Source organism: Syngnathus scovelli, chromosome 20 (genome assembly GCF_024217435.2).
Source record: "Syngnathus scovelli strain Florida chromosome 20, RoL_Ssco_1.2, whole genome shotgun sequence".
Taxonomy (NCBI): Eukaryota; Metazoa; Chordata; class Actinopteri; order Syngnathiformes; family Syngnathidae; genus Syngnathus; species Syngnathus scovelli.
The window spans coordinates 8,732,515-8,836,241 of record NC_090866.1 but is presented as its reverse complement, the minus strand read 5'-3'; the positions used below and the strand labels follow the sequence as shown (position 1 = coordinate 8,836,241).

The 103,727-nt window shown below is 41.1% G+C and overlaps 10 protein-coding genes across 22 annotated transcripts; 6 read left to right on the top strand and 4 right to left on the bottom strand.

Annotated features, from left to right (window-relative positions):
* Positions 1-4,124: 4,124 nt before the first annotated feature.
* On the bottom strand, positions 4,125-13,228 carry scara3 (scavenger receptor class A, member 3). 2 transcript variants are annotated; one of them, XM_049758014.2, is made up of 12 exons: positions 12,846-13,225; positions 8,011-8,046; positions 7,907-7,951; positions 7,719-7,838; positions 6,954-7,034; positions 6,778-6,887; positions 6,447-6,691; positions 6,151-6,370; positions 6,000-6,088; positions 5,694-5,886; positions 5,440-5,617; positions 4,125-5,381 (listed from the first exon to the last, which is right to left on the bottom strand). In XM_049758014.2, the coding sequence occupies exons 1-12, from the start codon at positions 12,850-12,852 to the stop codon at positions 4,906-4,908; spliced, it is 1,800 nt and encodes a 599-aa protein (XP_049613971.1). In that variant the 5' UTR covers positions 12,853-13,225; the 3' UTR covers positions 4,125-4,905. The 2 variants fall into 2 exon arrangements, with proteins under 2 accessions (XP_049613971.1, XP_068505432.1); XM_068649331.1 differs by having other exon boundaries at positions 6,778-7,034; positions 12,846-13,228.
* Positions 13,229-18,220: 4,992 nt separating this feature from the next.
* Positions 18,221-21,150, top strand: clu (clusterin). Its single transcript, XM_049758017.1, has 9 exons — positions 18,221-18,377; positions 18,476-18,624; positions 18,702-18,872; positions 18,941-19,111; positions 19,464-19,674; positions 19,778-19,918; positions 20,017-20,243; positions 20,472-20,659; positions 20,734-21,150. The coding sequence occupies exons 1-9, from the start codon at positions 18,263-18,265 to the stop codon at positions 20,744-20,746; spliced, it is 1,386 nt and encodes a 461-aa protein (XP_049613974.1). The 5' UTR covers positions 18,221-18,262; the 3' UTR covers positions 20,747-21,150.
* On the bottom strand, positions 18,237-30,728 carry reps1 (RALBP1 associated Eps domain containing 1). 6 transcript variants are annotated; one of them, XR_011086031.1, is made up of 20 exons: positions 29,979-30,727; positions 28,403-28,526; positions 27,846-28,075; positions 27,561-27,726; positions 27,308-27,438; positions 26,985-27,156; positions 26,842-26,905; positions 26,593-26,747; positions 26,360-26,481; positions 25,948-26,028; positions 25,549-25,636; positions 25,170-25,274; positions 24,814-24,874; positions 24,417-24,615; positions 24,160-24,354; positions 23,959-24,048; positions 23,716-23,870; positions 23,520-23,625; positions 21,765-23,306; positions 18,237-21,306 (listed from the first exon to the last, which is right to left on the bottom strand). XR_011086031.1 is itself a non-coding variant. In XM_049758010.2 (20 exons), exons 1-19 carry the CDS (start codon positions 30,129-30,131, stop codon positions 23,238-23,240), a joined length of 2,466 nt encoding a protein of 821 aa, XP_049613967.1. In that variant the 5' UTR covers positions 30,132-30,727; the 3' UTR covers positions 21,345-23,125; positions 23,221-23,237. The 6 variants fall into 6 exon arrangements, 5 of the variants coding, with proteins under 5 accessions (XP_049613967.1, XP_049613966.1, XP_049613968.1 ...); XM_049758010.2 differs by lacking the exon at positions 18,237-21,306 and having other exon boundaries at positions 21,345-23,125; positions 23,221-23,306; XM_049758009.2 differs by lacking the exon at positions 18,237-21,306 and having other exon boundaries at positions 21,345-23,125; positions 23,224-23,306.
* On the top strand, positions 29,405-32,831 carry abracl (ABRA C-terminal like). Its single transcript, XM_049758022.2, has 4 exons — positions 29,405-29,520; positions 31,260-31,351; positions 31,963-32,028; positions 32,227-32,831. Exons 3-4 carry the CDS (start codon positions 31,968-31,970, stop codon positions 32,409-32,411), a joined length of 246 nt encoding a protein of 81 aa, XP_049613979.1. The 5' UTR covers positions 29,405-29,520; positions 31,260-31,351; positions 31,963-31,967; the 3' UTR covers positions 32,412-32,831.
* A 1,647-nt stretch (positions 32,832-34,478) lies between these two features.
* heca (hdc homolog, cell cycle regulator) lies at positions 34,479-37,969 on the top strand. Its single transcript, XM_049758016.2, has 5 exons — positions 34,479-34,641; positions 35,361-36,360; positions 36,630-36,796; positions 37,241-37,395; positions 37,472-37,969. The coding sequence occupies exons 1-5, from the start codon at positions 34,479-34,481 to the stop codon at positions 37,634-37,636; spliced, it is 1,650 nt and encodes a 549-aa protein (XP_049613973.1). The 3' UTR covers positions 37,637-37,969.
* mtif3 (mitochondrial translational initiation factor 3) lies at positions 36,586-39,790 on the bottom strand. 2 transcript variants are annotated; one of them, XM_049758019.2, is made up of 5 exons: positions 39,690-39,790; positions 38,773-39,226; positions 38,479-38,630; positions 38,113-38,393; positions 36,586-36,789 (listed from the first exon to the last, which is right to left on the bottom strand). In XM_049758019.2, the coding sequence occupies exons 2-4, from the start codon at positions 39,221-39,223 to the stop codon at positions 38,154-38,156; spliced, it is 843 nt and encodes a 280-aa protein (XP_049613976.1). In that variant the 5' UTR covers positions 39,224-39,226; positions 39,690-39,790; the 3' UTR covers positions 36,586-36,789; positions 38,113-38,153. The 2 variants fall into 2 exon arrangements, with proteins under 2 accessions (XP_049613976.1, XP_049613975.1); XM_049758018.2 differs by having other exon boundaries at positions 39,717-39,773.
* Positions 39,791-39,930: 140 nt separating this feature from the next.
* On the bottom strand, positions 39,931-41,959 carry knstrn (kinetochore localized astrin (SPAG5) binding protein). Of its 2 annotated transcripts, none has more exons than XM_049758021.2 (9): positions 41,895-41,959; positions 41,320-41,398; positions 41,135-41,243; positions 41,019-41,048; positions 40,837-40,936; positions 40,660-40,774; positions 40,524-40,585; positions 40,325-40,399; positions 39,931-40,224 (listed from the first exon to the last, which is right to left on the bottom strand). In XM_049758021.2, the coding sequence occupies exons 2-9, from the start codon at positions 41,336-41,338 to the stop codon at positions 40,096-40,098; spliced, it is 639 nt and encodes a 212-aa protein (XP_049613978.1). In that variant the 5' UTR covers positions 41,339-41,398; positions 41,895-41,959; the 3' UTR covers positions 39,931-40,095. The 2 variants fall into 2 exon arrangements, with proteins under 2 accessions (XP_049613978.1, XP_049613977.1); XM_049758020.1 differs by lacking the exon at positions 41,895-41,959 and adding an exon at positions 41,639-41,766.
* Positions 41,954-51,306, top strand: knl1 (kinetochore scaffold 1). The gene is made up of 26 exons (XM_068649330.1): positions 41,954-42,102; positions 42,357-42,391; positions 42,472-42,511; positions 42,620-42,679; positions 42,753-42,835; positions 42,910-42,965; positions 43,045-43,066; positions 43,138-43,181; positions 43,263-43,315; positions 43,419-47,873; positions 47,944-48,079; positions 48,198-48,247; positions 48,333-48,431; positions 48,510-48,625; positions 48,712-48,802; positions 48,916-49,032; positions 49,102-49,186; positions 49,328-49,390; positions 49,484-49,523; positions 49,622-49,726; positions 49,823-49,914; positions 50,130-50,183; positions 50,330-50,439; positions 50,525-50,646; positions 50,726-50,851; positions 50,933-51,306. Exons 2-26 carry the CDS (start codon positions 42,363-42,365, stop codon positions 51,027-51,029), a joined length of 6,345 nt encoding a protein of 2,114 aa, XP_068505431.1. The 5' UTR covers positions 41,954-42,102; positions 42,357-42,362; the 3' UTR covers positions 51,030-51,306.
* A 3,321-nt stretch (positions 51,307-54,627) lies between these two features.
* Positions 54,628-64,388, top strand: nudt14 (nudix (nucleoside diphosphate linked moiety X)-type motif 14). Its single transcript, XM_049756601.1, has 5 exons — positions 54,628-54,788; positions 58,095-58,138; positions 60,127-60,191; positions 60,604-60,895; positions 61,523-64,388. The coding sequence occupies exons 1-5, from the start codon at positions 54,708-54,710 to the stop codon at positions 61,770-61,772; spliced, it is 732 nt and encodes a 243-aa protein (XP_049612558.1). The 5' UTR covers positions 54,628-54,707; the 3' UTR covers positions 61,773-64,388.
* Positions 64,389-72,479: 8,091 nt separating this feature from the next.
* jag2b (jagged canonical Notch ligand 2b) lies at positions 72,480-100,097 on the top strand. Of its 5 annotated transcripts, XM_049758056.2 has the most exons (27): positions 72,480-72,599; positions 72,766-72,929; positions 74,530-74,844; positions 83,727-83,781; positions 85,731-85,988; positions 86,318-86,378; positions 88,514-88,644; positions 89,611-89,730; positions 90,158-90,271; positions 90,351-90,464; positions 91,269-91,382; positions 91,742-91,788; positions 91,883-92,056; positions 93,417-93,576; positions 93,707-93,868; positions 94,028-94,141; positions 94,222-94,335; positions 94,432-94,545; positions 95,015-95,131; positions 95,249-95,276; positions 95,851-95,936; positions 96,501-96,614; positions 96,692-96,807; positions 96,874-97,122; positions 97,187-97,318; positions 97,396-97,546; positions 97,613-100,097. In XM_049758056.2, the coding sequence occupies exons 2-27, from the start codon at positions 72,861-72,863 to the stop codon at positions 98,155-98,157; spliced, it is 3,774 nt and encodes a 1,257-aa protein (XP_049614013.1). In that variant the 5' UTR covers positions 72,480-72,599; positions 72,766-72,860; the 3' UTR covers positions 98,158-100,097. The 5 variants fall into 5 exon arrangements, with proteins under 5 accessions (XP_049614013.1, XP_049614014.1, XP_049614011.1 ...); XM_049758057.1 differs by having other exon boundaries at positions 72,531-72,929; positions 97,616-100,097; XM_049758054.1 differs by having other exon boundaries at positions 72,531-72,929.
* Positions 100,098-103,727: the final 3,630 nt, after the last annotated feature.

Sequence of the window (103,727 nt, the reverse complement as noted above, 5' to 3'; positions counted from 1 at the left end):
CCTAACTCTAGCTCTAACCCTAACCCTAACCCTAGCTCTAACCCTAATCCTAGCACTAACCCTAACCCTAACTCCAACCCTAGCTCTAACCCCTATCTAACCCTAACTCTAACCCTAGCTCTTACCCTAACTCCAATCCTAGCTCTAACCCTAGCTCTAACCCTAACTTTAACCCTAGCTCTAACCCTAACTCCAACCCTAGCTCTAACCCTAACCTTAACCCTAGCTCTAACCCTAACCCTAGCCTCAACCCTAGCTCTAACCCTAACTCTAATCCTAGCTCTAACCCTAACCCTAACTCCAACCCTAGCCCTAACCCTAGCCCTAACCCTAGCTCTAACTCCAACTCTAGCTCTAACCCTAACCCCAGCTCTAGCTCTAACCCTAATCCTAGCTCTAACCCTAACCCTAACTCCAACCCTAGCTCTAACCCTAACTCCAACCCTAGCTCTAACCCTAACCCTAACTCCAACCCTAGCTCTAACCCTAACCCTAGCTCTAACCTTAACCCTAGCTCTAACCCTAGCTCTAACCCTAGCTCTAACCCTAACCCTAGCCCCAACCCTAGCTCTAACCCTAACTCTAATCCTAGCTCTAACCCTAACTCCAACCCTTGCTCTAACCCTAGCCCTAACCCTAGCACTAACTCTAACCCTAACCCCAGCTCTAGCTCTAACCCTAATCCTAGCTCTAACCCCAACCCTAACTCCAACCCTAGCTCTAACCCTAGCCCTAACCCTAGCCCTAACCCTAACCCTAGCACTAACCCTAACCCCAACCCTAGCTCTAACCCTAATCCTAGCTCTAACCCTAACTCCAACCCTAGCTCTAACCCTATCTCTAACCCTAACTCTAACCCTAGCTCTAACCCTAGCCCTAACCCTAGCACTAACCCTAGCTCTAACCCTAACTCCAACCCTAGCTCTAACCTTAACCCCAGCTCTAGCTCTAACCCTAATCCTAGCACTAACCCTAACTCCAACCCTAGCTCTAACCCTAGCTCTAACCCTAACTCCAACCCTAGCTCTAACCGTAGCTCTAACCCTAGCTCTAACCCTAACCCTAGCCCTAACCCTAACTCTAATCCTAGCTCTAACCCTAGCCCTAACCCTAGCTCTAACCCTAACTCCAACCCTAGCTCTAACCCTAACCCCAGCTCTAGCCCTAACCCTAATCCTAGCTCTAACCCTAACTCCAACCCTAGCTCTAACCCTAACCCCAACCCTAGCTCTAACCCTAGCTCTAACCCTAACCCTAATCCTAGCTCTAACCCTAACCCTAACTCCAACCCTAGCTCTAACCCTAGCTCTAACCCTAACTCCAACCCTAGCTCTAACCCTAACCCTAACTCCAACTCTAGCTCTAACCCTAACCCTAGCTCTAACCCTAACCTTAACCCTAGCTCTAACCCTAGCTCTTACCCTAGCGCTAACCCTAACCCTAGCCCTAACCTTAACTCTAATCCTAGCTCTAACCCTAACCCTAACTCCAACCCTAGCTCTAACCCTAGCCCTAACCCTAGCACTAACCCTAGCTCTAACCCTAACTCCAACCCTAACTCTAACCCTAACCCCAGCTCTAACTCTAACCCTAATCCTAGCTCAAACTCTAACCCTAACTCCAACCCTAGCTCTAACCTTAGCTCTAACCCTAACTCTAACCCTAGCTCTAACCCTAACCCTAACTCCAACCCTAGCTCTAACCCTAGCTCTAACCCTAGCTCTAACCCTAACTCCAGCCCTAGCTCTAACCCTAGCTCTAGCCCTAAACCTAATCCTAGCTCTAACCCTAACTCCAACCCTAGCTCTAACCCTAGCCCTAACCCCAACCCTAACTCTAACCCCAACCCTAACTCTAACCCTAGCTCTAACCCTAACTCTAGCTCTAACCCTAACTCCAACCCTAACTCTAACCCTAACCCCAGCTCTAGCTCTAACCCTAATCCTAGCTCTAACCCTAACTCCAACCCTAGCTCTAACCTTAGCTCTAACCCTAACTCTAACCCTAGCTCTAACCCTAGCTCTAACCTAACCCTAGCTCTAACCCTAGCTCTAACCCAAACTCCAGCCCTAGCTCTAACCCTAGCTCTAACCCTAGTTCTAGCCCTAGCCCTAACTCTAATCCTAGCTCTAACCCTAACTCCAACCCTAACCCTAGCTCTAACCCTAACCCCAACCCTAGCTCTAACCCCAACCCTAACTCCAACCCTAGCTCTAACCCCAACCCTAGCTCTAACCCCAACCCTAACTCCAACCCTAGCTCTAACCCTCGCTCTAACCCTAACTCCAACCCTAGCTCTAACCCTAGGTCTAACCCTAACTCCAACCCTAACTCTAGCTCTAACCCTAACTCTAGCTCTAACCCTAACTCTAGCTCTAACCCTAACTCTAACCCTAGCTCTATCCCTATTCCCAATTCTAACCCTAATCCTAGCTTTAAATCTAACTTTAAGTGTATGTTGGTCTAAGGTGCATGGTTATATGGGGCAGCACACGAGCAATCGTGTTGCAAATTTTCTATGACAAAATTTTTTTAGGTCCCACTGAGATTCGAACCCGGGTCGCTGGGGTGAGAGCCCAGAGAACTAACCACTACCCTATGGAAGCCTCGCTCATTCTGCATGGCACATGAATGGTTTTATGGAGCAGCTCACACACGAATAGTATAGATCAGTGAAGACTCCACAGCAGATGTCTTCACAGCACATTGTGTACACGAACACCTAGCAAAGTACAATTTAAAATGACACTTTCGAAGTACCCAAAGTTAAACTTACAAAAGAAAACCCATAACAAATAAAACTTACACAAGAAGAGCCCTAACGTGGCACTTGACAGCTGTCAGTGTCAAATGCAAAATGTAAACAAGGACCATGTGAAAATTAGGTCAGTGCAATCTCTGGTTAGAATATCTTATTTCTTTCCATTTTGCACATAGGTATTAACAAGTAGAATAGTTTTAAATTATTCACAATTATTTAGGCAGTTAATTATGGGATATTTTGGTACACTACACGGGGTAAAAATAAATAAATAAGAAAGTGTAGCAAACAATTTGGTGAACGATTCTTTTGAACAAATGTTTTGAGTGAACCAATTCTAAAGATTCAGTTCTTAAAACTGGAATGCACATCACTAGTACAAAAGAGTGAAGACGACCATGACCTGCCAGGGCGAAATAGCCGACTGGTTAGTGACGTGGACTCTTGCTCGGTAAGAACCTGGTTCGATCCCAGGTGTGAGAATATATCTAGATGAACTTTTATTGTGCAATTAACCCTTCTTTTATTTATTCTTTTTTCTTTTTAACTTACCTATTGAAGTGTCCATGAGGTGTACCTACACATATTGTCATATAAAGCAGTTAACCAAATGTCTGATTTTTATGTTTTAATTGGCGAATAAAGAAACAAGGAATAAAACACCAGACAAGTTTTAACATAAATGTTTATTAAAAATAATATTAAAAGTAAATTTTAAACCAGCAATCTAATGTGAAATTGCAGTAGATATATTGGATAACAGTATTTAGGCGTATGTATGCATACACGTTATTTAAAAACGACTATAAGTGTTATACTACGATCCAAGTGTTTACCAGCTCAGTGGCCTAAGAGGAGAGTGTCCGCCCTGAGATTGGGAGGTTGGGGGTTCAAACCCCCGGCCGGGTCATACCAGTGACCATTATAACAATGGTACCCATTTCTTCCCTGCTTGGCACTCAGTGTAAGGGGTTGAAATGGGGCCCCCCCTGCTGCTCACAATCATTGGGACTTTAATTTATAAAATCAAGATTACCCAAAGAGAAGCATAATCTCCCCGTTGTTGCATAACGGCGCATCCCTTCATGCAATAAAGGTAGCCGTTAGCTTGGAGAAAACGCGCATAAAAGAAGTGGTAGTGAACAGCTAACACTACACATTACACTACATTATGTAATGTCAATTTTTTGGCAGTCGCTGGCACAATGCAATTCTTTGACAGTCTATTCAAGTCTGGCAGAAAAATGTGGGATGGGGTGGGGGGCTCTGACATGTGTTTTGTGTTAATAATAAGGCCGCTCCCTTTCCTTCAGAGGGTAACAATAACATTGTTCTGCAAGTCCGATACAAGCAAGACCACCGCTTAAATGTCTACTTTTATTGTTCAATGCAAACCAGTTGCATTTCATGACAACACTCCATTTTAAAAAAATAGTAGGATTCTCTATTGGTATTTTTTTTATTTCTTTGATATAAAAGATTTTTTTCTAGTGTAACATGAAACTCTATCGCATCAGAAGTACAAATTGTGCTAATACATGGTGCACTTTTCAGTCAGTTGACAAAAAAACTACAGACCTCATTCCCATATGAAGAGAAAGGCTCATTATTATGAATTATGCTAGCTATAGCATTCGTGGTGAGAGGTTAGCCTTAGCGTCAACGACGTTTGTTCACAAATTCAACTGAATAAAAAACAAATGTTGTCAACTAATTGTACCTTTTAAACAGCATTGTGCTAGACCATTTTTAATTATATTTCTAAATTCCTCAATCATCTGTTTAACACATCTTCGGAGTACCTGCTCCAAAAAATCCACAAAATGACAAATTTATTCATTTTCTAAGATAGAACCATTAAAGTGCCACCCTTCAAAGAAAGGTGTGTCGGCATATATATCATAGATGTAGACCACTTTTGAAATCAACAATCTTCATCCGCCCCCCCCCCCACTACATTCAAGTTCAGTACCGACTACAATGTGTATGATGATGATCAGTCTGTAGTTAGTGCCATCTACCATTGTTGAGAAAATTCGTCTTCATCATCTTCAAATGTCAGGTCTTTGGCATTTACTTGAGAAGCACTTCTTCAATTGTCTCTTTGCGCTCCTTTTAGCTCTTCTGAGTCCTTGTCTAACCTGTTACTGTGTAGCCTGTTGGCTACTCTGCTGCGTCCTGGATTGATCATGGGTATGTTGCACTCCTGGAGATCCAGGGGTTCCTGGCGGTCCAGGAGGCCCAGCTGGTCCTGGTTTCCCTTTAGGCCCTGGTGGTCCAATTATACCCGGTAGTCCTGTTTGGCCCTGGATCCCTGATGGACCTCTCGTTCCTGGGAGTCCACTTTTACCAAGTGGACCCATATCGCCTTTCTGGCCCTTTTCACCACGTGGTCCTGGTTGACCAGGGGCGCCCTTGGGTCCTGTGTCACCTACCACCCCTCTATTGCCACTAAGGCCAGATTGACCAGGTGCGCCTCTGGGCCCAGAAGAGCCCTTTTCTCCTTGCACGCCACGGCCTCCTATTGGGCCTCGCTCACCTTTGCTGCCGGTATATCCTTGAGGTCCTTTTGAGCCAATCTCTCCACGGTTACCTTTAGGGCCGGGCAGTCCTGGAGCACCTGTTGGTGGATAGTTTCATGAAGATTTGTGATTTTCTAAGCACAACACTAACCCTACCTTTTATTATTGTGAAATTCTTGATCAGTTGTGTATGGTGGGTATCCACCAACTTCATCTCCTCCATCACCATGGACAAGTTCCTGACATCTACATCCAAACGGACATTTAACAATGTGTTCTCCTGCTTCAGTGCGTCCGCCGAGGTAAGGAGTAACAAGATGCTGCTGTTTAAGTTCTGCAAGAGGTCGGGATAGAAAAGCAAAGCCATCAAAATGTTTGAAACCATCACTCTGGTTCCGTGTTGTCCCAACCTGCATATCTTCCATTTGTCTGCTTAGGCGACTCTGGCAAGTGGAGCTCTCAACATTGATGTACTTGTACATGCTCTGGACATGACTGACGGTGGCATTGATGCTGGACGATATCGTTTCTATTTCCATCTCAATAGAATTCAGACGCCCATCCAAGGCAGAGAAACGTTCTCCAGTCCGGTTTTCGTAGTATCTAACGATAATAATTAAGTGAGGCTTTAAATGTACTGCCGTGAGATCATTTCATAATTATCTCTCGCAGATGGGTGTAGAACTGATTCATGAAGTGTAGAAGAATAAACATACTTGGAATGGTAGTGCAGGTCATGCATGTTCTCCTCATGTTCATCCATGAAAGATGTGACGTTGTCGAGTTGCATCTGGAGGTTCATTATCTGAAAAGGAAATCATCTTAGACATCACACCATCTTTGACAACATTTGATTCAGACACACACCAGCTGAATGTGCTCGTGGTACATCTCCGAGTACATGGAGATTCTCTGGTGGTCCGCGACGACATTATTTTGCAGGGACCGTAAGATTTGGGTGTTGCTGCTCGCATTGGATTTAATCAAGCCCAGAACTTGACTGTAGTTCTGCCAGTCTTTTGTCAACTTCTGTAGGACCAGAGTCTCCTCATCTGATTTTTTCTGCAGGGCATCAATCCATATAGTACTAGAGAGGATAGATTACAGATAAATGATTTCCTGAGATGTAAGCAGGAAATTAACGATTAATATTTTCAACACACCTAAGTGCCACTGTGGTGTTGATTTGCTGCGCAGTAGCTTTGACATCATACTGATCTTCTGTCAGAGTTTTCATTCGCTCTGCCGTTTCCTCCAGCACATCCTTCCAACCATCCACCTGGTCTTGGTATCCCACCAGCAACTGGTTGAGAAATTTAATGGACATGACGTGGCTCTGCATATCTGTGCTAAGCTGTTTACTAGTGGCTGTTAGCTTGGTTTGGGTTTGAGAAGCTTGATCCAAGACCTGAGTGATAAAGCAAGGAATGATTATTTGGTGAAGCCTTGACGGGATTTTATTATACCTTAAAATTCCATTGCGACCCAACATACCTGCTCTTGTCCCAGTAACATTTTTTGGATGTCCTCGAACTCCTGCTTGAGTCGACTTATCTCCTCACTGTATAGGGTCACATCCAGACAGCCTGAGCAGTTACTGATTTCTGTCAAATCAAAATAGGGAGTTATGGAACACAAGTTTTTTATGATGGACAATATCAAAGCTTTACCATCCATGACTTTCTGAGCGCTGGTGATCTTCTTTTCATAGACTAACTCTTCTTCAGAAAGATAGTCCACCTTCCTAAAAACTGGAGGAAGTTTAGGGGAGAATGCGTCAAGATACTTTAAAGTCATAGACAAACCAAAACAATAAACACGGCAGCGAAACGACTGATGAGAGCAGGTTCATGTAGCTGTGTAGTTCCTCAAAACCCCCCATGAATTTCCCGAAAGAGTGCTGAAATACTTTTGAGTGAATGGTGTGTGTTTTCAAATCGTTTCTGCATCATAAGCGCTGACTCAGGGGAGTGATGGATAAACGTATCCACATGTGGTGCACACACACCACCTGTTTGCTCGGCTCTTCTGACCGTAAGACTCACAAAGCTTCCGGAATTGATGACTCAGCAAGTGTACAGGTTTTGGAACGAATCCTTTAACTTATAGTGATTTCGAGTTTCTCTATCAGTTACATTCTTTTCCAATTGATTGGAAGTGATAGCTTGTCTTGAGTGATCGTTTTTTTTTTTCGATTTGATGTCAGAACTAAGCTTTACCAACCCCCACCTGAGATGTGAGTGATAATAAATTATTCCGATTTACTGCTCTGACCAATAAAAAGGGTGACGCTGATGTGTAAAACATCTGCAGATGTCAGGTAAAAAACATGACGCACGTTTGTTTGATATGTGGGAGTTGAGGAAGCTCTCACAAGCCATCAATTATATTCATTGAGCTCTTGAAGCTGTTGACCATCGTTATGGTTGACTCACCTAGTGATGCCAGAACCACGACAGTGATGATGAGGAACACGACTAATGCATAAAGGACTTTGACGGCCAGTTGGAGAGAATGGCTCTGCTGGCATCTCACACATCCTCCTCTTGTGCGACCTGAACACATCATCACATAGATTGTGCCGCTATATACAATCAAGATTTGCGAATATACTATGTGTCACCTCTGAACGGAGGGATGTCCTCTTCCTCGCCATTGAGCTCCTCTTCTGCAAAACAATATGTTTTGTTTAATAACAAATAACAGACATGACAACTTTAAGATTACCTTTAAAAAGCTGGTTCTCATATCCTCCGTAGCTGTCTGTTGAGGAAAAAAAAAGACAAACATGTAAGAAGCACACATTTTTTTATCTTGACGACTGCCATCAATATTTTTAACCAGCTGCTCTATTGTCATGTGCTAACATTTGTTCAGGCTCAAGCACAGATAGACCCCTAGTGGTGCTCAAGCGCCAGTCCTGGATATAAAATAAAATACCCGATGGATGGATGGATGAAAATAAAATACAACAACCATTATATTTGCAATCACACACTGTTGAAAAGAGCAGTGAGCTCCACCACGACATCAGACGGGTTTTAAAAAGTCATGGTACCTGGCTGTCATGTTTTAATTGGAACAGCACACACAAACATAAGTCACACACTGGAACATGTGCACATGATGTCAGGTAATGAAACCACACAGCAGACCTACAAGGAAACCTTCAAAACGTTCCAGTAGAGAGGCGGGCAGCTGACGAGAAACTGTTAAACTGCTAAATTATCATTATGTAATGGTTTATGTTACAGGCTAGAAGTGAACATAGGCCCTTTTTTATGGAAAATTAATTACTATGACACCAAAACATAAATCACATCAAAAGAGGACTGCTTGTTTGTTTTTGTTGTTTCTGGCTTTCTCTTAGAGATGCTTTCACTCATGATTAATCTGTTTTAAAAAATTGGAAACAGCACAGACTGGAGAAATAATTTAGTATTTGTTAAACAATGTTAAAATAACAGTTTGGTGCAATAAGGTAAGCAAATGTAACTGGATAACAGCATCAGGTCTGCTCATCCTGCAGAAATATTTATACAAGGACTACACAATTATATAATAACGATCAAGAATGAAGAAAAAAAATCAAATGGAGTATGTAAATATTTGACTGAAAAATAACACATAACTCAAACCTTAACTATTGTGGTTATTTGGAACTTGTCTGTAAATTTGAAAGTATCAGCACATTGTTTATAACCTAAATTGGTATCCACCCTCAAATATTTGTCTGCTCTTCAAGTCTTCCCACCCTCCACCAGCCTTTTCTCCATCGCTCATGTTTTCATTCCTCTCTGTGGAAAAAAAAAAAAATCTCCTCTCGTCTGACTCGTTAGTGAGGAAGCGGAGAAGTCCAACACTCACAGAACAGCGGCACAACAACATGGCCGTCCAAAGTCACACCTAAACAGCTAAGTCACGGCCAAACCAATTGGAACCACTAAAAATATATTCAGCTCTTTTTAAATCATTTGCATAGTTATGACATAAGCAGCTTGAACAGAACACTCAAGAAAATAATCCATGAAGTTGGTTTGAAACTTTTTTTTGTTAATTCATCCTGAACTATTATAGCCACAGAGGACAGAGCAATTTTATCATTACAGCCACGCCAAGTTGTTAAAAGATTAAACTATAGCTTGACACGTAACGTTATTTCTAATTATGCAGAGAAGACCAAACCCTGACGTGTCCAAACCATGAATGGAAAACTGGATGGCGAGCAAAACAAGTGCACAATTAGCCTTGAAAAGACTTACAGTATGTGTAAAGCTGGAAAATGTCTTTTCCTAAATCTAATAAATTAAAACATTTCCTATGTCGGAGCGGTGTAGATGTAAGATCCAGCATAAACCAGATGAACTCGACGAGAGCAAGAGAAAAAACACATGAAAGCGTGAGTAGCTCACATCTATGTTCCAAACAAGACCACAAAACTGAAAATGATCATGTCAACCACAGGGAAACATAGTAAGTTGTCCTGGATGGTTCTTGGTCTGAGTTTGGAATAAAGTAATAAGTCAATATAGCTTGTAAAATCAGCTACTATTTGAGGATATTTGGTAATTATTGTGATTTTATATGCATTATCAAAAATATGAGTGGTATCGGTACTTTGTATCGGTATCGGCGACTATTCAAAAATTGAATTCAAAAATCCCTATTACAAATTAATACGATTTCATCAACAAAGATCTCCAATTATGCGGAAAATCATTTGATAAAAGACACACCAGACAATTGAACGTTCTTATGCACAGCTGGGGGAACTTTCCGTGAAGGTGATTTGTTTTCACGGACCTAGTGTTATTGCAAATGGGCAACTGGTCCAGATGGTGTTCCGTGGCAGTGAAACACACCTATGAAAATATCAAGCTTGGAAGCACGTGAAGGCAGACATACTCCATAAACCACAACCGAAGACACAATTTCTAAAAATGATGATTCAACTTCGGTCATTTGAGCTATCCGATGTTTGCAAACGCAGCATTAAGCCAATATTGAAAAAAAAAAAAAAGTATGACTTATGCACATTATCTTTATTCTTCCCTAACTTTATCTTTTTACTTGCCCAGTTGTAAATGAAAGCAGAACTCAAAAGATGCTCCAGGTCAGATTAGAGGTTTGGACTCAGTTGATTATTTGGGAGTCTTTTGACTGGAATGTGGTCTCCTAAAAAACATCTGTTTGGAAGTATTTGGTTCCTTTTTTTTTTTTTTATTTATTAAAAATGACAAGGGCCATTATTTTAGGAAGGCATGTATATAAGAACTAAGTTGTGTCCAGTACCCAGGGGTTCTTTGCTCACTCCTTCCCAAACTGAACGACTGTCCATCATCCAGAGCATCTCCTACTTCGTGAGGAATGTATGAGGCAGCATATTCTGGCAGCAAGAATAATCCTCGGAGAGAAGAGTTTTTTTTTTTTTTTTTACAAACATGATTTCATTGCTCAAATCTTGAACTTTGCTAAAAGTTGAACAGATCAAATCAATCTCCAGAAGAAAAGAAAATAATATTGACTTTTTGGGGGAGGGGAAAGTAGGCCATTATTTTAGGAAGTCATGTATACGATCTTCAAAATGTAAGGAGCACCCACGGGTTCTTTGCTCACTTTTTCCCCAAACAAACCTGTCCATCATCCAGACCTTCTCCCACAGCAAGCCCCTTCTGTCCCCAGCCCTGAAAGGAATGTATGAGGCAGCATATTTTTCTCAGGGTGAACTGGGTTGGACTCGCCCCTCAGAAAGACTCTGGGAAACCACATCAACATAGCTGCTGTAGTCTTTGGCTGAGGAACACACTTAGCATGTTCTTTTGAGTTCATTGGCTGTGCCGCCATGTGGCTTCAGACCACTTTACCACCTCCCAGAATTCTCGAGGGAGAGCAAGATGGAGGTGATTACTATTTATTGGCAATGTTCAAATCCAAACACGAACTCACTTCATGTGAAACTTGTTATAATCAGTCTGTGGAAACATAGTAGATTGCAGAAGAGGTCAATTACACTCAGGTATTTAGATGATATATATTTCCGCCTACGTGTTTATACTGGTAAAGCACATCTAAAACATCCGGGTAGGGATTGAGGAAACAGCGTGGTTGGGTTGTCATGGTTACAAAAATAACAGCAACTAGAAACAAACAGAGGTGTCCTGCTCCACAGGCTTGGGAGTTCAAGGTCAAAGGAAGTTTGGAAAGAGGTGAGGGTTTATTTGAAGATGTTAAAAGTCCATCACTTGACACAAACCATCTGTTTCATTGGAAAGAAAAAATATATAGGGCTGTATACACTAAATTAATTCACTGTGGACTTTTTTTTGCCTATTCAGGCTTTATTTTTTATTTGGAATTACGGTTTTAAAAATAATACTGGAATACTCAAAAATTTTGGTTGTTTTGAAGTAAAACCAGGCAGGAAAGTTTTACCATTAAATCTTTTTTTTTTCTCAAAAGCGCTTTTCTACAGTTCACATTTTGAGTTCAAATAAACATTAGTTTTGGTTTTGAGGTACTTACACGCAGTGGCTGACTCCAAGATATTTGTTGGGACTTCTTTTGTGTTTTATGAGCCAATCATTCCACAATTTTAACTGCTTTCCTTTCTGATTCCATTTTCATTCCAACTGAAAAAAAGTGGTATCAAACATTCCTGATTATTATTATTACTGTATTGTCATGATTGGCCACTTGTTGCTAGGCAGATCTCATTCAATTAATTCTTACTTGCACTATGGAGCAATTAAATACCAATTGGTTGAGTAACTTAAAAATATATAAAAATATTTATTCAGTATTAAGAAAGAAAAAGCAAACTACTGGTACTTGTCCCCGATCAATCTACTACAGTTGCCTCTGCTTTTCTTTTCTTTTTTTTTCTGCAATGGCAAACAGGCTTACATCATTTCAAGCTGTTAGCCCACATGTGTTATTTCCTCCCACTTCCTCATCCCAACTGTATCCTTCAAGTCTCCATTGGGCTTTCAGTCAAACCTTTGTGGCTCAGCACAAAGCTAGTGTGGGAAACATATAATGATCCTGCCCTCTTCTAAGCCCCCTGGCAAATTTTGCCTTCATACCATGTTGCTTCAAACCTTATGTTCTCTTACTCCCTTGAAGAGGAGTCAAGATGTGGTAAACTTGGCGACGGCACACAACAAGTAATGGAGAGCTAAGACGTATGAGAAATTTAAAAAGCTGACAGACTAGTTTCACACCCAAGATCAACAAAGTAGTACTTTCTCAGGATTCGAAATGTGAAACATAAGTATGTGCTATTTTCACAGGTGCATGGTAGGTGCCGTGCTAGGAGATCCAGCTAGCTATTTTCGATCCTGCTCATCCTTACGAGATACGCTGGAGCCTATCCGAGGTGACGACAGGTCAGGTGGTGTACACCTGAGATTGCTAGCCAATTGTAGGTCACATAAAGATTTAATTTTTCGGCCTGTCCTGGCATAGATAGATAAAGAAAGATAATTTATTGTATAGGCAATAAATGAATTTTTTTGGACCAATTATTTACAAATAGATAAAATCTGGATTTTCACCCACTTTACCTTTCATGGTTCCTCACTTCGGCTTGCTGATGCTCAGCTTGATGCTCGTGGTTGTGATGATGGTGATGTCGCCGCCTCCTCCGCTCGTGAAGCCAAAGTAGTCAACAGGCATCTACATTCATTTTCCAGGAGAAAAAAAAAAAAAAAACTAAGTTGAAAAAGTCCTCAATGTTCTGATAGAGTTTACAAAATTTTGCTACTTCATTTGCATCTTAAAATTAAACATATTGCGGTTTAATAGTGCTTGGATCGTTAGATGAGTGTTTGAAACGCTAAAAGTGCGTTGGATCGGAGCTCTGTGCTTTCATCCCTCTCCCATCCAGAGCCTGAGGAGACTAAAACCTCTGCAGAATGAATCCATGAGCAACTTCCAGAGGGAGGGAGAAAGCAAGAAAGAAGAAAACGAGTGAGTGAGTGAGTGGGAGAGAGAGAGAGAGGGAAACAAAGAAACTGGAAACATGAGGGAGGGTCTGGAACTAGGCCAAAAAAGAAAAAAAAAAGGAGGCCCCATGTGTTTTGTGGCTGAGTTAATGACTAACAAATGTTTGGACACGACAGGAATGAGCACCTTGGACGTAACACTAGGAAATATTTTGAAGGGAACACCTGCATGTACCAAAATTATAATTCCAATCTGGCACTATTCTCTTGCTGACCTCAGAGCGCAGTCCCAAAATCTGACAGCAGGTGCAATTAGAACATCAAGTTACAATAGTGAAAATATTGACTTTCTTTTCGCAAGGCTGAAATGTATCCTGGGCAGCCCATTATTAATTCTCTTCATTCTTTGCAGTGATTGTAGCCAATTGTATTTGACTGAGCATCCTTTTCGGGTGACGTCGACATTCCCACATATGCTCTGAGGCCTCATGCTCCATTATGCAGACCAGAAAAGTATTCAATGACAAACATCTCTCAGCTGTCCTTTGATCATGAAGAATCGTATCGTGCCGCGTTTCTAAAACAGCCCACATTCCAACCAAAACGTGCTCACGCATGTTCCCGACACAAAGCTGCAGCTAAAGTGATACCGGGATCATGCAAATACTTTTTTTTTTTTTTTAGAAGTCCATCTGGAGCCAATCAGCAGTCAATATCACTCGCGGGGCCCATTAAGCCGTGTGCCCGAGGTTACTCATTAAGATGTTCTCTTTGCATTTGTTTTGAACTCCATACCATCAGTTAAGCTAGTCCCTCATCAACAACCATGGAGATGTTTCAGTTCAGTGCTCAGCCAGTTGGACAAACATATTTGTATTTGTTTAGAGACGTTATTCTCCAAAGGTGGGTCAGGCTCCTAAAGTGGGTCACCGATATGCAGTAAAAAAAAAATGACGCAAGCGCACAGCTTGTACATCATTTGGAGCAGTTCCAAACCAGTTTTTATCGGACAAAAATAATTGAATAAAATATATTGAGAAAATCACCAGGGACAGGAAGTGTTAGCGCATCAGCTCGAGCCACTATATTCATTATTGCAAATATATTCATGCAAATATATTCATGTTTTAATATAAATATAGTATTTCTAAAACTATGAGTTTACAAGACTATTTTATAACAAAAAAAGCTAGTAAATAGCTTTAAGATTGTGATTGTACAAAACCACAGCCTCTGTGGAACATCTGGACTGCTTCACACACACACACGCAAAATGCAAAACAACATTCAGCAGTGTGTCACGCAAGAGACTTTCGGTTTAGTCACACTGGATCTGTGGCTGCTAAAGTATTTGACACCAACAAACGCAAAGTCCAGATGTGTTCTATGGCTCTCCGACCTCTCGCCATTAAGGGCGCATATGCATGTCATTGTAAGAATGCCAGTATTAAAGTTGACTTTTGTCTCATGTCAGAAATTGAGACCAGACATGCTTGGAAAAGAAGATTGTGGGAACAAAGAGTGATGTATTTTTAAATTTTGTTCCTGCTGCAAACGTGAAATAAAGAACATTATCAGTCATAATGACACGCACAAATATAATTGCAAAATCACATTAGTTCTTATCAAAGAAAGGACATTATTTTCAATATTACCAGCCAGTGCATCCTAAAAAAATATTTTGAAGCTAATTTTAGGTTCATTATTAATCAGCATTTACATTAGAAAAACTCCTATACTATTTAGTATAACAAAATATGCATCAATTTTTTAATTTACTAATATTATAATTACACACAAGGACCTTGAGCACAAAAGGTGGCCCTCAAATAAATAGTAAATATCAATATTCTAAAGTTTTGTCTATGAGTTTTTACGAACTGTGAGCGTTGACAGTTGCTGCCCTCTAGTGTCACATTTGCTAATAACATCCAATTCCTGCTAAAGTTGAAAAGTGCAAGTTCTGCACATGAAAAACAAGTTAAGGGTAATTTACTGGAAAATTCATCATTCCCTTTCCTACTTACATAACAAATAACGTAAGTTGTCGTTAAATAAATGAATAAAAGTATACGAGTGTCTTCAATATAATCTGTTGAAAGGTTTTCTGCAGTTTTTGGGGTTTTTTTTTTTTTACACATACAAGAAATACGATGCACTTTGCATACTTTTAACTTAAAATAAAATGTGCAAAAAGCAGTCCAATGCCATTTGGCAAATACATTTTCCACTTTCCCCTCAATCAAATGATTGTGTTTTTTTGTTTTTCATATAGCACGTTTTGGGAGACGAGTTGGTTGAATTATTAAATGCTGAGTCACCGTCATCATCATCAGCATGAATCTAATGTTTGTGCACAGTTCGCTCTTCAGCTGCCGGTAAATTACGACATTTCTGGAAAAGTCTTCAGACGCTTGGTTGTTAAGTTGTTAAGTACACAGACGAACAATAGGAAATTGTATGCTGATTTTCAAAATAACAATAGCCGCTAAATTAAAACGAAAAGATTTAATGGGACATTAATCATAACGAGGGCACTGGCTTAGAGATTTATAAACATTTTTGTATAATTTATTTTAAAATTGGCGAAATTATTAATTTTATATACATGTGGCCCTCACTTGTTCTGGTGTTTTTTTTTTTTTTTTTTTGCATTAGTTTAACAATTTTCATTAGATTAACTTGTATTTATTTATTTTTAAAATTAATTAATCTAATTGAGTCATTGTTATTTGGTTTACTGATAAAAATACAAAATGATTTTACATGTACATTAAACATTTATGTTAAACAGTTGGTCAGTGTATAGTTAATTTATGCTTTCATTTACATATTTATTATTCTGAAAACTCCAACACTATGACCATTAGACATTTTACATATTGTGCATGCACTTTACTACTTTTATTTTGAAGCGAATCACCGGAAAAGCCTTCCAGCATTGAAGGTAGCGGTAAAATACCGGTCAGATGAGTCACGTGTTTGCATGTCCCAGTTTTATCTGCTGCTGTATAAATAAGAGCAGCAATGATGCAAAGCAGCTTCAGACGTCCTAGTCCTAGACCCTGAAGACACACTCATAGGTGAGTATCAGCTTCTTTTATTTGAGTCAACCTGCAGCAATACAGCTTGCAAAGTAAATTCTTGATCTATTTGCACATTAAAATGAGAGCAGTATCAATATTATTATTCTGAAGCTCGCATAACCTGCAGATTTTTTTTAAAACGTTATATTCGTGACTTGAATGTCTTACATAAGCATTTTAGTTAGTTTAAAATGCTGTAGTGGTAAGATGCAGAATTCTGGGCCACCTGGTTGAACTGATGACTTGTTTGTTATGCTTACTCATGGGGGTGACCTCCATCTCTGTATCCGAACAAGTGGATTAAAGTCGATGAGGTCATATTCAATTGCAGTATATTCCGTACAATATAAAGAGATGCAAAATATATAAAGTAGCAGTACTGTATTTGCAGATCGATAGATCAAAACATTGATTTAAATCCAAATTTCAGCAGTGGATAGTGAGAATTTTGGGGTCATTTCTGAGGGCCGTCTAATTGCGGTATAAGTACATGACGCACCAAGTTAGTCCTTTGGGTGCGTAAAGCGCCCCGGGCGTGCAAAAGGAGGACACCAGTATTCCATTTGCAAGGTGAATTAAAAGAAAAGGGAGATTTTAATTCTTATTTTAGATCAAGATAATTACAAGTCCGTTTAGCAAAATGAACCACACAAATGTGTCGTTCAAAACCTAGTATATATCATTACAATTTGTTTCTATTTTAATTCTGACCAAAAAAAAACACCTTCAAAAAATGGTTTTAGGATCTGGGATGAAACCAGAGCACAGGAACAAAACAGAACTTCAAATGATATTTGTTTTGGTTTACTTTGCAAAGCAAATTGAACTTTATTTGATTTTATCTGGATTGGCATGTTACTTTCTGTGTTGTGTAACCACCGTCACCGCACGCAGCCTTTATTTTAAATCCCGTGGCTCGGCCTCAGAATTGTGAATCATCCCCCTTTCCTCTTTGTCAACTCTCTCTGTTTAACTCTCCCACACTTTGGATGCTTTTGTTGGCATTACTAACCCCCTACGCCCATTCCACCCCCCCCCCCCCCCCCCCCCCCTCTTTGCAGCTCACCCAGTCTGGATGATTTTACATCATTAACGATGCCTAAAAGGAAATGATCCAACCATGCAGTAATATAATGAAGTGTCTATTTTAATTGTGAGTAGGAGACTAACCTCATTATCCAGCTCATACGCCACCACAGAGATGGAAAGAATTTCTTTGCTTCCTATTGATGTTCAAAACCTGTTCACAGAAGATACAAGAGATGCTCAAACAGTCTGGAATAATGAAACATTGCCAAATTAATTCGATCTATATTTCAAAAATTATTTATTTTCTTTGTCCAATCAGATTTCATCTATGTGTTGCCAGGTAACGTAAATTATATGAGAGTGTTTCTTGAAGGGGTGACCTTCTGATGAAAGGTCACTTGAGTTTGAATAAGGAGAATTAAGGGTCAGCAGAGCAGATTAATCAGCAGAAATGGATAAGCAGAGAAGAAGGTTGCCGTTCAAGTTATGCAACGCTCAGCGGAAAGTTACACTTTGGTGAAAGTCACACTCAACACTAAGGTCAGCGTGTGGACACGATGTCCTGGTGATATGGTTACATTCATTCACGCCACACACACGCTTTGTCATGATTGTGGAGAGCATCTCGGTAGGGGTCAGCAGCAATGGAATTGTATCTTTTATTTTGAAAAAAAAAAGAAGGTCTGAAGTGTTTTGGGGTTAGTGAATTAACTTTTCACTGTTTTTTTTTGGGACGGTGGCACAATCATGTTTTTTTTAAATCAGCAGCATGTAGAGCCACCTAGTGTCTATAATATGATATTACAACACCATCGCAAAAACAAGGATAACGTTGACTAAAGTCTTACCTGATCTGTTTTTTTTTTTTTCATCACAAGCATTTCTCATCAACACCTGCTGACCCTGTAAGAGTCGGAGAGGATGTTAATGATGATGATGATGAAGATCAGGAAGGGCTCCAAGTCGCTGGCTGTGGTGGCTCTTCTTCTGGCCTGCGCCAACTGCTTGGTCCCTCCCACCGATGAAAATCTCAAACGTAAGATCTTTTAGCCACATGTAAAATTGAGTATACTTTGCTCAGAGGAATATTGAACTAAATATGCATAAATCCATACTTGTGTTTTTTCTCTGCAGAGATCTCACTTGACGGAGAGAAGTACCTAAATGTACAGATTGAGAATGCCATCAATGGCGTCAAGGAGATGAAGAATATGATGCAGAAATCGTCAGAGGACCACAAGAAGGTTTTAGACGAGCTGGAGAAAACCAAACAGAAGAAAGACGTATGAACAGTTTACTCATCAAGCTACAGTAAGCCGTGAGAGCCCTGACCTTAATCCAAGTTGTTGTGATGTTGCAGGAGGCCATGATGGCTGCTCAGGAGATGGAGACCAAGCTGCAGGAGCAGGAGGAGGTCTGTAACGAGACCATGAAGGCCCTGTGGGAGGAATGCAAGCCATGTCTGAAAAGAACTTGCGTCAAATACTACTCCCGCACATGTAGCAGTGGATCTGGGATGGTGGGACGCCAGGTGAGATATCACTGGCTTATCGTTATTATGAATTTTTGTATAACTTAGCAGTCTCGTTTTTGCGACAGTTGGAGGACTTACTGAACCGAACGTCTCCCTTCTCCATTTGGATCAACGGGGAGAGGATGGACACCCTGGAGCAGGAAGGACAACGTCAGAGCAAAGAGTTTAAGGAGCTGGAAGACAAATATTCCGAGATGGCTGACGGAGTGGATGGCATATTTTCAGACAGCATGAAGGTAAGGTGCTATATTTCTTTTAATTATAATTTATAAGAACTAGCTGATGGAGTTGATGACATATTTTCAGACAGTATGAAGGTAAGGGGCTAGATTTCTTTTAATTATATATTTTTTATTTTACTTTTTTTTAATTTAACTAAATAGGAAAAACTGAATACATTTATATTTGGCAAATTATTTATTTCCATAAAACTATAATGCACTTTTATTTTTAAAGAATGTAATTATAATTAATTAACCAACTGTGAATTATAATTGATTTCATAAAATACCATTTTTATTTTCTTCAATAAGATCACAATGGAAAAAATCTTACTTGGAATCTTTTGGTGTCGGCAATGTTTTCCAGGTGGCCGATCACGTGCATTACAACCCGCCGGCGTTCACCCTGCCCAACTTCTTCCCATCTCGCTGGCGTCGAAGCATCCACTCGCTCTTCCACGAACCCTTCCCCAGTTTTCAGGGTTTGTTCTCCAACATGATGGGCTTTGGTAGGAAGGACCCCTTCAGCTCTTTTGGTTCCATGTTGGACATTGACACAGACGTCCCCACGAATGAAGGTATGCTCTGGAACAATAACACCAGGGTTAGAAAAGGATGGAAACTTTCGTATTTGGAGATTAACTATGAAACTGGAAATGTGTTTTTTGCATGTGCTCACAGATGGCAGCGTGAACGAGGACGTGGTCATCACCAAACCTTTCGGAGACGGCAGCATGACCTGCAGGGAGATTCGCCGCAACTCAGCCGGCTGCCTCAAATTCCGTGACGAGTGTCAGAAGTGCAAAGAGATTGAACATGTCGGCAAGTAGTAAAATAATTAAAAAAACAATTATGATGAATAAAATAACACAGTTAGGGATGGTTTAGTGGTATTTCAAAACTGTCTGTTTCCTTCACAGACTGTTCTGGAAAGAAACCCCTGGAAGGTCCCCTGAAGGAGGAGCTGGAGAGGGCTCTGGCCATAGCAGAGCGCTTCACTCAGCGTTACAACGCTCTCCTAAAGCACTTCGAGGAGCACATGTTCAACACGTCCACCGTCATGGACCTGTTCAACAGGCAGTTTGGATGGGTATCTTCTCTGGCGAACAACACTGACGCCAAGGATGACTTCTTCAAAGTCGAGACGGTAAATACACATTTTATTTGACCTTATTGACCTTTTCTGTTTGTTCTACTTGGGCGGTTGTTGCAATTAAATCTGCTGACTGGCCTAAAAATATTTTTCCAATTAAATCTGGCCGAAAATATTTTTGCTTTATCTCATTTTGAACCAAATGTTCTAACTACAAGGTCATTCATTCCTAAAGCAGATAAGCGAGCATTTTGCAACAATTTAATACTTTTGTTTTTGTAGGTGCTCACCAGGGATCCAGTGGAGAGACCCGGGGAGGAACCTGAGCAGCCAGACACCAAAGTGTCTGTTAAACTCTTCAAATCACCACCTATGAACTTGAACATCCCGGGTGACATTCCTTGGAATGACCCCAAGTTCCCAGAGGTGGTGGCTCAGGAGGCATTGGACCGCTATAAGGACATCACTGTGTAAGTAACCTGTATTGTCATATTAAAATTGAATTGAAATTGAAAATAAAAAATCATATTTTGTTCTCTTTCAGTGTTGCCAAATAGGGGGCATCGTGCATATTCTCCTTGATCCAAACACACCCTGCAGCGACTCACCGATTCCTCTGCGCCTCCTCCGCTCAAGTCCTGCTTCCGCAAATCGACGGTTTAACCCTCGTAAGGTGTATGTTCATCTCCTAGTCCTGCTGGAAGAGAAAATATTTAGTAGATCGTCTCTAGAAAGGCTTTTTGAGCTGACGACCATAAATCTGCCTGACTTTCAAGAGTCTGTCCTACAGTGTTCTCCTAACCTCTTAACACCTGCAGATTAAACTGATCTTGCATCATTCTGCACTAATCGTTATGATTTTGCTCATTAATGAAACATCAATCCTGCTGTTGAGTATCTCTAAGCTAAATCTTAGCGATAATAAAGCAATGCGTAGAGAAAAATAAAACCTTCTCAAAGATATTGTCTCTTGTTGTGTTTATATCAGTTAATGAAAACTAATGAATTCAAATCTTTAGTATTTTATACATTGTAAATTAAGGCACCAAAAATGAGCATTACCTTTCATCCGCAGTATTTTCCTGTTGATCTTTGTTGCCCTTGCTTTATCCTACTTCTAAAAAGACATTGTGAAATCACAATTAATTGCAAACGTTTTAAAATATTGTGCCGTTTTTATTTTTTGTGTAAAAATCACACAGCTGCTAGTCGACTCTGCAGAGATACAGTACATCCATGCAGTTTAAACATCTAGGATCCCACAGCCAAAGAGAGAAGAAATTAAATACAATATTATCTCGCTGTTAGTCAGCAATTAATTCAAATGTACACAAGTCCAAAAAGGGGTGTGTCATATACAATGTCCGACACTGGAAACAAATAGCATTCAAAATCCCACCAAAGGTTTTGTTTCGTTTTTCAACAGATTGCTTCTGCCTGGATTGCCGGCAAGCGCTAATCCATTCCACGATGGTTTTCAAACAGGGTTTTAAATGGTATTAGCTCCAGGCGTAGCAACACACACACACACATACACACAATCCATGAAAAAAATAGACACCAAAAAAGGCAAACCTTGTTGCAACAAGGTTGTCAGTCAGTCACCATGGAAACCTAAACTCCAGGCAGGGGGGGGGGAGTTAAGAGTAAGGCCTAAGACACAGCAATAATAAAAATTATAAATCAAACAGGCTATTTTTGGGATGGCACGAACCTTACTTTTTCCAGGTGACAACTTGAGTGGTTTGGGTGATGATCGTCTTTTTTTTTTTTTTCCGTAATACTTCTGACAGACTAGCAGTTTAAAAGAAAGACAAAAAGGAAGCCATAAAAGCCATACAGAGGGTTTTTACGTTCAAAGTGCAGTTGGATCATTCAGGTTGTGCTACCTGATCACTACTCGTTAATATTTTTTTTTTTTCTTCTAATACGGATTTAGGCTGAAAGTGCGAAACACTGATTTGGGAATTGATTCCCTCTTGGAACATTTACAGTAGATTGTGTCCTGGAAGATCCGTGATACAAAGACACAGTTGCTACTATTTCTAAGATCTAACAGCTGTGGAGATGTATCGCCCTCAAACTTGCATAGTGCCGACGTCATCCGGCAAATGATTGAAAATATCAACTCTGGACCTTTGTCGAAAAGGGGAAATGACAGGGAAGCTTCTCATTCCGAGTTCCTTCATAAATGTAGCTGGAATTGACTTAACGCTCGTTTTACATAAAAGGAGATTGGAACATAAAGCTGCGATGAAAATGGGCTTTAAAAAAAAAAAATGGTGATCCCGATATGATGGAAACAAATATGAAAGAGTCCAAACAGAGGCGAGACAGCAGTGATAATTCAGTCATTTGGCATAAATCAGAACCCTTTCAAACAAACCGAGGCTCCTTTCCCAGAGACCGCGCCAAACAAGTCACAAAATTTGAGATTTGAAAATGGCTCTTCAGTGGTAAACACATGTAACATTTTTTTAAACTGATTGTGACCATAGTTTGACAATCTTGAAGAACTGTATTCAATATTAGTTATTTACAGGAGTTCAGTGTGAAACTCCCTTTAAAAAAATTGGCTAAAGAACTCTTGAAACTGTAGATTGGTGTGTTGACAACACTGGTACTTCAGTCCAGACATTTAACAGATGTCCCTTTCACACACACACATACATACATACGCAGTCACACACACACACATTCGTTCCCCAGCAGTTATCTCTTCGGACAGAACTCGTAGCTGCAGCCAAATGTCCAACACTGCTTCCCCACTAAGCTGTCGGCCATGGATTCATCTCTCTGGAGAGAAAATTGAAAAGTGCCACATTGAAGAATAACTCACGTCTTCTCTTCTCGTGCTCTCACGGCCCACGCTGTGCTCCCCGGCTCGCTAAGCTGTACACCTGATAAGCAAGTGCGGGGCTTAAACAAGGTGCACGCTGCGGATGGGAAGGGAGAGGAAAGTAAGGGGGATGGAGGGTGGGGGGTGGCATCCCCACCAAGGGCGCAGGCCTTGCTTTGGAGAAACTACAACCACCTTATTGGTGTTGGTTAAAGATGGGAGAAAGGTCTGAGCTGCTCCAGCTGCACTTCCAAAGATATTCTTTCTTCAAGCAGGTCCTGGAAAAAAAAATTCAACCTTGAGTTTAAAAAAGTAAAAATTCTAATCACTCCAAGAAGAAAGTGAAGTGCTAACGGGTAGCTTGAATCGATTCCGTCAGTCATATATTCTTTATCCTTTGTAAAAACTACTAGTCTTGCTTGCTGAGTCGGTGTTTCTAAAACTTTTTGTTTCTGCATTACTGAATGAATGAAGATGTGTGTGTGAAGTACCTTCAGCTGTTGTTGCAGTTCACTATTTAGTCTTGCCAACACCGTGTTTGTTTCTTTGTTTCTTCTGATTGAAGCTTGTATTGCCTTTTTGTCCTTACCTACCGACCTGTCAACATAACACACACACATGCAAATATACACTCTGGTGACCAAATTGCATCTCATCACTAACATATATTAGGAAATTTTTGCCAACCTGGGGATTGAGGGCTGAGCAGCCAAGGCAGCTGCTATGATGTTGGGCTTCTGCGGCACGTGCTGCTCATCCTCAGGCCGCAATTCATCCTCAGACTTCAACCTGCGACGAATGGGCTTGGGAGGAGGAGCTAAAGGGCCAGATGAACCCTTAGTCTGGAAGGACAACAACAAAAAACATTAGGTTTTGCAAGAAAATTGTGTTGGAGGGGGGGGGGGGGATTAAAAGAAAGCAGTTCATTACAGAGTTAACAGTGATGGGAGTTCTTTCATCAGCCTGGCCGTCACTTTTGACTGTCCGTAGGGGCCCGGCTCCTTCTGACGACTTGTCCCCCTGCAATAACCCACAAAAAAGTACGTCTTGATTAGTAAGTAGATGAACAAGGAGATTTTTTTATTATTTTATTTTTTGCAAATTGCTACTTCCTTCAACAAAGATACGCACCTGTCCAGGATCGCTGTGCTTGTCGACCTCCGGTAAGCTCGAAGGTTGCTCAGATGCGGCGAAGGCCTGAAAATGACTGAAGTCTGCAAAATTGGGTTGCTGTGGGATCTGCTGGGGGGACGTGGTGGTGAGCGCAGCCCCCGCTCCCGTTGCTCCGTCAGCCTCGGCGCGTTGTCCAGTGTGCGGTACTGATGACTGAAGAGGAGATAAGCAAAGGGTAAGTCTGGATTTCTGGGTGAATAAATGAAGTGCCTCACCTGAGTAGGAAGCGGTCGAGGAGGCACTGCGGGTGGGAAAGCTATGGCGGCGGGCTGCGGCTGCCCCGGAGCTGAGGCCGCAGCGAAGTTGCGGTTCATGTCCAACGATGAGGAGCGGGAGTGCGACGGGTGAGGCCGGGGTGGAGGGGGAGGGGGCGCTACCACTTTTAGAGCTTCTGGAGAAGCACCCGACTGAGACCTGGACACAGAAACAAGACCACTCAGATCACAAAAAACTCCTAAATCAATAAGTGACAAATATTTGATTCCACTGATTGTTAATGATTTTTAGTCAACAACTAATACTGTATTCATACAAATACTTTGGACCCCCAAGTAAAAAAAAAGTTCATGTTTAAAATGGACGTGTCTGTCACCTTGTTGCATAATAAATTACCTTTGTCTTTCAACTGGTTCCTGGTCGGAGGTGAAGGAGTCAGAACTGCTATAACCATCACCTATATGGAGACAAAACAAAAACATGGTCAGTGATATTAACATAGATATTACTTTCCAAAATGCACAAGTTGCATCTTTTTATTTGCTGTTTTTTTTTTTCCAATTAGGAGAAAATCCCAATTGCCTCTTTGTATTTGCCGGTTTTTTTTCTAGTTAGGAGAAAATCCCAATCTCCCAACCCTCGAACCAAACATAAGTGAGGAATTCTCCAGTGTCAAAACATATCTAATTTGGACTTGACCAATGATAAGACTATCCTAAAATGTCAAACTAACCCACCAGCTACACACTGACCTGCAGCATTTGCTGGTACAAACTTCATCGTGGCAGGTACCGACAGCTTGACTTCTTCAGACACTTCTGGTTTGGCCAGGATAGGACTGGTCGGATGATTGTGATCTAAAAGATGTGGAAATAAATGGATGCAAACAAATCCAGGAGACACTGTTTTTATTCAAAAAAATATCTTTTGAGGTTATTCATTACACGCTTCTAAAGTCATTTCAATGCATGCAAGTTCTACAGATCCACTGTGCCTGCATTGACTCAAAAACAAGACTCGACAATATTGCATCAACAACTTCAAATCTTGTAAAAATGAAAAACAGCAGGCACTATCGACATTATTTCATTTGAGATGCATTACGAGGTGATTTGGCTGAGAAGCTCTCACCACTGCCAGTCCTCTTTAGCTCCATCTCCTGCATGTGGATCTTACTGGGGGTCATCCGGATGGGAACAGGATGGACGATGGCTGTGTCCTTTAGGGAAGAGGAAAAAAAAATCATTATGGTGTACCCAGCCTTAAAAAAAAGGTCTGTGCTCACTTTGTCAATTCTCTTACCTATGTATATCAAAGTTAACGGAAACAAGATTAATTCTAATATCCAAATATAAATGTGGATGTCACAGTAGCAAAGGAAGTCACACACATTTGAAAGAACCTCATGCCCAAACACGGTAAAGTAGCCAGAGAGTGAGAAAGATACAAGAAGTCAATTCAGATATTCTCATGACGGGTTAATATCTGTCCATTAATGGTGAAAGCATGCATGCTAAGTGATTGACTTACAGGGTCAGCTGGTGCAATGTTAGAGTCAAATTGGGTCAGAGTTTGTGAGCTGGAGGAGCGCTCGCTAAACGTCTCCCATTGCTGCAAGGAGAAAGACGGACAGTGAGACGGGGAGGGGGGAAAAAAAAAAAAAAAGGTCAGCAAGACGGCCAGTGCAGTGACATCACACATTCATAACATCAGCACTGGTGTGTCATCATCGTCAGTCATTTAGAGATGAAGTGAGATCACCGGCAGGCATTGAAAATCATCTTGTGACACCACAGTCCGAGAACCAAACGACGACGTGCTTCATAGTCAGAGATCATATTCGCCAACAATTCAGTGCCAATTATGACGTTTATAAACGACCCTTGTCAACCTAGATATAATTAGGCGATATAATGTGATTGTTGTGTGAGTAGGCTGTAACCTCATTGCTCTGGTTCATCTCTGGCCAAGCTTGGGTGAGCGAGGGCATGGAGGGAGACTTGTTCGGCGTCACCTCGGTAGGGGAGCCCGAAAACCCGACATCGGGTGTTGACTCGGGGACTTCTGCGTATCAAACATTAAAATGAACACTGGAGCACAAATGGACATTTCCGGTTTAGTATGGTGGACAAAATGAAATAGGGGGGAACAAAGGAAAGGTGTGAAGCTGCCAACCTGCTGAGTCATCTAGGTCAATCAGCTTTGGCATTAAGCTCTCGGGCAGCTTCTCGGGGAGGTCGTAACCGTTCTTCCTGGCTACTACCAAGTGAAATGCAGCGCAGAATTCATCCAGCGTTAGTGCGCCGTCTTTGTCAAAGTCCGAAAGCTCCCTGAGGACACACAAACAGTGTTTTATTCTCGTTATTCTCGTGTCTGAACTGTGGACAAAAAATGCAAGAGGCCAGAGAAAATGCGCTGACTCACCAAATATGCGACAACTCTAAAATGGGCAATTTGGACTTGGTGAAAAACTCTTTTGCTGCTGAACCTGTGACACACACACACACACAGACAAATGACTCAAGTAAGCACATTCTGAAAGTGTTGTGTGTTCTCTGCTTTGATACCTGGTATGAAACCAGTTAGGTCCGGCTGAATGGTTTTGAACTGGTTGATATAATACTGTCTTTGTTCGTCCGTGATCTTCCAGGGATCGTCATAGCCACTGGACTGTCGCTGGATCTCGTTGGTAGTTGATGTTGCTGCTGGGCCCATCGGTGTTCGTATCGTTGTGCTTTCCTATGGAAGGGATCATGTGACAGATTATATACTCGGAGCTTGTCAAGGGATTAATGAGGATTAAAACAACATTTATGATTTAATATAGGCAATGATTTGCTTCATGTGATGTAACAAGTTGAGTTAATGCAATCCCATCAAGTTTACCAACCTGTACGGACGAGGGATGCGCTCCAGGGACTGTGCTTGATGGCGGCGTGTCAGCTGTGAAACTGACCCAACTTTCCTGACCCGGAAGAGGGGGCGATTGTGACGCCCACAACCCATCACCCGCCACGGGAGCTGAAACGGACAAAAAGGAATCATCAAAATCGTTCTGTGTATTTTTTTTTTTTTAAATACAGGGGTATGGAGCACAACATTTATAATTTATTTACAAATATCTTCCTCGGAAACTGAATTACCAGTTTGTTTCTCTCGGAACTGGGTCCACACGACTCCGGCCGGGGCCACTACTGGTTGCCTGTCTGCGTTTCCACCACTGTGCTGCCGTTTGTGTTTTCTCCAGGAAGGTGGGGAGGTGGGTGGGGACTGATGAGGAGAGACCACAGGGGATGTTGGCTCTGCCTGCTAAAAGATAGGAACCATTCAAAATCACACACATTGCAATATATGGCCTCGATGTAGTCAAGACCTTGCTATAATTTTAAAAAATGTATTTTTAGGGCAATAGAAGACACTTGGCTAACCTGTGTTTCTATGCTAGGTGCTGTCGGCTGAACTGCCTCGTGGACGGGATGGGCACTAGCGGAGGTGGGGACTTTTTTGTTTTGGTGACCCCTGCCCGGTGGCCTTGGTATTAACGCAGCGGCAGAGGCCGGGTACAACCCCTGACTGTCCGGGTCCTGGTAAAGCGCAACGTGTCTCGTCTCAGCTTCGTTCTTGCCCACCACGAACCTTGGCAGTGGCAGGTCCTTAACTGCAAACAGAGGAATTTTTTTTGAAGAGCATCCAACATCCATCACAGTGGAGCGTTACGATTGTTTTGCCATGGGGAAGTGGCGTCTAGGCTTTACATTGAGAAATCATTCCAGGATGTTCAAGTTGCAACATTGTGAATCAAGTCCTTCCTTAAATTTTCCATCCAGCTTTTTACATCAGACAAAGACTGGTCATTTAGGGTTCAACATAATGGACCCTTCAAGCTGTTCACTGTAATTTCCAAAATGTGAATTTGCTTCATTGAGAATTGAATCAATTGTTCCGAAGCGATCTCAAACTAAATTTAATTTCAGGAAGGACTCACCAGAGTTGAGGCTTTCCACTCTGAGCGGCAGGCCCGACTGGGCGATGGCAATGAGCTTTAGGGCGATGTAGAACTGGCTCCGTCCAAAGTGACCCAGCCGAGTGGCTCCACACAATTCTGTGATCTGAACACACACACAAGAACAGCGCCGAGCATTATTGATGTGATCTCATATGTTAGCAATCAGACCAGTTGCAAAAGACGTTTCGTCCCATTCCCGACTGTACTAAAAGTAGACAATGGAAACGCTAAGCATACAAGATCTCTCACTGGCTTAACAAAATATTAATTTTATACAGGTCTTAATGAGTTGAATTAGATTGAGAAAGTGTACCTAATAAAGAGCCCACTGAGTGCAAGTCCAAACTAAAAGAATCAGGGCAAGAGACTACTCAAGTGTTCAGCCTTCCACAGTTGACTGATGGCTTTTTTTTTTTTGCCGACAAAAGTTTTTTGTGTGCAAACAGTACGTGACTTTTAACAAAGTCTATGCAAACACTACTTGCTCTGTCTCTCGCAGGCCAGCTGGATTCAGTGTACATTTTTAAAGACACAAGACTACAATACTGCTTCATTTTTTCATGACACACATCTCGCCTTTTGACCTTGGAAAAGCTGCTGAGTCACCAAAGTGCAAACAGTGCCGCCGCTGGCAGCCGAAAAGGCACAAGAATGAAATGTTTTAACTTCATTTAATATTTAAATTCTCTTGAGCATTATTACATATTCTTACATGATAAAGACATGTTTAAATGACAAAAATAAATATTAAAATATGTAAATAACTCGGTTGAATGATTCCACGTTGCCTGTTTTTTTTCCGCAAGAATTGGTTGCTTGTTTTCTTGAACCTGTTTGCAGCCATGTTGTTAGTGCAAGCAGTTGAACAAAAACCTAAGACAGGAAGTTAAAAAAAAAAAAAGTTGTTGCAGAAGTGGCTGCAAAAACGATAAGTTTTCAGGAAACCTAAAAACGGGCTTCCGGCTTCTGTGCTCAACTGATGTGCTGTTTATTGACCCCGTCTGATGGAAAGAGTTGGAGCGTATTTAAAAAATGATGATATTGCTTTGTTTTTACCCCCAAAAATTCACAATATGATATTCGTGCCAGTACACTAGGTGAGTCATCAACACTGCAACATCAAAGTGAGCCAGCCTTTTTCAACACTTAATATTTTTTTTAAATACACAGCCAAGGGGAAACTAATGGGACTGTTTTGTGGGAAAGGGGGGCGAACTAAATGATAAGTTGGAAGCAAATGCCTAAGTTGTAATAAAATTAGATAAGAAAAAGTGAAGCGTTGTTATGAGTCCGTTTTGATGCATTTGTGCAAGTCCATCACGATCTGAAAGGTATCAATGTGCATGTTTGGAGCTCGGCTAAGCAGAGAAGCTAACATTAGCCAGAAGAAGGTGTGTCTCGTACTGCGCAGCGCTGCTAACTATGAAGGCTAACCTTAGCTTTTGCTGACAGCTCAGCTCAAGTTTATTAAACATCCAAAATATCGCTTTGCGGGTGGGTTTACTGGTGGAGCAATAAAAGCCTAAATCTGACGACTTTACCACCGTTAGCTTACCTGTATGACAACTTCGCTAGGTAGCTGGGCCGCCCGGAAAAGGTCAAGAACTCTTCCATAAGAAGCCACTTTTTTGGTGTTGTCCGTGTCGCAGTAAACGAACAAATCCGAGTAGTATTTCTGCTCGACATCACTCAACGTTAGACTTTCCATCTTACTACAGATACCTCTTTCAAGGCAGACTAACGGGGCTGTCGATTAGCCCCCGAGCCAGTAGCTGGGGCAGGATCCGAAAATGGGCGATACTTCAGGATCACAACTTAGCTAGCTGTGAAGCTAGCGTTAAGATTAGCACTAATTATGTTCTCAAGTGGCAATGACAAACTGGTACCCCGCGACGCCCCTCTTCCTCTCCCTCTCTGTTGTCGCCAAATAGTCGCTGTTGCTAGAGATAGACGATCACCATTTAACTTTGAATGGCGATTGCTTTAATACAGTTAGTCACTTGGTTAACTTGTTGGGCCAGCCATGCAAGGGATCCAACAGCTGGCTAGCGGCTACCTTGGATCTAACTCGGCGGCAATTGTAACGGCGAAGCTAAGCATGCGATTCGACCCAAAGTATCGCACGTCAAAAGACAACGTGTTTCGTCCGCAAGAAGAAAAAGGGGGTTCGTGCGTTTCGTCAGAGTTCAACTCCTCAGCGGGCCCGTTCGAAGTAAAGTTTCGGGCTCTTTGGGCTCCTTCCTCTAGTGACCCTGGCCGCCATTCCTAGTAGCGCTGTCATTCCACTTTGTTAAAGCAACACTTCCGGAGGATCCTTCAAAATAAAATGTAATCCGATGTTCACTTTTTGTGTTTGAGCTGAACGTAGTTCCGTGCAGATCAGGTAAAGTTTTACAGAATTATATGTAAGTGATATTTTGCATTCTAGAAATGATGTCGATTGGTGCGGTTTGGTGACCTCAGTATTGCGATTCTGCTTTTTGGAGATATTAAGGTTCTGTTGGCTTCTCCACACCAGGACCTTCAACTATTAATGAGATACACAAATTTAAAAATAAGCGGGAAATGTTAAATTAATATAACAAATACACTGCAGGGTGCACATTCTTGTTGGACAAAGTCCGACACCAGCGTGTTTAGGAATGCATCACGATTAGTTTGAAGACTTCGGGAAATTTGGCAATCTGTGTCAGATTCGAGGCTCTTTACAAAAAGAAACATGAACAATAACCAATTTTTGAACATTTCAGAGATTTTTAAAAATTTTCTTATGTACAAATTTTGCAGCCGATTGTATTTTAGTGTACAATTTAAATCAACCCATTTTTACTGTTAGTCATAGTAATAAGAATTTACGACGACCTCAAACACAGCGCACACAATACCAGGCAGCCGCATCGTGGAGAGGTGACTGTCACCAAATCACGGGTAAGAAAATTTGAAGTTCTTCTTAAAACATCACATGCTTGCATAGTATATATTCGTCGACTTGTTTAAAATATTTCCAGGCAGCGCATTTCACATTGCATTCATTATCAGTCAGGGCTCCACCCTGAGTGTAAGCAGTCACCGGTTACAGTATTGCCAAGCCTTCCGCATTGTAACTCAATTGATTGTCATTTTAAAATCGATTATGTATAGATCACCAACGTTTACATTGTAACGAGAACGTGTTCACGTTCATGGCAAAATCGAACAAGAATCTTTGATCATGGCGAGCCGGTGTTGCGCCGATTATCCACTTCCGCATAGACAGTGAAACGCCCTACTCGTGTTGTAGCTTGCAGACATGCAGTCATTGCATTACTTCTTTTTTCCTGATTGCATTTGAATGCATCGTAAACGAATTAAATGACCATTGTTATGATGAAACACTTTTAAAACATCACAACAAAATTGCAGCACATCATGGAAAATGTGCAAATTGCAGTCCAGTAAATATTGTGAATTAAATCTGTTTTGTGTTTGCACCCAAATTCATCACACACTGAAGAATACCATTAACATGTTAATGTCTTGTTTCAATTCTCTTTCCATAGCAACAATGAATGTCTCTCATGAAGTAAACTTACTGGTGGAGGAGATTGAACGACTTGGCAGCAAAAGTGAGTCCAGGCTCTTATTGTGCATTGTAGCATTATGAGATTCAGTCTTTTGTCTGGCCAGTCTGTTTGTAAGCCAGTTAATTCCATAAGTCCACTCCAAGCAGAAACCATGCAATCATGTGATTTTTAAGGCTGACTACTCTAACTGCTGGAAACATGGAGGAACAAGTAGAAAAAAATGTTGTAAATTTATCACAGATGCTGAGGGTCAAACAAGCGTAAAGTTTGGAGTGCTGTTCAATGACGACCGCTGTGCCAACATCTTCGAGGCTTTGGTAGGCACCCTGAAGGCCGCCAAGAAGAAGAAAATTGTCACCTTCGAAGGCGAGTTTCTTCTGCAGGGCGTCCACGATAATGTTGACATCATCCTGCTCCAAAATTAAGGTCTTGCCGTTACGCACAGTAATAGCAGGGCAAAGTATTTTGGTGTCTTTTCCAAATATCAGGCTTCTGCTGTAGTAGTGATCTTTTTTTTTTCCTGCATGTCCAAAGCCATTCTTATTCATTTTGATTTAGTTTCATTTCAGTTTGCCAAACAAACCCAAAATCAGTGTTTGGGAACAATTTTGGTTTCAAGGGCTATTTAACAGCCACGAATGACAACAATATTTGTAACGACCTAATGTTGTGGATATTTGGAAAGTTTTGCCTATATTGTAATGATAAAGTAATATAGTTGTGTTAGATTTAAAAATATGGAATAGAACAGTACAATTATGTCTGTTCTTGGTGTTCTGTTTACCAACACATTTGGTTAACTGTCATCAAGACTGCTTACTTTTTTCCATAGATTTTTTTTTTTTTTTTAAACAAAATGCTCAGGGTGAATTCCATCAATATCCAGTAGTGGGAAAAAGGGGGTTTAAAGAGCTACTGTGACTTTTTGAAAACAAGTCACCAAGCATCTGGTATGACTTTTTCTGTACAATCCCGTATTTCATGCTGTGAGCAGACTGTCACTTAACATGCATTTCATTTCGCAACTTTTATTGCACGTCGTGCAAATTTCAGTAATTACAGCAAACTGTTCCCGTCAAATCGTTAGTGAACACGTCTTTAAAAGGTTAGATTCAGCACAATGTGCATATCAACAATGAACTATCTGGATTAATCACACAAAATAAAGCTATTATATACAGTAATCAGCGATGTAGTGAAGCCGTGATAAACGAAACGCGAAGTAGCGAGGGATCACTGTATTGGTTAATTATGGTTCCATACATTACATGAGTCCATTCTGCTACCTCTCAACTTTTGTATAATACACAATAAATTCGTAACCAGAAATTTCTGTAGACAAGTGCATTTTTAAAACACATTTTTGTTATTCTTTTTTAGAAGGATTGCATTGCATCTTTTGTAGAAAATATTTTTTTTCTCCCAAGAACCCCCCCCAAAAATATCAGTCATGGACAAAGTGTTTACATTGGACACGTGTTTGTTGTGCAATTTTTTAAAATAATACAATTACTAAAGGGTGCCAACAAAAATCAGTTTGTACTTTTTCCTCAGGACCAAATCAACTCAACCAAATATGCTTGATAAATGAACCAGTACAGTAGTTTTTGTCTATTTACCACTGTTTATTTCGTACTGTAAGGCCAATGACATTTGCAGATCAGGCCTATTTGTGGTGTAAAACGATCTTTTGCATAGTTTTAAGCATGCTGACTGTTAAATCGCATCATGTGTGCATTTGTAACGATTACGGGAGATGCCTGGTCTGCAAGTTCAATGTGTCCCATTCTAAAATGTAAATGAGGTGAACGTATCGTAAAGGAAGAAGATAGAGGCCTCGCCAGAACAGCATCAATACCTCTATGATCAATGTCTGTGAATGAATATATAACTCCTGGATAGTGTGTTAGAATTACTGTCTTTTGTAGTGGCAATAACCCATGTCTACATTCCAATAAATGAAATCTTTTAACTTCACACTGCTTTGTCACATTTTCTTTCATGCAAAAGATTAATGTTCACGACCATGTCAAAAGTCCTCATGTAAAAAAAAGAAAAATGGCAATATGATAAGAAATTCAACCTCATTACATACTCATTCCCTGTGGAAAACCCCACCGGAGAACGAATGAATGAAGTGTCTAAAAAGCAAGAAATACTCGGGATTCCCAGGGTCCTTGAACGCAAACGTCACCGTCGGCCAATGCCGGGGGTCCAGTGACGTCACGCGGTGGAAGAAGAAGAGAGCAGGAATGAAAACAAGAGAAGGGGCACGCCTTCTCTCCAAAAGGTTATAGCAGCTTAATAAGTGTTGCTGTCAGAGCTGCACGGAGAGACTAAAAAACACCAACAACTACTACGACAACAACACGTCTGTGATTTCACTAAAAATCAAGAGTATCCCTGCAGAAATGGAGTCCACAGAAATGACAGACTACGTTCATACGAGCCGTTGATAAAAGAGATTGACTCACAAATCGTGCGGGGAAAAAATGCCCAACCAGAAGAATAACAAGGGGAAGAAGAGCAAACGAACTAACAGTAGCGGAGATGAGCAGGAAAATGGAGCCTGTGCGGCCGCAACAGGAGGCGCGGCCGCGGTTGCTGCTGCTGCTGCTGCGGCTGCTGCTGCACCCGGGACCGAGCGTTCGAGTGGTAAGATAGGAAATGGGACACAGACGTAAATAAACAAGTTTGGTGATGCGATGCGGCTTGCTTCTGTGACATGCCTGCACAGCGACGATGCAAACGGTCGTGTTCGTGCAGAGGTTGTGCTTGCAAAACACAACCGTGCAAAACTAGCGTGCTAAATGATGGTATTTTCATGCTTTGCACGCAGATCGTCTGCAAATGGTTGCCTAGTGGGTGTTTTTTTTTTTTTTTTTTTTAAATACCGTTCGTATTGATCAAACTAAGAAAGTCTGCTCATTTGCAAACGGTTTGTTTTATTCTCCATATTGCGGCGGGTAAGGAGCATTTCTTCCAGCAGATATTACCGATTAGCCGAAAAGGAAGTCTGTTGTCTCTTCTTCCCACCCCCATGTTTAATGATTATATGTGTCTTTTAAAATGACAGTTGATACTATATTGGTTTGAAAACTACAGTTATTAGGCAGTAGAACTGTGTGAAAAATATTGAATGTATTGAAATTTATTGCTTAAAATGGTAACACTATTGGATTAATATGTTATGTTAAATCCAGAGTCTGAAACACCTTTATGGAGTTAGCATTACTCTCCACGTTTCCAAAACATGCATTATTGAAAATTCTAAAAATTCATCTGATTGTAGTCAAGGTTGAACACAGAATAAATTTAACAACATATTGACACAATATTAATCTTTGATCCCCCTCTTGTCTTGAATTATTCAGAGGCCCAGTGCGCGACCCCTTTGGGCTGCAGCTTGGGCCGGCCCATTGACCTGGAGAAGGATGACTACCAGAGGATCCAGTGCAACAACGAGCTGTGCCCCTACGGAAACTGGATGCATCTGCAGTGCTTCTACGAGTGGGAGAGTTCCATTTTGGTCCAGTTCAACTGCATCGGTCGCGCACGCTCGTGGAATGAGAAGCAGTGTCGGCAGAACATGTGGACCAAGAAAGGATATGACCTGGCTTTTCGGTTCTGCTCCTGCCGCTGCGGCCAGGGTCATTTGAAAAAAGACACTGACTGGTATCAGGTCAAGCGCATGCAGGACGAACGAAAGAAGAAACCATCTGAGAGGAGCGCTGGGAGGGTGGGGTCGTCTGGGGGGGCTTCCGGATCTGGGGACAGTGTGTTTGAGGACCCCAGGAAAAGCAAGCTAGCAGGAGGAGTAGGTAAAACTGCTCACAGGGCATCGAGTCAAGAGCTACTGCAAAGACAATCAGTGGACCGCCAGAACTCAGTCGAGAGAGGAGCAGCAGGAGGTCTCTTTCCTTTGGGGCCACCTTTGAAGTCTCCATGTGACTCCCCAGGACAGTCCCCTCCAACTGGTTTCTCCTTTTCCCCAACATCCGTCCTCGGGCCTGGCGGAGTTGGTTCAGGTTTTCGGGGTCCCCGTCAATTAGGTGAATTTCTCAAATCAGCAGTGCACATGGATGCACAGCGGAAGCATCTACTGGTAGGGGGACCCCTCAGCCGAGCACCGGGTTGCGTTCCTCACCTGGACCCCGCAACTGTTCTACCCCTCCCGGTGGCCTTCACCCTCCCGCTTCATCACAGACTTGCCTCGGGCGGCTTAGGTGACGGCACGCTTCCTCAACCTGTGCAGTTTCTGAGGAGGATGGATCTCACAGAGCTTCTCACTCATATCCCTCGCCATAAACTCAACACCTACCATGTTCGAATGGAGGACGATGCCCAGGCGGGCCAGGGAGAAGAACTGCGCAGGTAAGAAGACACCTGCCTAGCGCAAGTCAAGCACAATGTGCTTCTAATTGTGTGCATGGGTGGAGTTTTTCTTTTAATAGGCAAGTGCGTCGTTGTGGGAGTGAGCACACTCGACTAGATTCGAAAACAGCTCCCATCATTCTCTTTAAATTAGATCAAGATCGATAGATTCTTTTGACGACATCGCAGGTTATTTCGAGTGACCGCAAAGAAGAAAATCACATGGAAGTTTCGAATCTTTGTGACGTTTACTCACTATGTTCTTTTAGGTTCATCCTGTCCACACTCAGCGCAAGCCAGAGAAATATGGTCAACTGTGCGCTATGCCATCGGGCGTTGCCAGTCTTTGAACAGTTTCCGCTGGTGGACGGGACCATGTTCCTTAGCCCATCACGCCACGATGAGATTGAGTACGACGTTCCTTGCCACCTGCAAGGTAAAAATGCAAATTTGCATAATTGTTTTGGTATTACGAGTTCTTTAAATAAGTAAATGATGTCATGCACAGCGTCAATTGTTTATGTAATTTTGCAACACTTTCTAAAAGTAATATGTTTAATTAAAATGTGCACAGCAAAGCGTGTCAGTCTATTTGTAGTGTGTAGCTTTAATGCTAATTAGCGCTATGCTTGCGCAAGATTGTTTGATGTACTGTCCTGGCTCACAAGCTTGAATATGGATGACGTCTAATATGCATAAGTACGAAAGGATAATTGATTCAGCTTTGCATACTTTATGTCAAATGATTTAATTTGGTCCCACTGTTAAGTGGAGATTGATTCAAATTTGATTGGACACCATGGCTGTTATTTCCAGAAGGGTGTTGCACTAAAATCTAAGTGACATTCGGCAACTAATCATCTTTCTTCGTTTCTAACAGGCAGGTTAATGCACCTCTATGCCATATGTGTGGATTGTCTAGAAGGTGTCCACAAGATCGTATGTATCAAGTGCAAGTCTCGATGGGATGGGAGCTGGCACCAATTAGGCACTATGTATACCTACGACATCTTGGCTGCTTCACCTTGTTGTCAGGTAGAATCCAGATATAACAGTATACAAAATGAGAGAAAAATGGCTTTTATATTTTTGTCCCTTTGCCGTCCACCAGGCTCGTCTCAACTGTAAACATTGCGGGAAGCCAGTGGTGGACGTTCGCGTCGGTATGCAGTATTTCTCCGAGTACAGCAACGTGCAGCAGTGCCCTCACTGCGGCAACCTGGACTATCATTTCGTCAAACCCTTCTCCTCCTACAAAGTACTCGAGGCTTATTGACAAATGTTGTTTATGCATGTTAGTTAATGCTGCTTTTATTTATTTTTTTACAGTTTAGTAAAGTTTATATTTTCAAAGTGAGTGGAGGGGGCTCAAAATTAGTTGGATGTCATAGATTTCCACTTGTACTGTTTTTAACTTTTTTAAGATGTACACACGGATTCTTGTGGAAGTTCCAGGGATGTGTCTAATGCTGAAAGCTCAAGAAAGGTGTTGGATTAAGTGTGAAACACATCTATTTGTGACAAGTGAATGTATCTGTAAGCCAAATTAGAGTTTTATTTTTATCATAAAAATGATATCATTCTTGAATAAAGGTTAAGATACAATGTGCTGTGGATGTTATCTCATTATGAGTTTATTAGCTGCAGTTGGTTTGACTTAAAGGTGTGCAGAAAAGTTGGATTTTTCAATATACAAAAAAAAAAAAATGCACATTTCTCACATAATTGTATATTACATGGGTTGCGTCTCACCTTACAGGAGGATTTAAAGAGATTGAACGACCAATTATAGTTTATTTCTCGTTGATCATTGTTGAAGCGTGTTCTTGTGTGTCCGAGGGTGATGTTTCATCCTGGGCAGCCTGTGCGTTGGCAGTTTCCGACAATGAAGTTTGTACTTTGTCTCTTAGTTCCTTAGCTGAAGGTGGCCGAAGTATGCACATGGCCGCTTGACCCTCACGTATGACTTTTGGCTTGGCGACAAATCCCACCGTCACATCTATTCGTTGTACAATCTGCTCTAATTTTTGATCCTGTGTGGAAAAAAAAATATTTGTGAGACATGAAGACACAATACTATGTGGGAGCTGTGGTAAACTGGGCGTGGGTCTTCCTCACCAGATCTTTGGAAGACTCTCTGCGTGGCGAGCGCAATGTAATCCTAACGTGGTGCTTTTTCTCCAACCAGCTTTCTACTTGCTTCAATTTGACGGTCAGGTCGTGAGGCGCGATGCCAGATGAAAAGGTAAGTTCTTTGACCTGCACGGGAGCTAAACGGAATATATCAACCAAATCCATTTAAAATGACATTTCATCTGCTTGTGACATGTATTAGAATCTTTTTGCAGCTCATTGTAATCTTATGATTTGCAAATGTCAAAAGAAATTGTAGTTTATTTTAGCTCCACATACCTGTTTTTGCTTTCTGTTTCTCCCACATTTTCATTTGTTCTTCATGGATTTGTTTCCCACTCATCAGGCGATAGACTGGGGGCTCCTGTCGTTCACTGAGCAGCACCAGTTTGAGACCCTTCTCATCCATGATTCTGAGCACATCCGCACGGTGGAGGACACCCAAGTTGTCTCCGGTCTCACTAATTACTTGGATTTGCCGCTCTGAGATTTTTCGCCCTACGCTGGTGATCGTTGTGCGAGCATGAGGATCCTTTTTTTTCTTTACTGCGGGAGTTGGGTTCAAGTTATCCACCTCTGTGCAGAAGGGTGACCATCTCCAATGGTTAGCAAAGATGCTGCTCGTTTTGCTCCTCCCGAGAGACCTTAATGCTGGCGTCCAGGAGCCTGGACTGCCCCCATTCACCATTTGGACTGCATAAAGTACTTTCCTCACACAGCCTGCTGCCATAATCTGAAGAGAAGTGAGCAGACATGCAAAATGATAAAAAGTCTCAAACATTAGCAGTAAATCTTTGTTCCAAGTTAAGACAGATCATGACTTATTGAGTGCATGACTTAGTAGAATGGCGCCATGTAGTTTGAGCACACACCCCTAAAAAATAAATCAAATAAAGCCCATCTTGCTACCAAGATTCTCCAATTTAACAACATTGTATAGGTATTACAATTCTCAACGAAAATATAGGTGGTGCCTTCTAAAGATGAAATAATTATTGGGCACAAACAAACTACGTTTTACGTCCTTTGTTTTTTACGACATATAAACACATGATTATTTTTTCATTTTATGACTTGCCCACCACACAGTAGAGTGCTGCGAGTCGCTGTAGAAGTATTCAACAGCCTTTTAATTGCATTTAGACTTTCGCTAAACAGATAAAAATATAATGTTTTTTGCCGAATTTGACCAATACCGTTCAATGTCGCGCATTCATATTTACAGAAGCTGAAGGGTGACTTTCTTCCGCATTGCTCTTCCTCATTTATTTACTCTGGGATAACACATTTAGTAATTGTACACTACTGCCCCCTACAGAACACAATAGAGTACTACCTCATACCTACACAATCTCAGCCATTATGTATTTTCCTGGACTGTTAATGTTTTGAAATACGACATTGACAATAATGAGAACTGTACACATCTGCAGCACATTATTTTGAAGACAAAATAAGAACATTTATTAGGTATCAAGACTGAAAACAATGGCATTTAAAGGCATATAATGGACCCAAACATATACTGTACATGAACAACAAAACATTTTAATCTATATTAACTCGCCAACACATTTAAAAAAAAAAGGCCATTGAATATATTTACAATAAGAGAGCTTCTGCCTCCGTGAGCGCTTTTTCCAACTCGGCAACTTCCAGAGCAAAGGCCTGCCTCTCTTGCATCATTTGTTCTCGTGCTTCAGTTAGGTCTAACATCGTTTTCTGGAGTTCCTAAAAATGGATGTCAACACAATCGAATATTTGAAACCATTCATGGTGACATATCAAAGTTACAAACTGATCATTCATAATATGATAATAATAATATCACCTGCAGTTGAGAACGCTGCTGAGTTGCAATGTCACCAAAATCTTTTAATTCTTTCAGCAGGTCTGTGGAGACACTCTGGAATCGGACAAAAGTGTCGTCTTTGACTTGAAATCTTGTACATGTATATTAATACTATTCTCTTTCACTTTATAGAAAATTAAATCAAGTAGAGCAAAGAATTTGAAATATATGTGCGTACCATGACTTCTTTTCTTTGTTCTTCATTCTGACGTGCCGTTTCACCAATTACTTCTCCTGAAACTAAGTAGCAATCCAAAATGAATTTCCATAATGTTCTAAACAATAATTAACAATAAACTGTGACGCATACTTACTTGGGTCTATTTTGGCAGACACTAGGATCGTCTGGCAGTCCTTGAGGTTTTTCTGTACCTTAGAGTTCTCGTTTTCAAGTTCACTGTACTGCTGCTCCAGATGGTTGACCCTTTGCTGTGTTTTAAAAATTTGGGTAAAAAACACTCAAATCAATCAGAGTTGTTTATTTTCTATACCTGTGTTTCCGTAAGGTTTTTCTGCAGTTCCTCTTTGGCAGCCACCAATCGTTGATTTTGCTCCTTTAGTTCTGCCTGCAGTTCATATCTTGAGGAAATCCTAAAACAAAAAGTATATGTTTATATGAATAAGGTTAAATCTCCACTTTGCTTGCAAAGAAAAAAATATTTTATGGACTTACGCTTTGTAGACCTTTGGCGCAACATTTTCTCTGGAGGACAAAAGTGGGATGGGGGCAATTTAATGTAGCAGATAAATGTTTATCCATTTTCAGGGACGTTATGAATGATTTCTCACCGTGATATGTGTTCTTTTTGTCTGAGGACACCATCTTTTTGGTGAGACTTAGCTGAAGTTGCTGTTTCATTTTTATGGGCTGATTTCTTTGACTCCGTATGGAGCTGTCCTGTGGAAAAGATTTCGATATAGTTTTTTTTTTTTTTTAAATCAATTACATAAAATTCAACAAGAAGAAAACTGACCTTTGGGTATTTTTGACATTGTCCTCTTCAAGATGTCAGCGAGTTATCGGTTTAGCTGTTCGACTGAATAAAGGTTATTCTGGTGAAAAATAAACATACACAAGAAAGTATCTTTCTAATTAACTACATTGAATTTTTTTTTTTCACAGTACATAGATTTTGAATTGGAATCGACAATTACAAGTAGTTTGGGTTTTCAAACGCAAAAGCAACATAATAGTGCGAGCGTGCGAAACAACATTACTGGTAAAGTATCAGAAACAACTTTAGATTATGGCATTGGCATCACACACAATAATAATTAAAAAATACACCTTACCGTACTAGTATAACTAGTATAGGCTAGTATGTTGCTTGAGACGTGTAGTCAAACAACTACGAACCAACCGCACTAATTTTAAATAAAGGAAGCTGAACATTGTATTTCCGCTGTGGGCGTCATTACCACCGGTATTCAATTCCCAGAGTCCAAAAATTAAATGTTCCCAGTATTTTACAGTTTTATATTATTGTTATTATTATCAAACAATTGGGTAAAATCAAATTAGTAAAGTAAATTAACGAATAACAAATACCTCATTGCGAAGACAGCGCCAGAAGTTCACTGCGCATGCGCAGAGGCGGCAAATTCATATAGCCAGACGTTAGCTTCAAGTTGACGTTAGAACGAAAACAATTGACTTTCTTCATCTTCCACATTTTTAGCCTTGATGTTATGGATAAAATTATTCGGTAACCTTTAACAATTTTTACCAAGAGGTTTTTGCAAGTAACCACTGCGAGGTTTGTTTGACTTTCTTATTTATTTCCGATCTCTTATTTATGTTAAGTTGAAAAACTAACAGCCCGAATCCGATTTTGTTTATTTTAGATTTTGTTAATACCTTGATGATTTCTTTGAGGAATATCAAATCCCGTTTATTAGTGCATATGTTCTTTCATTTGTTAAGCAAAACTAAATTTGAAAAACTGTAACTGTTCACCATCATTTGTTTGTGACGAGAAAAGTAATGGGGGTTTTTTCTTCACTAATTTAGTTGAAAATGGAGCCCTTGCACTCTGACAAAAATGAGTAAGTAAAAACAATTAAGGAAATATTCTTATATCTTGTGATTGGATTTTGTGGAATGAATTGATGGATTTATATTGCAGTGAAAACAGTGGAGGCTCCTACAGGAGACGAATATCTTCTGTGAGTAATTCAAATGACCTAATGATGAACTAAATATATTATATTGGGGCAAAAGACCATTTAAACAATTATGTTCTGTTTTATAATTATTCTGTTTTGATTTTCAAGATTCTTAAAACTCCACGTAAATCTGCAAAATTCCCCGATCCAAATCAACAGGAAAAAGAGGTAAATGGATATTTTGGTTACCCACTTATTCTATAATATTACTTCATTTTTCTAATGCATTATTTTCATCCAGGTTGAATGTGCCAAACCAGTTGATAAAAGAAATTCCAGAAGAGTTACTTTTGCACTAGCCAATGATGTTCTTCTTTATTCCAAGTAAAACACATAAAACACATATCTTTGTGTTAAAATAATGGCAACATACTTTGATACATTCTTCTTTTCCAAAGGGATGCGAAAAATGCCTCGCTGGTCCGAAGTCCATTTCAAGAGTTAATGTCTGCAGGTATGTAAGTCTCAGTTTGGTTACATGTGATTAGATACTGAGCAATTTTGTAATTGTTTTCTTACATCCTTTTTCTTAGCATCAGTGCCAGGAGAAAATAGGTAATGTGATGACTTTATTTTCTTAAAAAAATAAAATGATTTATATAGCATTTTCATTTCCCTTTGTGTAGTGCCCAAGTGTCAGTTAGTGAAGATGGGATCCATCAAAAAATGGGTATATCTTCTTTTTGTTTTCATTCCATTGTTCTTCTGTTGCGTATATTGTAAATATAGTATGTGTCCAAAATCAATCTAGGAATGGACCCACTGATAGGTGCACCTCTTCATGTCTATGAACAAAAAGGAAATGTGAGATGATCTTCTTTACTTGACCAATTTGCTACAGTTAAGATGTGAATCATTGTAATGTTCCTCAAAGATGTTCAAAAATGAAGCTTTTACAAATTTTCAGGCCAACATTGAACCAGGAGAAGTCTTTGGAGAGAAAACAGTGACGTTTAGCGGGGAGGATAGCTTCATGGAGATGACCCAGAGTCAAACGATCAACATCACTGGCCATCAAGACTATCTTGTAGGTGCTTCACAGAACAATAGAACCTTGCTTTCTTGTGGAAAGAAGACAGCAATGTCCTCAGGAGACGGCAAATCAATGAAATTGAGTCTCGGTCACGGCGCAAACGGTTTTGATCCTTTTTTCAACAACTTGCTTGCTCGTCTTCCAAGCCCATATGGATCAAATGTTGAACCAGATGAAACCACGTTGGACATGTCTCAGATTACAACAGGAGATGTGGATAAGGAAAATCAAGATCCAACTTTGGTTCATTCTGAAATGGGGACTATTGGACTCTGTCAAGATGAAGAGAGCAAGATGGATATGACAGTTTCTCACACGGGCCACATTGCAGGATCGATAGATGATGCTGATGATCCCTTTCGGTGTTTTTTCCCCCAACAAGAAATGTATTCCCAGTCTGGCACGGCATCACAAGCAAGCCCCACCACAAAGACCCTGCAGAAACACACCAGAATCACCCTGGGATCACCCAATCTAGAAGATACTTTCAAAAAACAATCCACAGAGAAGAAAATGATATTCACTGCAGAAGATGCCTGTATGGACATGACAGATGCAAATTTGGACAATTTTTTCCATGAAGAAAAATCAGCCCTTTTTGCGTCATCTATGGAAAAGAAAAGAGTGACTACTGGCCAATCGGCTTCATCTGAAAAAAATGTGGACCCCAAATTTGAAGAATTCCTTGCAAAAGTCTTCAAAACAAATGGCACCCAAGTTAATCCTGGACATTCTGGAATGGCTCAGATTAACCCTCTCGCTAAGGCAACTGAGGAACCATGTAATGGAAGTCCAATCCATCCCAAAGATAACTTGACCATAGATATGACCGAATTTCAAAGATGCGATATCCAACGTTGCCTACCTGCGCAGGTAAGGCACCCTAAAGGTCGACAAACCGCTTTTCATCAGTTGTTCCCTGACAATCTACCTACCAGTGATGAGAGAACTGTGAGGTTCACAGCAAATGACGGTACAATGGATATGACCCAAAGTCTTACCGTGAACATTGATACGCCATTTGAACCAGGCACACTCAAAAATACTGGAGGAGAGAATACAGTCATTAAGTTTTCTGCAAATGACGTAGCGATGGATGTGACGCAAAGCCTCACCTCAGTAATTGATACTCAGCTGGAGCCTGAAGTACCAAAAAGTATCCGTGGTGTACCTGCAGGAGAAGAAAAAACGATTAGGTTTTCAGGAAATGACACAGCGATGGATATGACGCAAGTGATTGACACTCCCTTTGAACCTGAAGCACATCACAATACTAGAAAAGAGAAACTTGTCAGGTATTCATCAAATGGTGTTGAGATGGATGTGACGGGAAACCTGACCGCAAATATTGCTACATATTTGGAACTAGGAGCACCCCACAATAAGCCTACTAAAAAAGAGGGAACAATCCAGTTTTCAGCAAAACATGATGCAATGGATATGACACAAAGCCTCACCTCAGTAATCGATACTCAGTCCGAGCCAGAAGTACCAAAAAATGTCCACCGTGTACCTGCTGGGGAAGAAACAACGATCCGGTTTTCAGCAAATGACGCAGCGATGGATATAACGCAAAGCCTCACGGCAGCAATTGATACTCGGCTTGAGCCAGAAGTACCAAAAAATATCCGTCGTGTGCCTGCTGGAGAAGAAAAAATGATCCGGTTTTCAGCAAATGACGCAGCGATGGATATGACGCAAAGCCTCACAGCAGCAATTGATACTCAGCTTGAGCCAGAAGTACCAAAAAATGTCTATCGTGTACCTGCTGGAGAAGAAAAAACGATAAGGTTTTCAGCAAATGACGCAGCAATGGATATGACGCAAAGCCTCACGGCAGCGATTGATACTCAGCTCGAGCCAGAAGTACCAAAAAATATCCGTCGTGTACCTGCTGGAGAAGAACAAGCGATCAGGTTTTCAGCCACAGACGCAGCGATGGAAATGACGCAGAGCCTCACGGCAGCGATTGATACTCAGCTCAAGCCAGAAGTACCAAAAAATATCTGTCGTGTACCTGCTGGAGAAGAGAAAACCATCAGGTTCTCAGCAAATGATGCAGCGATGGATATGACGCAAAGCCTCACGGCAGCAATTGATACTCGGCTTGAGCCACAAGTACCAAAAACTGTCCACCGTGTACCTGCTGGAGAAGACATAACGATCCAGTTTTCAGCAAATGATGCAGCGATGGATGTGACGCAAAGCCTCACGGCAGCGATTGATATTCAGCTCAAGCCAGAAATACCCAAAAATATTCGTCGTGTACCTGCTGAAGAAGAAAAAATGATCAGGTTTTCAGCAAATGACGCAGCGATGGATATGACTCAAAGCCTCACCTCCGTAATTGATACTCAGCGCGAGCCAGAAGTACCAAAAAATATTTGTCATGTACCTGCTGGAGAAGAAAAAATGATCAGGTTTTCAGCAAATGACGCAGCGATGGACATGACGCAAAGCCTCACCTCCGTAATTGATACTCAGCGCGAGCCAGATGTACCAAAAAGTATCCATCGTGTACCTGCTGGAGAAGAACAAGCGATCAGGTTTTCAGCCACAGACGCAGCGATGGAAATGACGCAGAGCCTCACGGCAGCGATTGATACTCAGCTCAAGCCAGAAGTACCAAAAAATATCCGTCGTGTACCTGCTGGAGAAGAACAAGCGATCAGGTTTTCAGCCACAGACGCAGTGATGGAAATGACGCAGAGCCTCACGGCAGCGATTGATACTCAGCTCAAGCCAGAAGTACCAAAAAATATCCGTCGTGTATCTGCTGGAGAAGAGAAAACCATCAGGTTCTCAGCAAATGATGCAGTGATGGATATGACGCAAAGCCTCACGGCAGCGATTGATACTCGGCTTGAGCCAGAAGTACCAAAAACTGTCCACCGTGTACCTGCTCGAGAAGAAAAAACGATCCAGTTTTCAGGAAATGATGTAACGATGGATGTGACACAAAGCCTCACGGCAGCGATTGATATTCAGCTCGAGCCAGAAATACCCCAAAATATCCGTCGTGTACCTGCTGGAGAAGAAAAAATGATCAGGTTTTCAGCAAATGACGCAGCGATGGACATGACGCAAAGCCTCACCTCCGTAATTGATACTCAGGGCGAGCCAGAAGTACCAAAAAATATTTGTCATGTACCTGCTGGAGAAGAAAAAATGATCCGGTTTTCAGCAAATGACGCAGCGATGGACATGACGCAAAGCCTCACCTCCGTAATTGATACTCGGCTTGAGCCAGAAGTACCAAGAAATATCCATCGTGTACCTGCTGGAGAAGAAAAAATAATCAGGTTTTCAGCAAATGACGCAGCGATGGATATGACGCAAAGCCTCACCTCCGTAATTGATACTCAGTCCGAGCCAGAAGTACCAAAAAATATCCACCATGTACCTGCTCGAGAAGAAAAAACGATCCGGTTTTCAGCAAATGACGCAGCGATGGATATGACGCAAAGCCTCCCCACAAGATTTGAAACTAGTCAAGATGCAGTAGAAAGTCCAGATCCTGTCAACTCAGAAGAAACTCAAAATAGCAAAGAAGCTGAATTGAGAAATAAAACTAGTCCCTTATCGCAAAAGTTAAGTTCACCTAGTACCACTGACCATGGCAGACATTCAAGTCCCTCAAGGAAGTCTAGACGGTCAAGTATCGCTGATCTTCAGTTAAAATTAAGGCGCTTGAGCCACAAAATGACCTCTGAGGTCATTCTTCCAGACAGCACTGCATTTTTGCCGAATTTGGATTCTGACGCTGACAAAAGCACAAAATACAACAACGACCTTCCGGTATCGGAATTTGTCCCAGATATTAAAACAGGCTCAGGAAACGTAGAGGATTCCGAAACACAATCCGGTCCGCAAGGAACTGCAATTGTGGGATCCCCTTTTGCGTTCAAGACGACAGAACTGATGTCAACACTATCAACTGGAGGCTTTAAGCAAAAACTCCCACAAAGAAAAACTCGATCCAACCAAAGCAACTCTCAGGAGAAATCTGTGAGTTGGACAAAAATCGACAATATTGTCGATAAACTGAAAACGTGGAACGACGGTGACGTGCGTAACATTTGCGATGAAGAGCTCGTTAGCTGTGACGAGTCCTTCCAAATACTCTACGACAAAAGTCCCCCGAAAGAAAATTCATTTATTATGGAAGAGTTTAGCATCGATGAAGTCTTCCTGAACAATGTTCTTCAAGAAAACACCCCAGATGGAGTCCAGGGAACTAAAAGATGCTTGGCATCAGATGAACACGATACAGAGAACAAAAAGAAAATGAAATCGTCCAGCGTGATGTTCCCTGAGACTGTTGCAACGGTAGGTCAATTTATTTTAACCCCTAATTTATCAGACGGTAAAAACATTCCCGTATTTGATTTCTTTCCAGGAAATACAGGCTCAAGTTCTCGAAATCGATCATCGTGCGGACACCACCACAATTCCATCCTCGTCAAACCACACGATGGATTCTTCCAGCAGTACTCGCTCAAACATCAGCTCGTGTGATGCTACATTTAATCCTAGTAAGTTTGTTTTTATTTTCAAGAAACTAAATCGATTTTTTTTCACCAGCCCCAGTCGTCACTTTGTGATGTCACAATGTGATACAGTTGCATCAATATCAGTGTTTCTTATTTTCAGCTTTCAAACACAGCATGATGGAATCTCATCTTGAAGACCGTGAAGTGCAGGTTTGTTTCCGGATTTAAATTCAGGATTTTATTTTCTCACCACACCCAGTGATCGATTTACATTTTTTTATTTTTTTTTTTACAGAAATTAAAGGATGGCAGTATAACCGTGCTTGAGTTCTTAAGACTGTTCAACATAGACTTTGTGATCCATGAACCGAGGCAAAGCATCCTTCCTGACAAAGTAGGTTTATACTCCCAAAATTATTATTATTTTTTTAAACTGACATGCAATAATATATTTTTTTTTTCTTTTGCTCAGTTTCCACATACCACTGGTTGCTCGGCAATGGATGTATTAAAAAACAGACATGTATATCATCCTAAAAAAACGGTCTATGAAGCTGATTTCAATAACCTCTCTGAAAAGGTGGAAAGGTAAGAGGATTTTTTTTGGGTTTGTCACTCAAATACAGTATAGTCTTAAAAAATTTAAAAGACATTCTGCACTTTTGTTTTCTCAGGCTGAATTACAGAATGTTGGACAAAAACAAATCTCTCAAGGTGATCAATTACCAATTGTGGGATGATTTGAAAGACTGGACAGAAAAGGAGGTATTGAATTTTTTGTTGGAATAATTCTTAACACTTTTTTTTCTCCAAATTGTACATTTTCTAGACTCGGAATTCTACGCTGTATTATTGACTGCTTTTGTTTGAATCAACAGATCAAATCTTTTGGTGTAAAACTAAAAGAAAGACACAATTTCTACAGAAAGATGAGCAAAATCCACAGACATGAAATGAAGGAGGTCCTGTATTCAAACCTTGTACAGACTCTTAAGGTAACTACAACACACACACACACACACTTTATAGTGGTTCATCTTACATTGACATCTGATTCTTTCCAGGATGAGCAGCAGAAGTTCAAAAGTACAATTGAATCGAACGAGATGATCAAAATTCTGGATGATTGCATTTGTGATTTGGAAGCAGGTAATGTCTTCTCTGAAAACTATTCACAAGTTCATTTTACTTGATTATTTTATTTGTTTTGTTTACTGTGTTAGTGTAGTACCGGTGGTAGCATAGGGTCAAAGGTTACTCTTACATTATTGTTCTTATTCTCTTCACCAGAACTAGCTGCAGTTGAAGACAAAGGAGGTGAAGACATGCCAAGTCTGAAGTCACTTCAAGAAGGTATGATAGCACTCCGCATATTTTTGTTTAATTTATGATATACCTTTGATGTCCACTTAAATGAACCCACATGTTTTTTTTTCTTTTCAACAGAGATGATAAAAGTCAATGAGGCATTGGATGACAAAAACCGGTAAACAGATCATGATTATTATTAGTCTTTTGAAACATACGTACAGTTTATGTCAATTATTATTCACAATTGTTTGCTTTCGTTCCCTCTTACCACAGACAAATATGTGAACTGGAGTTGGAGAAAACTCAAGCTTCAGGAAAATTGGTCAAGTTGAAAGCTGAGACAAAAAATCTTCAGAGCTTCATCGGCGTGCTTGAGAAGTCAGTTTCTCTTTGCAGTGTGAACTGTTTATATTTGCGTATTGGTATTTGTCTATACACAAAGACCTTGATTGACATTTTTTAATGTCTTCTCAGGCTGACCGAATGGAGAGTCAGAGAAAAGACGGAAACACACACCCTGTACACTTTCCTCTACGACACATTGCGTTTACAGCTGGTGCACGCAGGTAGATATATTTTTTTGTCTTGTCAGCAGAAATAATGATTTTTACTTATTTTCAATTCAGTAGCTCGACTTAGTATTATGTTGAACCAATGGCGGGCTGACTTTGGACACATTCTCACCTATGGGCAATTTAGTCTTCAATTAACCTAACTTGCATGATTCTGGAATGTGAGTGGAAGCTGGCAAAATAATTAATGTGCTGTCTTTGTTTTGTAGGAGCGGAACCTGATCGGAAAACATCCCGGATCAATTTCAAATTTGTCCTTGATGGTAAGGAAAAAACAAGCTGTAGTTATACATAGTAAAAACAGTTTGCAATCTCATCCACACAATATTATTTATTACATAAGTCATGCCAAATTACATTTTTATATCGACTCAAACAAATGATTTTTGTTTTTTATTTTTATATCTAGATGAAAAGTCACAGAGCCACGCACGCATTACTCACAAACTGCTGTCTCAGCATATCGAGTTTGAAACAGCCTGGGTGGAGAAGTACCCAACAAATAGTCACATCCCAAAGGTCTGTGTGCATGGATCACAGATTCACAATATTTGTATTCTAATTGCAATGGATGTTTCTGACCTATTTTTCTTCTTTTATGCAGCTGCTCCATGACTTGTCCTTGGTGGTGAGTACCTGTCGGCTCTTGGGGGAGGAGTTGCGACTCCTGAAAATGTGGGGAGGTTCACGGCTCAACATTGTGGACGTTAGCTGTCAGGACACTCGGTGAGAATTTTGATGTATTGGCTGACATCGTTTTTATGTTGCAGGTGTTATTGCAACTAATATGGTGGTCTTGTTCTAGGGTGAATATTGTCTTCAGCAGTCTGAGGAGACGTTCCAGGTTTGAGGTCGTTTTGTCAGTCAGCTTGGCCAAACAGTGCTATGTTCTTCATGTGCATAGCTTTCGAAACTTCTTTGGAGATGCAAGGTACGTATGACCACGTTAAAACAGTTTGGACATCCCTGAGCGATAGCAAAAAATTTTATGAGATTTTTTGTGTGTGTGCAGGGCCGAGCAAATTGACCAGATTCTCAAGTCTTTCTCCACAGGCAGAAACCTATTGACAAAGACTATCAAAAAGATCAACTGTGATTTACTTTGTTGAAAGTTGTACAATATGCCCCTTTGTAAAGGTTTTTGGATTCCTATCTGCAGAATTATGTTGTTGTATTTTGTCAGGCTGCAGTTCCCTCATTGACCTGTAGATGGCAATGATGTTCTACTTAATTTTGGTTCCCAAATTAAGATGTTGAGGTTAGTGATTTTGTAGTAATGTTTGGAATTCTCTTGTTACTGCAGTGAATATGTTTTTGTAAGATTTTATGTTTCTTAAAGACCCATTGGTGTGTATTATTCATATTCAAATAAACATTTTGGAATTAGCTTTAGGGGTTTTTCTATAATGTCTCCAGACCAGGAGTTCAATCACAGCTGGTTGACAAAAATAATGTCAAAAATGTGCATTTTTTTGCTCCATTGTCTTTTGGGTGACTCAAGACTGACATTTGAAAGGTCAAATGAAGAGAGACAACCAACCCTCTGAGATGTTTGACTGTCCATTTCTGTCTGATGCCCTGACATCAAAGGTCAAAGGTGACTTGTCAAACCGTCACCTTTAAAAAGCAGATCAGGTGAGTCAGCTTTAACAAAACTGTTTACCTCCACCTTCAAATAAACCGCATCATAAATATTGACACCATTTTCCTTCCCTTGTAACACTTTTATCCTGATTTAGAGGTATTTACATTGTCAATCGTGATCACTAATTCAATTCGATGGATCATTTGGCTTCAGGCAACTCTTTTATACGCACACCTCGAAGCACTATTTCACAGTACTAACCTCGTCAGTGTCTCCGCCTGACATCAACCCCTGTGCGGCAGGGTGCTGAAATTGGTTTCAGAAGATCGAAAGCCACTAAAGGCTTTGATTTGTTGTTCGGATGCTGTGCATCATTTTCAGGAAGACCTCATTATAAAAAAAAAAAAAAAAAACTGTTTGTTTCTTGACGCTCTCTTTTGTTTTATACAATAGAGTGCTGTTCTTCAAAGTTGACTCCAAACATCAATGGCGTGTTCTCATGTTCATCGCTATCAGAGACCCTACCCCCCACCAATGCACTCCTGTACGCCTCCCGGACAGCTGAAGTTATCTTGTTATGTGGCATTAGGGGGCCGACTTAATTGGTCCTTGCAGGCAGGTAATTAGTTCTGGTGGCATGTGCTCCCAGAGGGATATGAATAGAAGGAATAGAGCTTGATCCCCCCCTCCTCACCCCCTCTCTTCCTCTCCCACTCAACACATTCACACACACACACACACGGACGGACGTTACCGCATTCTCTGGTCATTCTTCGGAAAAGACAATAGGACTGCCTTGTTAAAATAGGCTCGTGCTCAGCAGGGGGATAGCGGAACCACAGCAGCTGCCCCGTAGCATCAAGCCTTAGTGAGGCCATCACCGAAAAGTTTACTGCCAAATTAACAAAGGAAGTCTTCAACAGGGAATGCATGAAGGTGAGAGGTTAGGTTTCAATTATAGTTAGAGTTAGTGAGCTAGTTGTCGGGAATTCAACCTTATAGTAAATCTATTTATGACATACTGTAGAGGGCAGTGGTGGGCGAGTCTACCTCGAGTCCAACAAGAACCCAAATAAGTCTGCTGGATTTGTTCTTGTCAGTCTTCAGTCATACCATCGGTTTTGTCATCATTGTGGCATCTTCATCAAGTGCTTTTTTGACACACTTTTGGAATCCAAACATCCAGACTTGTGGTTGTTGTGTGACCCACACCCCAAGCCCGCGAACAGGGGGACAACAGCCACCTTAGCTAAGTGCATTCCCTGAGGCTCCAATCCAAATCCCTTCTTGACCCTTACTGATAAACTATGCTATGGATAGCACAGTGAAGAGATTTCCTTTAAAATAAGAACCAGTCCAAAGTTTCCACAGAAACAAATCCACGTCTCATGTTATATATGACAAAGCTTTTCTTATTGTCTTTGCATGCACGTGACCTTTCAAGCTGCGTGGAAACCGTATCCATTCAGATCGGGCACATGTAAACATACACTCACATTCACGTATTGTTTTTTATTATGTTTACAATTTTTATCACTCACAGGTAAAGTGTGTGTTTTTCTTAACCTAGTATTGTTTCTTGTCCACTAAAGGTGTGATTACCTCATAAAAATTATTTTATTTTCAATGTATAAAGTTATGACATAGCCTAAATATCATGACTTAGTATCAAGTCAAGTCAAATCAAGTTTATTTATATAGCCCTAAATCACAAACAAGTCTCAAAGGGCTTCACATATACAAAAAAATAACAATTATTCTCAAACGTCCCCTAATTTTATTTTTAAAAATGCAGCAAAGTAGAATCAGATAGCAAAAGACTTTTAAAACAGACATTGAAAGAGGAGACAGACGGGGTTTTGGTGACTTGAGAAGGCTCCAGGTTTTTCATTGTCTTAAGCCCAATGCAGCCTGGCCTTTGTCAGGTGCCCCCAAGCAGTAATTGCTCATGACTTCCAGGGCCTGGCACCCACATGTTCATGGAAGGATGGGATTAACACGTTAAGAGTGCCCCAGGAGTTACTGATAAGATTTTTGGAATCCTTTCATTTTGTGGTGAGGCCCAGAAGAGAACAGACAGTTCCAAAAAGGTCACGTTTAATAATGAAAAGTCTTTATATGTGTCTGATTATTATATTTAGCTCGGTTACGTTTCTCTTTGGAAACCCAGCAGCCTTGTCACTTTAATGAAGATGAATAGTTGAGTCGGCATTGTAAAGTTGCATGACTGGAAGTGGAGTGATGGAGCGCCTATACATTTGGAGTCATGCCCATTCGTCAGAGTTTCCAGTTAGGCATTCAATCAATTCACCGCTATATATGGTTCATTTATGTCACATTTCTGAGAGCGCCAGTACAATACCTTCACTCAACAAGCCTTCCCTTCTTATCGTGCCCAGCAGCTTGGCCGGATCAGGCGGTATAAAGTGGACTTGCCCAGAGGAGAGACGCCGTGTTCCTCTTACGGGTCCACTCATTGTTTCGCCTTGGCCTATATTTATTTTGATGTAAATCAGCTCACAAATGTGTTACGTCCTGCCCTTGTGTGCTGGGAGACTCATTTGACGAAGGGAAGTTCGTTCAATTGAGATTGGGTGTCTACAGATGGCTTGCCATTATACAGTTTTTATTAATAAGTGAGAATGACATCATCCTAACTCACCCACAGACACTGGGCCGGGGTCAGAAAAGGGCTTCCGTGACCTCTTGATCCATGGGTTGAAGATATAAACGCTAGATATATTTATATGCTCTAATTTTTTCTTTTTTATTTAAAATATGTAGTGTGAGTTTACAGATCATACACAGGCCTAAGTCTTATTTTTTTTCTTAGTGCGAGCACTGTGTAAATCATTGATTGTTTTCATTGTGCCATGTTAATTAATAAAGCTTGTTTTAGAGAAGAATACAATATACTGTAAAAAGTGTGAATACATTTTCCCATAGGCGAGTGAAATGTCAGAATGAATGAGAACCCAAAGCATATATTCATTTTTAAATAGGCTATCATTGATTTATTATTTTTGTCGTACAAATTAAAATATTTACACATTCATTTCCGATATATTATTTACACATTCGCGCTTGATGGGCTTCTGTTCTGGTAGTTGAGAGTGGGTGTTTTTCCCTCTCAAGGCTTCCGTAGGATTCCTTCACTGTCCGTGTGTTTGCGGTGACAGACCAGAATCACCGCGCACAAACTATGGAGGAGATCAACAACATTGAAGTCGTTCCTTGCACAGACTCCGACTACCTGAAGCCTTTCAGGGTCCACTACAACCAAGTAAGCTGTCTCTCCGCGACTGTCAAGATGCGGCTGGATGCTGCGGGTTAGCCCAACCCCCCCGCGATTCACTTTAGGAAGCTAGCAAAACATAAAGACAACGCTGACCTTAAACTGTCACTGACAGCGATCATCAATAATCACGAGATACCATTCGGACCAAGACATTTGTCTTTTGTGTCCTTTATCATGCGGTAGACTAAATATAGCTCGAGAATGCTTTTGTGACATCTGACAGCCAATGCACAATTCTAGCCTAGCATGCTAGCGTTAGCCTGCTGCAGATGTTTCAATTGCTGCTCGAGCATATGTTGTAAACAATAGTTAATGTACATGTTTAACACAATTTGTATTGTCATCATGAAAAATGGTATTAATTTGTCTATCTGTTTCATATTTTAATATTTAGTGTGTGTATTATGGATCTATGTAGACTAGCATCATGGGTTCAATCATGTTTGACCTTCGAGTTCCTTTCCCCTGCCACTCAAGATAGAAAAATAAGAAATTCAGTTGAAATTAATACAAAGGGAAGAGTTTTGTCTTTTTTCCCTGATTATCCTATTGACCTATTCACATATCGCTTGAAGCAGCTCTTTGTAAATGTGCCCTCAAGCTCAGTTACCAACTTATGGTGCTTATGGTCAGGCACGTTTCTTTTCACCATTTGGGGTTCACACCTTTAAGCTTTTTCAAGAGAATGGTGGAACAGCTAATACGGCAGATGGGCAACAAAAGAGATGATGATGGTGACTACCTCTCTGTTCTCCCCTCTTTTATCCTGGCCAGATCAGGATGGGCTGTTTCTGGAGTCCCCACAAAGGCTTTTCAGGCATCTCCAAAAACCTTTCATGCTGCACCTCTGCAACCTTACAATATATTCACTCTAAAAAAAATCCACTATGAAGTGGTTCTCTTCATCATTTATGAAGATCTGGTTTCATATCTATTAATGCAGGTGATTGTCCTTGTTGACTCTGGGAAAGGGCTTACTCACTATTGTTGCTTCATGTGAATCACAAGTTGCTACTTCATGCAGGCTAATTACCTTCACTTATTCATGATAATGATTTGAATTATTCATCCTCAGTAGCTTACAGCCTGTGGCCCCTTAGTCCTTCACTGAATGCACCCATTATGATCTCACTTGAATTGTTATTGAGCATATAAAAAAAAGTTAACTGTGGTATAATATATTTTGAATATATAAGCCAAAAGATAAAAACATTTAAAATGTGTAGGAACCCTTAACTGTGATGTTTTGTTCCAGTAGTCACCATCATATTTTTTTGCACTAGACTCCAGACTAGAGGCTGCAAAAATAGAGAGAATTAAATAGTTTTTGTAGTATGTTTATTTTTTTTATTGGAGAGCCTGCAAAGAATTAATAAACTGACCTTTTCTTATTTCTGCTTTTGGCATTAGCTGTTATGGGTGCAACCTACTTGGTGGCATTCATGTTTTTAAAATTGCATGCTTTTTTTTTTTTTTTAAATCCCGTGGATCATCTTCTGATGGTTCTGTCGATACTGTGAATGCTCATCACAGGCTGTCTGTCACGCATGCTTCTTTTGTTCCTTTATCTATTCCTGATCATTAGTGGAGCAGCTGTAAAGTGTGTATGGGAGGCTTGCCGGTGAGATCCCAACTGAAGTTAAATCCCCCCCAAAAAACCGGGAGCGCATATGTTAGGAATCAAAGAGTGCTATTGAATCGGAGGACGAGTTGATTTTTTTTTTTTTCTCCCCCTACTTTCTGCAGCAGCTGCCAGCTTTGTAGTATTGAGTGGGGTAAGCACAGTAGGTGTATGGCGCTGGTCATCGCACGTTAAGCACCTAAAAGATCAAGACGCTACGCCCCCTTTCTACAATAGCCTTTCAAACAGGAGCCTGTCATGTTTGATGCCCAAAAGCCAGAGGGACCACATTCATTTCAAGATCCCGTGAAGCCTCCTCTGGTTTCTCTTATCCCACATAGCCGCTCGCTCGGCGTCGGCTAATCACTGTGTCGTAATCCACATCGAACATGATTCTGCAGCTCTCCTGGGCCGGTTGCACCTGCCCCCCTCTCCCCTTCCTCTCAGCAAGAGGGCCAAGTAATGAGACGAACACCACCATCTGGGAGCGGTGACGGGATCCGAGAAAAAGAATGGCTGCATTTGAGTATCATCCTATTCCCAATTGTTGTGGAGAAAAAAAACTGGTTTATCAATCAGATTCATTCGATTTTACCGGGGTTGATTGAACACAAAGAAACACTTTGTGGCAGGCAGGTTAAGAAATGTAGGTGTTTCTGCGTGGGTGGCAAACTTGCAGGACTCAACAGGCTTCTTAAAATCTTTGTTTTGCAAGTAAGCGGGGTGCGGCTAGCTTGGCCGCACCAGAGAATTATAGCAATCGTTTGCATATTAGTTGATTTTCATTGATATAAAGGCCAAAACTTAAAATAATTAAACCCCACGTGTCTAACAATGATTTTGCAGGAACAAAACTTAAGCGCCTGTCATTTCTCAGACCTTCAAGACACCCTCAATGTGACTAACTGCTTAGGCTGCAAAAGTGCCGCCCGCCAATTTCTCCTGCTCGTCGGGCTCGGCTGGGTTGCCCAGACCACGGTTATAATCGAATGTGCTAAAATAAGACGCCAGTATGTCTCATGTCAGCCTCCTCGCCGTCTGAGAAAGCCTGCCAGCATTCAGACATGAGCATAAAAAAAAAATCTTCTGTTTTGATTGCATTGTGAAAATGAAATCAAGTGAATAATTTTGAAAGTATTTTTAAAACAATCTCACAGCTATCACTTAGGCAAATTCCTGGCCACTTTTACTTGATGAGAAACACGTGAGACACTTCCCGCACGCCGAACACTTGATCTCTTTTCTGCCGCTCTTTAATTGCACATTTGATGGTGTGTAATGCTGCACATCCTGTTGATGTGACAACATGACCGCAGGGCACATAAACAGCTATTTCCAACCTCTGCCATCGAAGCCCGACGACAATGGGACGTGTTTTGAGCATTTAGTCATCAGGATTCCCTCCCTGAAACTAAATCCATCTTGTAAACGCCCATCTTTTCTTTTTTGGAGACAATGCTTTCAAGTCATTGACTTATTTCGTTATACAATGTCTCCCTATCAGTTGGTGACCTTCTGACATTAGCAGATATTTGTCTGTCCAATGTTTCCTTATTACATTTGAATAATCTCCGAAACAAGATGTTTGAGGGAACTAAGGTTCAAATGAGTCATCTTCAGATTTTCATATTTATTGCATTTACTCATGTTGCCTTCTGATTTCTTCACAGAATGGCACAAAAAAGTCTTGGGACTTCATGCAAACCCACGACAGGTAAAAAACTCTTTTATACCCATTAATACTTCTATAATAATAATAATGCTGAAGTTTGCATCTCAGATCATTTAACTTTCCTCTACTACTGACCCCAAACAGAGGTCCACATGAAAAATAGTCCTGCTGAGACCAAATCCTGTATTTCTAAGACGAAATAGCTAACTTGTCCCTAGGTGTAAACTTTGCCAAAATATTATTTCTTGTTTTGACATGTAATGAATGGGCCAAAATTTGTTTTGCATTTCTGTTTAAGTGGCCATTACAGTTGACCCTCAGAAGTTATGTCTACACTCTAGATGTGAAGGTAAATAATGGGAAAAAAAAAATGAATGTTGTTGGTCCTTGCACAATATAATAGACTACAACAAGGTGTTAGCTTATCAGTGTTATTATATATCGCTTCCGTCTTTGGTTTGTTCCAAAATCTGCCACCCTAAAGTCACTCAGGACAGACTTGTTCGCTCAGTACGTTGGGAGGCATTACCGTATTTTCCGCACTATAAGGCGCACCGGATTATAAGGCGCACCTTCAATGAATGGCCCATTTTAAAACTTTGTCCATATATAAGATATATACATTTGGCCCGCGGGCCGGACTTTGGACACACCTGTTGTAGTGGCTCAATATTGGTCCATATATAAGGCGCACCTGATAAAGCGCACTGTCGGCTTTTGAGAAAATTTGAGGTTTTTAGGTGCGCCTTATAGTGCGGAAAATACGGTACTTTTAGCATTGTACAAATATGAAAAGAGCCAGGAAGTGAGGTGTGGTTGCTCACAACTTGGATGTAACTCTTCATTTGTTTTTAGGTCAGGGACAACACTTTCTCCTCACTGGTGTCACACGAACGAAAACTCATGGAAGCACAAAATACCAACAATTGTTGACTGGAGTCTAACACTCCAGTTTCTGCTTCGAGCCCATTTTAGGGAAAAGGAAAAACACCCACCTTAATTACCATGACTGCAACGACCACAGAATGTTCTGAGGGACGCTACGATAAACATCCACCAGTGCCACAAAAACATGTGTGCACTTGGTGGGTAGAGTCCCATTGTGTTGTTATTTTGACACCTTTGTGTTAGCGGTAGCAGACTGGTGCTTTCCAAGAAACCAGAGGAAAAAATATGTTCTTAACAAATCCACCGTGCATGCCGAGAACTCTTTGAATAACATTATGCCCGCCATCTTATTTTGCGTAAAAAAAAAAATACAGTCACTGTTTTGGCACTTAACACCAGTATTCACCTTCGACCCCGCTGTCCACATGTCCCACCTTTATCCGACTGTCTACTTTAAAGCCCCTTTGAGAAGGTAGCACGATTAACGATGCATGGAAAGTCCCAAGCATCTTGGTATAACCATTAGAGCATTTTGTCTGTGGGAAGCTGCAGGAGAGTTGTAATGGTGTGGAACACTTCGAAAAGACCCAGAGCTACCTCAAGGGACAGCTTCTATGCCTCCAGGCTACATGTCCTACTTTTTTATTTTTGCCTCAATCTGTTGCTGCATAATCGTATCTATCGGTCGCAGTTCTAATTTGTGATTCCAGCTGTAAGCATTTGCAATGATGCTAATTGCTCGAATGCAATGATACGAGGAGCTGACCAAAAGGACGGCGTTAGTTCTAAGCAAGTTGTGGAAGGTCCTTTCATCACGGGAATCATTTCCTCCTGCCTCGGACACATCCGCTTTCCCAACAAAAGGCTTTGCAAGTCTCCCCAGGCAGTGGCCGTCTGTCACATCCACATGTAGCAACCATGCAATACCTTGGGGGGGGGGGGGGTTAGGGTTAGCGTTTCTGAGGCCTCATTAAAAACACAATGGTTTTATGGTCTACACATTTGCGTAAGATCTTCATTGCATTAACCAGTTCTTCTTGACAACTGCAAAAAAAATCACATTTATTTTCAACTTCTTACCTGTTTGATCTATTTGCCTAAAAGCTTTGTACCCCCCCCCCCCCCCCCCCATTTCTCCTCAGTGTATCCGTGCTGATATTCAACACCACCTCCCACTGTTTTGTTCTCGTCAAGCAGTTCCGTCCAGGTATGTTTTTTTTTTTTTCTGCCCCACCAGTTTTGGAGCACACAAATCTAATGTACCCTTGGGGTGTGGCTGATTTATGTTCCGTGTGAGATTTTGATTGTTAACCACTTTCACTGATAGCGTGGTATATTTCCAAATCCCGTCGATTCATGTAGATTGGAGCAACAATGCTTAAGAGCCCCACCTTTTTTGTTACACAATGCCAGAGACACTTTCACACTGCACTCTTTTAAATTCAAGGAAGTCTGGGTATTCATATGTTTTCCCGCTCTTATTCCTCAGATAATAATAATAATGTTCCCTTAATCTGACATTTGTGTTCAACCAGAGGCGTCATGTCTATCAATTTGTCAACAAGAATAATATTTAGTAGGGAAATAAATAAATATTCATATTTGCGCCGATTCTACAGCTGTATACATGTGTGAGTGGGAAAGGAACAAGACGAAAGCATCTCAAGACGCTGAGAAGACCGAGGAGGGGGCCACCGAAGCAGACTCGGAGAGTCGGGAAGGCCAGGCGGACGCAGAGGTGGGGGGCTCGTCCGCGTTGCCTCCGGTGGCCATGGGCATCACGTACGAGTTGTGCGCCGGGCTGGTGGACAAACCCAACCTCTCCTTGGAGGAGATCGCCAGACAGGAAGTTCTGGAGGAATGTGGCTACGACGTGCCCGCTTCGAAACTCAAGCGGATTACTTCTTACAGGTGAGCACTGTAGTCAATCATAGTTGGAGTGCCGAAAATACATTTCGAAATTATGCTTGTATGCCGCAATATTCTTTTGGTGCTGCGAAGAGGAAGGAAGCATCATATGAGCCATCCATCATTTCCAACATTATTAGAAAGCTGCAGGAGAAAAACAATCCCACATTGGACAGCCGCACCTGCACAACCGTGACTGGCGGCTCTCATAACTCTTGTTTTGATTTGACTCCGGCGCCTCCTCCAGCTTTGTTGGTGTAGTCTATGGTCGATATTACGTGTGGGCCTCTTCCATTTAATAGATAGGTATCACCTTAACCCTCATGACCCTTATGAGGGTGCAAAGCTGAACGAGCAGGTCGGAGCCTGCTGGGATGATTTAGTGTGGCGGCTAAATGGGGCTTTGTTGCGCTTTATAAATACGGAAAGAGTGAAATGACATGTCTCACGTCGGACAGGATATTTGGGGTAGCAACTGCTACAAGATATCTGATGCATCAGATAACTACGCTAATCTCTAGTCGGTGCGTTTAACAATAGTTATTTTTTTGCAGGACAGGACTAAGAGTGTGATTTTTAGAATCCCCTAAAAATACAACCTGAATTTATTCCACCCTGTTTTGTCTCCAGGTCCGGCGTGGGCGTGACGGGTTCCAAGCAGACCATGTTTTACGCCGAGGTATCCGACGACAATTGCGTGAGTGCAGGCGGAGGTGATCCGCGGGAGGGCGAGTTCATCGAGGTAGTCAAAGTACCGTTGCACGAAGCCATGACCTTTGCCTACAATGAGCGCATTCCCAAAACCATGGGCGTCATATTTAGCTTCATATGGTTCCATAACAATATGTCTCCTAAGTACAAGATCTCCACCAATGTGTAACTATTAACTTTTATGTCCAACACTGGCCCAGCGCAGCTACTCACATCCTCATGCCATCACCTCTATTATTATTATTATCATTATTTAAAATTATTTGGGAGACTGGTTGACATATGCCAATGTGCATTTTTTTTTTTGCCCTTTTTTTATGTTTTCCATACTTTTCTCCAACGCAAACTGCCTCAATAGGCTCTCTTGCACTTTTTCTCATGTTATTATCGATGACTTTTTTTTTTTTTTCAATATATGGCACCGTTCATCCAAAATGGCTGCATATCACTGTTTTTATATGCCGGCCCGAGAGTAAATGAATGATCAGCTGCTTTCTTGAGGCATCATAGCCTGCATTTACAGAGCCATAATTCGTTTTGTCGATTTCCTTTTTATGCTGTCAAGTCATCTCTTCAGAGCAGAGTCTCTGCTGAGCAACCGGTTGGTTTCAAAACGTGCCCTTGAAAACCTTTATTACTCAAATTGTGGTCCAAAACATTGCAAAAAAAAAAAAAAAGTGCTCGCCATGGTAATTGTACTGTGTCGTTAGCAAAGCCTCAAATCATTTCCTAGTTTCCAACAACTAAGAAATCATGCCAAAACAAAAACAATCAGAGGACATTTGTATTTGTAAAGTGAAAATGAATTTTGCTGCATTTACACATGGATACTATCTGCTAAAAAGCTCAGGTCCAATTATTAAATTGCTTATTCCTATTCAGGGAGAATCTCTGTGATGATGACCAGCATTTAACGAACTTATTTGCAGCAAAATTTTCAATCTTCTCAATATCTGTGAAAAAAGGGCTTGGTACCACATTGTCTTGTTGTTGCATGCAAGGGGGGAGGGCAAGGAATTTCTTACTACATTGTAGACATTTGGTGGTACAGATTCAAATGACCTCAAATACATTCTGATAATCAGATCATAAAGGTTTGACTGATCCGAGTGACTGCAAGATGATATTTCGGAATTAAGTTTGGAAATGCTATATGCTGTACTTATGTAAAAGTGAGGATTATTAGTTGTTTTGGGAAATTGTAAAAAAAAACTGTGACTGATCCCCTGATGACAATCGACATTTAAGCTATAAGGTAATTTACGATATTAAAATAATCCAAAATGTATTCCAAGTATAAGCAATAGTGTTGTTTCAGGTGTCCTGGTGCATTGTTTGCGGTCGAAATGCATTGTTCGAACCCGCACCAACCATACCGATATTTTCCAAACGTGCTTCCGAGCCACACAGGGTTGAACGTTCAGTTTTAGTTTGATGACTACCGAGGCACTCGAGCAATCAAATCGTGCAAAACAAAGTGTGCTAACATGCTAAAAAAAACAGTTGCATCACAAATATATAACGAGAACATCATGAGCTGACCATTTAGCGGCGGGGTGGGGGCGGGGGGCTAGGATTGGGTTGACTTGACATATTAAATTGGTTTTCCTTCTGATTTGCTATTAAATATAATCTGAAGCAGTCTGTTTATGTGCCTGTAAAATGTAGTTTTGTTCTGCCTTTACAAAGATGTCCACCCCCCCCTTTCCACAAATCGATATGACTTAATTTTCCGTATTCATCCTGGCGGACATTTGCGCCGTGTGTGTTCAACAAGCCATTTTTCACCGTATAAAGTGACTTCCCCCCACCCCCCCCTCTTTCTAAAAGCCATACGCTCCCTCTCTTAAAGCTAACACAATAATTGAGGTAGATACTTGTGTCATCCATTGTTGCATAAGGTGAAAAGGACCACAAGCTCAATGCTAAGGGCAATTCTACCTCCATCACTCAGGCATGAAACAGAACTATTTTGTGCCTGTTTGCTGTCTACAAAGCGCTGACATATCCAAATTTCAGCATCACATTAGAAATTTCCAAAAGGATTACATTCAATAACACCAGATTTCCGTGTTTAGTGTCCCCCATGATTATGCTGTAGTTGTTTCTTTAACTGATTTATTTCAATCTGTGCTTATTTTGTTTCCAAGTCGCTTCAGTATTTTTATTTTTTTTAAATAAGGTGCTATGTGAAGTGTTTGTAAAGTGAGACCGGTGGCGTCCGGTTGAATTAGAAGTCGAGACGTGGGTGTTGCAGTTTATTCGAAAACTCTGAGCCGCAACTATTAATTAATTTGACTAATTACACAGCACAGCTATATTTTTTTCTGTTTTTTTAGCAAATTTGTAGCTGGATTTACACATACAACAGAGTGGTAGTCTGCTATAAACCTTTTCGTTGTGCAAGCTCATGTTATCAGAAATACAAAATATTTTTTTTAAATCACAAGGTCAATCAAAAAACGTGTTTTTGTGTATTTATTTTCTGGTGTTGCAGACTAAGCTCTTTTTTTTTTTAAAGAAGTATTTTCTCAAACACATACATGTTTCACACTTGATTAAGAGTGTTTGATCTTTGTGGATGTTGTTTTTCTGTAATGTTACAAATCTGTTCAATTTAATTACCTAAATGTTAATATATTATACTTTTAGAACATGATTCTTGGTACCAACAAATCGTGTACCAGTATACTGTATTTAAGTATGATATCTTGCATGTGCACTTACTGTGATGGAATAAACTGCATTAAGTTGAAATAAAATGGGTTGGATACCCCAAAATCAATTTTTCATTTTTTTATATTTCTGAAGAACACACTGAAGGCAAGTTGATATACAGTGATCCCTCGCTACTTCACGTTTCGTTTATCGCGGCTTCACTACATCGTGGATTTTTTTTTCCAAATTTAAAAAACATTTAAAAGTCAAACTAAAACTTCTAAATTGAGGAAACATGTGTCTAACTTTTAAGACAATGTAGTATTGCTCCAAATGTTCGTTTACATTCCTTTAAAAGTCCGTTTTCGCGTGTTAGCACGATAGCGAATTAGCATATTTCCGCTAACTCGTTAGCCTGCCCAGTGGTGACCGTACTTCTTGGATTTCACTTATCCCGGGTGGTTTTTGGAACCAATTATCCACGATAAACGAGGGATTACTGTATCCATATATTTATTATTCTTTGTCGTACAAATTTATATTATTACAATTCACATCGGATGTATGCGTCTCAAATTTGATACGACCAAACTCGATGTGGCTCACAACATGACATGGCACATTTATGCAAAGAATCCCTCCGTGCAAACCCAAATGAATGTAAACTATCTTCAGAATTTAATCTCGACAGGTATCGTTTTCCAAGAATGAGCGTGTGATTTTATGATGTTATCATTAGATGCACGAAGACAAAATAAAACTCTTGGGAAACAAGACGACAACATTCTGAGGAGTCATTGTCAGTGGTGCAAGATCACCATGTTGTGACTTAACCAGTTGCAAGCTTCTATTGTTCGTAACTTACCGTATGTATTATTTCCTGAAGAGCATTCCATCTTTTGCAACATACTTCTCTTGAGCTCTGCGATGTGTGTTGCTTGGGAACAAGATCGCAAAAGATGTGCTCTGATTATCGTGCTTATGCTTAATCTTTTCATACAAATCAGGATCATAACAAAAAAAACACAAAATCCAGTCTGACAAATTTTATGCTTTATTTTTAATAGTCAGAGAGTCTAATGAAGAAGCCAAAGTGACAAGGTGTGTTTTCTTTGTGTGAACATCAAAATCGAAAGAGAACATTCTTGAGACGCTCCTGAATGAGGATGTTGAGTCAGTGACATTCCACAATTCGTCATTGTACTCAACAGAGATGCGATTGCTATTTGTTCTGTTCACCACATGTACAATTACAGCACTTGATTTTTTTTTTTTCTCCTATCAACCGGCCCCGTCACATTGAAAGCCCAAAGGTTCCCTGGAATTCTGCACATCGCCATTATAACTTAAGCAGCACAACCCATTTCGTGCTTTCATATTGTAACAGGACACATGGGATGTCTCCATTCTCCAGAGACCATCTGAAGCCTGGCAGATGGATTACCTTGTCAGTGTGACCCATTCACAAATGGGAATTAAGATGCCCATTGAGAAGAAGATCCACCTCCATAGTTGACACAATTCCACCGCACTCCCCATCTGTATGCAAATGAGACCTTGTATGGGGAAAGGGTGTGTGTATTTCACGCCTTTATTGTTTTCCTATGATATAGATATGTACCAAGTATTATTTCTTCTACCCAGAATGTCTCTGTTTGGGACTGCAGAAAGCTGGAGCCCATCCCAGCTGACTTTGGGAGACTACACCCTGGCGTGGGAAGTCAACCCACGCTGCCTGAGCGGAAGTCACGCAAATCCCGTTATACAATCGGTGACTTATTTTATTGTCTTAAAATTCCGACGCTAATATCATGCAGGATTTAGTATATGCATGTACAAATCTTTTTTTTTTTCTGGGGATTTTGCATATTGTACACGTGCTTGCATATTCCGCCTTCCTTGCATTCCAAAAACATGCATGTTAGGTTAATTATAGACTCAATGGATGGTTGTTTGTTTATATGTGGCTTGCGACTTCTGGCGACCAGTCTGGGGTGAACTCCGCCTCAAGTCCAAAGTCAGCCGAGGATAGGCTCTAGGACACCAGTCACCCAAATGCGGGCAAGCATAATGGAAAATGAATGGGTGGGCGGAATATTCATGTTTGGTGCGGCCCAAGCATTCCTTCAACTGAATGTGAAAGTTTGTACAAATTAAGATTTTGGCATCGTTGGAAGTATGCGTTCCCTTATGTTTCAAGTTACTGTATTTTCTGGACTATAAGGCGCACCTAAAAACCTCAAAAGCCGACAGTGCACCTTATAGTCCGGTGCGCCTTATATATGGACCAAATTCCTCAATTTAAACTGGCCCGAAGCATTGTGTCATGAAATCAATTATAAGTGGCCCGCTGAAGACTATGAATCATGAATCAAAAATCATTATTTTGTGATTATAAAGTAATTTGTTGCGTCTGAAGTTTAAATAGAAAAGATAAAATGAAATGGTGCGCCTTATAGTCCAGTGCGCCTTATAGTCCGGAAAATACGGTATATGAATTATGTTATGCACTAAAAAGCAATGTAATATTGGCCCACTTGAATTCAGCCCTTGAGGACAAGTTTGCCAAGGGTTAAAAAATGCTAACTATCTTCTGGAAGAAGTAGTAGTTCTGGAGGAGGTTCTGAATATCTACTAAAAATCATGCCGAGTATTTCATTATCCAACAATTTGAAGAGGAACATCTGCAAACTCCAAACAAGCTCAAGGTAACATTTTCATGGTTTGGCAGCACATTTTTACTAAATTGAATATTCTAATCTACATTTTCATCTATCCACACCTAAAAGTAGAAACACTGTTGGTCTCTCTTGCAGTTGGGTCATGACCTCATGGATTAACATGCTTTGAGGAAGAGCAGCGGGTGAGCGACTGACTGGTCCAGCCGTAGATAAGAACCGAGGTGAATGCTGACAACCTGTTTCTTCTTTGAAAACAACCAAAGCTGACCTACCGTTTGAGGTTTTGTTTCATTTTCTGCAAGCCGGTGAGTTGTGCCAAGCGTCTGTTGTTGCTTATCGGTATATTTACGAGCGTCCCGAGCTTTACCTGAAGGGGTGGATGGTACGGGCTAATGTCTGTTTGCGTGCCTCCACATGTGGAAGGAGGTTGTCTTATCAGTGATGTTCAGACTGCTGAGAAAATTGACAAAGTGCTACATTTCCTCTTTATCCATATCATCCATGGTCAAAATGGATGACGTTTGATAGATTAGGTTAATAAAATTGGGTCAAATTTGATAAAAAATAGAAATAAATAAATACATTTTCAATTGTTATATTTTTTAATTTTTATAACTTTGAGGAAATGACAATGTCATTATAAAAATTATAAATAAATAAATAAATATACTCATTTATTTATTTATAATTTTATAATGACATTTATTTATATATTTATTTAATTAGACTTATTTTTAATTTATTTATATATTTTTATTTTTTTAAACTTTGAGGAAATGACAATGTCATTATAAAAATTATAAATAAATAAATAAATAAATATATTTATTTATTTAGAATTTTATAATGACATTTATTTATATATTTATTTAATTATATTTATTTTTAATTTATTTATATATTTTTTTATTTTTATAACTTTGAGGAAATGACAATGTCATGAAAATTCAGCTTAGTGAGTATCCAAAGTGGGAATTCTTATTTGTTTTTTTTATTTTAAAATCTGTTTATACAGAGGTTAACCATCATCGGTGAATAGATTGCATTCAACCGTTTGTTAGCTTTTCTAGCTAGGTAAGGGAGCAAAATATTCATGTTATCTTGACATTTAACACAATATCATAAATGCCCTTTATTAGCGTGTTCCAAATATCTGACGAGTGTGTGTACGGCTCACAAGGAAGGTTGCCCAGCTGTCATCTCGTGTGAAAAATCCGTTCGAGTGTATCATGCAAGACATTTTGAATGGCATTATTGTCATCCACTTGCTTAACTGGCTAACATGTTTGTCTATGGGTAGGGCTGCAAACTTAATAGCATGCAAATATGCATTTCCCGTTTGTTTGGGAAAGTCTTCCTCTTTGAACAGCAACATTTCACACAGGCTGGCTAGCTTGGCTGTCTGGCTGAATGAAACCTGAGCTTTTCTGCATGACGGCAAACAAATGCATACAGTACCACCAGCAGAGCAGAACATAAGGGTATGAAAAAGATACCTGCGTGTGTCAATGGTGACCACATGTCTCCTCTTATCTCAGCGGAACTGCCATTTCCACACACTTGATAGCTCAGTCAACCATGGGAACCAAAAGAAAAGGGCAGTCAACTTGACGTACCAGGTTCTTCAACATTGGAATAAATACCTTACCCGTAAAGTCATTAATAAATTGTAAGGTCAGCTATGATGAAAATAGGTGATGAGGCCTAAGAAAATCTCAGCTTTTCATTCATCATAGCACGAAAGAAGCTGCTATGCTACACAGTAAAACATAAAAATGATTTTATTTTATTTTTACTTGAAGACTGCTACTACAAAAATAAAGGCAAGCATGATAACACGACAAAGAATGTGGTACGGCAGCTCCGAGATGAAAAAATACATTTAAATTTATGAAAAATATAGGGTACCTGCAGCTGACACTTGCGGAATACCAAAAAAAATTGTCATTATTTCCTCCTTATTCACATCATTCAAGATACTACCATTCTTTTATCTTCTACCAAAACCTATATTGATACTAAATCAGATCAGACTGGAAAAGTTTGAAAGATTTTCCAACATCCAAATGACATCGTTGACCTATTTACAGAACAAACAATTTAACCTTTATTGTCAAGTGTTAATCTCCTCACCAAATAAAAAGTGCAGAAGAAACAATATAACAATATAATGAAGCGGAAGGAAAGGAGGGGAAAAAAACATCAAATTACCAAACAAAGCCACTCTATTATTTCATTCTTTCACACCACAATTTTGCCGTACATGCTATTGTACTAAAGAGGGGAAGGGTGGTGTTGGCCAGGAAACATATATCAATGATGCTGAAACCTACAACCCTGAGGTCACCACTCAAGGCCATTTATTATTCAAAGTTAAAATCACCCACAGGGAGAATAAACTGCTTTTGGGTCCAAGTGGGGACATTTAGATAATTTTTTTGTCTTTAACATGACTGTTGTGCCTCTCATAACATTTGAAATGTACTTTTTTTAAAATTTATTTTAATATATGTGATGTTTGTTTTCTACCCTGTGGGCCAAGAGCCTATAATAAAGTTTATTAATTAAAACTAATCAACCAAATTATGAAATACATTTTATTCCTATGAATTCTTACATGCAAATATTTGCATAAACTCCAGACCTGCTTGTCAATATTATAGCTTGTTTAAAATCTAAAGAAGCCATGCTACCACTAAACCCCTCCAACACACACACACACAGGCGAGACCCCAAAAGAGAGATAAAAGAGAATGGGCCCCGTCACTCGTATACGCGTGCACACACACACACATACACACACACTGAGATCTGAAAAGAGGAAAGCCATGAAAAATGGATGAGAGAAGAAATCCACTTCACCTCCCCCTTGGAGGCTGGCAAACCCCCCACAGTGCTCCTACTCATCATCCCTTCTCCTCCTACCCGTACACGGTCCTACAATTACATTTCAGGATTTTATTTTGGATGTTTTGTTGTATGTTAACATGTTTTATGAATGTCATTTGTGTTTAACTAGCTTTTCGTTTGTTAGCAGGGTACTTCCTAGTTCGTGGAGGATGAGGACCATTGGGCTTCTGCAGTGGCTCATGCGGTTAAAAAAAAAAAAAAAAAAATCCTGTTTGTGCACATTTATTCACATCCACAACATTACATGGATTCTTCTTTCTTCCGAAGTTAAATGAAAATCAATGTTTTCTCTTTTGTTTAATGATTCTCAGTGTGCCTAGTGCAAAAATGACTGCTGTGAAGCGGATGTGTCCATATTGCGCTCTTGGAATGCTGGCTAAAAGATATTTCGGGCGGTCCTGGCATATGCCATTTTGAGGTTATGAAAAGTACGCAGTAAACTAGTTTGAGCAGTGGCATAAGAATGGCATGTGGCGAAAGAAGGCACGCTCACCACTGAATTAAATTTTTTCCATTTCAATTGTTTTTCTTTATAGTCTGTTCTATTTACTATAATTCTGATTATCGCCATAGGAACGTAATTCCAATGTAAATAGGGAAAACCCTTTATTCAATAATAATTGATAATATTAATAATTGTATTTTTGTAAATGTAAATTACACTTCGGCACTTGAAACTAAAAGTAAAAAAAATCATGTATTAAAATTATTTAATCCCCCGCTTCATACCACAACAATTTTAGCAACCATGAGTATTTTTTTTTTTTTTTACAAAGGTTTTGTCGGCCCTGACCTTTCAACATTGGATGAATAGCTTTAAAGCAAATGAATGAAAAGCGTCCATAACATATTTCATCGGGAACCACGAAAAGCGCACCCACATTGTTCCTCCACCGCTCAAAGCCAGGTGTGACAACTTAAAACACTCCAATGCACTTATGGCTGTGTGTGAAACGTTCCAGTCAAAGCGGCTGCAGCAGGTCAGGCTATCGACCTTTAAGGCATATCTGACCTTCTGGCAGCCGGCCAATGAGGATGCATGGGACACCAACGTGGTGGTTTCAGGGGTTGGGGGGGGGGCTCACATACATTTTAATTGATAGTTTTTATAGGAGACCCTCAAAACAAAGATTTTGAGCGATTGTTTTTATTTTAATGGGTTTTTATTACTATTTATTATTAGTCTGTATGTGATCTCAATCCATGCAAAATCCCTTAAATCTCAAATCATCACTTGTGGCTTAGCTCACCTGGGCATACTGTCAAGGGAATGCAAATGACCTAAAAAAAGACTTTTGTCTCTGTGCATGTACATTATGGATATAAATAGTGTCTTTATATGTGCCACATGTTCAGACCAAGAGAGAAGACATAAATCAACACTGGTTATATCTAATTTGCTTTTACATACAGTATAAAAACAATAGGTAAATATTTTTAGATTGCAAATTGAATACTGATAAATGCAAATGTGACAAAACCAGGATAAGACCTAAATGCGTGTTCTGAGTTTGAACACGGTTTACTACAAACAGTAGAGGGCGCTCTAAACTGATACAAAACAGGTTTGACTATACGGGAGGAGGACCTCAGTGAACTGGGGCTGCTTCCTTTTTGATACCAAGTCTCAAATAACAAGAGCATCATTTTTAACCAGCCAAACAATCTGGCTGCAATTATTTTCCACCTCTAAAATAATAATAGTCAACCTGGCATTCATTTTATTTTCAAATAATGGTACAAAAGAGAGCAAGGAATAGTCCCGAGAACTGTCTGCATATCCCCCACATTTGCACAGTTTCCTGCAGAATAGTGCACCTGTTGACCTTTGAAAGGTCATGGTGGCTCTTGAAACATTAAAACAGCTTTAAAATGATTCTAAGCACAAGGAACAAAAGTCACCCATTGATAAGAGGGTACCTTGACATAGATATTTAATACCAATATTATTTTCTCTAATATCCAACTCACTTTTCATCCTCACTAGGGTCATGCATGTGCTCGAGCCTATCACAGATGACTTCAGATAAAGAACTGGAGCCTGGATTGCTTGCTCGGATTGGGAACTAGAGAGGGGGGCCACAATTTTTCATCTGTGCAACAAGGGGACCACACGCGTAAAAAAATCAACTCACTCAAATTGTTAATATTATCGAGGTAAAACGTTTGTCTTGCATATTCTAAATCTGCCCAAAAAAGCCCACTGACGTTGTAATATAGGGCAACCCAGTGAAAGCACAACTAAGTCTGCCATCTAGTGGTAAATGGTGATATTTCAACTCAAAGCTACCGTTCCCCTGTATAATATTTTACAGGAATCTCAGGATTTATAGCCCCCATTTTTAATAGAAAATGCATATTAAAGGGAATTTTCTTCTTTTTATTGGTGTTGTGTGGGACTAACGCTGAATCATCGTAATCATCGTTGCTTTTGTGCTCAGAAGGATTAAAGGGAAGCCCTTGAAAAAATTCAAGTTTTAGGGGGGAGGAAGATTGGTAGTGGTTGGTGCGGCGGGTTATGGTGGTGAGAGGGAGGGAGGGAGGGAGGGAGGCTATTCCCACTCATGTCCGCCCCCTAATCCGGTTGGCTGTCATCCTGCCCCGTGGCCAATTGCTGAGAGGTTGGCGCAACTGTCAATCAAAGCCGACGTCCTCTCCTCGGGCTTGCGGCTCTGAGAGACGGTCTCAGTCAGTTCGCCGTGTGGAGACAGTTCGGACGGAGGGGAACAGAGCCCACTCGAGTGAATGTGCGTGGACCATCAGCAGCGCGCCGCAGCCTGCCCGCCCCGTGCGCACGCGTGCTCCGCCCGGCGCGGTGTAACCGAGACACGCGTGTGATTCTTTTTTTTTTCTTATTTTTTTTAATTTCTATCTTTTTTAAGGGGCTTGTTTTTTGTTATTGTTGCATGTCAGGAGGCTCGGAGCTGCTGTACGCCGGCTCTGCGGCTGTTTGTCTGCGCTCACCGAGCCCCCTCCCTCCTCCTATGGGACTCTAATTAATCGGAGGCATGTGGACTCGCACCAGGATTAGACATCGCTTACTAATAGTGTGCCTGCTGTTGACGTTATGGACCAAGGTAAGACGCTTCCCCGCTTCGTTTTAAACAATAAAATATTTTTTGCATCGACATTGACGCATGCACACCGTCGCACGCGTCAAATATCGGATTTTAATTCGCCCGTGTCCAAAAGTTGGTGGGCGTGGGCACATTTGGACCTTCTTTGCATCACGTTGGTAAATTTCAATTATCTCCATGTCGTTATCGGTGCACGAGATCACGCCACCTTGACAGAGACTCACATCAGAGGGATTAAGACTTGTTCGCCTTAACCCCTCCCCGACCTTTTATCGCTGTCAATTAACACATATATAGGGTGGCTTTCATTTCGGGGCCCACGCGACTTGCAAATTGCACCAACTGGCTGCTGCAGGGATCCAATTTGCACCAAGCGCCCCTAAAAACGTGCACGCGCCACTTTATTTTGAAGCTGCACAAGCCACCAGACACGCATGATGACCGCTTGCACAATATTATGGCAGTAGTCGTGATGTTGTTGCTGCTCGCTTTTATATTTAAATCTAAAATATAAATACTGTTGTGATCGCGTGCATTCACTCAACTGTAATTGCAGGTTGCATTTTTTTATGTTTGTCATGACCATCTGATTGTTATGCAAAATGTTATATTAGAAATAAAATGTATGCGCACAAATACACACTTTTGGATTAGACAAGATTATCAATATTGTTTGTAGTTTTGCTCAACTGTACTGAAACGCACAAGGAAGCAGTTTTTAATTCATTATTCAAAAAAATCTTGATCACTGTATTGGATCGATTGTCTTGTCTTAATATTAGGGACACCTGCATGCATGCAAAGTCAAATGAGTCCCTATGCACAAGCAAACATTTGAAAATTGTCTCTTTGTGCGATTTTGAATGAAACGGAAATAGTTTCATGTCTAATTAGTGGTTGGAATTTGCGGTGTTTTGGAACTGCAGGGAGACACATGTTTTCACAAAATGTATTTTAATTTCTTATTTACTAAGATTCACCTTATTCCACCTGACTTGCAAATGAAACAGACTGTGTGCAGATATTTTATTTTTTTCAATCATTGCAAATTAAACAGACTAGCTAAACTACATGTAAATGATGGTAACACTGGACAATGAAGTAATCAAAACACAAAATGTAAAAATATTAAAACATCAGCCATTTAGCGGGCGAGGCTAACACTTCCCCACCAGTGATTTAAATCAGGGTAACTTTGGCATTACTCTTTGGATTTTCCTTATTTAAATCACGGACACACCTTTAAGGTACCATATTTCGACCATATTTGATTTTGAATACATAATTTAGATTGATGGTTTTTTTTTTTTCAATGGGTTTCTTTGTTGCATGGCGGACTGATTGACTTCAAACTTGTATTGACAGGCTTGATCAAGTCTGTGCATTTAAACCGCAATTGGAATGGCACATATGGGAAACTTTTTTTTCCCCTCAGCACATTTGGGCAAGTTTCAGATTTTTTTTAGTTTTACAAACACTACAAACCAACTGGTAACATGTCAATGTCAATTAAAACCGAGCATGATCGCTGACTTGAAAGGCAGATGATCGAGTGTCAGCTCTCATGTAATTGTGGGCATTTCTCAAACGTTGTTTCCAGGCGTCCCAGTCAACAGGCTATTTCGAGCTGCAGCTGATCTCAGTCGAGAATGTGAACGGCGAGTTGGCGAGCGGGGAGTGCTGCGACGGCTCCAGGAGCTCCCATGAGGATCTACGCTGTCTGGAGGACGAGTGTGACACTTACTTCAAGGTGTGCCTCAAGGAGTATCAAGTGGACATCACCACTGGAGGGCCCTGCACCTTCGGAACTGGATCTACACAAGTTCTTGGTGGAAATATGTTGAATTTTCAAAATGCAAAGAACAAAATCAGCGACGCTGGCAAAATTGTCATCCCTTTCCAATTTGCATGGCTGGTAAGTGATTTATTTTTTTGTCTTCTCCTCCAATTAAGCCTGTAGGGTTAACATGTCTACTTGTTGTCTGGGAAAAATGATTCACAATACGTAACGTTTCAAGTTCATGTCCTTGATTATGCACTTAAAGTGTGCCAACATTCTTGCACACCGCTACAGTAGCAATTATAAAGATGAAAGTTAATAGTTAACGTGTCATTGAAAAAAACAGGCTCTGCGATGGCATGCTTCTTCGTTAAAGCAAATGTCAATGGGATTTAAATTCCATTCCGTCTTGCAATCACCATAAAGCAGGTTGCATGCTTTTGAAATATCAGTGATCAAAAGGGACTAAGCATGTTCAATTCAGGGTCCAGTCAATCTTAATTGCTTTTTTTTTAAATATATAAGTGACCTTCTAATGTGACAATTACAATGAGTATTACTAAATGCCTTCCAAGGATCCTGTTGCAGTCACAGTGGTAATGTCACCTGGGTCGTCTCTTGGAGAGTGGCCCTGATATATGTACGAGGTTTGGCTTTGTTCCAGTGCACCACTAAGCACCTGCCAAGGCCACCACGGGCTAATTGGACAGGGTGGGGTAGTGGGGGGGCATGCTTTTTAATATGCAGACCCTGAAGTGAATCCGTGTTGCTTTTCTTTTTTCTGTACTGATATTTTTCAAAGTGATTCAATGTCGTTCATTCGTTTTGAACGGACTCGTGCAGATTCGATGATACGTACAGTGTAGTCGTTCGTCTAAGACCATGCATGAACTTCCTGCTGGAGTCTGGTACGGTCTTCAATGCTTTAATGTGACTCGATGATAATATGTTGTGAGTGGGCTTTTGATTCGGAGTTCCCCACCGCTTCCTCCCCTGCTGTGGGTGCCAGGTGGCCCCTCCAAGGCAATTGAGCTTGTCCTACTGTTGAAGGTTGATAGATGATGATTTAGGCTGGTGAATTTAGTGGATACCGTAATTGGCCTAGTTTGACTTTTTTTGTAGCGGCTACCAGACGACAGAGTGATGGAGATGTATTTTTGTGTGTCCACCAAAATAAATGTGATGTAACTAAAAATCATTATACAGCATCTTAAATCAAAAGAAACTAACTTTTACCTAGTATGATATTTCAAGCACAAGAGGTTTTCTTTTGTGATAATAAATCAGTTTTTATTGGAAAGAAAAACCTTTTGGAACATTTGGTTTCTTGGAAATGTATTTATTATTCACATTTTGGACTATGAGGAGTGTAAATCATTTTTTTGCAGCGGGGTGGAGATTATTCCAGCAATTATCTTCCACAATTGTTGGCATGACAAAGTGATTTATTTGATTGTAATTCCCAGACTAAAAATGGCAACAGAACGTGTGGTGCCAAGTTGATAGATTACAGTGAACAAACTACCTCCAAAGGGTCCGTTGATTTGGACCAGCGCCCGACGCCTCAAGTCAGAGGGGACGAGGTTTATTCTTGGTGTGATTTGTGAAGTGGTCTTGGCCAATAGAACTGTGCCATTATAGTGGTAGATGTCACAACAAGGGTCATTGGTACGATGGTGGTTATTACCGTATTTTTCGGACTATAAGCCTCACCGGACAATAAGCTGCACCAGCTAAGGTTTCAAAATTTGCGAAAAAAAGACGCAGCTTATAGTCCAACATTTACGGTATGTAAGGTAGATGAATTATGACATCACAAGTCAGAACATTTAGCTCACATTTACAACTAACTTGACATTTACTTGGTTGCTTAATATCACTCAATTCAGTGACATAACGATTTGTATATGCAGTCATTTTATTTTCAGGAAGTCCTTATCTAAATATTGAAGTCATCTTACCTTATAGGGTGTAGAACATATTGCTGACATAATTTAATATCTGCTAACGTCAGCCTGCAGTGGTGCATCCCATCTTGCATTTCTGGTAAGAGCTGCTTGTTCCGTGTCTATCTCATGGCTTCGTTTCGGTGTGACGCTTTCGCTAATATCTGATTGGACTCGGGTTACGTAATAGTTTGGAATCACTCTACTATTTCTCCAGTTCTGCTATTTTCTTGCCAGTAAAGAGACATGTGATTGAGGCTCTCTTAGCTTGTGGTTTGAAATTTATAGTGAAAACTTGTTTCAAATGTGTTCTTGTATTTCAAACTGATGGTTAATTTGTGTAATTTATTGTTTCATAATTATAGCGCTTATTATTTTGTTTTTTTTTCCCCCCCCTCAGTGTCTTCCGCTTCTTGGTTGCCCTTCAATTAGCCTAATGGGTGTGGTTTATACTGATGGCCCTTTGGGGCATGCATGATTAAGCCCTCTGAATTCTGCCTAGCAACAAGTGGTCAGCCATTTTTTTGACTAGGATAACATCCAACTACACATACTGTATATTTGATAATTGTCACAAATAAGTTTTTTTTTTTTTCTTTAACTGTCTTTTTCAGAACACCAGGAGCCTTCTTAAAGGGACAGTTAACTATTATGGACAACCTGGTTATTTGATCAAATAACCTGTTGTAGATAACAAAATGATTTAAAATACATTTTCTGGATTACTTTGGCGGCTCACCTGACAAACGATGTAATGACTAAGAGTAGCACTGCCGATTCTTGCACTATTATTGCACTATTAATCCCATCATCGCCCAAGGCTTTCCGTCACGTTGACTTATTATTCAGTGTTGCGCCTCTGTGTCGATTAATGTCAAACAAGCAGCCAGCCAATAGGAAGTTATAGCCTCATTTGGGTTTTTGGCATCCTCGCTTTGCAGAATCTTTTAGATGTTAAGCGATCGGGGGTGAGATAGAGCTTTTTTTTTTTTTTTTTTTATCTTACGTTTTATCATTGATGAACACTTTGATTCATAAACGTATATCAAAAGAGGAAGCGCTGACTTGTATTAAAACCATGTGCTGATCTGCACAGACCTGTGTGAAACTGCCTTGACTGGAGAGAACCCAAACTATTTGAATGGGTTTGGCTCCCTTCTCGAGCCACGTGTCCGTCAAATGCACACGGCGTGCACTTTCAAGCAGATGCAGTCAAGTGCAGCCAGCCGTGCGTGTGGTTTTTAAAGTGGGATCTGTGGAACACACAGAGTAAACTTTTCACTACTTGCTGAAATTCAACTGGCAAAGTCATATTTCTCTTGTTAACTGTTTGATGATTTATACACGCAAAATGTTTTGTCGAGATTTTCACCGGCGCAATTCTGTCGTCACTGTTGATTTTATTGGTGGAGTCTAATTATGGGATTTTTGGGATTTATTTAAACTCAACCCATTTTTGTGACCTTAAAACCACCTTTATGATTGTATTTTTTTTATCTCGTAAATCAGATTCAGGTCGTGTACATGTTGCCCATGTGGATTTTTTTTTCTTCCCCAGAGTAAAATTGTGCCGTTTTTTGCAAAAATATTAAAATCCCAAAGGTGCCATCCGAGTGTTAAAAATGTTAAACGTGACAAAATTTCCTTGATATGAATGGAATTCATAGCATTTTAGTTGAATTAGGAAAGCACAATTTATAATCAGCTCCAGCTAACTTCAGTTTGTTATTCCGTGGAGGTCACAGAGGGCACGAATCTAAAAGATGACAAAAACCGGCAAAGTGATTCATTTGAACACTTTGAGTCAGGACTCACCTCCTGTTTATAGATGAACACGCCGACTGAGGCCGCGCGGAGGCGGCCGTGGTTCAACCACACCTGATACAGCGCTTGTCAAAAGCTGTTGCTAGGAAACGGCTACATAGGTCCGTGGTAAACAATCATCTCTGCCTTCCCCCATCCTCCTTTTTTGGTCTGTCGTGTGCAAAGCCACTCAGAATTTTGTCAATTGTCTAATCAGGCAAAACTTTATATTCCTTTTTGATACAAACAAAAGTGATTTTTTTGATTCAGTTCACATATTCATTTTGGACTCCACTACAATTGTGGCCATTCCATTCAATCACCAGCTGAGGCTATTCATTAAATGTCAGTATCTAATTATACATCAATTCATGGAAGTGCCCACCCTGTGTCTGCATGTTGTCGAGCAGCTCTTCCAAAATAAAATACCAACGTTGTATGGAAATCCAACGTAACCTGCCCAGGTTGGTGCCCGAGCGCCACTTTAGTGGTTTGAATTTTGTAAACCACCATTCAAAGTGGTTATGAGCTGTCATGGAAACTTGTATAACAGAAATAAACTTCCTAAGCTAGGTGGGTGGGGCTTACCAGGCCAGGGCAAGTCTTCTGTATGCTTTTTTTTTTTGCAAGGTTGCCGGCTGTCTTTGTAGAGCTTATTGTGACGACACCGGGGAAAGATGCAGCGAGCTTTTGTGACGCGCCGACCCACTGTCTGCAAATTAGTCACATCCATTTCATTATCAGTATTTATTTAAACATACGTGACCCCGATGACCTTTTCTCTTAACCGCTGTGCAGGTGCCATAGGGTTCGTGTGGAGGTAATTAACGCATGTCATTACATGGGCAGTTAACTCGTCACTTTGAAATGCTAATGAAACCTCGACTGGACGTGGCGGGGATGCATTGCGATTAACCACTGTTACTCTGGCTCAGGAATTAGCCTGTTAATGTTTGCGGAGCATGCCCATTGCTGTGGCAACTCTTCAATGTCTTCAGGCAAATGAGACACGTTTAAGGTGTAATGGACCGATAGTCAAGAACAAACGGAAAGGTAATGCGTTTTTTTTTGTTTTTTTTTTCGGTCAGGTTACACTAAATAATATAGTGTGCTTATCAGGCCATGTTCTCCCCCTGCATGGATGTATTTTGTGTTTGTTCTTCAGGTTGCATAGTCCTAGATCATGCAGCTTAATTAGCACCGGAGTGTGTTGAATTGGAAGTGCATGGCTAATGACCCTGTTGGCATCATAGTAGGTCTGCTCAATGGGCCGTGTGCGTCCTTGTGTGTTAGTGTGTACGTGTGCACGCACAGCCGGTGTACACTAGCCAGCCAAATGCCTTGCCTTCACTGTAACCGCTCTTGGCACTCTTGCAAACAACCTGTGACCACAAATTCCATTCATTTTCTACCATTATAAAGGGAATTCTTTAATGATGCCTCTCCCATCTTTGGTTTTTTAGCTTATTGGATGCCTGTTGCATTAGCAATGTTGATCTGTTTATTTTTTCAATGATTCTGTTTTTATTGCATGAGTTGTGTTTGGATGATTTCTTTAAAAAAAAAAAAATTGCAATGTGAATCCCAAAAATGACACGAGCAGAGTTGGGGTTTGTTCTGTACCAATGTTAGCATTAGCGTGTGCCAAAAACATGGCAAATACTGAATAATGTACTGCCAACATTTTCCCATTTGCACGGATTTAGCCATTGGAGGTCTTTCATCTTCCCCTCTGAACAGATTGACAGGCTAGACGAGTTGAGATTTATGAACGGGTACATCAAATTGGCATATTTTATTTTTGCATCCTCATCTCCAACCATCAAATATAGAAACTCTCGTGACCATTCGTATCACTATTTCTTAATAATACCAATATAGTCCCCATCAGTTCATCTTAATGACTAATTATAAAATAAAAATGCATCACAGACAACCCATTGACTTCACAAGACGAATCCCCCCGAAACCCGCCGATCTCTGGATCCAGCAGAGATGGGATGGCGCGTTGCCCTCGCTTGGGATAGTGTAGACTCAGCCCAAGTAAAACTAAAAGCTGGGATTGACATCACAGATTAATGAAGATTACATGCAGCGATTACTGGCCACGGGATGAATCATGATGACCCCATGTTCCATCAGAAGGCAATAAATCAGGAGATGTCAGTGACACTGCATGGACGAGCTGGAACGTTGGTCATACCGGTCACCTTGCAGCAAAATTTTTTTTTAAGGATTTTTATTTTTATTGAATGGGGAAATGTAGGGCAGGTGGGATTTTAAGAGCAAAATCAAAAAGCCCAAATTTTCCCGTGAGCTACGAACGAATCAATCATTCCACTGATCCTCATCGCAGACGCTCCCACTGATAGCGGACTGTTGGCCGACTGGGATTTTGCATGGGATTACACACCAGGCCTGGATCTCACATTCTTAGTATTCTTCGAATGCAAACACGCACATCGCCCCACATGCAGAGCGCTGACCCCTCTTTAGAAAAAGGAGCGTGCAGATCCCCATGCTTAGTGACCCCAACTTGCCCCAGCTTCCACTTCCCACTGCTGCCTGCCTCTGTTTCCCGGTCTCTTTTTTTTTTTTTTTTTTTTTTATTCAAAGCATAAAATGACTCGGCAGCAGGCTCCCACGTAGCAACCTGGCGAGGAAATCTATACCTGTCATGCTACATTAAATACTTCTGCAGTTTTATTACCATTTATGATAATCAACTGAATAATTTGAATTTGGTGCATAAAATGACCAAAAAAAAAAATAATTCTCCAAATACCCCCTTCCTGACTTGAAAACTAGGATTTCTCCTAGTAAATCCTCTAATCCATTAGGAGTAGGGCACGGGAGGGTTTTTGGAGATTTGATTGACAGCAGCTCCGTCTTTCCCTCAGACTTAAGTATTTTATGCAGCCGCTTAAAAATTCAAACCGGAAAAAAAACGTCCTTCAGAGGTTAATAACTGTTAGTTTTGGACAGATGATCAATTGTGTTGTCTTTTTGACTCCATCCAACTAATCTTACCCGGCTCGCTGGTGCAAATGCTGATTGCTAATTGTCCTCAAACTGACTGTGTCTCATGGTGGACAATGGTTTTGATTGGGATGGGGGTGAGTTACGGTATTGGGACAAGGGTCTTTGTTCAGTAGCGCCTCTCCTCCCCCACTCCCTCCCCTTTATCTGCCCATCATCTATCTTGTTCCGACCATTTGGGCAGCTGTCACTTAATCCAGCTAATCACAGACTGGGATGGTCTGTGGGAAACCAGACAAGTCCGTGGCTTTGGACTGCGCTCAGCGTTTATCCATTTACAACATGTAGAAGGTGTGTGTGGGTCGAGATCGCCCAACGAGTGGTAAATACAATCTTTGCTACTCGTAACACCTCTTCAATGCATTGGCACACCCACCCACATGCACAGACTAGCCCACTCTAGGGGGAGGGGGGGTCGGCGGGGAGTAGGTGGAAAGGTCAGAAGCCGAGCTACATGTCGTGGGATGATCCACGTTCATGTCAAATAATCCATCATTGAGGCTGCATCTGTTGCGCGTCTGCGCTCAGACCTCGGAACGGTATGGACTCCTCGCCGCAGCATCCCCTCAATCCCCCCAAAAATGGAGGAACCTCAAACCACCTCAAACCATCTTGTGTGTCTCCACAACAACACTCCCCTCCCCTTTCCTCCCGCCACCACCCATTGCCAGACAAGCCAACTTAATCCTGCAGCCCAGCAGCAACCAGCCTACCAGCTTGTTGGTCCCCAACAACAACACACGCACACACACTTGACAGATCACCCACCTCCTCCCCGCAATTTCTCTTTCCCGCTTCATTTGAGCGATTGCAACTTCTGGTATCACTCCTCTCGGCTCTAATGTCCCATCAGTGACATTACAGTAGAGGTCACATTGTGGCTACTACAACTGTCTCCAATGGTGATGTAATGATTGCTATTTAGGTCAGCTGGTTGCCTAGCAGTGTGCCCTGCAGCACACCGGCTAGATTACTCTTCTGGACTGTCCATGTGCCCGTGCGGGCGAGCACGCACCATTGACAGCAGGCAGAATTTTCTGGATTTTTGCTCTGTCACTACAAACAGAATAGTTGCCTAGTAACCACCTCGTGTCAACATAGAACTGAAAGTAAGCAACCATCCTAAATATGTCTTCTGCAATTTTTTTGGCTGGTATGTTTTATCAGGTTAGATGCAAGTGATTTTTTTTTTTTATTGCCTAGATGTCATCTAAGGGTGTGTTCACATATTCTACTTTGGTTTCCTTGTCCCAGACCAAAGCAGAAAATGATACATGGTGCGTTCTGCATCACACATTTGGTTCTGGTTCACTTGAAATCAAATTGGACCAAAGGTTGACCAGTTAAAAGTATACGCAACTTGAGGACTCCAAAAAAAACATGCTAGAAGTTTCTGTTTTTTTTTAATTGTATGTTATTTTCATTAAATTACGGACGCTTGTCCAACAAACTTTCTATTTACGTGCATATTACACGACATTATAAATACGCCGGGGAGCGTTTATATTAATCCATTGCATGATGTATTCGGAGCAAAGCATAACTGAAACAAGATAATCCCATTAGCTGCTTATTTACGCTACCCCATCGTCTGATAAGCAAGGACAAAGCTCAGCTCTCATACCGTACGTAGCTAATATCGGCAAAGTGACCTTCTTAATGGACGTCATATTTGGTGAGAGTTAAGGGCGCTTTGAAGCTTGGATGGTTTACTGTCCGGATGACTTTCTGAACGGATGATCGATTAATTGAATTAAATTGATTGGGAGCGTTGAGTCCACAGTTTGATGTTAATCTTGATCCCTAGGATGCATCAATATCTTCTGATGAGATTGTAGGAAGTATTGAAATCAACGGATAATCGTTTTTGATAATCGTTTTTGATAATCGTTTTTTTTTTTTTTTTTTTTTTTTTTTTCTCCTTTAAGTCAAGGGAATTTACCCAAATGTTCTTCCCTACTGGTAATGCATTGTATGGTTATTGGGAACATGAGCTTCTCTTGGGAAAAAAATACTTCCTCTTTCTACACAATAGAAGACACGGGATATTCGGGATTGTATGCCGTCATATGACCGCCATACGTATTGTGGCAAAATCTTCTCAAGATTGTCACAGGATGTGTCTATTCATACCTACAATACGTGACTATTATTGGAAAAGTCATTCTTTTTCCTAAAGCTACTAAATAACCCTCAGTATCAACTAACTCCACTTTTTTTTTTTTTCAGCGAACGTACACCTTAATCGTTGAAGCCTGGGACTGGGACAACACCACCCGGAACAGTAAGTGAACTGACAACATGATTAGCTAGTTTAACAGGTGTTTTTGCAAGATAACATTGTTTTTTTTTTTTCTTAATGACTCATTACATTTGCCACATTTTTCAGTCAAAAAATGTGTTGCGTTGGATATATTGGTCTCCTAAGACGTCTTGTATAGAATACAATTGGCGATACCGGCGGTCAGTGCTTGACCAGCTGTATCCTGTTTTCATTCGGAAATGTCCGTTGGCTTGATTCTCGTACATCCCCTTTGTCCCATCCGAGCAGTAGCTCAAGTCTGGGAGAAATCGTTTGAGGACTATAAATGTCACGCGCACCCTTGATCCCTCTGGTATTTTTTACGATTTTCCAATATCCTTGTCTGTGCATGGAAACGTGTGTGTATGGATGCATGTCTTCTTTTGTCCACTTGTCTGTCTTATTTGTGAAAAGCCGTCACATCCTGTTTGGTACATCAAACGCACTTATGAATGAAGACAATGGGCAAGAAATAGAAATTGACATCATAGAGTAGTTTCCGGTTCGTTGTCGTCAGTTAACTCGTACATCGGCAGTGATTATATGTCAATATTTTTGGATTAAAAAAAAAAAAAAAGTCATTACATGCGGTTTTGTTTTGGGACTTCATTTGCAAAGTAATTGCAAATGGATTTAACTCCTGTTTGACGTGAAAGTGTTTATCGTGCGACATAATTTCAACAAAAACATCACCCAAAAAATATTATCATGCCTGTAATCTTGAGTCAACTGAGATTTGTTGCTTAGTTTACGTCAGAGTTGTGTAGTGTCACACACATCAGCTGACCTCAAACCTCATGATGGGTTGGAAAAAAATATCTACCACAAATTCCTAAATTCTCCACGTATCTTGCTTGTGCTTTTAACACGTCACAGAAAAGAAGCTGGAATAATTTTCTAATGTAATGATGTCATAGATGAATTTGGATAAACCCATAATTCCTATATTTGATACATGTAGGTTTAAAAAATGCAAAGTATTGTTTCCTGTCCCTAAATCTGAGTTCAGAAAATGTTTCAAGTAAGATTTGTGAGTGCTATTAAAAATGTCTAGTTTCGATCCTCCATTTTGAATAACTCTCCAATTGCATCTGAATTTCAACTCCACTGTCCAACCTTGTGAACGAGTCCCTTATTGCTCCTTTTCTTTTGGGTTATAGTGCCACCTGTTGATTTGCAACATGCGTGACTTTTTAAGAAAATATATATATTTTGATTAATCGTAAATCATGCATGTGTGGACATATTCTCAATTCGTGAGACATCGGAGTAGAATCCTGGCCTGAGTCAGCATCCGCCTCCTGTCTTGTCCTACGTAAGAGCCCGCCAGTATGTCAGTGAGATTCCTCTCTTCCAGCATCACATCCTACCCCCCCCCCCAAATGCCTCTCCCCCCCCCCCCCACCCACACCTCCTGCGTCCTCAGGAAAGGCAGTCGGCTGTTTTCCTTGTGTTTATCGAGCAGGAAGCGGAGCGGACTGGGCGGCTGGGCTCGGTGTTTAGACACCGAGGTAGCTGAGCCCGCTTGGGCCCGGAGCCCATTGTTCTCTATCTGGCAACTGCCGGGGGTTTTATTTGTTATTGTTGCTTCATTCTGTCTGACATTGTGTCAGACCCCGGCAGAGGAAAATGTGTGTGTGAGTGCTCGTTCACTTCAAAAGTGACTAAAGTGCAACGCAACTCGGAGCTATGCAGGAAAGGAAATCACAGGCCGTCCACTTCCACTGAGATTGTTGACCAACTGCAATCACACTCTGATTAATTGCTTTCTTTGTGGTTCCTCGGAGCTATCGTGAGACCCACGAACTTCAGCTCGGTTAATTCGTAACATCTTGAGATGACTTTTGGTACTCCCAGAAAGGAAGCATTTAACTTTTGGGTGTAATTTTGTGAAAATCAGTCCAGGAGTTCAACTTTTCAACTCATTTCAGATGATGACGAGCACCTGATTGACCGCAGCGCCCACACCGGGATGGTGAACCCCGGTGACCCCTGGAAGACGGTGAACTACGACGGGCCCGTGGCTCGGATCGTTTACCGAATCCGTGTGCGCTGCGATGAGAATTACTACAGCAACAAGTGCAATAAACTGTGCGTTCCTCGCGACGACTACTTCGGCCATTATCGTTGTGAGCAGTCGGGCGCCCGGGTTTGCTTGGAGGGCTGGATGGGTCCCGAATGTAAAACAGGTGAGCTCGGCGGTTAATATTCATTCATGAATATCAAATTCACGTCTGGAAAATTATTTACAGTGCCTCCTTAGACTTAACGATGCTGTTAACGACGGCTCGGTTTGTTTTTCAGTTGAGTTATTGTTGTACAGGCAGGCTGTAAAGTTGCATGCCCTTTAACCTCGAAATCAAGGAAGCATTAATCATGATGTCCTGTTCCAAACTAGCAAGCCTCTGCTCACCCATTTGCCCTTGTAAATGATGTCGTCTTTCTCCTTTTGAAATATATACAGTATGTATACATATTTACACGTTTTTTTATTGTTCCCCCCCCCCCTCCCTCCTAGCAATCTGCAAGCAAGGTTGTAATCTCCTTCATGGTGGTTGCTCCGTTCCGGGGGAATGCAGGTAAGACCAGTATTTTTATTTTGTCCAAGATTGTGGTCACTGGAATTGTCTTTAAAAGTATATCAACACAAAAACAGAATAATCTGCTTAATAGAAATCAATTAGTGTGAGATCATTCTGAATATCCGCCCTTTGCCTTCCTTTTCTTTTTCCTTTTCTTCCTCTCCATCTCAGTTTAGCTTTGCCTGACATTATATTTTTAGGCCATCCAAATCCCACACAGAATACCAAGCATCTCATCCATTTTTTTTTTTACCACTCAAGCCCGAGACGGGGGTTGTCAATGTGAGCGCTGTAAACGTGCCGGGAATCGCCATATCCTCTTTTCATCTGCAATGCGCTTCTCTTTTTAAGGGCAAGTTGCAGACTTATTAATGAAATTCGATACAAATTGAAAGGTGTAGCGAGAGGTTTTCCCGGTATATCTGTAACTTCCACCCCTTCACGTTGTCCTCGTAAAAATCTCCTTTGTTATTTTTAGATGAAATGATTATTAAGAGGAGGCTTGACCTGACGGTATCCTCACTCCATTTAACAAGCAGGCTGAGAAAAGGGAGTGAGCCGTCTTCTCCTGAAATGTCAGTTCCCAGCAGACAGGAAAAGTGATACGAGCGGTGGAACAGCAGTAAAGATTCTTCCTGCTCTGGCATGATTTTAATGAAGCCTCGGGTCACAAAAAGCAGGCAATAAATCCCTTGTGATCTCCGGGTGCCCTTTCATTCCCTTTATTTCATCAATTTTCCGGGCTCCCATTTTGCCGGAGGCTTTCGGCGCTTGCTCCATTTGTGGCTATCGTCTCGAGGATTTTAGATCGGCACATATTAGGCTTGTTCTGACATATTTGTTAAAGGCTTGGCGCACCCCGGGATTAAATGGTGAAATGGTATTTCACCACTATCTTTGACCTGGGATTGCCATGATTTTGGAATTCAACCCACGCCTACCTTGTAGATGAGTAACAGTGCCTAGATATTATCCAGGGAAGCCTGTTGAGACCAACGCTGGCCTATTTGGTTTTTTTTTTTCAGATTTATGCAATCAGTATCAGGCTTGTAACTTAAAAAGTCGGGTCAAAGTGCAAAGTATTTTGGCGGGATCAGTTTAAAATGATGTTCCAGAAATCTCTCCTGGCTGAAGTTAGTGACACGTTGCGGTCAGACCCCGTGAAGCTGATCAAATAGAGTAGAGCAAAGTATGTCAAATATTCTTACACCCCCCGACTCCCGCTAAGAGACGTACAAAGACCTTCCTTCTCGCATTGGCAACGTTGCCGTCTGCAGGAGCTCTGGCTGAAAATAGAAGCCAATTGACAAGACAGCTGGCACCACAGCCTCGGAATAGCCGGGTGTTGTCATGAAGCGGCAGGCGCGTGCGCAGCCTCTGTAAACACACGGCCGTCTCCAGACGCTCTCACAAGCCGCCGCCGACGCCGTACCACCCTCATCATAGGCCCTCAGACCCCCCCCCCTCCCCTACCCACTCCAGACAGGAGCCTGCTGGATGTATTCTTAACCCCTCCTGCCCTGGAATGTCACCCACCTCTAAGATTAGTCAGTAGGGGTCCTTGGGATGGTTTGACCCAAGCCATGATACAATAACCTTTTATGAGCATTTCAAATGAAGTGTGTGTTATTGTCATGATTTAAATTATAATCACTTAAGGTATTCTCTAAATTTTTGCAGTCGGGCTCAGTCCCGAAGCAAATGGAAGTCTGTTGTGTGACTTTTTGTTGGGTCCTAAATATTGGCTGTTCAAATGCCTGAATGAAGTTGCTTTTTTTTATTTGCACCAATTTGAGAGATATGAATTGATTTACAACCAAGCTGCCGTCATTCAGTTCCAACTCGGTTGCGCAATAAATAAAACAGAAAGTGACTATTGCGTTATGGCTCGTTCTAAATAATAAACAATTCGAAGGAATCCACATTTTTATCCGACTGTCCCAAACCTGCTATCAAGCGCCGACATGTTCGTATTCCTCACCACAAATATTCGAAGCAGGGTTTTATTTTGTTCCGCTCGACTTGCACACTTGCAACAGGATGCGGGGATTACATTTCTCTTTTGTTTGCACAAGGATTTAATCGTTAAATGTTATGCAGACGATTTTTGAAGTGTCTTATTTCTTATACAGGTGCAACTACGGCTGGCAGGGTCAATTCTGCGACGACTGTGCCGTATTCCCCGGATGCGTCCACGGCACTTGCAACATCCCCTGGCAGTGCAGCTGCGAGAGAAACTGGGGTGGCCTGTTGTGCGATAAAGGTATGCAAAAGATTTTTGTCAGCACCTCCCACGCTTAGCAAATTGGCACGCTGCAGGTACCCTCAAGCTATGTGTTCTTTTAAAGAAGCAGCAATACAATCTTGTATTGCATTATGTATCAGCGACTACCTTGATGAGGTCACAGGCGTCTTTCCCCAATTTTCTAAGCTGTATAGTTTTACTGCTCGTGCGATTTGAGCATCGGGAGGGACATTCGATCCCCCGCACATCCTCTTCGTCACTTGAGGCCACTTTGGGGGATGAGAGTGGGTCCTAAGATCTCCAGTGGAGACTCATCCCTGTTCATTTATTTAGCAGCCTTTAGTGTGACCTGTCCTTTAGGTTCTTGAGGATCAAATGAGGATTTTGTTTTCTTACTCGCATCCCGTAAACACTGCGAGCGAGCTCTCATGATGGCGAGCAGCAGAGTGGTTGAGGAAACACTCAGTGCTTTCCCGTCAAACTGACAGCTGGTGCTCTATACTGAGCGAAGACGCCGCCGACAAGCTCCCAGGGAACTCCTGGCAGCGAGCGCATGAATGTTGGCAGCCAATTAGCAAAGTTGAGGATACAGTTGGAAAGTGATATCGCGCCAAGAGCTTGTCATTTTCATGGAGAAGTCTTTCTCGACTTTGTATCCGCCACTTCCAAAAGCATTTTGTTCCTCAAGACAACAGTTATTTTGTTTTCCCATGTTGACTTTATAACATGTATTGAATTTCATAACATGAGAGGTGTCCCGGCCAATTCAATATTAAAAACAGTATCGTGTTTTTACTATATAAAAATATCCATGACTACAAACCACTAAGGAAGGTTATCTGAGGTGACCCTGGCATCGATGGACTCATTAAAAGCTACTGTCTCTGTCAGTTTACTAAAATGACATTATCACATACTGTTGCTTTAACACCATCCTGAATGATTTCTTAAAATGTGTTTTTTTTTTTTGTTATATGTTCCCAGATCTCAACTACTGCGGTCGCCACCAGCCATGCATCAACGGGGGCACTTGTATGAACACTGAACCTGATGAATACTATTGCGCGTGTCCAGAAGGCTACTCGGGCAAGACGTGCCAGATAGGTGAGGAATGTACCGTATTTTCCGGACTATAAGGCGCACCTAAAAACCTCCAATTTTCTCAAAAGCCGACAGTGCGCCTTATAGTCCGGTGCGCCTTATATATGGACCGAAGTATTGTGTCATGAAATCAATCATAAGTGGCCCGCTGAAGACTATGAATCAAAAAGACTATAGATCATTATTTTGTGATTATAAAGTAATTTGTTGCATCTGAAGTTGAAATAAAAAAAGATAAAATGGAGAATGATTTGATTTGGATTTAAAATCTGACATGGTGCGCCTTATAGTCCAGTGCGCCTTATATAAGGACAACGTTTTAAAATGGGCCATTCATTGAAGGTGCGCCTTATAGTCCGGAAAATACGGTATATGAAATATTAATTTACAAATATTCCACCGTTTCAACTGTTTCATTTATTGGGTGCAGCTGAGCACGCCTGCGTTTCCAGTCCATGTGTAAACGGTGGTACATGCCACGAAGGTCCCTTAGGCTTCGAGTGCCAGTGTCCACCAGGCTGGGAAGGTCCAACTTGTGCAGACAGTGAGTTTCCACACACATATAAACATATTAAAATAAAAATTCTGAATGATGATCAAACAACCTCTTTGTATGTACTCAGATTTCGACAACTGTGCTTCCAATCCATGTGCCCGCGGAGGAACCTGCATCGACCGGGATGTTGGCTTTGAGTGTGTGTGCCCACCTGAGTGGGAAGGAAAGACCTGCCAGATTGGTGAGTTTCAAAAATACCCCCCCCCAAAAAAAACATCTATATTTTGAATATTCTGCCCACTTTTTTATGGGTCTATATTTGACTGTTTCTTTAAGGCTCCTGTCATGACAGGCGTAATGCCAGGAAATTTACAACTGGTAAATAAAGTCGGGTGTGTATGCGTGTTAGAAGGGGAGGGGGGGGAGGTAAAGGCCGGAAAAACGATCCCAAGAGCCCCTCTCATTTTACCAGCTTAGATTTCAGTTTACAAGCAGCAATCAGCTTCCAGTCTTACCTGCCTTTGAATGTGTGTGAAGTGTAGAGTTTCAGAGGGAAGACAGGTGTTTGTCTGTGTGTGTGTGTGTGTGTGTGTGTGTGTGTATGAGTGCAGAAGGACCCCCTGCAGACTGCCCACCCCCACTTTAGCGTGCCTTCAGATATTTGAGCAGCAGTGCTTTGTTGTAACACTTTAGATGTCTGTGGAGGTGGTGGGCGTTCATTATTTTGCATCTCATTTCAGACTCATTTTTTCTTCCTTTTTTTTTTTTTGTGTAGACACTATGATGGCGGATCAAAGATCTAAATTTTCAGTGGCCAATTTTAATTGTGTCAATTCCTGCATTGTCAACAAAACCAAAAAGCCATTTCAACACTAAAGCGATTTATGCAACCATAATTCAAATTATTTACAACCTCCGGTCAAATTCTCTATTTTGATTTCAACAGATGAAAAAATTCCAAACAATGGTTTTTGTGGTTCCTTATGCTTTTCTTGCTTTGTCCCCATTTATGGACGTAGTGTCCTTTTACTTCCTGCTTTCACAGATGCTAATGAATGTGCAAGAAAGCCGTGTCTGAACGCTAATTCTTGCAAAAATTTGATTGGTGGATATCACTGCGACTGTTTTCGGGGATGGTCCGGACAAAACTGTGACATCAGTTAGTATTTTCTGAAATCTTAGTCACTTCTTTTAAATGTTTGTCCCTACAAGCTTGTAACCTGCAGGTTCTTCATTGAGCCGCTACTCTTCCCCCCTCAGAAAAAAAAGAAGTTTACATTTTGAAATGCCTCACTCACCTTCTGGACTCACAACATAGGTGTAGTTTAGGCTTACTCATTCAGTCACATGCGGTGACTTGTTCCTTTCTTGTCGTCTTGGCAATCAAGAGCTCACGAAAATCAGTTGCATGCCCACTGTGGATTCACTGCATGAACAGATCCTCAACTTGACTCTTTTTCACAACATCCACCAATGTGCAACTTTAAAATGAATATCTGGTTGTTGTTTTTTTATCAGACCTGAGCAGCTGTCACGGTCAATGCCAGAATGGCGCAACATGCAAGGTTGGTGATTTTTCCCATTCTAAACATCCCGATGTGACTTCAAAGTTCCTTCGATTCGTTCGAACGACACCATTTTTTCTTTTGTCTTCGTTAGAACGGCCCACGCGGTTACCACTGCCAGTGCCCACCAGGCTTTGTGGGTTCTCACTGTGAAATCCAAAGAAATAAGTGTGAGAGCAGACCGTGTCAGAATGGAGGCCAATGCCATTCTGTCTTAGGGGGCTTTGTGTGCCAGTGCCCGATGGAGTTTGCTGGACAACTGTGTGAGGTACGCATTACATTTACAAGTGCAAAACCAAACCGTGTCTTTTCCAAATGCAAGTTTCCAAATCACAGTGACCAAAAACAAGAGTCCATCTACAGTAACGCCACCTGTCCTGGTTGTACTGGCTATCACATGATGTCTCTGTTTCCACGCTCTGTTATATTTAGTATGCGTTTGAAGCCAATGTAGGTTAGCCGTGAGGAAACTGATTCTGTTGGGCTTCTCTTGGGGCCCTGAATGGAGGACATTGCTGGTCAGGAGCCAATCCTGATTTAGCTTCTCCACTATATACACCAGCCTTGCTGAATGAGGTGACGCTGGGTTGCTGCCTGTTTACTACTAAGCACTCATGGTGCTGTGGACATGTCTGCTAAAAATCTCCCTTTATCAGCAACGCATTTATTTACTTGTATACCAAATTTTCCGCACTATAAGGTGCACCTAAAAACCGCCTTATAATCAGGTGCGCCTTATATATGGACTAATATTGAGCCACTACAGCAGGTGTATCCAAAGTCCGGCCCACAAGCCAAATGTATATATCTTATATATGGACAAAGTTTTAAAATGGGCCATTCATTGAAGGTGCGCCTTATAATCCGGTGCGCCTTATAGTGCGGAAAATACGGTACATGAAAATACTATTCCCATAACTGTTCTTTTTGTTTTCTGTCACCACTGAAGTAACAGTACATGAATAAACATGTTTTCATAAGCATGTTGACAATACTCTTGCTGGATCTGATTCAAAAAGGGGGGGAAAAAATGGAGAATTCTATAATGCCCTCCAAAATGATGTCCCCAATGTAAGTCAATGCTCCCCCAAACCACTAAAATGTAACGATTTTGTGTTCCTGGCTTTGACCACACACATCCAAATAGTAAAGAAAATTGGTATGTACGCATGACACTTGGGTTAAAATAAACTACGTGTAACCACAGACTTCACCCACTCTGCTGACCCGCTCAAAGTCTCCTGCTCAGCACCTTAAATGGCAACGGGTGCAGCCCAGCGTTTATGCACGGTAGTGATGTTTACAAAAACCTGCAGATTTTCCCTCCAACCTCTGCATTGACTTGAAAAAAGGCCAAACATGCCAAGCAGGGTGGCTCTTATGGTCGTCCATCTTGACTTTGTCAATATGACACCAAATGTGTCTGCGAGTAACATCTTCATCTTCTACTAGTGAAGTTAAAACAAAAGGGTGATGAGATCAGGGAAGGTTTTGGAGGCTTACTCTTAAACGTTTATCTTCATAAGGAAAGTTGGCAGAAGCTAAGTAGCTCACCAGCCATAATTATGTCCAGTTGCAATTCTTGGGATTGATGCATCTAAATTTCCACTTCATCCATTCCGTTTAAGATCCACATCTCGTCTTTGGATGCATGTGATCCAAACCCGTGCAAGAACCAGGCCAAGTGCCACAGTATGATCCAGGACTTCTACTGTGCATGTCCTGAAGGATTTGAGGGAAAAACCTGTGAGGAACCGAAAGTGGACTGCAAAACCACCCCATGTCAAGGTAATCTCCTAGATGAAATCAAACACCATGTGACCAAACCCTTTTTTTACTGTATTAACCGTCCTACAAATAAAAAACGGACAAATAGAGGAAGTAACTGTACCGTTTTTTATTCTTTATTTGCTGGCAGTTATCGACAGCTGCACTGTTGCCATAGCGACCAACGACTCGGCAGAAGTGCGCCACATCTCCTCGAACGTCTGCGGACCTCGAGGGCGCTGCGTGAGCGGGCTGACTGGCAACTTCACTTGCATCTGTGATCCGGGGTTCAACGGCATCTACTGTCATGAGAGTAAGGGAAATTCTAGCCGATAGCACGTAGCATAGCATCGATAGCCTGATTTGGATTGGTACCATAATTGAGAACTTTTGGTCCCATTGTGATCGGCAACAACCTGAGCAAGCTATGAAAAGCTAAAAAGCTAACGTGTGGCTCTTCTCTGTGTTCCAGACATAAACGACTGCCTCAAAAGCCCATGCAGGAATGGAGGAACCTGCATCGATGGCGTCAATTCGTTCCAGTGCTTCTGTCCTGACGGCTGGGAGGGAGAACTTTGTGATCTCAGTACGGACCCGTCGTTTCTACTCGGTGCTCGACTTATCAGGATGACAAATGGTGTAAAAATCGTTCGTTGAATTCCTCAGATGTCAACGACTGCAGACACAACCCGTGTAAAAATGGCGGCCGCTGCCTCGACCTCGTCAACGACTTCTACTGTGAGTGTGCCGACAACTGGAAGGGCAAGACCTGCCATTCCCGTGAGTCTCAAGTCCACCATGTTGTTCAACTTTGATTTTTTTCTACTGTTGTAGATGCGTGACATATAATAAATGTGCGTTTGTGATTCGGGACAGGTGAGAGCCAGTGTGACGCAACCACATGCAGTAATGGGGGTACCTGCTATGACCACGGGGACACCTTCGGCTGTTCCTGCCCACCTGGTTGGGGAGGACACACATGCAACATGGGTAAGCAGGAATTTATTTTTATTTTTTTGTCAAAATATAGCAGTCCAAAAATTTGAAACAATGTGCAGTTGTATTTAATGAGAAGCTGTTTTCAAACTCTTATTGTATGTTGTCGCTAATGGCCGCCGGTGTTTATTTCAAGTTGACATCTCTCTAATTAAGCCGACCTAATGAGTAGACTGAGCTTCTGTTTATTTAGGTTGTGCGCACATTGGCTTTTTAGCAGTCAACGTTGAAGAGGGTCATCTTTTGTCAACATGGCTCTACAATTTTATAATTAGTGCTGCTTATTCAAATTTAGTTCATGGTCTGAAAATTAGCTGTAAATCTGTGCTCTGATGATGGGAAAAATAACGTTGCTGACTATTTAGAATGAAGAAAGACGGTTTCTGGAGTCAGTTTAAAAGAGAAATGTTTTTTAAATGTGTTCACTAAATGCCTTTATGGTTTCTCTTTTCACTTTTGCCAGCCAAGAACAGCACATGCGCCTCCAGTCCTTGCTTGAATGGCGGAACCTGCGTGGGAGGAGTTGACACCTTTACTTGCATCTGCAAAGAAGGCTGGGAAGGACCCACCTGCAGCCAAAGTAATTTTTTTTCCCGTCCTTAAATCACTTTAATCTCTCACCGTCTTCCCCGATGTAATAAAAATATAATGCAAGCCGATTTGCTGCCACTAAATGTCCTTTGTGGTCCTTCAACAGATACAAACGACTGCAACCCTCATCCGTGGTACGTATCGTTTCCTGCCTCACACACTCCCGCGGTGTCGTCAGAGCTACCCCACCCCTCCTGCCCTTCCATTTATCCCAGCCTCCCTCCTCTCTGCACTTCACACAAGCTTCGCAAGGGCTCTAATGGGTGCAGGGACTCCCTAAAAGGAGTGGAAGGTGTCCTCAAATTAAGCCTCAAAGGGCCATCTCACCGAGCAGAGAGCTTTGGGGAATTGAATAGGACAGGGAGAGGTGGAGTAATACCAACCACCCCATGGTGAACGCAGGTGGGGGGTGGAAAGGCAGAGGAGGAGGCGGTGCACATGTCTCTTTTCTTTCTGTGCGACCTGGAGGGGGTGAGGGGGGGGTGGAGCAATGGAAGAGTGGCATGATGAGAGGAGAGGAGGGGAGGGACTGGACACGCCTATTAGCATCTGAAAGGTGGAAGCTTGTATTGATGAGTTGAATTGAGCTTTGGAACCCCCCCTACACACACACACACACACAAACGATGTGCTTTGTTGCGAGTGGAAAGGATGTCGATCTTGTACACTCGCGTCTAATCGTTGTTTAATGTCTTCCCCCTCTCTCAGTTATAACGGCGGGATCTGCGTGGACGGAGTCAACTGGTTCCGATGCGAGTGCGCTCCTGGTTTTGCCGGACCGGACTGCCGAATCAGTGAGTAGCAACGTTGAGGTTTATCTCATTATAAAAGCGTAGTCATCAGTGCAGTTCAAACAAAAATCCTTTGACTATTGTGGGTCACATCAACAGCAAAATCCAAGCCCCGGATGGCGCCCTCTCGGCTTTTTCTTTGTTCCGAAATGCCTCCAGGGGTCAGAGGTCACCCCTCCTCTATACTCAGGCAGTCACACAAATGCCCACATAAGACAAATTAACCAGTGACCCTGAAATTCTTCTTCTATCCTTCTTTTGTTAGGGCCAGAAAGTGTCCACCTTTTCTAGCCAGCTTGAATTTGAGATTTCTCATTCCGACTGTTGGTGTGAATCTCGGATGACAATGGGGAAAGTTCTTAGTGATCGTGGGAGACTCCGCGGGAAAAAGGGGGAATAAGATGTTATTTCACACATTAGATTGAGCGTTCACCCTCAGAGTAGCTACCAAAATTATAAATGTTGCTATTTTAATTTTTAAGAGGTTAATTTCCTTTTGTGTCATATGAAGAAAAAAAAAACGTTTCGTCCAGGCCGATCTAATCAATGCCATTCTTTGTCTCTTAGACATCAATGAGTGCCAGTCTTCACCGTGTGCCTACGGCGCAACTTGTGTGGATGAGATCAACGGTTTTCGCTGCATCTGCCCACTCGGTAGAACGGGAATCCGATGTCAAGAATGTAAACACTCCCGCCGAAAGCCATTATTTACGAAATATTTTGATCGGGGATGTTCACCGTGTCGATTTCCTGCGTAGTCATCGGGATCGGGAAGTCATGTCACTACGCCGGGCTTCAGTTTCCTCATGGCAGCCGATGGGAGGAGGAGTGTAACAGCTGTTACTGCGGCAACGGAAAAGTGGACTGCACAAAGGTAAGCGCTTGTTTTGTCACTTTTATTTTTACCGATGCAGGCTATTTGACGACCTTTTGACCTCAGGTTCATTGCGGTCGACGGCCCTGCCGCCTCCAATCCTCGGACCAGGACCCGATCGGTCATTCTTGCCCCGCTGGACGTGAATGTGAAGCACATCGATACCTCACGTGTTTTTCAGCCCCTTGTCATCAGTGGGGGGTTTGCTCTCAAGCCCTCACGCAGACAAGTACCAAATGTCAACCAAACAGCGGGTACCTGGACAACAACTGTGGCCGCATCACGTTGGTTTTCAACAAAGATAAAGTCCCATTGGTGAGTTACATCTCATGCTTTTTATTTGATTGCCAATAATTGTGATTTATTTTTTTTCTCTCAGGGAACAACGGTGGAGAACATCTGCTATGAGCTTAGGTATCATCCTAGCACTCGGACTTTGGCGAAAGACCACTCTCTCCTCCTGCTGTGTGATCTATCTCACTCCAGTCAGGATGCTGTGGAAGTGGCCTTAGTAAGATATTTCTTTTAAATACTATAATTAAAACAAGAGCTCCATCACTGGTTACTATTTTGCATCTTGGTTGTCAGTCTTTCCAGCCTGAAGATCTGGCCGACAACAGCCTGATACAGGAGACGGCCAACACCATCGTGAGCACCTTGTCGAAGAGGAACAACAGCAGCATCATGTTAGCGGTCATTGAGGTCAAAGTGGAAACGCAGGTCACATCTCATTCAATGGGTAAGCGGCGAAACAGGAATGAAGCACATTTTTTAATGACCTCACTGATCCTTCTGTTTATGTTAGCAGACTACCTGGTGCCTCTGCTGTGTGTTGTCTTGGGTTTGCTCTGCCTCTTCTGCATCATTGTTTCCGTTTGGTGGACTCGCAAACGAAGAAAAGAGCGAGAAAGGAATGTGCGCTTACCGGTTGACGACAGCGTCAACAACCACTGGGAGCCGCTTCGGCTCGTGGCCGAACGCCAGCAGCAGCAGCAGCAACAACAGCAGCTGTTAAAGGAGAGCAACAGGGAGGCTGAGCAGGAACGAAGAAAGCTCATGGGACCCTCCTATCGGACGTGTGACGAAGGGGAGGTGGAGGATGATGAGGAGGAGACGGAAGGTGAGCTGGAGGAAGAGCTGTGCGGAGCCATGGCGGGGAAGCAGCCGGTTTATAAGTACTCAAAGACTGCAGTGCAGTCGAGTGGGGGGCTGATCTGCACCACGCGCACCTCAAGTTCACCCCTCAAAGCGCCACACCGGACCCCAGGCTACAGCCCCAAAGACAACCGCTGGAAAAATGTCAGCGCCGTCATGACTGGCCAGAAAGATGTCAGAGACCATTGTGTATAAGACATTTCAGTTCGAGACTCTTTAAGTGGAAGTGAGATGCTGCGATGCGGCTTTTCCATTTTTTTTTTTTTTTTTTTTTTTGGGGTGGGGGGGGGGATACTGACTACCTTTTGGGAAGAAGAAGGCTTTGTATTTCAATAAGCCATTATTTGCTTTGTCATTTTCACCTGACATTGTTTTGATTTAAGGCAGCACAGTGGATTTTTTTTTTTTTTAATTTTGCTTCTCTTTGTTTCTTAATGTTCTGCCGAAGTGAAATGTAACCGTTTTCAGGAGGTAAAAAAAAAAAAAAAAGAAGCCTGCTGCAATTTTTGTTTGTAAAAATAACAAAGAATCTTAGGGAAGAAGTAGTGAAAAAAAAAAAAAAAATCTGTTTCCGTTGGTTGTTTTACGGACTGTTACAGCTTTGAATAAGTCAGCAGGCGTCTGTGATGGACAGATAAAAATTTAAAACAACCCGGAAGGGTTTGATTGGGTTGTTGCTGTCATAACGAAAAAGCAAAACCCTTCCTGGGTTTTACCCTGAAATCCCGCCTAAGGCCATCACACGCCAGCCTTACCAAAATCTTGGGGAAGGGAGGGGTGGGGGTAGGGGGGTGGGGGGGGATTGGACAGAAACCCCGGTGCCTACTATGTGGCCTTCAATTACGTAGTCCTGTCTCTCAGTTGTTGTGGCTGAAAGCTCTGTTTGAGGATTTCTTTTGCAGTATTTGAGTTGGTAGCAAGTGCCTTTCTACGAGCCCACCCGGGAGGCTCCAAGTCGCGCTGCCCAGTTTGACCTCCTTGTTTCCAAATCTCAAATGTCTACGTGTGCATTTAAAGAGTTCCATTTCACAGCAATGCCATTCAAGGTATTTTGATCCAAACAGAAATGATTACTCTGTACATATGTGTATATACAACAAAAAGGAGTCGCTGTGTATATTTGAAATAAGTAACTTAAGACAAGTCACACATTTTTATTATTATTATTATTATTATTGTTATTATGATTAATATTATTTTTTTTTTTTACAATGCCATTCCTTTTATTTATGCCAGTCAAAATAGGCAGGTTTTATATTATGTCATATCCAGAGTCACACAGTAAAGAACCTTTACAATGGGGTACCGCTGATGAAGGACTTTTTGAAGGGTTTAAAAATGGTTTGTTGCTTTACTGACTTTTTTTTTCCTGATGATTTTTAGTTGAGAATAATGTTGAATATGAGGCCGAATCGTTCGTTTGGAATGTTCCAATCCGTGCTGCGTTTTTTTTTCTCTCTTGTTCAAATGTTCGTTTAGTCTAACTCACGATTAAAAGGGTCATTTTTATTTTATTTTTTTGCTCAGTCAGGATTTGGCCCATCATAGCAGCCTTAAATTGGTTCACCAGTGCAACAAGAACCGTTTCTAAGCCCATCATAAATCCTTTTAGTTTCAGGTGCCTTAATGTATTGCGTGATGCATTATTTGTGTAATCAGTTGTCATCATTTTATGTTTTTGTTTTGTTTTCACAAGTAACTCTTTGAAACATTGTGTGTTGTATTGTGGCGTGTTTTATTCGCCTTCGTAAAGTGCTTTCCTTGTTTCACTTTTCTTTCATGGAGATTTCTGACTAATACAATGACAGAATTGAAAAGGAAGAAGGCGAAACAAAGGGGGAAAAAAAAAGCTATCCACGATGGCTCTTTTTAAGTGTCATGATTGTGGATCGAAAGTAGGTCAGATATGGATAAAACGCATTATTTTCATGATTGGTTTCAAGGCTTTAATGAAGGGAACAATGTTTGCGTTATGTTACCTTGCAAGTTTGTTTGTTTCAGTTACCAACTCAGTCCAAAAATGGCTCATATCAAAGTTGAACCCATTTTTCATAACATGTAAGACCATCATGCTTTCTGTTAATGGGACACAGCAAAAATAAAGAATTAAAGTGGCATCACTGCTGGCGTAAAAACTGAATATGAATATTTTTCATGCACCCGGTAAAGGTTTTTTTTTAATCTGTTTTGATCACACTTGTAATATTTGCTTTTTTTGCTCCGATTTCACAAAATTAATTATTTTAAGAAAACATTTTAATTTCCACATGACCGAATTTTCTTTTTGTCCCAAATTCACTTCGTGTTCTAAACAAACTAAATCTCAATTTTAAATCAGCAAAAATAACTCTACATCTCTGTCTAGGTTGGCCTCCCAAAATAAGCAGGTGATCCACAGTTGCCATGGCGACCCATGAATTCAGATAAGTCAATGTCTACCATGATTTTTTGAAACTATTAGAAGCAATGACTACATATTTCTGCTTCAAACTGATCGTGTGTATGCTTGTACAACGCACAGTTCTCAATTTCACTCTGATCAGCAGAATTCGATCTACTTTGTCTGTTCGATCACATACAACTGTTTCAAAACCAAAGTGCTCATGTATTAATGATTAGCATGTTTGCATTACCATTCTAAGTGATGGAGTGACCCCTGACCATTAAGTTTGACCCCTGTGAATCTCCACTCACTATATATTCTGCTTTTTGTTTGATTTGACGCTGCATACATGAGAATTTTTTTCTGGATTCATCCTTGCCCACGTCTGTGTGGGCTGAATCAATCGATCCCAAATCACTCAGCAGCCTCTCTAGCGCACTCAGTACACCAATAGAACATCATCTCCTGTTCTGGGCCCATCCGGGCTGCACCAATGGGGATGCTGGCGTGATGTTTCTGGTCACATGAAGATGTGAATGTTTCATGAGTAATATTATGATGCTGAGGAGGGTGGGCTGGGACACTTCCCGATTCCCACGGGCGCCCACGCTAATGGGACCTTACTTGCTCTGTAATATCAGATCGGCTTATCCAAGAGGAGATAATGATGGAAATAAAAAAAGATGATTGATATATTTTCATAACCTAAAACATATAAGATCCTGAGTGGGGATCCATCTTACACAATCTGCACACAAGTCAGGGATCTGTACCTTTTGACTACCCTTCGATGCTAGTTTTTTTTTTTTTTTACTAAAAGAAGCCTTACTATGCATGTTTTGTAAAAAAAATGACTATATGTGGTCTTAAATAATAATATATACTTGTTTGTGTATTTACATATACATAACAAGTACCTTTGCATAAACACAATCAGTTTTTACACAATCTGCACACAAGTCAGGGAACTTTGACTACCCTTTGATGCTTTTTTTTTTTTACTAAAAGCCTTACTATACATGTTTTGTCAAAAAAATGACTATATATGGTCTTAAATAATATACTTGTGTGTGTATATTTACATATACATAATAATAAGTATCTTTGCATAAACATCTGTCATGCCTACATTATGAAAACAGCCACCCACGCTCACCCACCCCTGCGTGAAAGAAAGCACTGACTCATTCGAATTATGATATAAAAGAAGATTTAGCAACATCACACATTCCTGTGTTGGTTGGGACATGTCAGAGAAATATGTTCTGCTACGTGAGCAATTGCAATAAGTTTGACTCATGAGCACCAAGTAAGCCACACTAATGCTTAGCGTTGCTTTGTTAACTCATTGAGATTATTGCACAAAAGGGTGTGGGATGAAAAGTTTTTATCCTCAGGCGTCTTTTTTTTCCACTCAATTTAAGATGAATGTTGTCACAAAGGCGTAAGAATGAGAGATTGCTCAGTTTTTCCCCATTTTAATTGCTGCACTTATTTTTATTTAATAGCATAGCGGTGTACCACATAATAATATTAAAAAAGCATCAACATCAAATAATTTGTCCTTTAGCAAATTAATTAGCCAAACATTTTAGATTAATAGCCATCTGGCTGTGCCAAACTGCAGTCCAAAACAGTACCGAGAAATTATAAGTGTATTTAGAAATAGTGAACACATTTTGTGTCTCCCATTTGTGTTTAAAATAAAGTGGTGACAAAAGAGGGGAAGGAAAGAATACGCCAATAAATCAGTATCCCATTTGATCCTTTAATCAATTGGCCCGACTTGACTCTTGACGGGATTGACCTTCCAAAAGTGATAGGGGTCAACTCCATCTGTGTTCTCTTAATTCAAATTACAACAAATGAAGAGAGAGGATAATGGAAAAACACAAAGATAGAGAATCATTAAGGTGATTGATAGTATTCGTCAATGTTGGCCTTGGAAGGCGGATTTTTCAGATTTGTCTTTAGTTCTTCTTATAACAAAGTCATATTTATTTAGATTATTTGTAGCTATTATAGGAATTGTACATGAAAGTTGTATGATCACGTAGTCCTCCATTGTGTAAAGCACATTGAGTTGCCTTGTTTATGAAATGTACTAAACTGCCTTGCCTTGATTGGACCTACCGTATTTTCCGCACTATAAGCCGCACCGGATTATAAGGCGCACTGTCGGCTTTTGAGAAAATTTGAGGTTTTTAGGTGCGCCTTATAGTGCGGAAAATACGGTACACTATTTGTTTCTGTCACTTCGATACAGTCGTGACTCTGGGAATATAATGTGTAACGAAATCTAATATGATCTTATCAGTTTCATAATTGCTCAAATTCATTTAACATGGATATTAATTATAAAGGCAAGTTAATTGTAAACATTGGTATCGCTAACTTGTTCATCGTTTTTTTCCAAGCAACATCTGTTACATGGAACTCCGCAGGGCACCATTTTAGAACTTCTGCCATTTAATCTATAACGGCTTGCACGAAGTCACTTTACACATTATTAATGGTTAGGGGTAGTAAAGTTCTAATAAGTAGTGCAATTACTCCGCCTATCATATGTGATTTTCCCCTATTGTTACATTTCAGTTACACCTTGCCGTTTTCCATAAAACTACTAAATAAACAAAGGTTGATAAGATTAGCTTCAGTGCATCCCCCACCTAAACTGTCCATTCAAGTTCCTGTTCCCATCCTGTCCCTCAGTGAAAAGCTGAAGATTCAGAGAGTAGACAACACTTTCTTTTTACGACATTAAAGCAAGGCGGCCTCATCACAGAACAACCTCGTCCGACCGGGAAATTGGATCTGGACTTGGGGGGGGGGGATGTAATGTGGTTAAAGACATCATGATGAAGGCATCTGTAACAGCATTTTGTTTTCTATGGAGCTCAGACTGACTGATGCCGTGAGGCCAGTCATTATGGTGGAAATCCATGTCAACGTGCCCAAAATAATTGGATCATGTCCATACCATGACACTCAACATGTTTGACACGTGGATAAAATGATGCCTTGTTATTTCCTTTCTCCATACGATTTCCCCGTTCGATTATTCCGATAAGAGCTTCATCACTCCACACATATTACCGATTTTTTTTTTTTTATACAGCTGTTGTGTACCGAGCTACGTGTTTATGTTCCACTGAAAACAATCGTAATAGCTTCTCACCAAGGTCAGCGCCTTGACTGTGCTATGCGTGGAATGAGCTAAGTCTTGCGGTGCTCTGGCTTCAGACGACTCCAGAGAGTCGCGTTCATTGTGTGGCAGTCGAAGGGGAACAAAGACATTTCCACTGGAGGAACTTTAGGTTCCTGTTGATAAGAGGGCAGCATTCTGAGCACCACTGTGTTTACATGCGAGTGTACAGTGAGG

Coding starts and splice junctions, on each gene's coding strand:
- scara3 (XM_068649331.1), bottom strand. Junction 7,952..8,010: donor TGAGAACCAGCTTTTTAAAG/GTAATCTTAAAG, acceptor ATTGTTTTGCAG/AAGAGGAGCTCAATGGCGAG. Junction 7,839..7,906: donor GGACATCCCTCCGTTCAGAG/GTGACACATAGT, acceptor TGATGTGTTCAG/GTCGCACAAGAGGAGGATGT.
- clu (XM_049758017.1), top strand. CDS start 18,263: ATGTTAATGATGATGATGATGAAGATCAGGAAGGGCTCCAAGTCGCTG. Junction 18,625..18,701: donor AAACCAAACAGAAGAAAGAC/GTATGAACAGTT, acceptor GTGATGTTGCAG/GAGGCCATGATGGCTGCTCA. Junction 19,919..20,016: donor CAAAGAGATTGAACATGTCG/GCAAGTAGTAAA, acceptor TTTCCTTCACAG/ACTGTTCTGGAAAGAAACCC.
- reps1 (XM_049758008.1), bottom strand. CDS start 30,131: ATGGAAAGTCTAACGTTGAGTGATGTCGAGCAGAAATACTACTCGGAT. Junction 26,482..26,592: donor TGACCTAGATGACTCAGCAG/GTTGGCAGCTTC, acceptor TTTGATACGCAG/AAGTCCCCGAGTCAACACCC. Junction 23,307..23,519: donor AACTGCAACAACAGCTGAAG/GTACTTCACACA, acceptor TTTTTTTTCCAG/GACCTGCTTGAAGAAAGAAT.
- abracl (XM_049758022.2), top strand. CDS start 31,968: ATGAATGTCTCTCATGAAGTAAACTTACTGGTGGAGGAGATTGAACGA. Junction 32,029..32,226: donor TGAACGACTTGGCAGCAAAA/GTGAGTCCAGGC, acceptor AATTTATCACAG/ATGCTGAGGGTCAAACAAGC.
- heca (XM_049758016.2), top strand. CDS start 34,479: ATGCCCAACCAGAAGAATAACAAGGGGAAGAAGAGCAAACGAACTAAC. Junction 34,642..35,360: donor CGGGACCGAGCGTTCGAGTG/GTAAGATAGGAA, acceptor TGAATTATTCAG/AGGCCCAGTGCGCGACCCCT. Junction 36,797..37,240: donor CGTTCCTTGCCACCTGCAAG/GTAAAAATGCAA, acceptor CGTTTCTAACAG/GCAGGTTAATGCACCTCTAT.
- mtif3 (XM_049758018.2), bottom strand. CDS start 39,758: ATGAGGAAGAGCAATGCGGAAGAAAGTCACCCTTCAGCTTCT. Junction 39,227..39,716: donor AAAGTCACCCTTCAGCTTCT/GTAAATATGAAT, acceptor ACTTCTCTTCAG/ATTATGGCAGCAGGCTGTGT. Junction 38,394..38,478: donor GAGAGTCTTCCAAAGATCTG/GTGAGGAAGACC, acceptor TTTTCCACACAG/GATCAAAAATTAGAGCAGAT.
- knstrn (XM_049758021.2), bottom strand. Junction 40,775..40,836: donor AAAACCTTACGGAAACACAG/GTATAGAAAATA, acceptor TTTAAAACACAG/CAAAGGGTCAACCATCTGGA. Junction 40,225..40,324: donor AGCAGCGTTCTCAACTGCAG/GTGATATTATTA, acceptor ATCCATTTTTAG/GAACTCCAGAAAACGATGTT.
- knl1 (XM_068649330.1), top strand. CDS start 42,363: ATGGAGCCCTTGCACTCTGACAAAAATGA. Junction 49,033..49,101: donor ACCTTGTACAGACTCTTAAG/GTAACTACAACA, acceptor GATTCTTTCCAG/GATGAGCAGCAGAAGTTCAA. Junction 49,391..49,483: donor TCTGAAGTCACTTCAAGAAG/GTATGATAGCAC, acceptor TCTTTTCAACAG/AGATGATAAAAGTCAATGAG.
- nudt14 (XM_049756601.1), top strand. CDS start 54,708: ATGGAGGAGATCAACAACATTGAAGTCGTTCCTTGCACAGACTCCGAC. Junction 54,789..58,094: donor TCAGGGTCCACTACAACCAA/GTAAGCTGTCTC, acceptor ATTTCTTCACAG/AATGGCACAAAAAAGTCTTG. Junction 58,139..60,126: donor TTCATGCAAACCCACGACAG/GTAAAAAACTCT, acceptor ATTTCTCCTCAG/TGTATCCGTGCTGATATTCA.
- jag2b (XM_049758056.2), top strand. CDS start 72,861: ATGTGGACTCGCACCAGGATTAGACATCGCTTACTAATAGTGTGCCTG. Junction 94,336..94,431: donor GGGCAAGACCTGCCATTCCC/GTGAGTCTCAAG, acceptor GATTCGGGACAG/GTGAGAGCCAGTGTGACGCA. Junction 96,615..96,691: donor GGGAATCCGATGTCAAGAAT/GTAAACACTCCC, acceptor TTTCCTGCGTAG/TCATCGGGATCGGGAAGTCA.